At 34.7% G+C, this 122,832-nt stretch overlaps 3 protein-coding genes across 6 annotated transcripts in view; 1 reads left to right on the top strand and 2 right to left on the bottom strand.

The window, feature by feature from the left end:
* The window catches only part of LOC147069841 (phospholipase A2-like), a 10,846-nt gene extending 9,696 nt beyond the window's left edge, over positions 1-1,150 (bottom strand). The window contains exon 1 of the mRNA XM_085950354.1: positions 1,036-1,150. Within this exon, the coding sequence (XP_085806480.1) occupies positions 1,036-1,150 (115 nt within the window). The remainder of the gene's footprint in view (positions 1-1,035) is intronic.
* A 13,418-nt stretch (positions 1,151-14,568) lies between these two features.
* On the top strand, positions 14,569-50,658 carry LOC147069842 (uncharacterized). Its single transcript, XM_085950608.1, has 3 exons — positions 14,569-14,736; positions 30,574-30,778; positions 42,715-50,658. Exons 2-3 carry the CDS (start codon positions 30,636-30,638, stop codon positions 45,656-45,658), a joined length of 3,087 nt encoding a protein of 1,028 aa, XP_085806734.1. The 5' UTR covers positions 14,569-14,736; positions 30,574-30,635; the 3' UTR covers positions 45,659-50,658.
* Positions 50,659-51,094: 436 nt separating this feature from the next.
* Positions 51,095-105,842, bottom strand: LOC147069843 (acidic phospholipase A2 PA4-like). Of its 4 annotated transcripts, none has more exons than XM_085950409.1 (7): positions 105,771-105,842; positions 104,238-104,428; positions 65,960-66,137; positions 63,611-63,771; positions 61,803-61,997; positions 58,225-58,312; positions 51,095-51,831 (listed from the first exon to the last, which is right to left on the bottom strand). In XM_085950409.1, the coding sequence occupies exons 3-7, from the start codon at positions 66,121-66,123 to the stop codon at positions 51,726-51,728; spliced, it is 714 nt and encodes a 237-aa protein (XP_085806535.1). In that variant the 5' UTR covers positions 66,124-66,137; positions 104,238-104,428; positions 105,771-105,842; the 3' UTR covers positions 51,095-51,725. The 4 variants fall into 4 exon arrangements, with proteins under 4 accessions (XP_085806535.1, XP_085806537.1, XP_085806534.1 ...); XM_085950411.1 differs by having other exon boundaries at positions 104,238-104,333; positions 105,771-105,835; XM_085950408.1 differs by having other exon boundaries at positions 104,238-104,465; positions 105,771-105,835.
* Between the last annotated feature and the right edge of the window lie 16,990 nt (positions 105,843-122,832).

A 122,832-nucleotide genomic window follows, 5' to 3' on the forward strand; every position in this document is an offset into this window, starting at 1 on the left:
GTCATAACTAAAATTTCCTTAGCAGAAAACACTATGCAGAAACATTGTCTTTAGTTAAGATCATTTCTATTGAAAATAATACCATTTTTAAAAATTTTCTTTCCTAGAGTTTAGGTAAAGTATTTTATAATTGTTAAACGATGACAAAACTGCATTTTATAAATGCAATAACTTTAAATACATATACATATTTAATTATAATACTCTTATGTTTCCGTTATAAGTCATTATACGTGATTCCACAGGCACCGCAAGATATTTTTTTAACATGGTAACACTAGCGTCAAGTGTCATTCTTCACCTGGCATTTTGTATTTCTGCGGGCTGGCGTATAAAAGTAAAATAATATTCTCTAAGTACATGCCAAACGAATTAACACTATCAATATCCATATTGAGGTACATTGTTAAATGAATTTGAGTGTATGGACTGTTTTATAGACATGCGAATTTATTTTGACAACAGCTGTCAGTGGTAAATGGTAATGCAGAAGGGGGCGTGTTCATATCAAAAGTAGTCTATGGTTAAGGATTCCTTAACTGTATACTCAGGATTGTCTATAGTTAAGTCATGCTTTTCGGCGACTTATCCTTAGGATCGAAATCTTAGATTGTGCATTCCGCTCTAAGGGTCTATCTGTTTAGATATAAGAAGATTTTTCTTCATGATCAAGTAGGTGGGTACTGGTGCCGTGAGTCGAACGTATTTGTTCTAATACAATTAAAGTTAAATTGTCTTGCAGCTAATGATTATCCACTAAAACGCTGTCATTGTTAATATTAATTGTAATCAATTAAATACTTGACTAGTTAATTATAGATATACTAGACAGAGCTGTTTGAATTCCCATTTTTGATCGATTCGGTTCCTGGCTAGATCTGGATTCGTTTGTTTTAAAAACACCGATTCTATGGTTCGCTTTCGTTATTAACAAAAATAAATTTACGAGGGTTCTCCAAGAATTAAAGGCCTTCAGTCATTTTCGGCGACGCGGATGTTATTTCTCAAAAGATGGCAGCACTGGCGCAGTCTTACCTCTGCAGAAAGAGTGGTGAGCCAGCTCCATAGCTACTTCAGCGTGACCGTTGCTTCCATTTGAGATGGACGTACCATTGTTGAATCCCGCCGCCTGCGAGGTGCGTTTAATCATTCACTTACTCAATCTGGAGGGAGTCCACCCTGTTGAAATCCATCGTCGTCTCATATCCATTTATGGTAAATTGACGAAGCAGCGGAATGTCAGGAAGTGGTGTGGCGAGTTTTCGAGTGGTAGAACAAGTGTTCATGATGAGGAGGGGAGAGGAAGGAGGTCATCAATTGGAGACGTTTTGTTAAAGTAAATTAATGATAATGTTTGTGAAGATCACCGTCTGACAGTCCGTGAGCTTTCAATTTTGATCCCAGACGTCAGTAAGTCTACCATACAACCAACTTCGAACCTCCGAAGGGCTATCCAAAACAAGCGTCGAGGAAAGCTGGCCAAGGGTGTGTGTTTGCTGCACGACATCACCACCGTTCTTTAGGACTCATTCAAATGGGATGTCCTTCGTCATCCTGCGCATAACTCCGACCTGGCGCCAAGTGATTTCCATCTTTTTCTTCACCTGAAGCAACATTTGGCCGGAAAACGCTTCGAGACCGACGAGGACGTGGAGGAAGAGGTGGAATTATTTTTGAGGACTTCGGCGCCGGAGTTCTACGACAAGGGAATCAAGGAACTAGTGCCACGGATCACCAAGTGCATCGATCGTAACGGGGACTACGTTGAAAAATAGTGGGATATATACCTACCTTTTGAAGTTATAATAATTCTTTTGGCGCGTTTGGGAAATTGTATTTTTGGCGTGTGACATGTAACACATAATTTATTTTTTCACAAGAAAAAAAAACGCACTCGATTGGATTCGAACCACCGATTGTTCGGTTATCAGCCGAACGCACTACATTTATGCTACAGTATGATAATGAAATCGTGACGATTATACAGTATAATATTATAATTTAGAATTGTTCCGTTGCCTAGGCAGCGAATTTATTATTTTCGGCCATTTGCGATTCCTTACGTAAACAAACTATTAAACGTCTGTTTCAACGAATTTAACGAGTGACAGTTGGTACGTTAAAAATAAAAACAAGGAGAAACCATTATATAATTTAGTAATATAAGTTAAAGTGTATAGAAATAAGCCAACGGCGTTCCAATAAGCGGTTCATTTTCTTGAGTGTGTAATTTAACAAGATAATTAAGATCTAGTCAAAGAATCTAGTTTATCACAAGTTTTGTTTTGTTACGCCAAAGAAGTATAACTTTTAACGCGCGTACATAAGTAAACACACACCGATTTTTTTTTATAAAGATTAAATTTTCCCGATTGTTAAAATAATAAAGGTTTTTAATTCTTGGACAACCCCCGTATTTAGATAGACACCTATCTAGCTATATTGTATATTATAGATATTATCGGAAATATATGGACGTATATTAAAAACCGTCCAACCTCTTTGGGTCGTCTATTACTGACATAAAATTCATGTCTGAATAAAACATGGTTCTTATCGGCTTACACTTTACAGAAAGCCAGTAGCAAACAAATTTTGAAAATAGCCGATATAGGTACCTACTGCATTATTTGTTAGGTTAGGTTAGGTTTTCATTATTGAATTCATGAATTTTACCAAAATCAGCTATACAAATTGGATTAATGTTCATATTGATTCTAATAAAATTGAAGACCGTATAGTATACGGTCATCTCTTTCCGATAAGAAAGCTCACGGCGAACTGTGCCACGGTGAAATGTTCTACGTACAATTTACATAATATATTATAACAGATATTTTAAGGGGTTCCGGTTCCCAAATACTTAAGGGGTTCTCAGGGTTCCAAGCTTCGGTCGCGGTTCCATTTCCAGCTCTGAACTGAATGTAGTATGACGTATATGCAAACATAATAATTAGTAGTCATAATTTGAATTAATTTCGGCTAATTTAATTTAGTGAAAAAACGAATGACAAACTACTATAAGAGACTACTTACCTAGGTAATTATTATTTAGGTATTACCTGTCTGTTTCTCCAGCTTCCTTATGTTTATAATATTATCTTTTAAAGTACTAATCACAATCCAACAATGAACAATTAATACTTCTTATGTGTCAATTACATTGAGCTACTTTACGAGCTGTTTGTTGGCGAATTTAAAAGCGGGCGATTCAGTTACTGCGATTGTGATGACACACAAAACTTTGCATTCGTTGAGAAGCCAACAAGCTAGCGACTATTTTGACAGAGCGTAGTTCGTTTTTTACCGGGAGGTCGCTACTACGCTCTACTGCGCAGACGCAGTAGGCCCACACGCCGGCGTGTAGCGTGTAAAGTTGACCGGCTTTCAACTTTTCTCGATAGATTGTTTACAATCTGCTTGTTAGCTTGTTCGATGAAGACACTGGGCGACTTTACAGGCAGAACTAGCTCAATATAATTGACGCTTTAAGCTAGTAAAGTCAAGTTTATATGATTCAACAGAAAATTTAAAAAACGTAAGTATATAAAAAGTTATTAAAATACGCATATTATAAAAAATAAAAACGTATATTAGAAGACACGGAACTGTAAACTTCGCTCGTAGTGCTAGTTATTGCTCATACTTCGAATATCAGTGACGTCCCTAGACAAAATGCCGCCCTAGGCAGCGCCAAAATGTCGCCCCATTTTTTTATACAGTACTAGCTGAAGTACCCGGCTTCGCACAGGGTCGCTTCGTGGTTATATTTATCTTAGATATTTGAAAAATAATAATAGGTAATTATTTTTTTAATATTAAAATATCTTTGTAATACAATATGGCAATATGAAAATAATTCTAATAGGAGTAAAGATCAAACATAAGAACACTAAATTAAAATCGAATCCAAAATATGAAAACGTTATTAATGTTATTAATATGTAGTAAAAAAAAAATCAAAATTGGATGGAACAAACAAACAACAAACTTTGTATTTTATATAATAATAATTTAGAAACCTTCGCAGGTGTGCGCACAACAACTGACAAAAGTTTCATCGCAATCGGATGAATGGTATAGGAACGCATACGAATAGTAGAAGATGATTTTCTAAATCAGAAATCTTCGTGAGCACGCGCATGACAACTCACCAAAGTTTCATTGCTTTCGGATTAATGGTATAGGAACGCATACGAATAGAAGAAGAAGAAGATGGCTGTACTAATTCAAAAACCTTCGCGGGCGTGCGCACAACAACTGGTCAAAATTTCATCACAATCGGATGAATGGCATAAGAACGCATACAAATAGAAGAAGAAAAAGATGATTGTACTAATTCAGAAACCTTTACGGGCAAGGGCACAACACTTGATCAAAATGTCATTGCAATCGGATGAATGGTATAGGAACGCATACGAATAGAAGTAGAAGATGATTTTCTTATTCAGAAATCTTCGTGGGCATGCGCACGACAACTCACCAAAGTTTCATTGCAATCGGATGAATGGTGTAGGTAGGCATTCGAATAGAAGAAGAAGATGATGGTTGTACTAATTCAGAAACCTTTGCAGGCGTGCGCACGACAACTCACCAAAGTTTCATCGCAATCGGATGAATGGTATAGGAACGCATACGAATAGAAGAAGAAGAAGAAGAAGGCAGTTGTACTAATTCAAAAACCTTTGCGGGCTTGCGCACAACAACTGGTCAAAATTTTATCGCAATTAGATGAATGGTATAAGAACGCATACGAATAGAAGAAGATAGAATAGAAGAAAAAGAAGAAGAAAATGGTTGTATCAATTCAGAAACCTTTGCGGGCGTGAACACAACACTTAATCGAATTTTCATTGCAATCGGATGAATGGTATAGGAACGCATACGAATAGAAGAAGAAGAAGATGGGTGTACTAATTCAGAACTCTTTGCGGGCGTACTCACAACAACTGGTCAAAATTTCATCGCAATCGGATGAATGATATAAGAACGCATACAAATAGAAGAAGATATAATAGAAAAAAAAGAAAATAGTTTTAACAATTCAGAAACCTTTGCGGCGTGAGCACAACACTTGATCAAAATTTCATTGCAATCGGATGAATGGTATAGGAACGCATACGAATAGAAGATAGAATAGAAGAAGAAGATGGTTGTACTAATTCAGAAACCTTTGCGGGTGTTGACACAAATACTGACAAACATTTTATTGCAATCGGATGAATGGAATAGAAACGCATACGAATAGAAGAAGATAGTTGTACTAATTCAAAAACCATTGCGGGTGTTACCACAACAACTGACGAAGGTTTCATCGCAATCGGATGAATGGTATAGGGACCATACGAATAAAAGAAGATAGAATGAAGAAGAAGATGGTTGTACTAATTCAGAAACCTTCGCGGGTGTTGGCACAATTACTGACGAAAATTTTATTGCAATCGGATGAATGGAATAGGAACGCATACGAATAGAAGAATATAGAATAGAAGAAGAAGAAGAAGATGGTTGTACTAATTCAAAAACCATTGCGGGTGTTACCACAACAACTGACGAAGGTTTCATTGCAATCGGATGAATGGTATAGGGACCATACGAATAAAAGAAAATAGAATGAAGAAGAAGAAGAAGATGATGATTTTTCTAATTTAGAAACCTTTATGGGTGTACATACAACCACTTACCAAAATTTCATTGCAATCGGATGAATGGTATAGGAACCATACGAATAAAAGAAAATATAATGAAGAAGAAGAAGAAGATGATGATTTTTCTAATTCAGAAACCTTTATGGGTGTGCATGCAACCACTTACCAAAATTTCATTGCAATCGGATGAATGGTATAGGAACGCATACGGGACAGACACACAGACAGGCAGACATACAGACAGACAGACATTCATTTTTATATATTAGTATAGCCTATACTCTTCCCGCAAGTGCAAGCAATAAGTTTACAAAGTTTTATTGCAATCGGATGAACGGTATGGCTGCGCATTAAATACGAACAAACAAACACACAAATATTAATTTTTATATATTAGATTTTGTATCATCTGTGCATGTGTTGTTTCTCGTCACCATGGACTTTCAAGGACAACGGAAGTAAACTATACATCGCAAACTTTTTATATTAATTAATACATTTTGTTTCCAACCAGTGAGGTGAATTTTAAAATGGAAAGATATTTTCGTTATTACTAAGTTTAAGTAGCTATTTCTAAATGATTCTCCTCGATTTGCCGCCCTTCAAGTAACTTCCGCCCCCAAGCGACGCTAAATCTGCCTACCCCCACGGGACGTCACTGTCGAATATAATATGGTAAACTGTTGGAAAATGATTGTTGTATATTGGAATAAATCGAGTGCTTAAAGTAGACAACGTTATCTACAAAAAAGTGTTTTTTTTTTTTTTTTTTGAGATAACGTTATTTTACATTTACGGCTACATGATAGTCAAACAACGTTATGTCAATCTTTTCTAATTTCTTATTAAATCGTCAGTAAAGTTTAACGCTAACTACATAAGTTACCCTTGTTTTCATATTTTTTTAAAACTATCCCCATAAATTTTAACATCATCATAAGCAAGATAAATGTACAATACACAATAAATTATAAAATATTAACATTAGGTTTTAAATAAACATTTCCCTTGTTGAGTTACAAGAATCTAAAATAACGATTTTTGACTCTCCTGTAAAGTTGCAATTTTGTAGATAGTGTTGTTTGACACTAAGACCTCGAAATGGTATCTAGCAATCGGAACTAAATAAGCAATCGAAAATTTTCAATTATTGCGAACAGGCAGGGCTAATTTATCCGTAAAATAATTTGTCTGCGATAGATAGGCAATATTATAACAAAAAATCCAATACACTTAATTCTATAAAATACACATAAAATTTGATAAATATGTTAATATCTTCAGAAAATTGTCGAGCGGCCTGGTTCGTAAACTTTCCCATTTAGAGCGCTGCGAATAGGTTACCTATCGCATTGGATTTGATGACATCTTAAACAGACAATAATTACAAGATAAAAAGAACTTTTTGTATACTGACAACGTTTTTAAGTTTTCTGTTGAATCATATGAACTTGACTTGACTAGCTTAAACGATCAAAAAAAATTGTACATGATAGAAATAATACTGAAATGTCATTTTGACATGTCATATTGATTTCCATAGTAACGCACGTTTATATTAATAATTTAGTTGCTAGGACCCCCTAGCAACCAATAATGGTAACGAAATAACTTTTCATACAAAACAGAATTAACTGAAAATTAATTAAATTCTAGTTAAAGATGGCTAAAAGTATTTAAAAAATGCATTGGCATCGTGTTCTGATATATTATAAAAGTTTCAAATGTCTAGCTAGTCGGGAAGTTAATTAAAAATCAATTGTAAGATTTGTACCGGATAAATAAGAATACGAGCTAAGAAAAACGTTGTAATAAAATACACCAATAATCATTAAATTAACATACATCCCTTCTATTGAGAACTAAAACATTTTCATGATACAAACAGTGGTAGTTTTAGGTAGGTACGTGGACGTTTTTGGCTAGATTTTTGGAGTAGATCTTTGGAGTATTCTTTGGAGTAGATTTGGAGGCACTCATCTGAAAATGTTGACTGAATAAACTGAAATTAAAATATGTTGGTATTACAGAGGGTACCTATACAATAAGAGTCAAAAATTTGTATGCTTAAATTATTTTTTAATCTGATATGTCAATACTGATCGTCAACAATGATATGACAGCATCGTCTGATTCATTGAAAACCACCACTGCTCTCAAAAATGTAATACCTACTTATATTTATATTCGTTCCCTCATTTGCCGCCCTTTAAAGTGTGTCGTCCATATGCGACGCATGATCTACCCACTCCCACAGGACGTCACTGATGTTATAAGCCGACACGTTGTCGCTCGGCCATCGTACGCGTTAGGCATAAAGCCCATTGACGCAGCGAGTGCGGCGCTCGCGCAAAATTTCTACAAGTGGCGCGTAAATCATCAAAAATACAACGTAATCAAATACGCCAGCGCCCACTAGACTTGACGATGCCTTGCGCCCCGCTTGCCGCATGAGTAACCTTTTATCGCTTCTCAGCGATACGATTTAATGAAAATACAAAGAAGTCCATTCATTGAACACGGCTACCAAAATTACGCTACTCGAGGCGTCGTCGATCGACGGGCGAAAAGCAATTATTTAATAACAGAGAACCCATTGTTTTCTTTTATTCCGTGTCATTATATTTCGCTGGTTGAATAATGTCGTCGTAAATATTTATTACAAGCCCCGAAATAATATAATATTTTTATTGCTTTGTTATGAGAGACGCTGTAAAAATAATTGTTTTGTGCTGCTTGGGCCGCTTATTACATAGGTGAAGGGTAATGCGCGGCGAGAGACGTGTGATTATGGTTATGAATAAACACTTAATACGCCGACTTCGCCCGCTCGACGCGTTCTATGGGCACCATCGCTTAGTATATAGTATATTAGTCTATGGTAGGCGTATTGCAACAAGCGTGCGGATATTTTTGTAAGCAAAGTACATTTTTACGATAATACTAATATGTTATCACTTATAATACGGAACATAGAAGCCATGATAAACCCCATTAATGTGTCAATGGTAAATAATTATATGCTACGTGTTTTTGATTAAAAAAAAATTTGCATACCTTAGTAAAAAAAAACTGATAAAAGAAAGAGAAAAGGTTATTCTGTAATGACTTTGGTGGCGTAACTAACGCCAACACTTTTATGCTAACATTTTTAGTTATTTTGTCAGCCGTTTCTAATATACGCAATATCCTAAAGTACCTACTTAATCTATTTTGTGGATAACGAGAATTGTCGCACGATTTTATACGCGCGATTATATTTTGCTGTGTATGAATAACGGGTTACTGTTGGACGTTGGTAGAATAGTATCAGATTCTTGTGCCAATGCAGGCGACTCTTTTAGGCATGGTCCCATATCATGGAGCGGGCCCCCTGGCCACGATCTTTGGCAAACCTATCGCTAAGGTGAAGGGGGCTGCGTTGCTCTACAAGTCTACACTGTAGACACTGTAGCAGGGCATTTCTAGAGCTACATAATACGGCCGTAGCCATTCATTGACAAACGATAAATGAAGTAGGGTGTAAGATCATGTGTTTGAACGTCATGTACATAACCGAAAAAAAATGTTTTTTTTTAACGGTACACGGCTTAACCACTGGGAAATGCTCATAGAAATGGTGTATTTCAAAAAAAAATACTACCTTATTCTTAGGTCAATAATTATTATAAAACAATCATTATTCGTAGGATGTTTATCACATTTAAATGGTCAAAGACATAGCTTATAATCAGTATCTTTAGAATTATCTTCAAATGTGTTAATCGTGCCCATTTTTTGAATAAGTAATAAAATGCCTAATTCTTGTCAAATTTGGGATCACAGAGATTATAAAATAGGTATATTTTTTTATCGTAAATATCATCATCATCAGCCTGAATCCATCCACTGCTGGATGAAGGCCTCTTCAAGTTGCTTCCACTTCTCTCGGTCCTGTGCATTGCGTTGCCACGTACTTCCGCAGAACTTTATCATTTCATCGATCCAGCGGCCTCTAGGTCTACCTTGTGGACGTTTTGTACTTCTTGGATACCACTGGATGACTAGATTTGTCCAACGATTGTCTCTTCTTCGAGCTATGTGTCCAGCCCATCTCCATTTAAGGCTTTTAATAAACTTTATTACATCGCAAACCCTTGTCTGCTTCCTTATCCACTCATTCCTCTTTTTGTCCTTTCGCGTTATGCCCAGCATGCACCTCTCCATACCACGTTGTGCTACTCTAAGTTTCTGGATCTCTCTTTTACTTAGGGCCCATGTTTCACACGCATATGTCATCACGGGAAGCACACACTGGTTGAACACTTTGCGCTTTAGGCACAGTGGAAGGTCACTTTTGAAGACATTATTCAGGCGGCCAAAAGCACTCCAGCCTAGCTTTACTCTGCGAACAATTTCATCAAATATACATCCATCTATAGATACTTGTTGTCCCAGATAGATGTAGCTTTTCACCTGTTCGAGCTGAGTGCCATTGATGAGGATCTCTTTTTGGCCTGCAAAGCAGTTGAACATGACTTTCGTCATATGTCACGATATAATGTTGACATTAATTCGGGGGTCTAGGATCATAGGGGCGAAACTACAAAAACACTGTACTGAGATAAATGGTAAAATAGTTTTTATTGTTAAAAAAAACAATTTCACACTGTAAAAATACAAAAATAATAAATTAAAGCTGTTGTAACATATTCATAAGATTAAAGGGAAAAAATAAAATATAATTAATGGGAGACATTCGCCCTTTTGTCTCTCAAAATATTTTCAATAAAGGTTACTGGTAAATATTTATTCTTAATACAATATAGATAATACAAAACATAGGTGAAATGAGGCGTCTAATTACAAAAAGGGACAAGTCCACACAGTGACGTCCCTAGACAAAATGCCGCCCCTAGGCAGCGCCAAAATACCGCCCCATATTTTTTTTATCATACTTTCATGACTCCAATATCTAAGAAATGTGTTGTATCGATACATTACTAAGAAAATATATATCTACTACTAAAACATACAAAATTAAATTTAGATATAAAAAGCGAATAAATGTAATATCGGTAATTAAGTTAGACTCCCAAATCACCAGAGTCTAATGCCTTATTTGGTTGATATTTCTGACACATTTTGTTTGTACCATTTATCAATACATAGAGTAATTATTTTCATACCATTTTTACTATGATATTATTGTACAATGTCAACAAAATAATTTTAGCTATTTCTATATAAGTATCATATTTCTATACTTATATTCCAAATGATTCTCCTCGATTTGCCGCCCTTCGGGTAACTGCCGCCCCCAAGCAACGCTCAATCTGCCTACCCCCACGAGACGTCACTGAGTCCACAATTCGATATTTGCGGGAAACAACGTTTTTATGTTTCAAGCTTCAATTAATTGTTCTAACGTGAGATTATTTATTCCGTTTTATTCTATGTCGAAATTAGAACCAAATGCCAATTTGTTGAGGCCGAGAAACTGTTAAATGTAATAAATATAGGCAAAATAAAATATCACGTAGCGCTACTTGTACCTCACTTTTTAATTTATTCCGCATCAGGTACATATTTCCGTGGCACTGTCATGAGTTTACCAGATGCTACAGCATGGGAGACGCCCTTTTCAATATTGAACGTTCCCTTATTGGCTGACTTAAACACCCGCGAAATCCACCAAGCTTTAACGCTTTCGCTGCTGAATAGATAATGAGATTTTAATTGCCCCATTTAAAATGCACGTTAATTACATCGATCGGCCGCCTGGTCATTACGCACCGTGTGCGTCTTCCGCGTCCAAAGTATTAAATAATATGAAACACGGACTTGGCGCTTTTTGTAATAAATCGAGCCCAAAATATTTTTTTTCGTAAGGTTTTTTCGCGTTTTGGAAATTATAGAGCGATACATATTGTGTAAAATTATACAAAGAATACGTGCGTATTTTTTTCTCGATAAATGTGGACTTATCGCTTTTTGGAATTAGACGCCTCAAATATCTTTCATCAAATTCTATAAAGAATTGTAAAAATAATGATATCGTTCCTGAATAATGTCCATTGATATCTTTTTCGCAGTGAGGGAAAGTGCTGCGTTATATTTAGGCTGGAGTCGAAAAGATGAATGGTTAATTATTCTGGCTTCTATTCGTATGACTTGGAGCATTTTGAATGGCTCGTCAAATCCATATTTCTCCATCCGTATCAAACCGTATGAATTGTATAACACTTTCTCCATCCGCATCAATCTTCTTATTCTTTAATATGCATTTTTGTAATTCAGAAAAATCAAGAAAATCTTGTTGAGCCATCTCAGTTACATTGTATTTTTTTGTGTGCCATCTGAACAGCAGAGTACCATGCGGATGGATCAGCGCTCGAAATGGAAAAGTTCACGAACCGGAGCGCTCGACAATTGTCTGAAGATATTCACATAGTTATCAAATTTTATGTGTACTTCATAAAAATAAATGTGACATATTTTCTATTATATGGTCTATCTAGCTCAGACGGTCAAAATATTTTTTCCATGAGACGGAACGATAATTTTATCGATGTCACGATCCGGAACGGCGCTCCGGTCCATTTAGAGCCCTGGGATGGATAGTATTTATATCCAAATGCTATGGTTTTCGATTCTCGCATGAACGGAATCTCATTTCATTTGCGAGTGCCCGGATTCAAAGAACATTTGATTAACTATCGGATTTTTTGGGAATGACTATGTTCATTTACAATGAACATCTTGTGGCACCATCCGGTCTTTGTTTTTCTATATCGCCTAAAGACCAATATAAATTCAACATTGTCTGCCATACTGTTTCGGTAAAATTCTCCTTGCATTTTCTGGGACATTTAGAACAGTCTTTGAGCTTTAAATAACTCTCTTTAATTTGCTTACCTGTAACTGAAACATATTATGACTTTCCGTTTTGTCTATTAGTTATATGTTTACTTATTTCTTTTCCATTCCTAGGGCTTAGCAATACGTTTTCGTTTACTATCCAACTCATCAAAAACACAATCTTATTTCTGAATTGAACATTATCGGACATCGCCGACATTATTTCTAATTGTATTTTCTTTTGGGCATCCATTAAATTCTTCAAAAAAACCGGTTGAGCTATTCAAACACGAAGTAATTCCTGAGATGCTGTACATGAGTTTGTTCTACAGGAAGTCGATGAATTAACTCACTTTTATCTGTTTTCTTAATATAACATTATAAAATATATACCATGGTTAAATTCAGCATATAATGGTGGTTCATGCGTAGGTTCTAATATCTTTTCCACTGGCAATAATAATTGTTCCGAATGTCCTGGTAATGGCTCAGGTACAAAGAGATTGGAGTCTTTCAATCTTTTTGCTCAGGTACAATCTCTTCAAAAAATCCTGTTTCACTGTTCAACCACGAAGTAAATTCTGGAATGTTGTGCACGTCTAAGAAAAGAAATAGTATTTTAAATACAAAAGGCAGATATTTTGAGTCTGGTTTTCTAAAAAAAATATAAAATGTAAATTACATAGTACCTAATAGAGTTCAATTCTGTCTTTTATGATGAGTGAATATTCTGGATTATTTTCCATTAGTCATTTTGCTGGCCATCCTGGTAACGTATCAGGGAGAAACTCTCGAAAATATTATCTTGAGCTCTGCAACCACGAAATAACTCCTGAGATGATAATATGTATGTCTGAGAAAAAAATCGTATTTTTAATACAATACGCTAGTGGATAAAGCCATATCTGAACAAATGAACAATTCATTATGATATTTCATTAAGGTTAACTGTTTATCAAAGGTATTCTCATTGAAATTATAATCATTAGTCGGTGTATTATCTGGTGCATGATTTGAGTTCAAAACATTCAGTTCTTCGTCTTCCAGTTCTGTATTTCGATCTGCGAAATATGATTTATGATGATGCTGTAAGTAAGTAGGTATATAAATATTTAATCAGATTACATTCAAAAACAATTTGACCGGTTAGGAGTCGAAATAACATAACTGAAACATACATAAATAATTAAGTACTTACTTCGCATTCTTGCGTTGGTTCTGTTTAAACATCTCCACAATCATTACCTCTCCAAAACATTGCTGATATGCAAATATGAACCGATAACAAGACAGTGTTAACTTAAGTCAAATTGACAACTTACGCCAAACTAAAAATTTCGAAATGTCCATAAACTAAACTTTATGTCAGTGATATAAAGGCGAAACGCCCCATATGACATTAAAATTCCATGTGGATTTGTAAATACGCCGAGAATTATCTGGCAAACCGCTATACGTACGAGTTTCATCTTTGTACATATGATAGAATTGCGTTCTAGCAAGACAATGCAATATTTAACTCAAAACAGCCATTTTTGTAGTTTCGCCCTTATGATCCTAGAACTCCAAATTTTACTAATGGTTTTGTAAATGTGTTTAAAAATTAATAAATCTACAAATCTTAACATCACCGCACATGGATGTACTCAAATATGACTATAGTCTAAAACATTAGATCGAACTTTTATGTAATAAAATTACTTTATGCAGTCATCAAATATTTAAAATAAATATAAAGGATAATAAGGCTTCAAAATTATATAAATAGACTATCTATAACGTTTAGGAATGTTCAGGATAATGCTTTGAAAATACTCCACTTTGACCTACGTTGGGCATGTGGACCGTTAAGACCCATACCAAGAACTAGGTAATAATTATTCAGTCTTGGGTATATTATAATAATAAAATAAACTTATAACGTTATAGGTAATAATTATAACTAAACATTTTAGTTGAAACAATAATATTATTGATTATTATTTTAAAATCTATTCAAGTATGCCTTCCATGCTCAATTTAAATACATATTTTTTTAAATAGGAACCCAAAGCTGGCAGCACCACGCGCCGCGGACGACGCCATTTTCATTCGTCAATTTTCGTCGAGCGCAGGCGAGGCGGTGTCTGACGTTCGTGCTTCAAGATTTACAATTATTAGTTTCGAACTTTATGTTATTGTTTGAGGGAACATTCATAGGATAATTAACGTCTTCAGATTTCGTCAAGATAAACAATTAATGTGATAGGTGAGTTATTCCATAAAAAACCTAGATAGTTTTAAGCTGACGGGACGCGGAACACCGAAGATGGCGTTGCCCTTCCTTGCTGTCGACGTAGAGTAAAATATTCCTCAAGCCACGCGATCTCCTGTTGCCGGGTTTTTAAGTAGGTGTTATTTATAATTTAAAATTATTTATCTCTGATATTTATTCGAATGGCATTTAATCTGATCGGCCGTGTGAAGTCACGCTTTTCGCGAAACATTTTCTTTCGAAAGTTATGAAAATGGCGGAAGCCTCGATAGCATTTTTCCGTTTGGAAGTGACAATTGGATTTTTTCATACTGCGTAATTGTCGGTAAAATGGTGTTGTATTAACTCTGCAGTGTTTATTTGGCATTTTAATCAAAATGATGGATATTTGTATCTTAAACACGGCTTATTTAATGGATATACGCGATTTAAAATTACGAAATTCAATGACAGCCTTTGACGTCATAGCTCTCTCTTGTTTTACAAAAATTACACTTGTTTTGAGTAAAGATTACTAGGTATATTTAAAAATTTGAATAACTGGCTATATTCAAAGGTTTTTTGGGGATATGGAGTAATGTATCTTTTCCATTGTATGAATATTTGGATGCTTTATTAATATTGTTTGACAGTAGTAGATGATACATTTATTCACCCATTACTTATCTGATTCGGATTTTCCGTTTGAATTGACAATAAATTGAGGTGCAGAGGATTGAATTGGTATAAGTGGCCTACATGCAAACGATGAATTAGGCACCCTTATTATGCGTCAATTACATTGAGCTTCTTTACGAGCTGTTTATTGGCGAATTTACAATCTGCCTGTAAAGTCGCCCAGTGTAATCATCGAATAAGCTAATAAGCAGGTTGTAAACACTCTACCGAGAAAAGTTGAAAGCCGGTCAACTTTACATGCTACACGCCGGTGTGTGGGCCTACTGCGTCTGCGCAGTTGAGCGCAGTACCAACCTCCCGGTAAAAAAACGAACTACGTTCTATCAAGATAGTCGCTGGCTTGTGGCTTAATCAGCGAATGGAAAGTTTTGTGTGTAATCATCAAATCGCAGTAGCTGAATCGCCCGCTTTTAAATTCGCCAATAAACAGCTTGTAAAGAAGCTCAATGTAATTGAGGCTTTACAGGATTTAAATATTTTACTACTTCGTATGAAAAGTATTTTATGCCTAATGCGTCAAATTACATTGAGCTACTTTACGAGCTGTTTGTTGGCGAATTTAAAAGCGGTCGATTCAGCTACTGCGATTGTGATGATGACACACAAAACTTTCCATTCGCTAAGAAGTCAACAAGCTAGCGACTATTTTGACAGAACGTAGTTCGTTTTTTACTGGGAGGTCGCTACTACGCTCTACTGCGCAGACGCAGTAGGCGCACACGCCGGCGTGTAGCGTGTAAAGTTGACCAGCTTTCAACTTTTCTCGGTAGATTGTTTATAATCTGCTTGTTCGATGATGATGACACTGGGCGACTTTACAGGCAGATTGTAAATTCGCCAACAAGCAGCTCGTAAAGTAGCTCAATGTCATTGACGCATAACATTGAATTACACTCAATCAAAAATTTTGAAGGAAACCTTCTATCGAGACGGAGCCCAAATGTGTGGAAGTGAAGCTGATAAAAGGACCTCTATGTTTTACAAATTTTAATGCAAATTGATGTAAAAGTTCGGCACTCATGACAAACTGAAACACGCTTCAGTAATTTAGTTTGGGAAACCACAGAAAGCACTGTCTGGCAGAAGAGGGGTTTCTTCAACATCTTTGTACTTGATGGACTTCTGTCTATAAAATGTTCTTGTTTATTTAGTGGAAGCCAGCGGCAAATAAATCTTGAAAATAGCCAATATACTGGAGTATTTGTTAGGTTAGGTTAGGTTATCATTCTTGAATTCATGAATTTTGCTGAAATCAGCTATAAAAATTGCCGCTGTTCCCGCCTGGCTTCCAGTAAACAGACTTGTATGTAACATGAATGTTTAGTTCCGAAATGTCTTTCAATCATAGAATTAATAAAATATTATTTTATCTTAGAATATAATAAAAAAAATGTTGAAAACTCATGTGTAGTGATTCTCAACGTCAAGTCAAAATCTTTTAGGGGGTCACAGCAAACTTCACGGGGCCGGAACCAATGAATATGGTTAAGACATTGACTGCTCACTAGATAATAACTTTTTAATTACATTTAAATAACAGGCTAATTATATTGAATGGCCACCTTAATCGTTACGCGCTGGGCGCGTCTTTAGCGTCCAATGTATTAAGGAATTCAATAACATGTTTACATAAATATATTAAATAAAGTGTAATAGTAAGTTTGATAAGAAAATGTTTGCTGAATTTTTAAAGATTTAAATAATATCTTATTCGTCAACCCATTGTCATATTTGTTGCAAAAGAGATGACATTTGCATGACACTTTGTATAATAATAAAAAATTATAAATTTCATCAAAACAAGATCAACGATCACCGTTTCTGATAACTGAAGAAAAGAGGTAGACTTTAAAGCCTCAATTACATTGAGCTTCTTTACGAGCTGTTTATTGGCGAATTTAAAAGCGGGCGATTCAGCTACTGCGATTTGATGATTACACACAAAACTTTCCATTCGCTGAGAAGCCACAAGCCAGCGACTAGCGAGGTTGGTACTGCGCAGACGCAGTAGGCCCACACGCTGGCGTGCAGCGTGTAAAGTTGACCGGCTTTCAGCTTTTCTCGGTAGAGTGTTTACAACCTGCTTATTAGCTTATTCGATGATTACACTGGGCGACTTTACAGGCAGATTGTAAATTCGCCAATAAACAGCTCGTAAAGAAGCTCAATGTAATTGAGGCTTAAGCGCCTAATAGGTACCTATATTACTACACACAGGTTCATTGGTTATCGAATTGTGTCTCATTGCATTGTTATACTTTAGGTTAGTATTGTATCATTTGGCTGTATCAAGGAATTTGCAGAAGACATCGCTGATGCTAAATGTGATTTTATACGTCGGAAAGTCTAAAAACACCAATGTTGTCCGAGAGCTGAATATAAAATATATCTAACATACTTTCTGATTAAGTGAAATAGTGAGTACATTCTCACTCCGGCATTTATAATAATCGGATAATTTATATTTTATTGCATTTTCTACATTTTGAATCTGAATTTAGTCAGGTTCGGATCCTCAAGAACTTGTAGTCGCCTTGATGTCGTGAATAGATGTGATCTTATATAGCCGACTAATTGATAAGAAATATGTTGAAAGATTATTTTTCGCATTGACACAAAAACTTAGCATCCTCCCCGGTCACTGGGTAAAAAAATTAGACACTTGTAGAGTATACAATCCGCTTATTTACTCAACTTGCGCACTTGTATTCCATCAATCTGCACCTCCTCAATTATATACCAATGGTAAATCCAAAATAAACAAGTTATGATTGTCAAGTGATGTACATCCTTCAATTAGAAATGTAGAGCTATGAACATAAATATGGAATTATTCTTGTTAGTTTGAGAGTGTTTTTAATTTAGCACTGTTGCATTATTGAATACTTTGAGATTACTAGAGTACTTTATTAATTATCAACGTGTGTTCTTTATTCTTCTTCCTTTTCCGCTCTTATTAGAGAGGCCATTCTCGTTGGATTACTTGCAGTACCTACTGCAAACTCTACAATCGAGACTACAGGCCTTGTTTAAAAATTTCATGGCAAAATGCAATATTTGGCCTCAATTTAGACATTAACTAGTTAGTAACTTTTTTGAGAAAAGTTTGTCAGCATTTTGGGACAAGCAAAATTCATATTCATACACATTGACAATGGCCTCCGGAACGAGCCTGAAACGTCGGAAGGAGGGAAGAACACAGACTGGATTAACAAAAAGCATCAAACAAGCATTGGTCAGTTCGCTACAGTTACCGACGATTACCTGATGCGTGTTATGTAGCCCATGTTTTTTTTTTGCAAAACTTAATATACATAAACCGTTAGTTAAAATAAATACTTCAGGGGTGTCCTTATTCTATGTCTATGTAATGAAATAACAATTTTGACTGTCTTTGTTTACTACTACAGGACATTCTCAACTGACTAATCGTTATTAAATTATGTGGAATAAGTATTATAAATATATTGCGCTCTATTTTAATTCCATGAATTCACAGATACCGCCATTAAAGTAATATACTAATTAGCTTTCATTTATTCCGTGTTTTATAAAAAAATTTGCACTTTGAATGAACATCGCGGATGAATCATCAGTGACCCACGTGTAAATATCACTGAAACAATATGTCATTAAAAGTAATCATCTGGGATGAACAGTGAATCGATGTGTAGAACCTGTTTTACTTCTTGTTCACTCTAGCTAGATGATTTCTAAATTTTTAATCGTACGATTATTTCAGTTTTGTGATTTTAACATTGAATTTCCAAATAGGACTATGGCATTCTCTCATAGTTGTATATTTTATTTGGTAATCAACAGGTGTTTTTTTAACGGGCTCTTCAATTTGATGTTTTGATCTCTGACACATTCGTTTAGCTGCTGCTAACTACCCACGGTTTTTTGTTTCTTATTCCTCTTTTGAAATGAAATGAGTATTTCACTTTTGATACCACTTTTGATGCCTATTCTACCCTTCCAAGGAAGAAGGCAGTAACTCGCAAAATTTGTGAAATTGAGTTATGAATGCCATCCGTTAGGTAATTTTGAAAGCTATATTCTGTTCACTTTAAAATCAGTATTATCACTAAAATACCGTTAAAATCCTTAGTGAAATATAGACATCTTCTAAAATAATACATTTTTTAGCAAAAATGCAGTAATTGCACCCATTCATTGCAGTTACTGCTTTTTTATTATTACTTTGTATTTTAACATCCTACTAATAAAAATTACCACCGATTTTTATCAATTCACAGTTCTAAAGTTTGAGAAAAAACACATTATGTCATTTATCTCAAAAGTGTGTCAGAGTCAGTTACTGCCTTCTTAGAAGGGCAGAATTGTACTAGATATAATTTTTTGCGAAATTGAGTTATCAGTGGATTTGCAAATACATTGATCCTACACCTAATTTTATGATAATAAATAACCTTTTCAAAGATTATGTCGGATAGGAAGTCAAATGATTATTTATGTCATTGGTAAGTCTTAATTTTATAATAGGGTTCGGCTTCTTTACAGACTTTAACTTTTAGTTTTTAATTTAAAAATAAATACAGTAATATTTAAATCACTTTAAAGTCACTATTATTTTAAATAGTGTGCAAGTGATTGAGTTAGTCGGGAAGAAAATAGAAAATATGCTCATCCGTGAATGTAATGTAGTTCTAAATTTTTTACCTGTACTTAGTTGGTTTGGTAAATCATTGCTGTCCGCAATATAAGGTTTCAAAAACATTAGTATATAGCTCCATTTTTATGAAAATCAATGTCTTATTGAAAATTCAGTTTGTAAACCTTCAATATCAATGGTAGTGCCCTTTTGTGTTTGCCATCCAAGTGTAGCTACAGATTTGCAACGTATAAAATCAATTCAATTTTAATATATAGGTATAATATGAGGCACTAAGGCCAAACAGCCTTTTATCCTCGTCATCTGTGGTACTCGCGTCTGTATACCTATTAAGGAAGAGCACGTGGGTCTGGAGGGAAAAATAGAACTGGGAAAAATAGGGGTCATACAGTGGTTCTCTTTCGAATTGATGGAGTCAGCACTGCGAAATATTTTATTTTTTTATATCTATGCAGGTGGAGAGGGAACCGAATGGCCTCTTTTTTTGTCTCCTATTGTAGGGAAAAAATATAGACTAGGAAGATTTTAATAGCAGTATTGCTTGTGGTCTCGAAAATTCGGTGGTTATTGCTGGATCGAAATTGTACATATTAAATGATGTTAATTTCTGTTTATATAACTCGACATACATTAGTCTGGTCAACCAGTTATGGGCCTCACACGGGCTGTCAATTGCCAACCAATGATCTCAACATGTAGAATAGAATGCCTGACAATCTTCGTCAAATCTTTAAAAATATAAATTTAGAGTAGAGGAATATTTTTCATTACGGTTAATTGAATAATACTATTGTCACTATGCACCCATAGCATAATGTTATTTTTGATTGATTTGGAGATGGGAAACATTAAAAGTGCAAAAACTTGATTGTAAATATCCAAGTTTGGCAAAGGATAGCTTGATCTCCAATTTTATTCCTTGTGTATATAATAATATATTGTATTGCAAATATTTATAGGTAAAAAAGTGTGAAGGTGGACTGTATATTAGAGTAGCGATGCAACCAATGTTATGGATCGATCCCAACAATCGTTAAGACAATCAAATTGGTACCTGAAACATTACATGTGAAGTATAATGATTTAGATCACGACAATCAGCGTGTTGTAGAGTCTACTCGTTTAATTAGAACGTAGGGGAAGCATAAAGTTGCGCCATGACTTTCCTTCCTCTTATATGTCAACCGTCAGCACGTAGATCGCTCTTGTAACATCACAGCAGGGTGAGAGAAGGTAGACAATGATGATACACTCGTGAGGTTGTACTAGAAATGAGTCGCTGTCTTGGGACAGCACCCGTAATATTATTTTCTTGATAGTTAGGTTAAGAAATGAGTCATCTGAATTCTTACAATATCTGAAATATGATTTATGAATTTACATGGGAAACGCCTTAATCTCTTCGTAGGTATTTAATCAGATGTTTGTTGTAGATACATTTTTAAAGGTATAGTGGTCAAATAGATTAAAATGTTTCACATTTTGAACACTAACATAGAACCGTAGATTTTTACCAAGATCATGATTATTGTTTTTGTCAAACATACTGGTGCTTCAAGGATTGGCAGCACAGCCTGCTTGTTCGAGGGAGGTAAACATTGGGTGAACAAAATGAACAGTGCACACCTGAACGGTTATACTTACAAGGTAAGTATATTAAAGCTATGTTCCATTGAAACAAATCAAACTGGACCGTTGGATGTCGGACTGTCTGGCAGAAATTTCACAGGAACACAATATCTGATGACTAATTAGTGTTGCCAATACTTAAAATTAATTCAATAACTTATTTGTCTCTAAAACAGCAACACATTTATTGAAATGTCAACTTGTTATGAAGTTCTAAACTCGTATAGCTCGTCTACAATAACATAAATTTCACTGTCATATTCATTTATTTTCAATGTACAAAATATAAATAATGCTTTTAAAAATTGCTTTACATAATCGCCCACTTGTTTGAGATTGTTTTTATGTCGACATGATATTGTGACTTGGAAGACAATCGAACATAAATTGGTAAAATCGATAGGTAGTAGTACTTAAAATTCATTAGATAATATGAAACCTGATCATTCCGGATTGATTTAACACAGTTTGTAGGTTAGAATCTTCGTTACGAAATATCGATAAAATGAAAATAAATTGTTGGTCTGACATGATAATATAGGTAATGATATTAAATCAAACTGCATAGAAAATATGGCTGGAATTTTGGGATAATAAGACCAAAAGTGGTTTCTTGTTCACGTATGGTTATTTATGAATAATAGGTATTGATTATTGAGCTATAATATACCTAATTCAAGTGAACTCCTATGGTGTAAATCTCTAAAATATCAATATGAACATCTCACGATATATAAATGACGAAGAATGCTTCTCTAAATTTTTCTTAATCCTCAAAGTATTATAATATTAATAGGTAACGAAATATGTCGAAAAAATGACAGATACGTAATAATAAAAAATGACTAATTTTTAGGCTAGGTCCTGCCTGGGCCGTCATCACTTTGACAGATCGTCAGAAGTGGTTTGATGTTTCATACCAAACCATTTCTGACGGCCAGAGAATGGTTTGAATTTCACTGAAACAGTGAACCAAACGTCAAATCTCAAAATGTTTCCAGTTTACTTTCTACGCATACAATTTGTACGTATATTGTCTATGGTCACACCTTAAAAATAATGTTGTTTCCTCATGACTATGGATTGCGACCAATACAGCCACTTTTTGAGCGATCAAGACTTGTTGAATTTAATAATATAATATTGCTTGAATGAAATACACGTTACTCAACACAACATAGCTACAAAATTGATTAAATTGGGAGTATACATAAAAATTGTAAATTGACATGCATCTAAATACTATACTAACCTTCCAAGGAAGATGGCAGTAACTTGAAAAATTTGTGAAATTGAGTTATGAATGCCATTCGTTGGGTAATTTTAAAAGCTATATGTTCTATTCACTTGGAATCATTATTATCAATAAAATACCGTTAAAAGCCTTAGTGAAAAAATGGACATCTGCTAAAATAATCCACATTTCTTATTACTTTTAACGGATATTTTCCGAAACATCCAAAAGAGAATTAACTGAAAATGAATTCAATTCTGCTTAAAGATGGCCAAAAGTATTAAAAGAATGCATTTTCGTCGTGTTCTGATATATTCTAAAAGTTTCAAATGTCTAGCTAGTCGGGAAGTTAGTTAAAAATCTTGGACAAACAAGAAAAATTAACGGACAAACAAGAATACTTTCTTTTTTTCTTTTGACCATGTCCGATCCTAATAGGATCATATGGGCCTCCACAGAGTAGAGGTTTGTACTGACAGATTTTGGTTTTTACGAGAAATGGATGTCAGCCACTTGCTCAACCTATTAGGTCCATACCCTGACACACACAAATTGAAAAACAATATGTGTACTTGCCAGACCCAGGGTTCGAACCTGGGACCCACGGCGTTATAGTCCAACGCTTAAGCCGAGCGGCCACCGTGAGCGTCAAAATAAACAAGAATACAAGCTAATAAAAAGGTGGTAAAATATCTCCATTTTTTTAATAACAGTATTAAAATTGAAAAAAAACATGTCATTTATCTCGAAAGTGTGTGAGAGTCAGTTCCTGCCTTCTTCCTTGGAAGGGCAGTATATACTAGTGGCTCCTGAAAATTTGAAAGCAATTAACCTTTAATCTCATACAAACTACGTTTTTCCGTTGCTAGGGGTTGCCTAAAAATACTTACTTAAGTTATCGCTTTGGCTCATGGCCAATTGCACAACTGTCCTGGGATCTATATCTTGAGGTCTCCCTCTCCAGTCTGTCCCACTCCTGCATAGGTCCTATGCGTCACTTGACGTCCACACATCTCTGAATATCTACTTTTCAAACCTTATGGAAAGCTTCGGATCCATTGCATCTACGTGACCGGTCCATCTGAGTCTTCACATCCTCCATGACTATATTGCGCTTGAATTGCTCAGCGGTAATACAGATGCGCCACTGCCACCTTCGGTTTTCTAAAACCGGTCCAAGTATTCTTAAGAGATCCTTACTTTTGAGTATGTTAATAGTCTTCTTTTGCCATGTAGTATATTTTAGTATGTAGCCAGTGGACCAAATTGGATGTTGCCTACGGCCTGATTTTTTCAGTTGAGTCGTGCTGCTTGAACAGAATGTCTGTGTCTAGACTTTATACATTTATCGAAAATATTTACCGAATGGGATTGCGTTGGGGACGGCGTTTGCTGTTAATGTAAGAAAAAGTAGTATGTTGTCCAAAAAATGGCTAGTGGAATGAAAAACATGTATTAGTTATCCAGATGTACTTACTCGCACTGACATTTAAATAAGCCTGGCAGGAAGCACATAACGCTACAGATGACCTGATATGGTTCGATTACATGCTTACATAACCTGATGTACGTCTAACCAAATCTGAACATCTCGAGGGCCAATTAGGTACAGTGATGGGAGTATCTTTTTATTTTTACAAAGTATGTATCAATAATTTGGCTGTTACTTTTTATAATGTTGTTTCATAAATGTATGTTCTGTGATTCACTTATTCATACTGATTTTTAAATCACCTTGTTCTTGTGAAAGATAAATCATGATTATCAGGTAATATGTATATGTTATTGATATATTCTTGCGATAATCATTATTCACACCAGTTAATAATAAAAAGAACCTAGCAATTGATTGTTTAAAAATCTAATATCCATTTTAAATTCCTAAGTAAGAATACTCGAATCCTGTAGAATTTTTCAGTAGGATATATTAATTACTTTTCTCGTGAAGAATATATTATATACCCAGGTAACTTGTTGATTGTGGGGGATACGTTTTGGACATGGGCCACGATAGGTGAAGTGCCTGGCACATGTCAAAATAAGTGCGGGACATAAAAAATATTAAAACTCGATCGCGACATAATTAATTCACACTCGTCAGGGTCGCGTTGAATGAGCGTTACCTGTAATATGTATGTATTATTGATATCAATAATTATTCATTTCCCAGTCGATAGTAAAAACAATATCCTAGCATTTGAAAGTTTTTATCTAATATGCATTATAAACATGAGTCCTGTAGAAATATTCTTTTCAGTCATATATTATCTTTATTTTCTTATCAGTAGAATATATTATATTCTGTATTTATAACAAATTTTCCTTACAATGCTTTGGTTAGGGTATTCTAAGAAGTTATTCTTTTAACATTTAACACATTGGGTCCATGCTCAGGTCCAAAATACACACAAACATTTGAATTTGATCAACCGTGGGATTCGAACGCACTACCTGTGGATTAGAGACGAGCATTGCGTCTACTTCACTGTGAGAGTGCTAAGAGAGATTTTAATATAGACGACATTGTTGGTATCAGTGCATTTCTGGCATAATAGAAATACATGCTCACATTGTCGTGAAAAATGCACACACATAGAGAAAGACAAGCAGATGGGTGGAACCTTTAATACAATGAAATTAAGCTTAGTTTTTAAAATATGCACAGAATTACAAGATATTTGAAGACTTTAAGTGCGCACACATTGTTTACTAACAATAATAATTTCTTTATCCTTTTGGATGCTAAACAACGATATATATCATTTATAATACTATCGAGAAATGCTCATTCATTGTTGACATCACAAATCTTAGAATAGTAAATTATTTTGGGAGCTTCCTGCGGCTGACTTTGATTTTTATTACTTTAACGGTTAATACGGTCTTTTTTCATTTTATGGGATATTGAAGTTATTAATTTATGAAAGAGAAAAACCATGTATGTTCCTATGTTAAAACTTCTAATTGATGTTTCACAGATACAACATTAAAACATTGGGTAACAACTTGGTACGGTACGGGAGGGTTCAGGATTTTATATTTTAGTGTGAATCGTTAGGAGGTGTGCTTTATGTTGTTAATTCATAATTAAAACTTTGGAAAATTTGATAGCATAATAAAATTAGGACACTTATGAAGTATCTTATCTATCATGTAGGGATTGCAATACCGATTGAAAACACGTATTAATACTGGTATTCCTAAAATACAATTTTTGTATGTCAATAGAAACTATAGTCGAGAGCTTTTCCGCCCAAAATAATATGAATGTTTTTAGTTTTTTCTCTGCTTTCTTAATACCGAAAATACCGGTATTTTGGATTTTTAAAATCGGTATCTCGGTATCGATGAATATCAGGACCCCCCGGGTATTTGGAATACCGGTATTGCAAATGAAAACAATTTAAAACATAACATTTCATTAATAAACTAAACAAAATAAACATACATAAAATAAAACCAATATAACTTTACTTAAACTTGTTAAAAATAACATTAATCTTGTTAGTGGTCCAAAAAAGCTGCTTGGCCTGTCTACTTATTATGTAAAATTTGTAATGTAGAACTGTTAGATAATCTGACTGTGCGCGTGACTTCTCTCAATATGACGATTCTTTATACGTGGCAGATCTCAAAATAAGTAACAAATATAACAAATAACAAATCTGCACTAGCCAGGGTTGTGATGAACTAGGGTTACCTGTAATGGTATTGCTTTGAAATTTTATCTGACCTGTGATTCTACATGTTTCATTTTTAAAAATGTCTCCACACAGGTAGAAGATGGTAAATACAAATATAAATCCATGTGAATATGATTTTAATCGATCACAGTTGTCGCTTGGAAGACATTTATATAATTCACTTCTTAAAAATAGTATCTCATCACACTGTAGATAGTTACTACCACTTGAAGGTTAGGTTTAAGCTCATCAATTGTAGTCAAATGGAGAACAGTGATTATAACAGGGTGCCGTCACAGCAGAAGCCGCCAACGCAGCATGCGAATGCGAAGCTCTAGGAGCCCCACATACAGCCTTTCTTGCAACTTCTCAACTCGGCAATCGGCTGTTCGTTAATTTATGAGCCTTGGAATTTTAAAGAATTCAAAAATGTGAAACCCAGTCTTTCAGTCAAAGTCTCTCAGTCAAAGAGATTTGGCCCATGAGCTGTAGTTTGGCGATCCATGTCCTAGGTTGATCAGGTATACACACTCGGCATAGGTTATTTGTGAGAAAAAGTGGATTTCAGGGTACATCAAAACATATGTTACTGTTCCGTCTACCGCCAAGAGTGTTGATAAGATATGGTAGTATCAGAATAATAATACTAATAGACATCTATTGCACATACAAATTTCATTATTTTGTGAACAGATGAATGAGGTTGAAAAATTAACCATACCTATATTGCATTAAAAGAGTGAATAGATATTGCAAATCTACATTCATGTCTGCATTGTTGTCCTATTCTGTTTAAAGCTTAAATAGTTCTGAATTTATTGCATGTAGTTATAAAATGAATTCTATTTAGATTACAATAGGAAAATTCAACGTTCGTGTCTGACTTATTCTGCTGACGTGTTCACATTAATATTTAGATTTTGTTTGAAGAACGTAGTGTAAATTAGTCAATGAATGGGAGAAAAATGAAGAATGAATTTATTTTTGTAATGGAAATTGAATTTAAAATGAATAAAATGCAATTTCTAGTAATACCTTTTTCTATTTTTTCCCCCAAATAGAAACAGTATGGATTTGCATGGAAATGAATGGTTCGTTATGACATTTTGCTTTATGGCCAATTATTGAAAAACCTCTAATGCGACGTATTGGTGTGATGAAACAATTAAAAATTAGTTATTAACCATCCCTTTTCGATGCTAATTAATTTCGTCCGTTCCGGTTATGTCACCCTCGCCCACCGCACGAGGTTGGCAATGTTACAATAGGTAAAAAAGAAATGCTTATTTTTGCAACAGAGATACGTCTAACAAGTTTCATCATCATTATATACTATTTGTTTTATCCATAAAATGATCGAAAAGGTATCATACTGACATTTCTATTCGAGTCATCCCACAAAATAAGGAAAGAAATATTTTTATATTATCTTATAGAACATAATTAATGAATGACCTGTAAGAATACAAAAACTTCTATCAATGATTCCCAATCTTTTCACGTCGTCACGGCACAGATATTTATAAATCCATCACGGTTTTTAGACATAAGTTTTCATATTTTGCATATTTCACTTGAAAAAATAACCAAATCAAAGAATTTTGACTATAATATATATTTTAACACTACAACAGGACATTAGCCCCAAGCACAGCAGTGGAGTAACAGAAGTAAATGAATTATATAAACACTCGGGCTTTCGGAAAAACACACTTAACTGTACTATAACCCACCGAGTTCGAACCCGGAACCCCCAGATGAAAGGCCAGTGCCTTACTTATTGGTCACTATGAGGGTCGCCTATAATTTTATTGTCATGTATAAAGTAGAGGAATGAAATTTTTGTATACTATTTGCATAGTCGTATATTTGTGAATCTGTTACCTACAATTCTGCTGGTGCCTACATTCTTCTGCATATTCTGCATGAGTTTGAGTAAATCACACTTCTCATTGTGGAATATATGGCCAAAGTATGCAGTGTTTCTGCGCTCGATAGAGTAGCAGTAAGTTCTCTCGACAAACAGCTAATAATAGCTCATCTTAAAATATCCTCACTGGTAATGTGATCATATCTCGAAAGGCTCCAGTCTATGGTCTGTTCCCTTAACGTCCAGTCTTCGACTACTTGTGTGATGTTACACCAGATACTTACATTCTATAGATCCACCAGTGTAAGTTATCCGCTGAATAAGGGCGCCACATCCTAACATTTGACACATATATTGTATTACCAGTTTAGTATGTTTTGAGAAAATCGAAGTTTAAAATTTGAAATGCATGAGAAATGGACATAGTGTGTATTTGAATGATACAGTATCTTCTAAAATACCGTATTTGGACGTACAATATTTTTACAGCATAAAGATATGATGCAGACAAACATTTTGTATATGTTAACTTAATTTCGACAACAACTGGACATACAATATCTGTGCATTAAACCATCGCATTCAATATTTTTTATACTATGATGAGCTTAGTTCTAAATTCGTACACTAGACGATTTATGTGTTGTATATCTATAGTGAACAAATTTGTGAGTAAAAATATTAATTATAACCAAAATTCACATGGTTTATAAAGAGAACTCGTGGCACAACGATATGGAATCACTGCTCTATAATATATTCTAGGTTAATTTATAATTAATATCGCCTTATTCCTAACATTAAAAAAAAAGGTAAATGACTATTTTTGCTTCAAAGCACAACATTTCGACTTCCTCAGAGTAGAGGTTATTGTAATGGACTTTTAATATTATAAACCCTAATGACTACAGAAGAACTTCGTTTATCCGCACTGATTGGGAATGAAGAAGTCCAGATAACGATAATTCTGGATAATCAGAAAGCTCATACTTTAACATTTTTTTTTAAATTTTCATTTTTCATTACATATTTTTCTGAATCATACATTTCTTATAATCCTACGAATCTAATGATCACTTATAAATCTGGAAAATCATAATTTCGTAAGTATTTAAAAATATAACATGATTGTTGACGAAATTATATTTATCAATTCAACATTCTGTAAATATAGTGTCACTATTATAATAATATACATATTGCCGTTATAAAATATAGTATTTATTTCATAATCACAGTTTCACTAGTAATGGGGATTTTAAGGTGATTGAGGCACATGAAGGTCTCATTCGCTGGCTGACTGATTTCAAGGCTTGAGACGATAGACTTTTATTGCATTTACTTAGATTGCGTGTTATTATCTGTTCGTATTCAATGACAGTTTTTGAGGCTTTGTGAAATGTTTTCCACAAAATATGTTGAATTCTGAAAAATACACATGTGTAAAAGATTTAATAAAATTCTGACAGCACATGGTTCCTACGCTACGCTTGAAAACTGCCATTCGGTACCGTGGACTTCATTGTACAAAAAATACACATTGACAGTTGACACAACGAAAGAAAAATAAATATTAACTTTTACATACAGAGTTTAATTCATTCGCTTACACATGGTACGATTAAAGAAGTTATTGTGATAAGAAATTCACAAGAAATTATGAGGAATCTTGATTCTTGTTTCGCATTACTTTTCAATGGTTTTGTTCTGGTTCTGAAAGGAAGGTTTTCATTTAGGTTTCATTTCTTAATCCCTTTCTACTTAAGACCTAAAAAGTGCACTGACTTGATTCTGTAAGGAATAATATCAATTGGTAACTCGGAAAACCTAAAAGAAGATAAATTGTCATGTAAAATCCAGTAATATAAATAAAAAAATCATCGAAGAAAATCACCTCCTCCGAGACCCACTATAATTGACTAATCCCAAGAATCGAAGATAGTCAGGATAACACTAAATCCAAGTAGAATAATAATATATGTACTTAAAACAAACCATGATTTTTAAAAGAAAAAAATCGATTAACTGTAAGGACCGCATTGGCACTCCGATGTCAAATAAATTACCATCGCAATATCGAAGACCTTTTCATTTATTATAGGAAATAAGCCAATCAACCTTCGCATGAGTCATTAGCAGAGAGAGAGAGAAGAAGCAGCGAAGATGAGTGTTATAATCCGCCTGCAGAATCTGCCATGGGCGGCAAACGCCATGGACATCCGCAATTACTTCAGGGGGCTGTCTATTCCTGAGGGAGGTGTGCACATCGTCGGCGGAGAGCAGGGGGATGCCTTCATTGCTTTCAGGTACAAACGAGACAACACTTTTCAATCCGTATCTGTATAATTGTTTTTTTTTTTATTATTTGTTTATACTATGTATGTTTAGGTGAGGTGATTTGCATTAGGTTTGTACTTACTAAGTCACTACAATTTAAAGTAAGAGCCTGACCAGATGGCGCGATTTGACTCACACGCGTCCGAGGTTACCCTATTGAGCCGTCCACATGCACTCGCAGCGTGTTACCTCTTGCGCGCATGAGTCAAAGTACTGTGGAGGCAATAATTGCCGATAGTTGTAACTGCGCGTTGAAACACGTATGGTACTTGCAGGTAGACATGTGCCATCTGGACAAGCTCTAACATATAGGTGTAAAAATCAACTTAACTGTAGAACAGGTTGAGAAAATAATCATATTGAGTGGGTATATAGTATTGTTACAACCAGGGAACTCAGAAATAATGGGAACTGAAATACTTTACGAGTAAGGCGATAGCAGGTAACCGACTCGAGTAAGGAAGAATCCGGGTTAAACTTACACACATGTCAAGAATACGTTTTACGTCGAATACTGAAAACTGCTCTCAGTTTATGCATTTACGCTCATTTAATGTTGGTGTATCACACACACCATTGCACGTGCATAATACGTGCTTCATTTTCGTAGGACACTCAAACATTCAAAAGTCTGCATCAACATGCGGCGTATTGAATATAGCATATCGGTAGTCTATTTATTATCTGTTCTGTGGTTACAACACATGAAATTAAAACTTTGACGCTACATCATTAATAGTTTTTTGGTATTAGTTTTTTTTTATTTTACCATTGTCTGTTTTAATAATTCAACAGTAGTGAGCTGAGGGCATAAACGATGCGTGAAGTTCTGCTATACTTGGGAATTACCTGCTCAGCATAGTTTTTACATGGACGAACGTTTCAAATTATTAATTGTTCAGGACATGACATAGGAAAATAATTATAAGAAATACATTATATAAAAACACAGTGATTATCAATATAATTAACCAAAGGTATTCCAAAACAATTTTTTTATAAAGATGGGAGCCCGAATTATGAAATTTTAGCATAAAGGGACCTCTGGTTTACTGATTGATTTGACTTCACATTTATACTATGATATTCCGCTATATTTTCAGATTCACACAATTAGTTGAATACAAGCGTCATGATTCTAAGTGCAGTTATTGCTAAAATAAGCCTTATATGATCGGATAATATAAAGTGACATTTGAATATAAGAATTATCTAAATACCTGCGGAAAGATTTTATGTTTTTTAAATGATTAATCATGTAAAATAGCGAGAAACGTGTACTTCGGTTTTGTATACAAAGTAACAGACTTCAAACTAGAACGCGAGCCTCCATTTGGTTTTCGGGGCTGCCAATAGAATGTGAAAATAATGAACTTGTTATCAATATACAATCGTTCGGATTCGAAAATCGAACATCAATATAGTATTTTTTTTAGTTTGTGTAATTTTTTGTGATATTCCCATATGTATGGATTTCAGTGATTTTTTAATTTAATAATAGGGACTTATTGTATAAGTTGACTGCTTGGTCATGGTGGTCATGCGATGTTTAGTGAAACTGAGATAATTATTGGCTTTAAATATTTATATAATTGGCGTTTCATTGAACACTTAAGATGACATAATATTTATTAATAATTATTGATGTTTTTATTAAATTGCTATTCATTTTTGGAAATGTTGCTTGATAAACAGATAAATCCGCTGTTCAGTTATTGCGGAGCTATTCTAAACACATGGCGGTTATTGATGGTAGTTTATCATATTTATGTATGGAGGCAGTTAATTGTTACAATAAGTTAACCGTCTAAACTGTCAAAAAGTGCTATGTTTTAACAGCCTCTCTTGGGTGCTTTAGAGCGAGATAGACAATTTTGACGGTTTAGATGGCTGGTTAACTTACTGTAACAATTATAATATCTCAATACATAAATATGATAAACTACCATCAATAACCGCCATGTGTTTAGAATAGCTCCGCAATAACTGCCTTGTGTATAGAATAGACCCATTGGTTGTGTTTGTAATGGTGAAGGAATCAAAAGAATGCATATATATATGTGAAGTATATCTGGTATGTTGACATGTAATTTTTATTGTCTTTTGCATCCAATAAAGAACTAATACCGAAATGAATTATAGTTTTTATGTATAGTGGACTCAGGTGTTTTGCCTCGAAATATTATTTTAAACAATATGTCACTCCGACAACTTAACTTGAATCTTGGTATTTAGAGAAAGATAGTGACATAACAGGTAACGACGTCTATTAATATTTAGGGGCCGATGAAGACGCTATGTGAAGAATTGTCTGGCAGTGTGACTAATTCTTCAGGCTTCCTGAAAAAACAATCTGTAATCTATCAACCTAAATTGATAAATTACAATGATAGATTCCATTGTTACATCAGTTGCTGACTTACAATGGTTTCTCTCGTAGTATAAGAATTGTTTTTGAACAGCGTCTATCTCAGCTTAGCAACGTGTTTTAAGACGATAATATGGAGAAGTTCACACTGACTCAAGATCTGCAATGACATCCTGTGGGAGTTTTGAGGAGGCGGAAAATTAAGGAAGGATTCCGAATAATGTAACTTGATAATAATCTTGGATGAGTTGACAAATTTTTTGCCTGCGGTGTTGTATAATATATTTTGTTGAATTTTTTAGTCAGGATTTAAAATAGTATATTTTTTCCTTACATCCCTTTTTAAAATGTAGAATTAGGTAATGACTAATAATTTTAGGCTAAATGTACCTAATCAATGACTGGTGTTTTGAGTTACCCGAAGGGTGCCACTGCCAGTTTGTGTAGGTATGTATGTCACGGGGTAGCTAGCTGTGTCTAGTTTTATTCCAAGATATGCAAGAGAAATGTCGTGGTGAACAACAGGCTTTTATTCCCATAATTGCTACTTGGAAACGTATTTTCAAATTATCCTTTTCAGACACCAGATTTTTTAAGTACTTATACAATAATACAATATAAAAAACATGTTAACAACTACATTATTATTTATAGTATACTAGTGGGACTCTGTCCCCATTGGGAACCTCTGGTGACCAGCCCTCCCACCATTGGGGTAGAAAAAAACTTACGAGAATACATAAGTTAAACACAAAGTATTGCAAAGTTTCGTCATACTGGTTTTCACAAAATAATGTATAGTAACATGTATATACCATTAGTCCACATTTGAATCGCACTCTGCCCGTTGGTGGGTTGGTTACAACATAAATATTTGAAAGTAATTTAAGTGGTATTTTATATATTATATATTAATAGTTTATCCAATCTTCAGAGGAAGAAATTAAAGTCGTAGTCGTCTGCTTCTTATACCTTCTATATCGTAATCATATTTAAACTACTGATAAAGCTCTTTTGTTCTTGGATTTATTTCGAAATTATCGGTAATTGATGGTGGGACTTTGAATCGTGTGAGCTCTTTTTTGGCGTTTCCGGCTACAACACTCGGCGGAGCATGGACATCGGGCGTCAATCTGTAGCAAATTTTTTCACGCGTTGAATTCCATTGTTTAATTGCAATAATAAAATTACAAAAATATGACTCAAAAAACTGTATGCTGGCACTCATAAAAGAAAGCACTCTAATGAATATTATAAAATGACCTTAAATTAATTTATCTATACGTACTATGATAGGTAGTTAGTCAACTATAGCCTCATATAATATTACAGATCACAGTAAATATTTATACAGATATTAAACAATGGCGTCCCAATGGATTCAAACGGCTAATTTGACTGAAGTGCTTGGATGGATATGCTAGAAATTGACCAAATTTTATTAAGCCAAAGATCAGAAGTGCTACTGACTCTTGAAATAGGCGAAATAATGACCTTACATTTAACAAAACTGCGTAAGTACTGAATAAAAATTAGCCAAAGACAATAAACAATAGACATCATGACCCGAATTGTAAGGCTCGCAATCCTATAATGAAGTACCGAAAATTTTTAAACTAGATTATCTCAGAAATGGCATTTTGCACATTGGTGACTTTGGCATGATTGGAACAATGGAATCTCTGTAACCCCAATATTTCTATGGATTTCCGGTTTGGTGTTATCAAGAGTTTTATAAGTGAGCGGTTTCAGGCTAAGTGTGGCTTTCAGTGCTGATTTAAATCGAGAGGGCAGGTAACATATTTTTAATGGCAGATGCTATGCCATCTATGTTTAAGAGGCGTCTTTACTAAAAAATCTTCGAGACTGGTTTGAAGAATGTCAAGCATTATTTTCATGTTTATTTGAGGAAGGCGTTGGATCCAAATTTCTCTCAAAAGCCCTCCATTTCTCCTTGTAGAATGTGTAAATGTGCCATCTGAGACAGCCTGGCTCCAGGATAGTGTTAATATCATTCGATTTTTCTGATTGCTCTCAAGAATGGGTATAATAATTATCACTATCCACACTCTGGATGCAGCTCAGAACAGGTAAATTTTGACTCATCTATAATCTGATAGAAGGCATGGCGGCTATACTATAATGTAAACTGAATGACTAGATTTTAATTAAAAGGTATTTTGTGTACCTAACTTTTGAGTTGCGACCCGAATTGAAGGGGTTATCGCAAGACAATTGCCACATAATTATGAATTTGTTGATTTTGAATAAAACAAATTCCCAGGGCATACACTCATGTTTTACTTAGGACACTTTTAAAAAAAAATACACATGTCTCAATAATTATGATCAATGTGTAGTTCTTACAAATTCAAATTTTGCTATAAAAATGGTTATAACAATAATATGATATGCCATGCCAGTCAAAATTGATATCAGCAGTCATCCACGTCTTCTGCTCCAAACAGAATAATTAGATGTGAGATATATCGGACATTTTAATGAGGATAGTAATTTTTCCTGTTTCAATCGTGCACGAACAAGAACATTAAAATGCTCATATCTCCAAACTATGTTTCAGTGGCATATTGTCTTGCAATAACCCCTTCAATTAGGGTTATAGCTTTGGTTACGTAACCCAAGAAAACATTAATAAAATAACAGATAAGTACATTAATTAAATAAGACACATACGAGGCTGTTCATTTCAAAATTGTTGACCTTCATATTCTGCCATTTTGAGATTATCTCAAAAAACCGACATGCGCATTTAGGACTGCAAGTAGAATATTTAATTTTTGTAAACAATTATAAAAAGTGGAAGAAAAAGTCGTTAAAATTAATAATAAAATCATGTTTAGAAAATGGCAGTTGATGAATATAAACGACTTGCAATCAACTTATTAATTATATTTTATAAATATATATAGGGATGGGCATATGTGAGGTCAACAAGAGCCACTTCTGGATTTTCATATATATAAAGAGCCACACCATAGTCACGTTCTCACGTAGTATTAAATACACAAATTCAAATTTAATTACATTTCTATACAAATCTTACTCTGCTATATAAAGTATAAACAATACCTACATACTTTATTAGAAAATGAGAATGAAAATAAAATAATTAGTTCAAAATTTATTTAATAAAAATAAATATATAATAAATACCTACCTATATTTTTATCAAGAGATAGATATTGGGAGCCGCACTTAACCCAACGAAGAGCCGCATTTGCCCACGTCTGATATATACGTTGGAAAAGTACTATGCAGTCTTCAAGTATATATACAGAATCAGGATCATGAAAAATATTTAAAAAACTGAAGGTTATCGACAAGTAATAGGCCTCATATAATTGTCAGAACTGTGGATGAAAATCATGTCTGGTAGACAAGTTCTATTGCTGGTTTGTGGAGCCAAGAATAGCAAAATGTTTTGAGAGGTGGTGTGCTTATGATGGGTCATGTTGCTATGGTGGAGGAAACGGCCTTTCGAACATTCTTATGATAACAATCTCGGAGGAAAGTAGAAAAAATGGGATGTTCCAAGCTGCAATGGCTTGACTGCGTTAATAGAGATACCATCACACTGGCTCTTTAATACTGAACTATACTCAGGAAATGGCTCAGGATAGGCAGACGTGGAGAGACCTCCAGGAGGTGGCCAAGATTCACACACGATTGTAGAGCCAATGATAAATAGACTAATAAAAAATTCAGTACAGTACTCGTCAGTAATCCGCCACCCCAAAAACCAGACAAGTGTCCAATTAGTGAAAGCGGCGGATTATAGTGCACACATACAAAATATAGTAAAAATTAAAACAGGTAGGTATTTCATAAAAATCAAAATCAAGTATTTATTAAATTATACATATTTATAAAATAAGTTTATTAACCAAATATTAAACAGTAAATCACTTGACATAACCAGTTCAGTGAGGCAGATAATATTCTTGAATGGCTTAGGATTCCTGGCTTTCTCTATGACCAAAAGCTTCAGTTTGTGTGTCCCGGTTGCATTGGAGCATGGCATTATTCTGATTAGTGCAAGGACCGCCTTGGGCACTTTCCTCCCTGGTACATTACTTTCTTTGCGATGAACGTACGTTTTACGAAGGAGAAGTTTCCAAGTCTCATCTGCGCTGTATACTTGTACGCGGCGGACTACTGAATTTGACATACGGATACCGGAAAATTATAGAGCTTGATTTTGTGCTTTCAACTAGTAAAAATAACGGCGGATTACTGAGAGTGTTCTGTACTTTTATTTTATTGATAATAATATTAAATCTTATTATTATGAACCTTGATAGCTGGTGCACCTTCAGGCTGCAGTCTGCTTCGCAATTTCGTGCTTGGTATAGTTAATTGAAAATCCTAATTCACACGTGTGTTGTTGCAAAGGGCGATAAAAATTATTTAATTTCATCAAAAATGTACACAAACTTGTTATTACTGTAGCGAAGTTCCATGTCACGTAATTCAAAGAATTGAAGTGACATTCCAAACCGGCCTAAGTAAAAATCTGATTTTGAGATGATCATATTTTTGTGATTTGCAATTTACCTCTTAATTTTTCGGTACTATAATGTTTGGCAATTTCATAGAAAATTCAAAGACTCAAAAACATATATATAAATAACATGAAAAAGTATAGTAAAACTTCAAAAAAATTCATTCAAAAACTGACTTTTTTCAAAATGGCCCAAGTCTGTACCAAGTACAGTTTTGAACACAATAAAGTAAAGTATCTTTTTTGTGCTATGATTGTGTAATCGAATGTGGTCATGGATAAGTCTGTTGGGATGATTAATGAATAAAAATAATATTAAATTTCTTTCACTTTATTGCATTTTTTGATAAAAAGGTAAACATTGTAACTTTTACAGCATAATAATATATTATATAATAATACTACAATGTAGGTTCATCTTCAATAAAAAAAATAGTTTACTGATGTGCACATGAACTTATAAAAGACAAATTCTATAATATTTCATCTTGACATTTCTAATCTGACGTGTTACAATATTATATTGTGGCCGCTTGGAGCGTAAGAGTTCAACTGTGGATGCATCCTTAGGCGAGTTTGGAAAGAATCAACCGTTACCTTAGTGCTGTTTTGAAAAAAAGGCACATTTCGACATCAAATTGAAGAGACTAAATTTTAGTAAGACTATAGATCTCAGCACACTATCGGATTCCATCAAAACATGAAAATTTGTAATTTTGGGCTAAGGCCGGTTTGGAATGTCACTCTTCAATTGTTCTTGTGGATATTAATATTGACAAATGAGACACAGACAGCATATGGGGAGTCCCCATAATACATTTATGCGATTTTTGATCAGCGACGTACTGTTACTTTTGACATGCATTGAATTGAAAGGCTTTCCCAGGTTGTGAGATGCCATTACAAGGGATGCGATAATGAAGGAAAGTATGTACTATAATGAAGAATATGATTCTGTGTGCCTATTTATATCACCCCAGTATGTCAAAATGCTGATGTCAGATATTATTCAAGAGCTATAGGAAAACTTATTGATTTGCGGACAATTGGACAATTATTCAAGTTTTGGAAAGCTAGACTGTGGTGTTCACCACTAGATATTATCTCAAGTATATCATCATCAAATTTGTAATTGATATACAGTCGAACTTGGTTATTACGAGGAAGATGGGACCAACTGAATTTGCTCGTTATAAGCATTACTCGTAATATCAGAGAATAGGTATTTTTAAATGAGCGGTCACATAACACAAAAAGTCGCAATTCAAACAAAAATACAGATTTAGAATTTTTCCCCGAAACAAGCATGGCATTCATAAACTACAAAAGAAGTTGTTTATTGTAATGAACGCTGGTAGGTACCTACTGACTTCAGCTTGGATTTTTTACATGAAATTTCAACTATATGCATGTATACTTTTTCAATATTGTCGGCGAAAACACCAATTAGGTAGGTACTTAGACACTTCACTAGTGTCATAAATGTAATCCGATCCCGGCGGTATCGGCCTATGGTCAAATTTTATTGCTTAGGTTCGAAATGTTTTTATAGGATATACAGATTAACAGTTTTAAGAAAATTTTTGACCATATTTTAGGTTAGTATAACTGATAAGTAGCTCGTTATAAAAGTGAATAAATGTATTGGAGAAAATCATAAACTAAAATGTCAATGAATGTTTCCTCGTTACATCCGAGATCTCGTTATATCCGTGATCGTAATGAGCTCGACTGTATTAAAAAAAATATGTATATATTCTTATATAGGTATATACCTACATTTTTAATATATAACAACAGTAGTGTGTTAGTCATAGCAGTAAAATAACCACAAACACACAGCTTTGGAGAAATAGTCCTCAACGGAAATCGAACCCAGAGCTCCTGGATTAAAGGAAAGCACCTTACGCACGTATGGTGTACGCACATTTTGTATGTGGTGCAGCGTGGTTAATATTATAGTATTGTCACATACGACAAGCTTTAGACAGGTCACATGAAGTTGCAGACCAGGTGTTCATTGCAGAGACCGTTTGATGAATAATATTTTAATACACCCTACCTACCAGTAAATAAATTCAATTATTCTATATGACACAAAATTTCCAAATCGTCTAGAAAAAAGTGTAGGAGCGTTGACTCCCTGCCTATTATCTACACGAACACGAAAGACTGGCAGTGTCGTCCTATTGCAAATATAACTTGTATTATACTTCTTCCGACCATGTCTGATCCTAATAAGATCATAATATGTGGAGGTTTGTATTAAGAGATTTTGGTTTTTACGAGAAATGGATGTCAGACACTTGCTCAACCTATTAGGTCCATACTCTGACTCATACACAAATTGAAAAAAACAATATTTGTATTTGCCAGAACCTGGGATCTACGACACTATAGGCTGATGCTTAAGCCACGCGGCCGTCGTGGGATATATAAGTCACACTATTGAAACCAGTTTGATGTTTTAATTCAAGTAGTTTTGTTCAAATGCCAAATACACTATCTGTGGTGCATACATTTGTTCAAATAAACCAACCTTTAGATAAGTTACTACAGTAGAACCTCGTTAATAAGGACACGGATAATTCGAAATTCGCCGTAATTCATAATTTTCGGGGAATAAAAGTCCCTTGAACATTATTTTCATATAAAACCATACCTTTAATTCGAATTTCGTAATTCCAAATTATTTCAGAGTCCTGGCATATAAAAATATTCAATAAATTGTAATAAAGTCTATTTCATGAGCCAGTCATTGAAAATTGTGACAGACTTTCCGTAAAACATCATAAATTACTTATTTTAAGAAAGTAATAAAAATAATCCTGACATTTTATAACCAATTAACACAAACGGAACCGGAAATTTGGAAGGCACATATATGATCATACCAAATAATGCTTTGAAAGGGTTAAAAATGGAGCTTCGTATGGTATTCTTCGAAACACTGGAAGATGGAGACTTTGACCTTTCTTTTGGATCAGTAGCTTTTGATGGCTGACTTTCACACTGCGCCCATCAAAATGCAAAGGCAGAAGTAGGCCTGCAGCTCCTCAGAAGTGACGTCTCTCCATTCCTCACTGGCCGTAGACATAGATGATCTCTCCGTGGCGTACATAAAAAAGACAAAATAAGAAATATTGAGTACTGGGGTAATTTTGAAGTGTCAGATATAGGAAATATTATTTTGCATTGAAATATGATCTGACTAGGTTTAGAAAAGAAATACCTAAAATTGTATCAAAATGTTTCGTTTATTGTCAATTGTAAACTATAAATACAGTCGCACTCGGTTATTACGATCACGGATGTAACAAGGAAACATTCGTTGACATTTTCATTTATGATTTTCTCCATACATTTATTCACTTTTATAACGAGCTACTTATCAGTTATACTAAGATAAAATATGGTCAAAATTTTTCTTAAAACTGTTAATGTGTCGATCGTTTATAAACATGTCGACCCTAAGGAATAAAATCCGACCGGGCGGGATGCCGCCAGAATTGGATTACATTTATGACACTAGTGAAGTACCTACCTAATTGGTGTTTTCGCCGACAATATTGAAAAAGTATACATGCATATGGTTAAAATTGCATGTAAAAAATCCAAGGTTTGTGAAGTCAGTAGGTACCTACACTGCGTCAGCAACACTGCGTCTACAACCCGCCTAATCGACAATACCCTGCAAATAACTACGATATAATAAACTCCTGCCAATCGACAACGTTACTCCACCCCGCTTCTTGGCCTGTAAGTGATACGGCCTTCACTATTCTCATAGACACAAAGGCCGTTATCACTGTATTACCGACAGTCTTTATATATTATGGATACATTATACATTGAACGATTTTGGTATAAGAAATTTTCTATAGATGGTAGTATATGAGGTGTCTAATTACAAAAAGCGACATGTCCACAATTCGATATTGGCGGGAAACAACGTTTTTATGTTTCAAGTTTCAATTATTTGTTTTAACGTGAGATTATTTTTTCCATTGTATTCTATGCTGAAATTAGAACCGAACGGCAATTTGTTTCAGCCGATAAACTCTATATAGGCAATAATATAGTTGGACGTAGCGCTACTTAAACCCCACTTTTTAATGTATTCCTCATAAGGCACACATTTCTGTGGCACTGTCATGAGTTTACCGGATGCTACAGCATGGGAGACGCCATTTCCAATATTGAGCGTTCCCTTATTGGCTGACTTAAATAAGCGCGAAATCAACCAAGCTTTAAATAATATGAAACACGGACTTGGCGCTTTTTGTAATAAATCGAGACTTAAAATATTTTTTTTCGTAGGTTTTGTCGCGTTTTGGAATTAATAGATCAATACATATTGTGTAAAATTATACAAAGAATACGCGCGTATTTTTATCTTGATTTTGACCAAATGCGGACTTATCACTTTTTGGAATTAGACGCCTCATATGATGGTCAAATATTACCATTTACTGCGGTCTGTCACAGCGGCGCCAAATTGACGCCGGTTGTCCAGAAGTACTTTGTCAACAGCGGCATCAAACTGTCGCCTCTTGGGCCCAATGGGTTAATATTAATTATTACCATGTGCCAGTTTGGTACCAAACTTAAGTATTAAATTATTTTCTTAATTATTCAACCGGAATGCAAGTTTTAATTTTTCCACAAGACACAGCTATAATCTTGAGGATTTCATGAACACATGATGCACTTTGGCCCATTTCCGCTGTATACCAGTGGTGAGGTGAAGGGTGGAGGTAGGCCGTTGAGATCGTACATAAATTGTTTTGTCAGTCTTATTTATTTGTTGATTAATTAATACAAATTGCAGATGGTATTGGTAAGTTTTTAAAGTTCAATTAAACCATGCCTAAAGCAAACCATAATAGATAAAAATATTCTTCTATCTATAATGGTTTGGTGAGGCAGGCTTGAACAAAAGGCGAACAGCCACTCATAAAACTTTTACTATATTTCTTTCTGATGATAATGTTGTGTTTTTTTGTTATTTGCAGTACTGACGAAGACGCCAGACAGGCTATGATGAATGATGGCGGTAAAATTAAGGAGATTCAGGTGAAATTGCTGCTCAGTTCTCGTTCTGAGATGCACAAGGTCATTGAAGCGGCCCGCCAGACTTCCATTGTGCAGCTGGCCCACCCCGCCATGGTCGCGCAGCCTATGATGGCTACTCCCAACCCGCCGATTGCCATCACCAACATGCTGCAGCAGAATAATAAATCCATGAATATGCCTCCATCTCTTCCCATCGCAAATATGATGGAAATGCCCAAACCCATGGAATTTGTCATCGATGTTGACCAGGAAAAGGATAAGAGAAGTCGCGATTTCAAACCCACCGATCGTAAGAGGACACGGTCCAAGTCTAGAGATCGCGAAAAGAAGGAGAGAGGAAGGGGTAAAAAAGACACCAGAGACAGGTCGCGTTCTAGGGATCGTTCGAGAGACCGCGAAAGGAGGAGACGTGACAGGAGCCGAAGCCGTGAACGCCGAGACAGAAAAAGAGACAGAAAAGACCGCAGCCGTGACAGAGAACGCAGTAAAGAGATGTCGGATCCCAGATCCGGATCGAGAAAAGATGACAAGAAGAATGATTTCTCCGGCAACAATATGAATATGCCGATAAACGTTCCTGTGATGTCTCAGGACTCCTTCCCGAAATTGAAAGAAGGCCTCTTGGGTGATCATCCGCCGCCCGGAATGAACCAGGGAGATCCCAGAAGACAGTTCCCCCCGGCGGGACCAATGCAAGTCGCTAATCCTGGTTTTATGAACTCACCAATGATGCGACCTCAGTGGTCGCAGGATATGCAGAATATGAATCCGAGAATGCAAATGATGAATCAGCAAATCATGAACAGACCGCAGTTAAACCAGCCGATGATAAATCCACCCGTCATGGGTCAGCAGCTGATGAACCAGCAAGGGATGAATAATATGAACGTAGATCCCAGAGCCAAGAACGGCGACTCGAACATACCACAGAACCGATTTCAACCGAATCACAACAATATGGATCAAATGAATCGTCTTCAGCAGTTGGATGAGAGAAGAAATCCGGACGCTTTTCAGACCAGGGATGGTTCGATGAATTCCGGGGGACGGAACATGGGACCGAGGCCCACTTTTAATAATGACAGTAACAATATGAACTACAACAATAATCGTAGAATGCCCCCGAAAGTTTACAACGACCGCAATAATTCTTCATCCCGTTTCGATGACTCGAGAGACAGGGGTTCCTCCAATACGAGAGGGTGCAGTATCCAGATAAAGAATCTTCTCCCGCGTACCGGTTACGGTGATGTCAGACGATTCTTCGCGGGGCATTTCATCACCAGCCAAGGGCTGAAGTTTATTAATGACGATATGGGAAAGCGAACGGGTGTTGCGTACGTCAGATTCAGCCAGCCTGAGTCCAAGAGAGTGGCTCTCTTGAAACACAGACAGAGTCTGAAAGGAGAACCAGTCATGATATCGCATTTGGAGGAAGAGGAGTTCGATAGGGCCATCGATGATTACAAACCTGATTCGAGAGACGGTGGTGAATCCGGAGAAGATGTCGAATCTCAGAAGAGTTTAATAATTGTGGAGAACGATGACCCGGGAGATGCGCCTTATAAAGTGTTATTCTTGGAAGAGATGCCCTCATTTGCAAAGGAGCATGATGTCATCAAAATGTTTTCTGATTATTCTCTTCTGTCGATTGTTCTGGACAGTTCCAAAGCTGTGCGTAAGCAATACGTTGCCTATGCAGAGTTTGTGAATGCGGATGATGCGAAAGCGGCGTTTAATAATAAGTCTAAACATTTAATCGGACACAAATTGATTAAGGTCTCTCCTTGTACTGAAGCAGCGTTTGAACGAGCCAAATTGAAAGTCAACCAAAGCGATAATTTGGTAGAAGACAGAGTAGACGATGAGATTGAGAATCATGATAATACGGAGAATTCCATGCCAGTCAATGCTCCAATGGCCGAACCGAGAGATCCCAGACAGCGGAGATTTGAAAGCAGAAACGATGACGTCAATCCTTTTAACCAAAATCGTGGACCCTTTCCCAATGCTGTTGGAAACAATAATAGCCCTTTCCGATTCCAACAGTGGAGGGGAACCAACCAGAATCAGTTTCCTAATCAGATGCCAATGGGAAACAACATGGAACGCATGCCCAATCCGAACAGAATGAATAATGACTTTGAGAGAGGCAAACGGTTTCCAGACCAGCCTAAAATGGATTGCGCTTTCTTGAAAGGTTTGCCGCTCAGGACGTCGGATCGGGATATATTGGACTTCTTTTCTGATGTCGGCGTCATTCCATCGAAGATTCACCTAATGCTCACGGTAGGAGGACAGCCTTCGGGCGATTGCTTCTGTGAATTCATGGAGCCTCACGAAGCCGCCACTGCCGTCACGAAAAACGGCACTATGATAGATATGAATGTAATCACTGTGGAGTTAGTTGCGAACTCTGTCGTTCAAGAGGCTCTCGGCATCGTGTCCCCCAATAGTAACAACGGTCCGCCGATGCGCGGTAATTTCAGGGGTAGCAGAGGCGGTTTCGTGCCTCGAGGCGGGCGCGGTATGCGGGGCATGGGCCGTGGTTCGTTCAACCACAGAGGCGGCCACCGCTTCTCCGGCGGGTCGGGCGATCAGAACTATGGCGAGCAGGCGCCGCCGCCAGAGAATTTCGGGACCCCAGGATGTGTTCTGTCGATGGAGAATGTCCCATTCCGCGCCGGAGTGGATGAAATCTTACAATTCTTCTCGGGGTACAATCTGACCCAGCCCGACATCATCAGGAGGTTTAACGACAACGGGCATGCTACTGGTGACGCGAGGGTTAGCTTTCGGACACCGAGTGACGCCCAGCGTGCTCAGAAACAACTGCACTTGAACACCATCAGGGATCGACCGATATCGTTGAATGTTTTATAAACTGATGAATAGATTAGTTTATTATTGTAGTAATAATGCCCTATTGAACACATTGATTGGGAAATCTGTAATCACATATTATGCGTTTGTAATCTAGAAATATTGTCTCGGTTTTCACCATCAATTCAATGACATTTCGGAACTTCAATTTGTTCCATTTTTTTTATTAAAATATGCGATAATAATATGTAATTCAAATATATTCTAGAATGCAGTTGGTTGGATTTCTCCACTAAAATTTCTCAAAAATCGTTTTTAAATTTTCAATTTGTTAACGTCATAATGATCATGAAATCCTATGAGGAAAAGTATAATTCTGTCATTGGTAGGCTTGTGAGAAAGACCATAATATGATTTAAAGATATTACCAATATGCATTCGTTCATTCATTTGTCATAACCTTTTGATTGTATAAGGAATATGACATGAATCTATACGTAATATATAATACAGTGTAACCCCGATTTTACGGTTTTAAAAAATAAATTATAGATCATATAAATTGGTTTGGAGCATGTTGTTATAGCAATGCATTCTTTCAAATTTTCAAGAATGTTCAGTTTCTCCTCAACTGACAATTATTGAAGATATACTTAAAAAAACAAACTTAAATAATTGTGTTGTGTAACCATCGTCTTGGGCTTGGGCATTGCAGACATGATGTCTATAAATAGAACGCACACATGCATCTGGAATTCATAAATCATGTCAAACATTAAATGTGTTTAAATTAAATTAGATTTTTATACGCAGTTTTAATTGAATTTTGAATATTTCCGACGTAAATTGCATGAAATAAAAATGTAAAATCGGGTATTGAATATACTAAAATGGACAGCATAAACTTTAGACAAATAGCAGGAAAATATGAATTCCGGCTGTGTGAAATCGGGATTCCACTGTATGTTGAATATGAGTACAAAATAGTATTTAAGTATTTAAGACTAATGGATGTAGTTTAGTCCTATAAAACAAATCAAGTGGAAAGCTGATATTCAGCACTCCCGTAGAAAAATTTCACTTGTAAATAAAAATTATCGGGTGTTGCAGGGTTTTCGGTGTGGGCAGGCTGAGTCAGACATCTTTGAAATTGCTGATTTAACATTTTTCTTTCGAGCAATGCTTGAAATTATACTTTTTCTATGGTGATTTTGGCACCGATTTCGGACCTTTCTTTGCTGGCTTGTATCGTTGTCGTCGATGAGCGGTTAATATAGAAAATGCAGAATCCCCATGTGTGCCGATTAGGGCAGATAGACACTGATTGATTAACAATCTATCGACGATTGAAAATGAAAAATTCAAATTTAATCATAAGGACTGTATATATTAATTAATTAAAATCGTCTAGTGTTCATATTCTATTGATTATGAAAATATAAAAAAAAATCATTAAAACTAAATATTTTTTTTTTACAATGGGTACAGTAGGTACAGCATTTCCTTTTTGGTTTACTTACCTTTATGTATGCCTACTAGCTCTAGTGAGTATAGAGGTGTGCCTGAATTGAAATTTAATATTGATGAAACACAGGTATATAACATGCATGTCCAACATGTCAGATCGCGGGAGGGATTTTGATCGAACACACAGTAGGCGCGTAGAAATTGAGTTATTGAAAATATAAAAAGCATTGTAATATATGATTTCATTGAGATTTTGAAATGGAAGCATTAAACATTTTTATTTTCGAACTGTCTTACATGAAAGTTGTTTTAAAATTAACCATAAGGAACCACGCATGGCCTCGTCGTATCATTTGATTTATACTGGGTCAGTTACAGTCTACCGCAGGAATGAGAAAAAGAGAATATGAATTTTCAGCGTTTAAACTGAGGTGTTATTTACACTTATCGTCCCGCGGTAAGTTGTACTGTTTACGATGTGTGCCCAATAGGTGACCAAATGGGAAATTAAATATTTATTTGTGACCATGTGAGACTTACGACAATAATTAGTGTTAATTTGTATCGCCTCGGGAGTCTTCAGACAAGTACAACACATATTTTGACAATGGTAGAGTGTGACAGATTACTGACTACTTGGCGTTGGACATGCATGGTATATAATATAGCGCTCAAAATGGATGAGTGGTACAGTGTATGCTTGTGAAGCCGTGGGTCTCTGGTTCGAATCCCTAGTCTCGCAAATTTACATGCTCATCATTGTATGTTATCATGGATGTATGATAGATCGAGCGAGTGGCTAAAATCCATTTCTCTAAACAAAAAAAAATTAAGAAAAATCTGTAAAATCAGTTATTGATCTATTCCAAATTATTTGAAATAATAAGTTTATTTGACAGAATGACAAGATATCTATAACCGTATTTTTAGCTTCACTTTCATATATTTAGGCTTCGTTTACAGGGCTGGATTTACACTTGAAGGAGGGCCCTGGGCTAACGCATGTTGGGGCCCCAATATACTTAATGTTCAAGTTGTAAACATAACTGACGCGGAACATGAGACTCAATATAATTGATTCGCCCACATAGTTTACATGTTTGACTGACATGATATAGTATCAACATTGTAAATATTTTTCTGGTGACTTATTTTTGGTTGCGTCTGATTTCAATAATATTCTATTTTAAATAAACATAACTACCCACTTTTGTCGGGCATGCCGTAGAGGCAGCTACTTCCCCCGCCTCAAGGGTTTTTTTTTTTGATTCACTTTTCAGGCTCTTTAACCCATGGTAAATCCAGTCCTGTCTGTCTATATTTTTAAAAGGTTTTTTTTTCAACATCGCTAATGCATATTTTTCCCATAGAAATAAAATAATTCTATTGGGTCTATATTGTATAATAACTTATTACCAATATTATTGATACGTTTACTTGTGATGGTTTATTTTATGAAGAAACAAGTAATTTGGAAATTGAAAAAATATAAAATACGTACTTACCTGATTCAAATATCTACATCAAAATATTGATAGCAATCACAATGTTGCCACAACAAAAACAATTAAATTTTGCTATGTTTTAGTTTATTATCTGTTCTAGTGTTTTGATGGACTATCCCACTGAATTTTTTCATAATAAAAATTATTTTTAAGATTTTTGTATATAGGATTAAATAATATTAATTTACTTGATTTAAATCTATTTTTTTTATCATTTTGCTGTACGCCGACATCACCACCCAGTTGTTGCGTTATTTCCTCTGCCTCGTGCAAGTGTACCTCGCCGGTTGGCTTCTACACTTCCTATGTCGAAAGGGTCGAGAGTGTGTGGCAGGTCAAATGCAACATCTTGTGGTTTCTGTTGAGGAACAGCTTTAGGGGAACTTCATATTGACAGCTTTGTGAATTTGTAGATCGTGAGCGGTATAAAAAATGACTTCCCTTTGAATTAAAAAAAAAACTGTATGTATGCAAAGTAAAAATGTATGTTCATAATACTTCCAGAATGAAGTGTAATTTTGTTGAATGTGTACATATTTAACCTTTCTTTTATTGTTCTAATGAATTCCATGCTGTCTTATTCTGACATATTGTGTTACCATACTAGATTCACAATGACAATATCGTCGGTGTTTTGTAAAAAGGGCGAATTAACCAAAATGCTACTTTACAGGAGGAGGATTTTTAACTTTTGACATTTATTTGTTTTTTACCTGTAGATGATTATAAATATCTAACACGTTTATAATAAAGCTTAGAAAGAATACTGTCATTATAATACTGCCGTACTAAGCACAGAGGCCGTAACTGACGTATTTAGGTATTTTCATGTTTTTAGATATTTGGATTCTGCAGAGTTTTTGTATAAGATCGGTGAATAAATCCAAGCCGTAACTGCTATAGTTACGGAGAAATCAAGGGTTTTAATAGCCGTATCTACGGAGTTTGAGAAATAAACTCGATAAATACTAAGCGATTTGGTTGTAACTCTCATTTACTAAGGCATATTAGCCGTATCTGACATATATATGGCTAATATCAATACATAATAATAATGATAATAATAAAATCAATCAAATTTTCAAGGTATGTAAACAAATCTTAAACCAAAATTAACTATTATAGGCAAATAAAATAAATAAAAAGTTCCCCAGTATTAGCAGGAAAAGTAAAATAATATGAAAGCTCAGATCTCCCACTTGCCTAAAATGCAGATACGGCCTCTGTGCTTAGTACGGCAGAATAGGTATTATTATATAATATTTTAAAAGGCCTAATATGTCACATTTGCTTTTTATTTCGTAATTTTAATTAATTTAATTTTAGTCGATTATCGTTTTTAAGTACTTTCCTGTGGAGATAAAAATTTGCCGTTTTTACACAACAAAGCTAGTGGGGTACATATTGCATTTTCATTAAAATCTCGATTTCGCCAAAATGGTTGATTCGCCCTTTTTACAAAACACCGACGATATTAAAAAAATAATAGAAATGCAGGTTTTGGCAACATATTCGATGGGCTGGTGCGCAGCTATATCCAGTTTTTTACAAAACACAAGGAGCTAATGAACAAATACAATTTTGTATGTATATAAAAAAAGGTAGTGTGATTTAAAACAGATTAATGAAATGTTTATTCTGGAAGTAAAGTAGATTATTTTTAGATTAGCTGGACCATTTTCATTCAAAATTTGTCTGGATAGTATAGGTTCTGTTGTATGTCCATTTTGCTTTGATTTGATTCCGTGAAATAAGATTTTCTTCTGTGCACCAACTAACTTATCGAGATTTATATATTTAAATATTTCTTCATTGTTTTCTTATTTTTTAATCTATTCTAGAAATAGCTAAAATATTAAGTGTATAAATTGTATAAAAGTTAATATTATAATGTATTTAATTAAGAACATATTGTGTAAGTAACGTTACGTGACATTACTAAATGAATGTTAAAAAGCGTTAATTTTAAAGGTAATCAAGTTTTGTGGAAATGTCAATTATTGATCTACAAATTCATGACGCAGTTCAATAGAAAGTTAATGACTTATCGAAGATTGTATTCATGTGTAAATTTATTTTGAAATAAATTAATTGAATAAGAAAATGATTCATTTTTATTTATTGTTTTTCCCAATGAGTTAGATTGCAATCCCCATTAGTCATTAGTCATATGATCCCGTGAGGAAGGCGGAAGGTGGAGAATCAAGTAATGATGGATTGTGCTGCATGTATCACGATTCGTAACTCTCCATATTCATTAAATTCCTGATGCTGAAAACTGGACCAGTATGTCAAACGCTTGCCCCAAAGACATGTGTACTGAAAATGGTACTCACTGGGAACCAAGAAAGAAGGATACTAAAAATAGTAACTGACAACCAAAAATCGAGGACATTATCACAAATATAGTCATATTTCAAACGGGGAGGGATTAGATTGAAACAACACACTATTTTTCAATGTATTTTATTGATGTCTAAAAAATAATATATAAATTTGACACAAAATCAACAGTTGACAATTATTAATAAGATTATATTCAAAATACCTGTACAAAACGATTTTCTAATATTAATTAGAGTTATTATACTATAAAAACTAGCAAGGAGTGTAAAAAAACATTATTTTAGTATAGAAGTACATGCAGTGCGAGGCATATTCTATCGAGAGCTTAGTTTCATATTATATAAAAGCAAAATTGAATCCATTTTCAGTCGACAAGAGTCGTAGAGTTGCAATCTGACAAAAAATATCATCACAATTAATTATTGTCACCGTTTGTCGGGAGCACACATCAACATTTATGAACAACTATTTTCATGGATGAATCACACAAATAGTAAAATTAGAACAAAACTTCCGACAAGCACCAGACATTGATATTATTATTGTTTGATTAAAAATAGGTCAAATATATAATTATATTATGTTTCCATCTTTTCTTCTAATTTTATGTGACATTGAGATAATTTTATTATTCCTCTTCACTCAATGTGTCCTAGAGAAGCCAAAAGATTGCATACCTGTGATGAACAGTAAAGTTCTTATTCGATATCTATGACTGCACAGTATATGGGATATGGATAGAAGCAAGCTCTCGATATTCTAGTAAAATTATATTACATATCACATTTGCAACAATCAAAAATCGTCCACTAAGCATATTGAGACGGCAGAGGCATCAAAGGGACGTACTTGTCCGAAGGTCTGAACTTCCATTGTGAGCAGATTTCTTTGGTTTCCTCCTCATTGTAGCCGATCCTGAGAACAAGGTATTAGTAACATTAATGTTAGACCTCCACCATGAAATTAGAATGTTAACCACAGAATGATAAGCGGAGACAGGATTTAACGTTAATAGTATAATCAAATATGAACAGGGTTGATCGTAAATGAAAACAATGAAGGCGGGGTATTAGTAATTACAATATTAGGCCGAGGGTCAGGTTAAAGCTGATAGCCACCCAGATGCTAAACCATAATTACCGCACCCTTATTATAAAATACTTTTTTGTATTAGTCCAGAGGCATAGTTTAGATAAATGTGCTTTATTGTATAAAAGCATTATCTTTGTGATGCTGAATACTGAATAGACAATAATATATCCTATGAGTATCTTTAAGATATTAGAGCCATTTCAAAATTTACCCGGGATCCCCTAAATTACAAAATCACGGAGAACCTTTATACACTTAATATAACTATTGTATAAATATAAGTGGCGAAGGGTGGAGGTAGGCTGTTAAGATCCGCCATAAATAGTGCAGTCAAACAGAAAATCAGACAGTAATAATTATGAAAAATTTAAATTGTCCACCATTTTGGAATTTAGGAGTTCCTGCTTGAATTTTGAAGCAGCATAATATCTTAAAAATGTGCCTATTCATCATGCCTATTTAAATAACTGTTGTATTTTCATCAAAATACTTATATCAAAAGTAATCTCGTATTTTTTTTAGGTAGTGTTCAATATTATGATGGACAGAGGGACAGGCGACATTTTTACTAGGTATCCATAAAGTAAATTCATGATAAAAAGTCGCTTCAAATTTGATAGTTATATAATTATGTCACTATTTACTGGCAACCTTTGCTGTACAAAATTCACATTTTTGCTGCTAGGGCACTATTTTCACTCTATTGAGACTTTGAGAGAATGCTTTTCGGTATTCTAGTATTAAAATTATTGAAGATTTTAAACATCAAAATAGTAATACATACAAGTATTAAAAGTTATACAAGTCTCATTAAAATGGTTAGGAAAATGAATATAGTTTAACAATCATTTATTTATTAAAAAAAATGGCACTTCCTCCTTTAGATAGGTAGTCTGAAGTAGTTTGAATTTTAGTATCTATTTAATATTAAAGTCTATTTGAATAAATAATTATTATCTATTATAAATATTGTTTTATTATTAATTACATGGAATAATAGTCACCCCATTTCGAAATTGTCGTGTGAAGCGATATTGAGTTTTTAAATAGGTATTACCCTGATTATATTATGTGCATGTATTTAATGCTGACATACGTATTATCGCAACCATAACAAGAAAATGCACGTGTAAACACATATTATTGTGTAAGTTGCAAGATTGCATGCATGGATCAATAAAGTTCAGCGGTTTCTGAATTTTCACGCAGTAGTTAGAACTTGGATGACATATGCGGAAGCGCGGTAGAACGACAGTGGCAAACCTGCCAGAAACAATACGAACTACACCACAGAACGGATAGTGACGTTTACCAATTTTCACAACCTATCAAATAGCACCATGTCAATGACGACAACGCATCTCGCTTCTTCAAGTCAGCACTTTTACGTGTAAACAGTTATTATCGCGATAGTTTAATTTACACACTAACGGTGTCAGTAAATCCATGCACATGTACAGGCGCTATAAATCTGGGTAATGAGTGTACTAATATTACTAAATTTTTATATACATTCATATTTTTTTAATATTCAGTATTACATTTTTATTATTGTTGAATATATACACAATTTATTTTATTGAAAGTACATAACTAATTTATTGTTAGCCAGTGAAAGGACGTCATAACTAAAATTTGGATAACTCTTAACGTCATCTATAAATCATGGTAATACCATTGATTTAAATTAGAAGTTGGTTGCCTTTCCTTAACGGAATTTGAAACACCTCTGGCAGTATAGTTATCAGTAATAATTCGAATGAGTCAATAGGGTGACATTATAACTAATATAATTAAATTAAAAATAAATAACACAAAATGATTAATATAATCACTTTTAAATGACTTGACATGCAATGGCTTAAAATAAATAATGAAATGAGTATGTAATTTTAAATGTACATAACCTAAAAAAAACTATGGGCTATTAGTAGGTAGGTAGGTACCTAATGTTATCGCATGAATTTCTAGCATTAGTAAGTCTATACCTACATGACTGTGTTAATAAAGATACGTTTATAAATTGTCACCCAAGCAGTTAATTTCATGTCAGGGTATTATTACTGGAATGGTGGCGTGTTTTTTGAGTTCGATGGCGGCCACCAAAGTGGTAGGTAGGTAGTAGAGAAAAACTGAACGTAATATATTATGTCACTTAACATACACGACTGAAGTTATTGTATATCTTCCAATTACATGGCATCACATATAATAATAAAATTATAATTTGATTTTTTATAATTCTGTCAGTGTTTCAGGGCTCGAAATGGACCGGAGCGCACCAGAGTACCGTTCCGGTTCATAAAGTCACCAAAGATATCGCCCCGTCTCGTGGAAAAATGAACTTGTTCGTTTGAGCTAGATAGGCCGTATAACAAAAAATCAAACACACTTTTTTTGGAAAATACACATAAAATAAGATAACTATGTTAATTAATATTTTCGTAAAATTATCGAGCGCTCCGGTTCATAAAATTTTCCATTTCGAGCACTGCAGTGTTTGTATTTCTTCTGCTACTGACAACCTGCCGCTATACGAATGAATTATCAAATTAACATTATGGACAATGTGAGTGGGTGTAACAAAATAATTAATGCATTGTTTTTAAAAACGTTATCAGTCGTCTGATGGCTTTTGCAAAGACTAATTTTATTTCATGGTGGAATCTAGCGATCTGCTTCTCTCCCAGGAGGTAAAAGCTCCTGAAGGCTGCCGGATGCTGATAGTCTGTGTAGTCGGGCATCTTGACGAACACTGGAGTCGAGTCGCACTTCATTGTCGAGTTTTGTTGCATGCTGAAGTGGAAACACAGGTCAAAACATCTACACAGATGAAACATCCAAAGGCTTTGGGGTTGTATGAGTAAGTAAAAAAATGAGATCACTAAATTTTGCATACTACATCTAACGTCAACGTTTAGGAAGGGGAGCCACTAGAAATTTATCCCCAGACATAACATTTTTCCCAAATTGTCCGCCATAAAATTTAAATAATGTAGATGTCCATAGGGCAAGACATGCAACATGGTAACCAAAATGGCCGCTGTGTAATAATCATCATGTGATAGTGTTTTTTTTATTTTATCTCGGCTGATGTATTTTACGAAAAGCATGCAAACGTTTAAACTATATTAATTAATAAATTTGTATTTCAAGTCAAAGATAAACTTACAATAATTGTAAAAAAAATGTTATAAAATGTGAATTTGGTAAAGGATCCCATCTTATTATTAGGTACATATTATTTTATGGTCATATTTATTATTAAAATTTAGTTTATTAAGTTTTTGAGTAATTTATAGATTTAATATTTTTTATATTTATTTTAAAAAACATCGATTTTTATAAAAATACTAGCTGACCCAGCAAACATTGTTCTGCCATATAAATTATTTCTAGTGAATATTTTGGTTGTTAAATAAAAAAATAACGAATGTATCGTAAGTGTGTGGGGATGGGATCTAAGAAAGAAAGAGGAATGGAGCGCTGTAGACGATGACCGCTGATAAAAACAAAAAAACACCAACCATTCATTTTCTCAATTCAAAATTAGTAATGAATTACATGTGATAGGATCTCGTTGTTTAATGTTTATGCAATAACCGTCTTGTCCCTTCCAGAAAATTAGCGAATATTGGAGAGCGTCGTATAAACGGTGTGTCAGTAATGAACTCCAGATTATTGTTTCTTCTTCGAATCACGATTTCTCGCGTCGATGTGCGGTCGCCAACCATGATTCCAGCAATGTCGTCAACAACAGGCGCATTGAATCGACGCACGTGCTCTCCAGCTGGTGTTTTATCAGGATTGATGACAATAGCGTGATTGTCACTTTGCAATTCGTGCATGTGTGCTTTGGAGAATTTCAATAATTCATTGTGCTCATTCAATAGGGCGTCCAGTTTGCCGATGATGCGCCTGGCATTAGGCGAATTGAGGTTATTGTAGCCGCAACATGCATCCACACGATTGATGTCCTCACCGTCCATGAAGTAGATTTGTAAAAAATGATGTGGTTCGTTTGGCATTGACAGCAATGAGCCTACTTTGTGGTATACTTGGCCTTTGATTTTGAACGTAGAATGGAATTGATGACCATTTGCCGCAGTATTGTGAACTATTTCTGTTGCTCCGAACGAAGTCATTGGGAAGTATGAATTGAATGTGCGAATGGACTTCAGGAACAGGTTTGAATCTGGAACCGTGCCGATGAGCAAGCCGTTCAATGGTTCTGGTGGTATCTCAATTTCTGGTAGTTGCACTTTTCCTGATGCGCAACACATCCCGGCTGACTCATGTTTGAATTTGAGAGCATGACAATGGGGACATTCTTTGTTCATATGCGGCGCTATTTTCTTTAATAATTATTAACATAATCAGCACTCGGATGAGCGGAATATTCAATATCTGGCTCGTACTCGAATGCGAGACGAAGAAACGAAGCGGATGTAAATGCTCGATGCACTTGTTGGCGTTGTCGGTCATTTGCTGTGCGTGTGTTAACTACGAACCGGCGCGCTTGGCTCCGTTACAATTGTCGTTGTTGATTTCGTTCAGCTCGTGCCTCTTGTGATTGAGATGCACGCAATTGCGACATGCTCACACGCACGTTTTTGTTATCGTGTTGGATTTGTTCGTCTGTTCTTTCTGCTCTACTATTTTGCATGTTTGTTGCTTTATTCGTTCGACAGCCCAAATGGCCCCCCTTGCGTCTTGCTGGCATTGTGCACTGTAATACACGCACACTAAAATAGATAAATTAAAATAAATCATACAAAATTTTGCACGCACTGCGTTGTGACATGCTGAATGAAATGTCAAAATGACGTGACGCTTCTCTTGAATTCTTCTCGGACGTAGCGCCATCTGTCATTCGACAACGTAAATAATTTCATTCTGTTTGAAATACGAACGACGATTAAATTTGTTCATACAAAAATAATAAAATCGCGATTAAAAAATAGGAGGGTGGGGGTAGGAGGGTGAAAATTTGGGGTTATAGGTATTTTTTGATGCAAAATAATAAAAAAAATACAAAAAGAAATTTTCAAAAAAATAAAAGAAATTTTATTCTGGATAGAGATACCCTAATCACCTAGCGGTATGAAATATACTTGTTGACCTATTCTCATACCTAACAAATATACATAAAAAAAAATTATAAAAATCGGTCGAGCCATTTCGGAGGAGTGCGACCACAAACATCGTGACACGAGATTTTTATATATATAGAGATGAATGTGTATAAATAACTTGAAATCCTTTTTTTATTTATATCAAATTTTATTTTAGGTATGGTCCCAATATTGAAGCTTGATTTGATATAAATAAAAAGGATTTCAAGTTATACACATTTATATTTTTATAAAAATTGATGTTTTTTAAAATGAATATAAAAAATATTAAAACGATGAATTAGTCAAAAATCTACATGGTAAAAAGTGAAAACTTAATAAACGAAATTTTAATAATAAATATGACCATAAATATAATGTAATAATAACGTTATTCGTGACATAAATAATATGTATAAAATTCACATTTTTTTTTAAATTGTAAGTTTATCTTTGACAATATTTGACAAAATCTTTTTAATGTTTTCAGATACATAAAAATGTCTCAAATTGCAAGCTTCGTATTTTTCCGCCAGGTGCCTTTGCTGTTATAAGCATCGCCCTTAAATGTTGGCCAATAACGTCGTGGGTCCTAGGTTTGAATCCTCGGTCTGGCAAGTACACAAATTGTTTTTCAATTTCTCTATGAGTCAGAGTATGAACCTAATAGGTTGAACAATTGGCTAACATCCATCCAAACCTCCACCCTGTGGAGGCCCGTATGAACTTATTAGGATCGGACATGGTCAAAAATAAGATTGGATTTTGTTGTAATGTTTATACATATTATTACTTATGTATTCTTGTCAAATTACTCAGTGGCGCGTTTTTGATGCAAATAACACAACCAATTCGACAGAAAATTTCAAAGAGGGCCTCCGCAGAGTTAAAACTAGTCACAAAGTCATTCAATTATATTTAAATTTGAAAAGATATAAACTATTTCCCAAAGCATAACAGAAATCCTGCATTTATTATTTGGAATTTAAAAAGACATTGTCATTTTTTATCGTATCTATGTTTCTACCTCACTAAACGTACCACTGCGAATGCTGTATGAAAATATATATATAAAATAAGATTACAAATATAATGGGCTTGCCTTTGCCAGTGTGAGCACGGTCTTCTCTCCTTGAAACAAGTTACTTGAACGACGTTGAAGAACACTGCTCCCAAAGTATTTGCAGTCTCTGAAAATCATAAAGTTAGGTTAATTACTGTAGGGTGAATACCCTACCATCCATAATTCAATTAATCAATAATTTCCCAAATTAATAAATAATGCTATATAGGTTTACCATGATATGCACAAAAGTTGTTTGTATGAAAATCAATCTTGCGCAATTATTAAAACTGCATAATTATTGTTCAAATTAAAATCAATTGTTTATATATTACGAAACAAATCATGTATTGCACAGTAAACCTCATAAGCGTGATTATCAAAAATATTCAAGTAGTTGATAGCAGCATTTTCCATTGTATCGAATCAATATAAAACACTCAGTAGAAGAAAGCAACATCGTCATTCAGCAATCAAAGACTTAACCGTAAGGTTATCGTTACGCTTCGCCCGGTTGAACTCGTAATCCGTCAGAACGCATTCCCGTGATTTCACTCATCTAAATTATAATTTGTAAACTTACCTGTAATAATTAAATTGATATTTATTTGGAAGGAGATAATAAAACCAGGGTTCATTTCATTCACGCACCATTTCATTTGGGAGTCAAACCAACCTACCCTGTCTGTTCCTTACACCATCTCACTTCCATATTACTATTGATTTTTTCTCGGTTTTGTTGATGGGCAGTTCACATTCTGATAAGCAAGAAGATGGTATTAAGTTTCATAGGTAAGTTGATACGTCATGTTCGTGATAATTTATTTGTATATTATTATGTATTTTAATATCAAGTGACCGTGTTTCTTTAAAATAACTTAAATTATGGATATTTTTACCTAACGGTTGCATTTTGACCGCTTAAAAATACTATATAAAGTAAAAAAATAGAAAAATATATTTTAATTCTGAGCGTCTAGTGCGAGCACTTTAGGCGAGCACTAGCGAAATGGTCTATGGTCTCGAACATTTGTATACGAATTCGTTCGCTCGCCCACAAACCAAACGCACGCACGGCACGCAGCTGCATTTAGCAATGCAATGGGTGGCGTCTAGATGTATCTATAGCCTAAGGGCGTGGTTCTACCTTAAGGTTTTGTATGGACCATCCCCACATCATTATCATGTCAAAATTACACGTCCAATATTTTTATAATAGTCATAATATACCTACTTAATTCGTAATTAAACTAACTATTTATTTTTATTTTATCCGTCTAAACCCGTCGCAATTTTATAGAGATAATTATTATTATTAAACAAATAAATAAAGAAATGATTGTAAATTATGTAATAACATAATGATGATTACACGGTATTAAAATAATTAATTTAATTAAATATGCCCCATTTCACGGTGACACCTATGTACAAATGAAGAAATCTATGGTGCTATTTTACGCCGCGGTATAAAAAATCTTGTTCTGCAAAAGATGTGAATACATTAGCATTTTAGTATATACGCATACTGGGGAGCAAATCAAATAACCCTTGTGAGTAAAATCGCTCGCTGTATCTCATTGTTCAAAACTGATAATGATAAGTCTATAATAATTATTCTTTTTAAGCGACGGACATGCTCAGGATTGGTCAAAATGGAGCTTTTATTGTATTTTAAAAGCATTATCCTGGACATTCCTTAAACGTTGTAGATAATCTATTTATATAATTTTGAAGCCTTATTATCCTTTATATTTATTTTAAACATTTGATGACTGCATAAAGTATTTTTATTACATTAAATAGTATTCTTTTAAACCTCTCGCTCTAATGTTTTAGAATATAGTCATATTTCAGTACATACATGTGCAGTGGTGTTAAGATTTTTTACATTTATTAATTTTTTAACGATATTTAATATAATAAATATTTAAACGATACTTTTTTATCGTAAATATTTCACTATAATAATGTCGACATAAATTATACTAATGGTTTTATAAATGCGTTCAAAAATTAATAAATGTAAAAAATCTTAACACCACTGCACATGTATGTACTGAAACATGACTATATTGTAAAACATTAGAGCGAGAGGTTTAAAAGAATACTATTTTATGTAATAAAAATACTTTATGCAGTCATCAAATGTTTGAAATAAATATAAAGGATAATAAGGCTTCAAAATTATATAAATAGATTATCTACAACGTCTAAGGAATGTCCAGGATCATGCTTTTAAAATGCAATAAAAGCTCCATTTTGACCTACGCTGAGGATGTCCCCCCTTAAGTGACAACTCAGATAATCATATTTTTATTCCGAAAAATTACTCATTTCCTCATTAATAAAATTATATTATTATAAGTAGCTTGGTACATAATGTATAATATAAGAAAGTAGGTAGGTATGTATATTTAATAATTAATGGCTAAACCCCACCACCTAGAAAGTCGTCGAGCCGCCACTGATAATATATAAACATATTTCCTTGGTTACGCAAACTCTGTACGTGGTAGCTGTTCAAATCAATAGTGATCTAATGTGACTAGTCCAGAATAGAGAGGTCTATTGCAATTTGGTCTCAAAAATTCGATATAATGGGGTTTCATTTCGGAGTTCCCAAAATTCTAAAATAAGGGTGCTGCTGCCAGTTCCGTATTCTAAGTAATAGGGGGTTTAATGAGTTCCAGGTATCGGTTACCTGCTCTGGTTTCAACCAACTGTATGTAAAACTTTAAAGCAGTAGGTATTGTTTTCAACTAGCATGATCTTTTTTGTTTTGAGTAATACCATTGCCGACTCAAGTAGAAAGCCGATACATTCACAACGACTGGTCCTACTTTTTCCACCTCTCCGGTTGTTGTCGATGGATGACCTGTCATTGTTCTGTAGAGTGCTCATACTAACGCGTCTGTCGTGTTCACACAGGGAATGGTTTGGTTTGGATAGATGAGTTACATGATAAATAATACACTAGGATTAACACACCTTCAACAAATGTAATGCATAGATCAATGCTACATATTTTTTGGAAATCGATATTACCACCTGTTTTTGTGTAAAGGACTAGTCTGGCTTTGACAGCTGATGAATAACAGGGGCCCTATGTTAAAACTTGCGAGTCCATGCCGCTCGGTTGACATGACGTCATATGACATCATTGTGACGTACTACCGGAGTGATAATAGCATTCGAGAAAATAACGCTGGTCAAACAGTGGTGTTATTCATTGTCACCATACAAAAATAGGTGTTTCATCATAATAATATCTATGGTGAGCACTGTGTGTTGGGCGGCATGCCTCGAGCGTGTATTGGCTGACGTCACAATTACGTCATGTCGTCGGGTGACACACGAGTCGATAGTTAGGAAATCGCGGTGCAGGAATGTATATATTATTATATATTAATAACACTGATAGTCAATATATTTGATGTGAGAATTTTTTATAATTTAATTTGAAATGAGAAAGGGCGAATCAATATGTCGAGCAATCTAGGGTCTGATTTTGACAGCTGAAAAGTGGACCACTCGTTGCTTGTGCAAAAAGTTATGCTCAGGCTTTGTTAATCTAAAGATGGCGGTGGTAATAAAAAAAAGGTTTGGGTCCTTACCAGTGTTTAGGGCTTGTAAACATCTTCTGAACCTGGCGTCACAGTCACAGTGGGATCTGGTATATCGCCCCTTGTTGCAGACACTTTTGCGACATTCTCCAGGGGCCAGCGCTGACGGGCAGTGGTCGTGCTCTCGGCAACATCTGTCTTCGTCTGTGTGGATGCCAAGATCTTTGTATGTTGATGCTCTGTTGCCTGAAATATAATGCATTATTTTATAGTCAAACAGTTTGAACACTGTTCTGTCTTTGCATTTTGATCTTTTTAGCTATGGGTCTCATGCCCGCCACCCACAACGACGACTAGACGCTATCACACATCGCAGGGAGAAGATGTCTAGATGAACATATCTGTGACGGTTTGGACATAATATCTATTATTTCAAGGGCGAATGCGGAGTTGTCATTCGTCCATCAGTCCTCGGCGTGATATTAACTCAATTCTTTGTAACAAATGATCCATGTATGACGTCACGCCAATGGCAAAAGGTGGAGGTAGGCTGTTAAGATCTGCTATAATAGTGCACACTAAACTTTGTCAGTCATACATATTTAATTTCATTGAAATAAGACTACAATTTTACAGAGATGGTGTTGGTTAGTTTTAAAATTCAATGAAACCCTGCGAAACCAAGCCATACCTAATAGATAATAGTCAAAATAATATACTCGTCTATCTATAAAATATCTAAAACTATGCAATTGAATCATACATAACTTTGGATATTTTATATACATAATAATATTTTGTATCTATGTTTGGTTTAGGCAGGGCGTAATGAATTTAAAAAATGACTCAACAATAATATGTCTAATATTTAGCTATTCTTAATCCTACGAAAATAAATAAGTATGAATGAAAAAGTGTGCACAATTTTGTCGTGTCGCCCAAAGTATACCAAGACTATTACGATTTGGTTTAGACAGGGTTTAATTGATTTTTAAAAACTAACCGACACCATCTTTTGTAAATTGCAGTCTTAGTTCAATAAAAACAAATACGTATAACTAACAAAGTATAATGTGTACTATTTATGGCGGATCTTCACAGCCTACCCCCACCCTTCGCTACTGATATAATGTGATTTGTCACGATGGGGAAAGTGGGGTATAGAAAATGACAGAGCCTGACACGTTGAGTAAAGAAAGGGAACATACGCTGACAGACCAAAAATCTAATACCTAATAATTCTTTTTTTATGTGGCACCCTAAAGGGTATGTACCTACCTCCCGTAAGCAGTGCATGGCCTGCATTCCATGGGACGTCAATGTTTTTAATAATATTAAAAATACAGTCGAACTTGGTTATTACGAGGAAGATGGGACCGAGTGAATTTGCTCGTTGTAAGCATTACTTGTATCGTTATATAACATTTTCGCGCCGCGTTCTATTTAAGCATAGAACATAAAAAATCTGAAAACCATCGTAAAAATCCCCGAAACAAGCATGGCATTCACAAACTACAAAAGAAGTTGTTTATTGTGACGAAGTGCTGGGCCGCCGGCGGTAGGTACCTACTGACTTCACAAAGCTTGGATTTTTTACATGCAATTTCAACCATATGCGTGGACACTTTTACAATGTTGTCAGCGAAAACACCAATTGAGTACATAGACACTTAACTGTGTCATAAACGTAATCCGATCCCGGCGGCATCGGTCTAGTTAACTGCCCGGTCGGATTTTATTGCTTATGGTCGAAAATGTTGTTTTTAAACGATCGACACATTAACAGTTTTGCTCGGAATACCCGAGAAGTAGCTCGTTATAAAAGTGAATACATTTTTAGTATATTTTGTTGTAGTTACCTGGTCCACACCATTTGGTTCCAGGATATACAAACCCTCCCTGGTGGGCTGTGGTCAGGGTCTTATCTCTGCAGGCGACTTCCAAAGCTGTCACGGCGCCATTGGACATTTGACGTACCCTCCGAGGATCTGAACTAAGCACCATCCTCTGAATGACACCTCTGAAATCAGATTTCAAACATGGAAACAGTGTAATTTTTATTGGAAAGCTTCACACACAAAAGAAAAAAAGATTCTATAGGTATTGTGACAAGGCCCAGATTAACACTTGAAAAACAATAAGTAGGTATATTTTCGGTGAACAGTTTAGTTTGTCAAATGTTTTGTTATAGCATGGTTTAACCGGTTGCATGTAAATTGTACGTAAAACATTTTACCGTGACACAATTCGCTGTGAGCTTTCTTATTGGAAAGAAATGACCGTATAATATGGTCTCCAATTTTATTAGATTCAATATGAACATTAATTCAATTTTCATAGCTGATTTCGGCATAATTCATTAATTATTCAAGAATGAAAACCTAACCTTACCGAACAAATAATCGAGTATATCGGCTATTTTCAAAATTTGTTTGCTGCTGGCTTCCTCTACAGTGTAAACCGACAAGAACGGTGTTTTATTTTTTATTTTTTCTTCTTTCGACCATGTCCGATCCTAATAGGATCATATGGGCCTCCACAGAGTAGAGGTTTGTATTAACATATTTTGTTTTTACGAGAAATGGATGTCAGTCACTTGCTCAACCCATTAGGTCCATACTCTGACTCATACACAAATTGAAAAACAATATGTGTACTTGTCAGACCCAGGATTCGAACCTGAGACCCACGACGCAATAGGCCAACGCTTATCGTGGCCATCGTGGGTGTGGGGGGGGGGGAGGTTTATTTAGACATGAATTTTATGCCAGTTCAGTACTATACGACCCAAAGAGGTTGGACGGTATTTAATATACGGCCATATATTTCCGATAGGTACAAAATTTCACTGTGAAGTGTAATACGGCGAACTGTATGCGTACAAGTTTCCGGACACCAGGTTGCTATAATTAGTCCAAATCAGTGATGAACGATTTGATCTTTTTAAAATACTTTATTGGATTCATTTATTAGATAATTATTATAATCAGGAATATATACATAACTTAACAGCATGACGTTTGTAACAAGAGTCCTTTGTAATTATGCATTGGAGCAACTCTCAGAGTCGCAAAGTCATATTATGTCATATTACTGTGCCGAATATATTCGTTTAATAATCGAAAACTTTGTTGTAAAGTAAAAAAAAACATTGCCCAAAGCTCTATGCTTGCACTCGAAAAATAAATCATTACAATCAATAAATGGCTATAAAAATATACGTTTAGTGTACTTACATTTAACATTTATGTATACCAAAAATTTGAAACATAACGATTGCTTAAACTCAGAGACCTCAGAAATAATGGGAACTGAAATACCTAACGGGTAAGGATAAGCAGGCAACCGATCTCGAGTGCGGAAGAATACGGGATAAACTTAAACACGTGTCAAGAATGCGTCATTCGTTCGATACTGACAACTGCTCTCGGTTGTGCATTTGACGCTCGTTTAATATTGTTGTATTGAAGGTTGCAACACACACTATTGCACGCCCATAATGCGTGATTCATTTTCGTAGGACACTCTCACATCGATGTGCTAATGTTAATACCCCGTATCTGACCTATATGACGAAAATGACTTTTTGATGTACTAAAATCAACAAAAATACTGCCCATATCTGTAGTTATTTTAACAAAAATGATACAGCCATTTTAGTAATTTCCTGTATCTGAACATTGCAGGAATACAAATGTAATAGCCTCTATCTTGCCTTTAAGCTGTTAAGCATGTTGCATGGCGTGTGTTGAATTCAGTTTCAAAATGTCACTTTCGAATAATTATTTAAAAGTTAAAACAGTAAGTAATATAACAAATTTGGATGTTTATCTTTATATATATGCCGCATTTTATTCGATGTTATCATTATATTAGGCGTTATGTGCTTTGCTTTACCACTTTTCACGTTACGGGTTATTGGCATGCTATGTAGTTACAACATGTGTGCTATATTAACAGTCAGATACGAGATATTAAATATTTAGTTTTTTTTAGCTTGCTGCACAATTTGTAAAAAGTCACTTACGGGATATTAACATTAGGACATTCACACATTCAAAACCCTTCGTCAAAATGTAGTGTATTAAAATATAGCCATTCAGTGACTATTGGACAACCTGAAAACTCTAATTATCTATCCAAAAGTAACCTAGAGTTTTACGAGGGAACCGTAATGCACGTTTGGCCTTGTAGGTTAAGAAAATTACCTGTCGTTATGCAGTGTGCAGTATGGACTCCTGGCAGTGAGCTCGATCATCCTGGACATAGTGTTGTCAGCCACCAGCACCGTGCCGAGGACATGCCTCCGAGGAGTCAGTGCCAAGAGCAGCACGACCAGGGAATTGGTAATCAGCCACGTGCAGGTCACCATTAGGGAATGTAGAACTGAAAGAGAAGAGACACACCAGATAAACCAACTTAAAGCGATAGAATCATAAAAGTGATACAATATTGTTGATGTAAGTATCGACGATAGCAACCGTAACAATAATCATATTAGCCCTGCCGAATTCCTGCGTATGTTCATGTTGCGTATGACAATTTATTTGTCAAAGTAACAGAATCCAAAAGATACAAACATTTTTACTTTTCTGAAAATTATGTAATTACAATAATAAAACTAAAGAAGTAATAATAACATATGGAAAATACGTCGCACAGAATGTAGCCTACTGAACGTAAAATGAAAATAATCGGCGCGGGTAAGTGATCGGGGCTGGTAGCGGACGAGCCGCGCGTTTATAGTTATTCTCGGTGGCGGCTCGTGGATAAGATATATGGGGGTGCTGCGGTTGATTAAAAATAAAATAAATATTTATTTGGATTATATTTTACTATTAACATTAAAATTAAATATAAATTATTAATTAAAATAAATAACTTTGCATAAATTGCTTGCAGAAATAAATTTTAACAATGTTAATAAATCATTAAAGCTATATTTCTTTCCTCACTGTTGCGCGCGTGCTCACGTGCGAACACAGAAACGGCGAAATACTGTCTGACCGGCAGTACCGATCAATCTCCCAGCTGCAAGCCCCGCTCCTCGCGCCCCTTCTTCGCCCACTCGAGCATATTCCATTGAAAACGGTACTGCATAGAATCATAAAGATGGTCACTTTCTGACATTAGTACCGCGGCGTATGATAATTATTGGATGTACCGGTGCGCAGGCGAGCTTAATATACATAAATTTATGTATATTATAATATCATATTTTTCTCAATTTGTTTGGGCGTGCTGCAGTTCCGCTGTGCATATGGACGGGCCGCCACTGGTTATTCTACGTCTATTTTTCGTAACGCTTTTGCGTCAGTTTAAAGAGTACCTACCCTATCCTTATTTAGAGCGTAAAGGTCGATTCGTTTTTTTATCTGTTTTCAGTAGGCAAATTTAAAAGTCGACTGCTAAAGAAATTCTGCCACACTGAAAATACCGTTTTACACGAGACGCGTTATTGTCACTGTATGGTACTATTTGATAGGTTGTGAAAATTGGTAATCGTCAAAATGCTCTGCACGGTGTAGTTCGTATTTTTTCCGGCAGGTTCGCTACTAATTTCTATTGCGCAGGCGCAGATATCACACAAGTTCTAGCTATTGCGTGAAAATTCAGAGACCGCTAAACTTTTTTGATCCACGCATGCAATTTTGCAACTTGTACGATAATACGTATTTTACACTTGGATTTTCTTGTTATGGCCGCGATAATAAGTACTGTCAGCAGCAAATCCATCCACGTATACACGACTATTAGTAATTAAGACTTTTTATTAATTTCTATTGTATTTTAATAACTGTAATGCAATAATACTCTTGTCTAGTAAATACAACAGTAAACATGCTAACGTTCAAGTGAATGAATGAATTCAAAATAACATTGTTGTTATTGGCCAACAATCTAATAATCCAAAGTAAAATTTACTATTATGCAAAAACATCTTGAACTTTTAACGTATGACTTCTTACGATAAATAAAAAAAATATTGGTATTTTTTTTGTATTAGCATTTGAATACCTACTAACCGTGACCTAAAAGCTGTGCCTAAAATGTTTGCAGTAATGGAAGTAATCAATACTCATTGTCAAGTATCGATTAGAGATGTAGCTATAATTTGTTTGACGTAATAATGAAATCGTTTGTCACTTGCCGGCGGATTTAATGTAGTAAGCCCACTAAAGCTATACGATTTGAAATTTGTAAAAAAACCGAAGTATCTAGATGTTCAATTTATTTAAGTGTTAGGTACTTTGTATATACATGTTTGAAGTAGAATCGCAATAAATGCCTGATTATTTCGACTCTTAACCGGCTCGCAAATCAAAACTTGTCTTGTCTGAACGTGTCGAATACGTCGATGTGAATTCATCGTTATTCACAAAACGTTGCCAAATGGAGCTCCGCAGATTGGTCGATCGCGACTTTTTAGTTTGAAAAAAAACATCTAGTATTGCTATCTAAAAATCGCATGCGTTTCGGACTGTGAGTCGAAGACGTCAAAACGTACCTATACACACACCTACGAATTGGTCATTTCTATACAGGCTCGCCGGTCGCCGCATCCAAATATATATACGTTTCGAGAGGTTTCATGCAACATCGGATGGAGGTTCTTAGAAGGTTTGATTTAAGGCTGTGTGGCAGACAACGCGAGTTTAGATGTGAAAATCGGCTTATGAATAGGTATGACACAATGATTCGGTTCGTAAAATTTTCGAGCGTTGATTGTTAGAATAAATTAACCCTCTGAACTGTCAAAAAGTGCCATGTTTTAACAGCACCTCTCATAGAGCGAGATAGACAGTTTTGACAGTTTAGACCAGGGATAGTCAACGTGGTCCTTACCGCCCGCTATTGGGCGTTCCTGCGTTCATGGTGGGCAGTAGAGGTTTTAAAAACCTTTTCATTATGTTTTCATAAAATTCCCCGTGACAATTTAAATTTCAGAAAATATACTATTTAAATCGCTAATTAGATAATATTATGAAGAAAGTAAACATAAATTCGATAGTGGTGGATATGAAAACATATGGCAAAATAAAAAACATTATATCCAAATATGAAGCGCCTAGTTTCAAAAGCCCCTAAAATGGTTTTTGAATTTTTTTGAGTTATATATGCATTTAGATGGATATTTTTGTTACCTATATGATGGCCAAAGATTGAACTTTAACAAACGTCAAAAACCGTCAATACGTATGATCAAAAATTAGGGTAAATTTCAAAACCTGCTAAAATGGTTGGGTGTGCTTTTCAAATACCCCTATAATGGAAAGCCAAAATACTCCTTAGAATATAACGAATTAAAAAATAAATACATGAAGTTCACAGATTTAATAGATATGATTTTCTCACATTTTTCTCAAAACTATCTAAAATAGTTTTTCTCATTTTTTCTCAGAACTACCTAAAATCGTTTTAGGGGCTTTTGAAACTAGGCGCTTCATATGTGGAAAATGATATTCAGTTTATTGATACCTTTCCCTACCTCATATCTTGTGGAATCAGGCTTTAGTGCTGTTAATCATATTATGACCAAAGAAAGAAACCGCCTGAATATTTCCGAAAGAGGAGACCTTCGTTTGTTACTCAAAAAAATTGAGCCAGATATCCAGTATTTAGTTTCGCAGCATCAGTCTCGGGGATCTCATTAATAATTTATTTAATTCAATGTAATTTCATCAGACTTCATGCTTCTATGAATGCAAAGTATAAATAAAAAGATAGATTTAACTACAGCATAAAGATTTATTCTGCCAAACTTAGCGAAAGTCTGACATAAAGTATTTGGTCTTCTTCTTATTGTGCCATCCCCTAGCGGAGGTCGGCCACCATCAAGGCGATCTTATCTTTGTCGTCTGCTACCCGGAACAGTTCGGTGGAGCTGCACTCGTACCAATCACGGAGGTTCTTAAGCCACGAAATGCGGCGCCGTCCTCTGCTACGCTTCCCATTGATCTTTCCTTGAATGACAAGTTGGGGAATGCTGTATTTTTGTCCTCTCATAATGTGGCCGAGGTATTGTAGTTTCCTGGTTTTGATACTACGTAGAACTTCTCGGTCCTTCCCCATTCGATTGAGAACTTCAACATTTGTCACCCGGTCAGTCCAAGGAATTTTGAGGATGCGTCTATACAGCCACATCTCGAAAGCTTCAAGTCTCCGTGACATCTCTTGGTTTAGCGTCCATACTTCCATACCATAGAAAATAATTGAGAGCACATAACAACGTACCATACGCAGTCTCAGACCTAGGTTAAGATCTCGATTGCTAAGGAGGCGTCTCATTTTGAGAAAGGCGCTACTTGCGATCTCAATTCTAGTTTTTATTTCCTGAGACTGGTCCCATTTCTCATTTGCTTTATAAATTTAATAAAATAAAGTTACTTCCCTACTTTATAAATCACAATTACTGTGGAATCGGTGGGCGGTTAGAAAATTTTACTACTAACAAAGATACAAAAGTGGGTGGTAGATATAAAAAGGTTGACTACCCCTGGTTTAGACGGCTAAATTATTGTAACAATTATAATACCTCAATACATAAATATGATGAACTACTCTAAATAGCCTCATCTATAGTTGACTTTTTGAAAGAGGTAGGCTGTGGGAGTAACCATGCTTGTCAGATATATTTAAGGGAAATAAGAAGTTAACCCAATATTACTACTGATGAATAGGTGCGCTAAAACGAAGAAATTTCAAAAGCTTAATTGGTTTGTTATAATTAGATCATAAAAATAAGAAATTAGTTTGAATTACTTATGTATTTTCCTAAACATTATAAACGTAACATACGCTCAAAATATATTACCTATCATCTATGAAAATATCCGTTGTTGTATATATATTATGTTCCATAACAATTTATAATTTAACCCGTAAAACTAGACATTTTAAAATACTTCTATATTTAAAACACAGATATCTAAATTGTCTAATGTGTGAACTAATAAATAAATAAAAATCATGAGATAAATTATTTTATATATAACAATCAATACATATTTATGTGATTGAATCCCATAGAAATTATTTTTTAAATTATCTTCTTATTAATTATTTTGAATAAATGTGCTCTCGCGACGTAAGCGCTAACGAAATAGCTTGTACATTTGTATGCGGGACGCCAGACATTTTGAAATAATGAAAAAAAAACTTCATATTGAAAAACCCGTCGATTCACGCGAAAATAATCCTATACAATATGTGAAGCGAAACGCGGTGTGTTATATTTCGGGAGATGCCATAGATGGTGCTTATTGAAATATGGGAAAAGATCGTAAAATTATGACAATTATACGATAGATGTCTTTGGGCATATTGAATATATTATTATTTGTGATTATATAAATACGTCAACATGAAAATTTTTCTATTTTCTTAAGAAGGTAGACTTTAAATAATCGCCTAGTATGGAGTCTTCGCCACTGATAGATGCGCAGGACTGTTTAGTGTTAGTAGCTACTGAATTTCTTGGTCGATGTCAATTTATTGTCGCTGTCATATTGCCGGTGTGGCAAAGATGACTATTTATTTATTTTTAAGATATTTAAATTTTATTGGTACACAAGTCATTTTATAGAGATGGTTACTCATTATTCTATTGCAAAAGGTGTTGCCAGGTAAAAGAATAATCGAAAAACAACTAATTACGTGTAATAAGCACTGTTATCTGTAGTAAAGTCACGATATTTCGTGCAGCTTAACAATTATTGAAACAAACCTAATATTTACGATAAAGTTGCAAAAAAATAAATTACTATACGCTGGAATTTAGACTTCAACATTATCATCTTTAATTTTAGAAATATATTCTTAAAATACAATTCATTCCGTAGGTACAATCGAAAATGTTGCAATACGAACAGGCTCACGCAGATAAAATGGTTTTGGGGCAGGGAACTCAGAAATAAGGTTACATATTGTAAATTGTACGTAAAACATTTCACCGTGAGCTTGCTTATCGGAAAGAGGCAGCGCTCGAAATGGAACAGTTTACAAACCGGAGCGCTCGAATATTTTCTGAATATATTATTTACATAGTTATCAAATTTTATGTGTATTTTATAAAAATAAGTGTGTTGGATGTTCTATTATATTATGGTCTATCTAGCTCAGACGGTCAAAATATTTTTTTCCACGAGACGGAACGACAATTTTACCGATTTCACGAACCGGACGGCGCTCCGGTGCACTCAGGTCTATTTCGAGCCCTGGAAAGAGGTGACTGTATACTATACGGTCTCCAATTTTATTAGATTCAATATGAACATTAATTCAATTTTCATTGCTGATTTTGGCAAAATTCATTAATTCAAGAATGAAAACTTACCCTAACCTAACAAATAATCTTTTATAATATATCGGCTATTTTCATTTTTTTTTTGCTGCTGGCTTCCTGTAAAGTGTAAACCGACAAGAAATGAATTTTATGTCAGTACTATACGACCCCAATAGGTTGGACGGTCTTTAATATACGGCCATATATTTCCGATAAAAAATTTCACGGTGAAGTGTGTTACGGTGAACTGCATACGTACAAGTTTCCGGATACGCAGACGTAATGGGAACTGAAATACCTAACGGGTAAGGAGAAACAGGCAATCGATCTCGAGTAAGGAAGAATACGGGATAACTTTAAATACGTGTCAAGAATACGTCATATGTCGAATACTGACAACTGGTCTCGGTTTATGCATTGACGCTCATTTAATATTGGTGTATTATACACACTACTGCATATCTATAATGGTGGTTCATTTTCGTAGGGCACTCACACATTCAAAACCCTGCGTCAAAATTTACTGTATTGGTATATAGCCTATCGGAATTCTATTTATTATCTGTTCTGTGTTTGGGAGGGTTAATTTCGAAAAAATATCCATAACAATTGATTTTTGAATTTTTATTGCGGCAGGGGTCGCCACCTCCCTTTCAAACTTTCCGGGTACATTCCTCATACCCAGACACTGTTAAGATTCGACATAAATAGTGCATACTAAACTTTGTCAGCCATTATCCATCGAATGTCGTTAAGAAGCACAGTTAAAACGTCTTACTAGATTCCAGATATTGGTATCCAATTAGAATCCCCAATTGGATAAAAAAAATCATAATGGAGATTCTCATCGGATCATTTAAGACGTGTTAACTGTGCTAACAATTATTATGGAAAACCGCCTTGTTTATGGAATTGGTCCGAGTGATAATCGTGTTATTTTGGAGCAATAAAATTAACGGAAATATGTTACCGTGTTAAGGCTATACCTCAGTTGAGGCATGGTCTAAAAAGATCGTGACTAGGCGATGCGCGGATTGCGGGTCGCGGGTGCAAATGACGCATGCCGAACGAAATATAATTTGTCATATAAATCCAACATGTGTCCATTTAATGTTCTGTTTATTGTTCTATTAGTAACACCTCCAGCATTTGGCATTCCCGAGTAAACTCCTTAACTCTCGTGAGACGCGCACTACTAAGCGGGCAGCGACTTGCGCTGATCTCTCTTACCAAAGCCTACCGCACAACTTCTACTGACGCGCTTGCCGTACTCGCGGGGGTGCTACCCCTCGATCTGCACGTCCAAGTCAGAAGATCGATCACCCTCCTCTTGAGGGGGATCAGCACAACACTCGCCGGTGTCCATCTGACACCACCGCAGAGATCCGAGGACGTTCCTTACAGGAAGACTGTAAGTGACATTGTGTACAAGACCGCATTTGCGGCATGGCAGGCGAGGTGGACCGCCTCCCCCAAGGGGCGGCACACTTACCGTTTTTTTCCAGACGTATTCTGCAGACTAGAAGACTCCAACCTTCGCACTGGATTAGCCAGTTCCTCACCGGCCATGGCAACTTCGCCGCCAGACTCCACGAGTTTGGCTTGATAGTAGATGGGTCGGGTTGTACCTGCGGGCATGACCACCAAGATGTTGAACACATCCTCTGGGATTGCCCACTTATGGAATTCGAACGAGCGAAGTTGTTTGCAAGGGTCCGTCCTCACACGGGCCCAATTGGTCATGGAGATCTGGTAGCAACCGAGGCCAACTTTGCGGCATTTGAGAAATTTGCAGCGTCTTATGGGGAGCGGGATAGTCCCGACTCTTCTGTAGACTCATCCATTTCAATTCGTGACACTCAGTATGCGGGTACACAAAGCGCTTAACGTCAGCGGACAGCAGAGCCAGTCCAAAAAACAAACATTTTCTCTCTTAACTTTCTTCTTTAAGCACTACGGTGCATGGTTGCAGCATCAGTCCCGTGCGGCTCCGTCTCGGGACGGAATGAGCACTTAAAATCACTTCTTTCGTTTAAAGCGTCATAGAAAGCGGCCGTGCATATCCACGGTTGTGCATATATGACGGGTGGTGGTGGGCACTTTAACGTATGCTGTTCTATTAGTAACAATAATAATATATTCATTGACATGTTTTCTTTTTCATGTAAATGGGTAACGTTTTTAGTCATCTTTACACGATTTAAGAATTAATACCCCAGTCGCCATCACGAAACAAATTGACGTATTGACACCTCGACGTTCGCTCTCAGACTGCCAGCGAGTCCAAAATTTCGTCGCGCCTATAGTTGAAAATTATTTGACGTTTCACTGATGTATCGTCTTAACTATTTAGAATAGCCCTGCAGGACTACACTGGTAGATGCTGGCATATGACGTAGGCACTTATCTGCATTGCCTGACCCAACACAGGATTACCATACCTTCCCTACCGAAGTTAATGGTGACAGTTCACAAATTGACGATTTATTGTAGCGATGATCTGACAAGAGAGAACTTTATTATCTCTGATCGTCCATAGTTCACTGCTGATGGCGACGTAGCCGGAGTCAGGAGTCAGACATATATATTTACAGTTTAAAAATATTCGGTCTCGTGAGTGTGTAGGTACTAGGTATAATCCACATTTATGTTCCCACAATGATAATTTAATCAGTGGCGATGGGTGGAGATGGGCTGTTGATATTCTACATAAATAATAGTGCACATTAAACTTTGTCAGTCATACGTATTTGTGTTCATTGAAATACTACAATTCACAGACGATGTTGGTTCGTTTTTTTTTAAATTCATATAAACCCTGTGTAACCAAGCCATAATAAATAATAGTCAAAATAATTACAAGATAAAAAGAACTTTTTATATACTTACAATGTTTTTAAATTTTCTGTTGAATCAAATGTCATTGGTTGAATCATATAAACTTGACTTGACTTGACTAGCTTAAACGATCAAAAAATTTGTACTTGATAGAAATAATACTGAAATGTCAATTTGACCTGTTATATTGATTTTCATAGTAACGCTCGTATATATTAATAATTTAGTTGCTAGGACCCCAGACCCCTAGCAACCAATAATGGTGTCGAAATAAATTTTCATACAAAAAAGAATAAACTGAAAATGAATTCAATTCTACTTAAAGATGGCTAAAAGTATTAAAAGATTGCATTGGCATCGTGTTATGATATGTTCTAAAAGTTTCAAATGTCTAGCTAGTCGGGAAGCTAGTTAAAAATCGATTGCAAGATTTGTACCGGACAAAGAACCACCGGACAAATAAGAATACGAGCTAAGAAAAACGTTGTAAAATACTCGTCTATCTATAAAATATTTAAAATAATGCTAACTAAATCATTCATAACTTTGGATATTTTACAGATAAAATAATATTTTTTTATCTATTATAGTTTGGCTTAGCCAAGGCTTAGTAAATTTAAAAAAACGGACCAACAATAAATGTAATGTATTATTAATCCAACAAAAGCAAATAAGTGTGAATGAAAAAGTGTGCACAATTTTGTCGTATCTCCCAAAGTATATCAAAACTATTATAGTTTGGTTTGGGCAGGGTTTAATTGAATTTTAAAAACAAACCAACACCATCTGTAAATTGTAGTCTTAGTTCAATGATGTGTATTACTGACAAAGTTTAGTGTACCTACACTATGTATGGTGGATCTTAACAGCCTACCTCCATCCTTCGCCAATGTATTTCATGGGGTTACTGTCAAAAATTGGTAAGTCTCGTAACCATGTTATGGAGTAGGTTTATAATTACAATTTGAAAGTTTGACATGCCCTCTAAAAATCAGATATTATGCTTATTTCTCTGTGTTTTATGTGCATACATAATTATGTAAAATTTATATTTTAGACACATAATCCGTTGGTAACTCAAAATAGGTACCTAAATTATCTACATACCAACTGATAGTAAAAATCTGTGATCCATTTAACGTTTTTGAACAGATGTAAAGCTTATAAAATACGTATCTGGTGTATGGTATTAAATGTAACGTTTTTCAACATCGAAAACAGCTTAAAATTACATTACATATTTGTCCTGATTTATCTGTCTGTAACACAGTGTAAAAAAGTACACCACACACTCGTCTGCCAAATGTATGCACAACTAACGGATAAACTGTCTTTCTGTGATGCACGTAAATTTGAATGCAAAAGAGTTTGCGTCTGTGTTGCGCGATCGAATATATAGAACACACACGTTGCATCCCTTTCATGCGAGCTGTACTTAATCGCTATATGCATTTCGCTCACATGCTGCTTAATCCACCAATGTATTAAAGTTTCGTTATTTTTATAAATAAAAAAATCTATTTTAAGACAGTCAGTCTCGTCAGAAAGTCACGTAAAATACACAGGTTTTATCAAAATGGATACCTACCGATCGATATTTGTAGCTATTCAAATCGAAGCGTTCTTTAACAATTAATCATGTTACCCTATATTGGTTTGCTTATGGTATCAAACTAGTATTAGTGTTAGCTAAATAGTATATAATTATTATTAAGCGCATTGACAATAATATTGACAGGTGGAATTGCCACCTGGTATTTTTTTGTAGATTCTAATAAAAAGCTAGCCTTTTGTAGGTTATATCTTTCTATTAAATAATTAATATTTAGTCGTATTACTGATTTTATAAGTTGCGAAATAATAAATTCTATTTCAATTTTCTATATCGAAATTCCGTCATGTTCTGAGCGACAAGAACTCGTCATTAGTGTCATCACTCTTGGTCCTCTGCTTCTCTCAGTGAAAGAGTGAAGCTGCCCCAAGTAAGCTCCTTTACTTTGTCACTCCAGCGCGACGACATTCTCTCTCTGCTTCGCATTCCCTGCAGGTTACCAAAAACCAACAGTCTCTCCAGGCAGGCAGGTCATCCTATTGTAATACTAAAAGGTGGATACAATGGATTTGCCTCTCTCCTGAGTGCGCGTCTGTATAATGCTCTCGATTATAAAATGGGGCGACCGAGATTATATATAGATAGATAGACATACCTATAACACAATATCCCTGTCAGCAGTGAAACTGACTCCTCGTAACGTCAGAGCAAGAATACTTAAGAGATGTCACATTGTCCGGCAATATGAGGACGATTTCTATACGGTTAAACTACTACGAATATGACGTAGGTATTATTTTGAAGACATCTCAGAAAGCTACTTGGAAAAATCTTTAAACAATATTTGAAATCGAGTGGGAATCGAACTCAAATCTATCTCTGTTCAGGTGAGAGCTATTGATACGCATATGACTGAGGTGAATTTATCCTGATAATAATTATGCAATCGGAGATAATATTTCAAGTCCAGTTACAAATGTCTCAAGGATGGAATACATCCAAACATGGTCCCCACACCCTGAAGCAGGCCCTCAAGCCACGATGTTTGGCGCCCCTCCCCAACCTATCGCTAAGATTAAGGGTAGTGTAATGCTCTACAGTAGTACAGTAGTTTTTCCTAAATGATATTCCACGGAACTCCAGGGTTCCGTGGAAAATAAAGGGTGTATTTTTAGTGATTTTTAGTATTTTTAAATAAATCAGCCTGAGTTGTCGGCACTCATATTATGCAGCACTGAGCGCGACGCCCTTTTGGCAGAGCCAAGTAACATCAGACTCTTTGCTATGTTGGATAAATAGTCATTTTTATTATACAGGAAACACACTAAAAGTAATTATAAAATAAAACTTCACTTGTAGAATAGCGCCGCAGGCGAATTTTTTTACTATTAAAGCAAATCTGTTGTGTATGTTTATCTCACTTATCTAGTTGACCTGCCATGCCGGGACCCCTCCTAAGCCCGGGGCCCGAGGCTAGAGCCCTGTTGGCCACCCCCATGCATGCATCCAAACACCAAAGAGATTTCACTTCAATGGTAAATAAGGGCAAAAGAGGGTGTGGGGATTTGATTGTGAAAAAGGAGACAAAAATATGTTTCAAAGCCACATTGACGTAGTTCAACCGTGTAAACGCAAGCTGAGTTTCAATTAATCAATTGTACACTTGTTTTTATCATAATTTATAAAAATGATAATGTGGGGATGGTCCCTACGAGCCCTTAAAGTATAGCCGCCTCTGTCTGGTACCTAGCTCAGTATGTGCTTTTTTCGAAATATTTATCTTGTAAAATCTACAATTCATTGTTGTCTATTAACGATTTCTTCAGTCATTACAGATGACAACAATTGTCTATGTTAATGAATATAATGAATGACCCAAAACTATTCATTCTCAGCGACTCTAAAAAAGGTCAGACGCCTGTGTCGTGACATTCACGGTATGAAAGAATGCGTCTCATGAATATGACATTAAAAATATCTTAACTCATTTTAGTGTCTTTACAAATTTGTACTTATATATTATATTTCAAGGATTTACTCACATTAGGCATACTTGCACAATACTGTAAGGTATGTATTAATAATTATTAGGTAATACAGACGGGAGCTTAGAGCAATGATTATCAACATCAAATTATATGTTGTAACAAAGCGCCACAGACGTCGGACTTTGCATTGAGTATAGTAAATATTGGTTACATGTAAGTTGTACGTAAACAGTTCACCGCAGGACACTTATTCGTGCGCCGCTGTACGTGAAACATGAGTTCGTATAACATTTTATCAAAAAATGACGAGTTCTTCGTTGCACATTTCACCGTGGAATACATTTGTACGTATCTTACAAAATGCGGCGATAGTTTGCAAATAATACTGTTCCAATTAGATTAACCGTAATCTAACCTAACCTAACCCAGTAAAGACATCTCAACATGTTGTAGCATACGTACAAATATACTCCACGGTGAAATGTTCAACGAAGAATTCGTCATTTGATTAAATGTTACACGAACTCATGTTTCACGTACAGCGGCGCACGAATAATTGTCCTGCGGTGAACTGTTTACGTACAAATTTACGGATACGTGTAAATATTATGTTATTGATGTGACCAGGAATTTTTGGCCATAGACAAACGTTCAACTAGGGCGTGAAGAAATGACTCAAAAGGTTTTGTCGCACTAGTTTTCAGTTATTTGTCATATTTTCCTTACATATTCTTCGTGTCAAACAGATTCCGGCACCCAGGAAGGCTGCTAAATATCTAGGGGAGCTGTGTTATGATGGTGTGACCGGTCGTCCTCACAAGGGAGGGGTTTTGGTTCCAATTCGATCACGACTCAAGGGAACGACTCAAATGTGACTTTTCACGCTCGAGGGCAATCGTCGCAGACGGTCGGATTGAGAATTTGCCAATGTAATTCGAGCTTCACACGCTTCTATTCATCCCATTGATTCTCACAGGCATAAACCATGAAGAAATCACAAATAAGCTGCACTATGAATTAATACACGTGCATGCTACCTGTGCTCCTGTATGGCTGTGAGACATGGCATCTTACTAAGCTTCAAAGGTCTCGGCTTATAAGCTATGAGAATCGATGTCTCCGCCGAATCTTAGGGGTACATTGGTACGACCGCGTTATAAACATCCATGTTCATGAGCGGACACAACAGAGGTTCGTTCCGACATTCGAGGTAATCCACGAAGAGACGCTTTACTTGGCTAGGACATGTCTAGCTAGGTTCTAGCTAGGTTCCGGATGCCGCCAAAGAGTGCGACACTTCGTACTCTTGTGGCACAGCCTCAAGGATTCCGTCGTCGTGGCCAACCCTCCCTCACCCTGCAGCGATGCTACAAAAGCGATCTACGCGTTGGAGGTCTGGCATGGGGGGAGGCACAAGAGTTGGCGATGGATCGAGGGAAGTGGTGCGAGCTTGTGCTTGCCCTATGTCCCAATGCTGTGTCGTTGCAGGGTGAAAGAAGAAGAAGAAAGAATTAATTAATATAGTATTTTAGCTTCCCTTTTATATATAAATAATATTTATATAAAAAGCGTAGTTATTTCATTTACGATATTGGAAATTTGGCACCTGAAATAGGCTGTTTAGTTTGAAGAACGATAACGCATTTATTTATAGGTTTAGGAGTTTGAAATTTTGTGTGAGCATAGACAACATGCTTTATAACAAAATTCCATCAAAATTTAATTTTTGGTCAAAAGTGCAGTTAGCTGGTTTTCGGATTAGGCAGTCGATTTGCATATTGTGTACGTTATCACTCAAATGTACTAGATGCGGTAGATATATTTTAGAGGTAAAATTTTTATTATTCATGCAAATAACTTTTCATTTATATGTGGAAGTACTAGGGAATCCAATCCCGAGCCAAAATTATGATCCCGGGATTTCGGTATTACAATTTGACAATCCGGGGATCCCGGGACTGGTCCCGGGATTGGCATTTTTTCCATTGTTAATATAACATTTTTATATTTACAATAATTAACATTGATAAAATCGGTCAGAAATAAATCTAGTATAATTTATACTATTTAAGACGTTTATTGATAATATTGTAGGTATATCTACGTTCAATCTTCGAAATACATAAGTTTAATGGAGTGAATAATATTGTAATATAAATAATAATGTGAATTTAATATGAGATTGCTGTTTCTGATAGTAAAGACTTAATGAATGGATTAATGAGATTTAAAATAGCAAAGCAAATAATCATGGTGTAGGTACTTATGGCCTTTCCGCTTCATAAATCTAATTAGTCAGGCAAATATGAAACTGCTGTAAAACGCATGAGATCATGGTGGAATTACTTTGTTAATAGTGCGAAGCATTGTTTTTATCCAATCTTTCTCATTTTTATTAATTTATATGAAAAAATGAAATGAATCGGCAACTTACACATGGGTATAAATCAAACTTCATTCAAACTCAGTTTATTTCTAATGTAGTTATTTGTTACTAAAAGTATTTTTTCTGTTATATTATAGTTTTTATTTTATTTTCCATAAAAATTGATAAAAAAATCAATCCCGAAAGTTTCGGGATTATGTTTATCAATCCCGGGATTCATAGGTATCGAAAATAGCTCGGGATCCCGGGATTGGAATCCCTAGTAAGTACCTAGACACCCTTCGATATTTAAAATTTTAAAAATAGTAAATCTATTCTATAATATAAAAAAGATAACTTAAAACCTGTAAAGTTTTGCTGTTAAGTTTTTCTGTCACCCTAAAGTTTTCTCCATTTTCCCTTATACCCAAAGACATGAAAATTAAGTATCCAGACCCCAAGAAAACCCTTCCCCGTCTTTATGTAAACACCTGGTTGTATTCCAACATTTGGAGCTCCGAAACATTCCCAAATTTAAATAAAATAATAAAATTTAAGGTATTGTCAAAATATCACTGTAATTATGTGTACCTCATTTCAAGCATATGGGTACTCGTATAAAGAAAAAGACCAGGTTAGTAAAAAGGTGGCATTGTTGAAAGTGTTTGCAGTTTCTTGCGAAACTTAAGTTGGGAATCACCGGCTTAAACTGATATAACGTAATATTATTTTTAAGTTGAAATATTCAATGAATTATTCATTTGGATGTTATTAAATATATTACGTGGGTATATTTAAATTGGTATTTTATGTCTACTTATTAAGAAATGTCTGTAAAGACGCTGTGATCGAATAATTTATTCAGTTTTGCGTACAGCTATTTTGTCAACAATATTATAGCACCTTGAACTTGATAATGAAATCAATTCAATATAAAACACACGATAAACACCGATAAGGAGAGTTCAGACAAATACAGACGTATACTCCGTACGAAGGTAGAGACTGCTACGTGCAGGCTCTTACCATGTCACCAAGAAGATATCGGTGCTGCCTGCAGCAGAAAAATAGCAAGGTGGTGTGACTATTACTCTATACAGGTCTCAATTTATTGTGCCCAATGAAAAGTAACCACCAGGAAAGAATTTCCACTTTGGAGGATGATGAATCGGATACGAAGTGGAGTGATCAGAACAAAAAAAACATCGGGATACTTGGGATTGGGATGCGGAATACGTGATGGTCTTTTCACTTGTTGCATCCAACTGAACTGGTATGTTTAAGCCAAACTCAAGGGTTTAGGCGCATCTCTCGCACGAATACGGCAGAAGAAGAAGATTGGATGGTTAGTTTTAAAATAGGCACCAAACAATTTTTTCCAATTTTATGTGTATCTCAGCCGCAAGCCCCCCACATCTTGAAGCGGGCTCCCAGGCCATGATCTTTGGCGGTCCCCCTACCCATCGCTAGGGTTAAAGGCAGTGGGACTTTTTACAGAATCGTTTTCTAAATGTCAGGTGAAATTAAGGGTATTCGGTGTATTTTTAGCGATTTTTTTGTATTCTTGAATAAATCCACTTGAATTATGGAGTTGGCGAATATCGACACACAGTAATCAAAAATTGCATCACACAACGAGACATTTTAAAATGTTAAGACTTTACAAATAAAATAGCGCCGCAGGCTACTTTTTCCCCATTGGGGAAAAATTGTGATGTGTGTTTATCTCACTTATCAGGTCGACCCGCCATGTCGGACCCCCCCAGAGCCCGTGCCTCCATGCTAGACCCCTGTCACCCCCCCCCCCCCTTGTGGGGCCATGATCTCAGGTATATAATACTTCAGTGTCTGACCAACATTCAAATGTTAAACACCGAACACTACAGGGTGCATTCATGCAAATACTCCAAAACTATCAGAATGTGAATAATTGTGATAAATCTATATAAACCGTGTTTGTAGATGTGTGATTCTTCTGACGACACTCCACAGAAAAAAAAAACGGTGCATGGAGTTCCTACAGGGAACTCAGAAATAATGGGAACTGAAATACCAAACGGGTAAGGCGATAGCAGGTAACCGTCTCGAGTAAGGAAGAATCCGGGTTAAACTTACACACGTGTCAAGAATACGTTGTACGTCTAATACTGAAAACTGCTATCGGTTTATGCATTTACGCTCATTTAATGTTGGTGTATTATACACACTATTGCATGTGCATAAGGCCCGTTTCAGACGGGACACCGATGTCGCGCTCGAATATAATAAGGAGGTCTTTCTATTCGAATAAAAGGGTGTTTGTATTATGTTTATGAACGCCCCGACCTAATGAGTCACAGCGTGTATGGTACACTTTCCGTCGGCCGCTACATTCTCAAGCCGCCAGTACACATGTTTTTATGATCGCAGCCAGTTTTATGTTCTAATTTATATCGCGAAATTATGCGTTGACTCATTAGCTCTGGGCGTTCATAAACATAATACAAAGTCCCCTTTATTCGAATACAAAGGCCTCCTTATTATATACGAGCGCGACACCAGTATCCCTTCTGAAACCGGGGTAATGCATGCTTCATTTTCGTAGGACACTCACACATTCAAAAACCCTGTTTCAACGTGCAGCGTATTGAATATAGCCAATCGCCCAATCGGTATTCTATTTATTATCTGCTCTGTGAGTCCCTACCTATGGTGAGTGCCCGGGGTTCCCTAACCCACCATACACACCTCAAATACAGTCCATGAAATTATCACCAATATGGTTAAATCAGTATTTGTCAGTATTCATAACTTAACGTTCCCTTGTCCTCATGTATATTATGCAATTGCGGTTGAATTAACTGTTACAGTTTTACTTTGTTGATGAAATCGTTTATAATTGATAATTTTAAAATGTCAAAAGTATTGTTTGATTACCAACTAATTGTGACATATCCTGCGTAAATTAAACAATAAAATTTTGAATTTTGGTAATAAAAATACACACTTATTATTTAAACTACATACATATTCTATTAATTGTATTTTAGGTCAAAATAATTGTATTTGGCAACATATTATCGTAACCTTCATTATTTCTAAACAAAATTTTCTCACGCATTTTGATGCATGGTATGGCAACATTCTCTAAAACTAAAAATTAGCAAATAGTCTATGGCACAACTAATTTTATAAAAAAGGTCAAATATTGCAAAAAAAGAACCATATTTAAGCATAAGTTTTAATACATCAATTTTGTTAAATTCGATAGAACATGTCAAGTAGATAATATGTAGCTATTTTTTTCAATACACACACATTATTTAAATGTAGAATGTTTTAAAAATTGGTTGCATACGCGTGCAATCCTGGAATTGGTAGCAGTTTTTACGTATGCGGCCGTATCACAGTTCAACGTGAGCTGTTGTATCGGAAATATACGACTGTATAGCATTAAGATCTAAAAACATTTCTGGCGATCGAAAATTCTGCATTTTTTTCATTGCACACTGAATTCTTGAATACATAATTAGTAATATTTATTTGGTTATAAATTTTATTTAATTTAATGATTGTTTAATAAGTGGTTTATTTGAATAAATGTATGAATCATGGGTACAGTGCCTTTGGAAGTTTTCCATTTTTGAAATGCATAACAAAAATTATTTGAAATATGTATTCAAATTTGACCAATAAACTTTATTATTTTTAATTTAAACAATGGCCAAACTAACTCAATGCACTATTAATATATAATAAAACTAATAATGTAGGTAGGCGGGTCACGTGGTGCAGTGCTTAAGGCACTGGCGTTTCTTCCGGGAGCTCCTGGTTCGACTCTGTGAACAGAATATATTTATGTAATTTTTTCAAAGCTTGCATGTTTGTGATTGTTCAAAATGACTTTCACACCACTTTGTACGAAAAACCAAGCGCATGGTTAATAAAAAAATGTAGGTATCCAAAAATCTCTCAAAACTGTGTCATTATTCTTCTGAGAATATCTCAATGTGTAAGTAATGGAGAGAAGCCCTTTTGATTTTGACCAACTCAATTGCAAGTATTGAAACAGTATATTGTACAACAATTGACACACGCCTACAAAAAATTGATGATAGTGTAATAATAATATAATAAATTACATTTTTAATATGACCAGTCTTTTGTATTTGCATATCGCCTCTGTTCTGGCAGAACACACTAACTGGAGAATACTAGTTTTGAGTAATTTGACTTTGAAGTTTTTAAAATGTTTGAAATGGTCTATCATGTGAGTTTATTAAGTAGTCGTAAAAAGGATGACTTTTTAAGAAGGTTTCCAGACTGTAAAGTTTGAAATAAGGAACATTTTGGTATAACTAACTCAATATGTCATTTTTTCGAATTAGTGTCTTCTGCCAGAACAGTGACGATATATAATCAGTAATCAATACAACGTCACTTTATCGGAAACGTGTTATTGACATTCAGTGACGTCCCGTGGGGGTAGGCAGATTGAGCGTCGCTTGGGGGCGACAATTACCCAAAGAGCGGCAAATCGAGGAGAATCACTAAGTATATATATAGAAATAGCCACCTAAACTTAGTAATAACGGAAATATCTTTCCATTCAAAAATTCAGCTCACTGGTTGGAAACAAAATGTATTAATTAGGTACTTGCTATAAATGTTTTAACAGGATTTTTAGTCGGGTTCGCGATGTCTAGTTTACTTCCGTTGTCCTTGCATGTCACGTTCTTGGTAACGGCAATGACACATGCATACCTAATTAAAAATGTATCCAAATATGTTTTCCAGTCACTCGCTAGTTTTGAAAGGTTGTCAGGTGTATTTTTTAATGTATCTATCTGGAACCGTAGACTCGCAATATTGTCTATTGAAGCAGAGATGGCATTTAAATTAGATCCAGTGGTATATAATATCTTGTTAGTAATGTATCCATACAACACATTTCTTAGATATTGGAGTGATGAACGGCTGATAAAAAGTAATGTAAAAAAAATGTGGCGGCATTTTGGCACTGCCTAGGGGCGACATTTTGTCAAGGGTCGTCACTACTGACATTCAATTCACTATTTACTTAATTTCTGTTTATAATATGTACTCACGTATTTATTCGACATCAATTAATATAACTAAACATAATATTAGTCAATGATTCTGGGGATTCAAAGGATACTATTTATAATATTACTACTTTGTTAACTTATTATTAATTTGAATTTAACTTATTAAATTATTTTTATTATACTAATGATCTATTATTAGGTTTTGACGATTTATCGAGTGTATTATTAGTGATAACTGATAAGGTAGGGGGTTTTTTACAAACACGTCAACTATTCATATTGTTTGTTAAGTAGGTATATTTTTACAACGTTTTTCTTAGCTCGTATTCTTATTTGTCCGGTTGTTCTTTGTCCGGTACAAATCTTGCAATCGATTTTTAACTAACTTTCCGACTAGCTAGACATTTTAAACTCTTAGAATATATCAGAACACGATGCCAATGCATTTTTAATACTTTTAGCCATCTTTAAGTAGAATTGAATTCATTTTCAGTTAATTCTGTTTTGTATGGAAAGTTATTTCAGAAAAATCCTTAAAAAGTAAAAGACTATTATTGCTTGCTAAAGGGATGGTCCTAACAACTAAATTATTGATAAATACGAGTACGTGCGTTATTATGGAAATCAAAATGAAATGTCAAAATTACATTTCAGTATTCTATATTTGTTTTTTTGTTTGTTTTTTTATTTACTTCATATTATCAAGTATATGTACAAGTTTGAGCATATTGAGCATAATAATTCAACAGACAATTTAAAAACGTTGTATATAAAAAGTTCTTTTTATCTTGTAATTATTTTTATTGTGATCCTTGACTTAATAATATGTAGGTGATAAAGTTTTTACCCATTTTATTGTATTAATTTATTACAATATAAGGTAGAATTAACTGTATTAGTTGCCACTGTGTATTTACCTTTTGCTGAGTGCACATAGTGCCTGAAGATGCCGAAAGGCGAAACCCGGGTCACAAAAAAACGACTCAAATGGAATAGTACAAAACTTAAATCCATTAGAATTTTCATAATATTGATGTTTTAAGAAAGTTTTAAAAAATGTATTTTGACATCATGCTTTTATTTGCAACAAGCAATGACATTTAATAGCAACAAGTAACACAATCGCAGAATATAAATCTAAAATAAATTGACGTTTTGATTTCATAAAATATAATATTGTTATTATGTCCGATTTAGGACATGTGTAAATTTAAATATTTTTAAATCGTCAGTTTCATAATTATTAATATAAGGAAATATTTTTTGAACATCAGGCTTATGGTTTTTATCGTTTCTACGATATTGCAACTAATAAATGCCATAATTAAATTAATATTTAACTCTGGCAACAATTTTGTCGATACGACTTTTGAAAATATTTAGAAATTGATTACGTCATGTAAATTATACGTGAAACATTTCACCGTAGCACAATTCGCCGTTAGGTTTCTATCGGAAAGAGATGACCGTTTACTATACGGTATCAAATTTTATTAGATTCAATATGAACATTAATTCAATGTTCATAGCTGGTTTTGGCAAAATTCATGAATTCAAGAATGAAAACCTAACCTAACCTAACAAATAATCCAGTATATACGGCCATATATTTCCGATAGGTAGGTACACCATTTCACAGTGAAGTGTGATACGGCGAACTGCATACGTACAACTTTCCGGACACGTTTAGAAATTAATGTTATCATATTTTCTATCAGTTGTGGGATCGCCCATATTATATTTATTGATTTCATTTTTTTTTTATTTACATTTAACATATCTTTTAACACGTGTTTAAGTCTATCCCATATTTTTATACACTCGAGAAGTAGGTATACTTTCTTACAGCCTCCCCCAGAAGTTAACCCTCTTCCCTTGGTCAGATAGTGATCGGGTTTCCAGAACGAATGGTTACACGTAAGTTCTACGTATGCAGTTCATCGTGAGACACTTATTCGTGCGCCACAGTATGTGAAACATGAGTTCGTATAACATTTTATCAAATGACGAGTTCTTCGTTGAACATTTCACCGTGGAATACATTTGTATGTATCTTACAAAATGCGGCGATAGTTTGCAAATAGTACTGTTCCAATTAGATTAACCCTAACCTAACCTAACCTAACCTAGTAAAGAAATCTCCACATGTTGTAGCATACGTACAAATATACTCCACGGTGAATTGTTCAACGAAGAACTCGTCATTTGATTAAATGTTACACGAACTCATGATTCACGTACTGCGGCGCACGAATAAGTGTCATGCAGTGAACTGTTTACGTATAAATTTCCAGATACGCGATTGCATAGTATAGCTTGGACTGCTGACGACGGCATGGGGAGACCAGGACCCATCACAGACTGTTGCTTTACGAGTGATGTGATGTACTTGCCTTTATAAAACAGCTTTTGATCCAATCGTTATCATGTAGAAGGTTTCCGATTGCCATTAATCCGTTTAACGGATTTTAATCATTTATGGCTTCTGTTTGGGGACATGTTATGGTACATGCTTGACATGCAGTAAAAAGAAACTAGGTAAAGGAAACTTCTTCACTACGGGTAAAATCATGTAAGTCTAATCCTAATGTCACGTTCTCATGTGCTGATTTTTGTCGTTGTTGTTTGGAAGTTGTCTCCTGTGGTATCTCTATCAGTTTCCATGAAAATATCGCTTTTCTCCGACACAATATGCAGAGACCAGAATATAAATTTGCAAGTGTCTGTTCTTTTCCTGCATCTTGTTCAAATGACACATTTAAAAGTGATAGATCAAACATTTTTGGAAAATGGTCACTCCTATAATTATGGAATGCGATTATTTACATAGTGCCATAGAAAACAGGCAAAAGTTTGCGTCTATCTATTTTGCCAAAGACTGGTGAAATGTTTTTGGAATGTCTTGTTGAACTTTGAAGAAGACACCATACAAAGCAAGCGAACTAAAATATAACGACTTTTATGACCTCAAATTTTGGCCGAATCAATTATTAAAAAAATTAAAACTTAAACCAGATTAATCGTAATATGTGAAATTATGTACTATCCAATCTGCATACCCTTCAGAGAAATGGTATTATAGTTTGCACCATGGCCCCCACATAAAGAAGCGTGCCCCCAGGCTAGGATCTTTGCCAGCTCCCCTACCTATCGCTAAGGTTAAAGGCAGTATGACGCCCTACAGTAGAGTTTTCTAAATGGCGTTCACGGTAAAATTATGGCTATTTAGTATATTTTCACTAATTAAATAATTATAGACTTGTCGAGTACCGACACACATTTAAAAATTGCATCGCATCACCACATACTTTAAAATGTTAATATTAATGAAGTTAGTTAGCGTCGCAGGCGACTTTTTAACTGTTAAAATAAATTTTTGATGTGTGTTTATCTCACTTATCTGGTCAACTCGCCACGCTAGGCCCTCCATGAGACCGGGCCCCCAGGCTAGAGCCCTTTAAGCCCCCTTGTGGGGGCTATGGTTTGCACCGAATAATTTAGTTTTAAAAAATCTGTTTAAACATGCTTTTCCTTGTGTTTTTAGTATTATTTAGTATATTTTTCTGATTTAAAATACATAATGTTCAACATAAATGAAATCATTTTCATTAAAAAATATTATTTAATTTTTTTATATACCAATCTAATCACTAACATAAAAAATATTATAACAGTTGCATTTTCATTATTTATTAAATTTTATTACGTTGAAGCTTACGTTGACCGCGAAATAGTTAGGTACTGATTAAGTAGCAGTCAGTCACATTAAAATTACATTGTTTTATTTTTTAATGTACATACAACTTATCGACATCGAATCTTAATATATTTTGTATGCCAGAAAGGTTATTCTTTATAATGTAGAAATATATTTTTAAATCATAAAAAAATCGACGTGGGAGAACGCTTTGAAAAAAAGACCTTTTGACCTCAGAACTTGTTTTAATGACTTAATGCTTTCTGTCAGTATCCCTCGATTGTGATAGATAAAAGCAACATTGTATCAAGTACCGATTATCTACGCAAATATCAACCAAAAAGAAATGAACAATTTGTAATTATTTACAACAAGTATTGTAGGTGATCTGTATTTAAAAATAAAAATCGGTGTGTGTACTTATGTACGCGCGTTAGAAGTTATACTTATTTGGCGTAACAAAACAAAAATTGTGATAAACTAGATTCTTCGACTAGCCCTTAATTACCTTGTTAAATTACACACTCAAGAAAAAGGGCCGCTTATTGGAACGCCGTTGGTTTATTTCTATACACTTTAACTTATATTACTAAATTATATAATTATTCATCCAGCGCTCGGAATGGACAGGAACGCACCGGAGCGCCGTTGTGGTTCGTGGAATTCCAAAATATACCGTTCCGGCTCGTGGATTCATTTAAAATTGCGTTGCGGTTCGTTAGATTGAGATAATTATATATGAATGTATCTTTTAAAGTTTTTCTCAAAATTAAAAATTAACGAAGTTATGTTATGCCGGGCGTGCAAGGGTTAAAAATAAAAATTATGACATCCCTAAATTTCTTTCAACCTTCTTATTTTGGGTCGATATGTCCATGCCCAAATGCATTGTCTAAATAACAAGAAACAACCAGCTGCAAGCGTAAATTACTTTATTACCCAAAAAAATGTGCCTTGCTGACACTATTTGAAAACTCTTAAAAAATAAAGTATACATTGTTTAATAATTTCTAAAGGATGAAACATTTCAAATCTCAATACAATCTTGCCTTTGACTTACGCATTGTTAATTTACTTACCTACTAATTTATTATATTATTTTATTCGGAGTGACAAAAATTATTATTTCGCCATTTATTTTCGGGTGAATGAATTGTGTTTTCGATGGTTAAATTAGTACAAAAAAGTTTGATAATTTGACTCGTGCAATCCGCTATAATATTTCTATTAGTTGCCTTTTAAAATATTTTGTATTATTTAAGATATAAATACGTTTCTAAACAAAATTGTTTATATTATTAGTTTGGTGTTTTTTTGCTACATTCTAGTAAGTTTTGTGTTTTAATTTTAACTGTGTGTTTAACTTGATTTTTTAATAAAAAATTGTTCTAAAAGTTGGTCAAAAATGTCATCAGGCGAAACGTGTTAACCGAAACTATTGAAAAATATTTTGTCGCAGGTAACGTAACGCTGGCCACATACCTACACAATTTGATCATTTAAAAAATGATATTGAGTGGTTATTTATAAAAATAATGAAGGTATAATAAAGTAGTAGGTAATTCGTGTAAATCTGCTAAAACCACATTACATTACATTAGGAATTCACTCCAATAACCATTGAAGTGGCAACAGATGGTATTCATCTCAACAATTAACTTTTGTTAAAAAAAGCTTATGACGTGTCGTAAACCCCTCTTTTTACGATGTTTACATTTGTTTTGTAATTTACATTATTGTTGAATTGCGACTATAGTACAATAAATCTTGTGATATAACTACTACATTCATTCATTTATTTGCCATAGGTCATGATGAGTATACTTTTTTGTAAGTGAATTTTGTTGCTTCTGGTAAGTTTTGTGTTTTAATTTTTGTTCTCTTAAAAGTTAGTTAAAATTCTCAGCAGGCGATACGAATACCTTTATATCGTCGGTGTATTGTAAAAATGGCGAATTAACCAAAATACTATTACAGGAGGAGAATTTTTAACCTTTGACATTCATTTATTAATTACCTGTGGATGAATACTTTCCTTATAATAGGCTTTATAATACTTATAATATTTTAAAAAGTCTATTATGTTAAATTCGCTTTTTCTTCGTAACACTAAGTGGATAATCACCCTTACAATTATCGTTTTTAATAAGTACTTTCCTGTGGGATACAAATTCGCCATTTTTACATAATTATATTATTACATATATACCTATATACTATTGTCGCTGGTATCCAAACTGATTTAAGATAATTCTGGCCACACGCACAATTTGATAATTTTGTGGATATTTATAAAAATAATGAAGGCTTAATTACGTAGTAGGTACTTCGTGTAAATCTGCTAAAACATTAGGAATTCTTTCCGGTGGACAATACAGTGGCAACATCTGTTCTGTGATTCAATAATTATTATCATCTCAACAACTTGACTTGTGTTAAAAAATATTTATGATAAGTCGTAAACCCCAATTTTCACAATGAATAATGAATGACTTTTTCTACAAAAATGTGTTTGGGCCATTGATGGTTTGGGCAGAAAATATTGAATAGCCTTCTGCAGAGTTTATTTATTTGGGACGTTCCTATTGTATTACAATTATTATTACATGCATTGTAGCTTGTGACTTTAAAAATAATAGAAATAATACATAGGTAGTGTGGAGAGAACTTTTACTTAATTTTTGTTTGTAAATTTGTTTAAAAAAAATATAGGAATATCCTTTAATAAAAATGTACGACTATCATAATATCTGTATTGTATGTAGGTACCTATTATCATTTCCATGGCAATAATAATGTGAGTAGGGAAGGACAAACAACATACAGTGAATCGTTTAGAATAAGTAGGTACTAACAAATTAGGTACCTATGTGTCCAGTGCGGACATCTAATTATCTTAGGTGGTGTTAGTCATAGATTATTAAATAAATACGGTGGTAGATGTATATTACAATAATGGTAACCAAAGCATCACCATTGTAACATAACATGCATACAATACAATATTAGTCCTTATAATGTTGAATATAGTAGGTACTAATTAATGACAATTTTATATTATTCTATAAGAATCGCGCTTAGCAACCTGAGTTTCACCTTCCGTCATATTTTATCTTATATAAATGAAAATGACACACCATTGGTAATTTAATTACAAATAATGCTATGTTTACGTTGTTTGGATGACTTGAAACTTTTATTAGATGTAGGTACGGCCTTCTTATAGTGGAGAAGGTTCAAAATAAATCTTTGAGAATCCTTTAAAGCTGTGTGGATAGTGGATACTATCCATGGTTTTATCCGATTGATTTCTCAAGACGTATGCTTACATACTGTATTCTGAAAGTTAAAAAGAGAGCTAGGTATTTAGGCTACGTACTTTTTCCGACTTATATCTACCCAGTACAAATGAGAACTCTGCCATTATTGGTACTTAGTATTGATTTTATTATATATTATTTTATAACTTTCTTGATAATCTAAGTTGTTTGTTCTGCCAAGGTGCAATAATTGCTAATGATAATTGGGCAGGAAATAACTATGTTCAACCAAATCGCTTCGGATAATCGTATATTCCACCTGCGTGAGAACGAGTTTATGTGAACGCTATTTTATAAATTCTTGGTATAGGTAGGCACTTACTGTTTTTTCTAATACTATTTCTTTATTTTTTAAACACTATTTTAATACTATTTCTTGATGTTTGATATTCTGTGCTCGTATTTAAATGGAATTCGTTAAATTTTCTATAAGTACGTAAATATTTTTTAAATTTGAATCTATAAGGTACTTATGTGGATATGTTGTTTGTTATGACTAATTAATTACAAACTTATCTATCCCAAATGAGACAGTAAGTTATAATCAGTGACGAGTGGTGGTAGAGGTATCATGCACTGGTTATAGTGGTAGATAAAGTAAAAATAAAGAATAATACAATTTTTGACGGTATACTTTGTTAAAACAAGATTATTTCGCCTGCGGCGCTGACAATCCTTACCAACCTGCCCAATATAGATCCACGTAAGAAGTTTAAAGTTTATTGTTGCATTTTTATATCAAAAGTACGTACGTACGTAAAGAAAGGATTAGCATAAGTACTTAGTTTCGGAAAATTATACAGCGTTCCTGTTCGTGAAATTTTCCATTTCGAGCACTGTATTCATCGTTATTTTTATTTTTAAAGTAACAACTGTCACTGTGACGTTTAATAGTTTGTTTACGTAAGGAATTGCAAATAGCCGACAATAATAAATTCGCTGCCTAGCAACGGAACAAATCTAAACTATATATTGTATAATCTTCACGATTGCAGTATCATTCTGTGGCGTAATGGTTGTGCGTTCGGGTGATAACCGAACAATCGTTAGTTCGAATCCAATCGAGTGTGTTTTTTTTGTGTGAAAAAATAAATTATGTGTTACATGTCACACGCCAAAAATACACTCTGATCTGATTTTCTAAACGCGTCTAAAGAAGTATAACTTCAAAAATACGTATCGATTATTCAGTAATCGATGTTGTGATATTTGATGTGACGAATTTTTGTCCCACGTTAATTTCCTTCAGGCAATTTTATGCTACCGTGGCTCAAGAAAGAAAATTGCAACTGCATTAAATATTATATTAATTTTTGCAGAATTCTAAAAATAGATGCGTGTGTACTTGGGGAATTAAAGATATTTTATTTTGATAATAATATTAACACAGAAATTCATTTCGAAGAATTACTTGCACGTTATCAAAGTCGTGGAAATTAGCTGTAATTAGTGCATGAAAACCAAAATTTCAAGATTTTTAATTGCGCCTACTTAGTCATATTATATTTTCACTCAAGATTGCAGACGATAATTTTGTTATTTAATTGTGGGTTTTTGTAAATGACAATAATTAATTGCGAGATAATTACCTAATTAATTCATTGTCATGTTATTACGTACATTTTCTCTTATTATCAATAGTAAAATACACTGCACTGTGTTGTGTATGATTTGATTTATTCTAGTTCTTGGTTAAACAATCCTTGGCGGATCTTTGCCTTCTCCAGAAAACGTCACCATCCTGTGGGTATATTCTATACTTATCGACCGCTAAAGTGATAAATATTATCAAACTTAGGGTAGGTTTGTATCAAAGTATTGGTACTTATTGTAACAATTACCTACACTAAGTTGGTTGTATTGTTGCAATAAGTGTTATATTTTAACAGCACTTCTCTTGCTGCTGTTAAAATAATATATCACTTATTGCAACATATACAATCAACGTATTGTAAATGTTACAATAAGTGCTAATACAAACCTACCCTAAGTTTGATAATATTTATCACTATCACTTTAGCGGTCGATAAGTGATAAGTATAGGATAGACCCACTGCTATTCTAAATAATTAAGACGTTTCCATTCTTTTTATTGCTACTCGGAGCAATTCTATAAACAAGGCTACTATCTACAATAATTGTTAGCACAGTTAACACGTCTTACTTGATTACAAATGTATCCCATTAGAATCAACTAGACGTGTTAATCATATTTATTGCTCCAAAAATAGCGCGGATGTCACTCGGAACAATTAAGCTGTTAAGATTCGACATAAACCCCCCCGACCATGTCCGATCCTAATAAGATCGTACGGGCCTTCACAGAGTGGAGGTTTGTATTAACAGATTTTGTTTTTACGCGAAATGGATGTCAGTCACTTGCTCAACCTATTAGGTTCATACTCTGACCCATACACAAATTAAAAAACAATATGTGTACTTGCCAGACCCAGGATTCAAACCTGAGACCCATGACGCTATAGGCCGACGCTTAAACCGCTCAGCAATCGTGGGTGACATAAATGGTGTTCAATAAACTTTGTCAGTCATTCGTATTAGTTTTCATTGAACTAATACTACAATTTGCGGTCAGTGGTGGTGAGTTTATAAAATTCAATTTAACCCTTCCTAAATCAAACCATAATAGACAATAGTCAAAAAATATTTGTCTATCTATAAAATAAACAAAATTATCCCATTACGTCATACATAATTTTGGATATTTTATAGATAGAAAGTATATTTTGTATCTATTATGATTTGGCTTATGCAGAGCTTGGTGAATAGAAAAAAACTAACCAACACCATAAGTAATATGTATTCTAAATTCAACGAAAACAAATAAGTGGTATGATTGAAAAGTGTGCACTATTTCTATCGGATCGCCCATAGCATAACAACACTATTATGGTTTGGTTTAGGCAAGATTTCATTGTTTTTTTTTAAACTAACTAACACTATCTGCAAATTGTAGTCTTAGTTCAATGAAAACAAATACGTATGACTGACAAAGTTTAGTGTCCACTATTTATGTCGGATATTAATAGCCTACCTCCAGCATTCGCCACTGAATTAAACGCTATTATATTATGTGTATTTGTTTGGTGTCATTGCTTGTGTAATTTTGGTGGAGTACTTGGGCTTTATCTCAGGTCAGGGGTAGTCAACCTTTTTATACCTACCGCCCACTTTCGTATCTCTGTTAGTAGTAAAATTTTCTAACCGCCCAACGGTTCCACAGTAATCGTGATTTATAAAGTAGGGAAGTAACTTTACTTTATAAAATTTATAAAGCAGAATTACAGCAAGTTAAAGCATATAATAATAATTACTTACCAAATACTTTATGTCAGACTTTCGCTAAGTTTGCGCAGTTTAGTGTCACTGCGAACTAAACTTATTTTATAAAAATATAATGAAAATGTTTTTAAAACTCCTACCGCCCACGATGAAAGCTGGAACGCCCACTACTGGGCGGTAGGGACCAGGTTGACTACCTCTGCTCTAGGTCAATATGGCGTACTCTGTATATATTTTATATGACATTATATTGTAGGTTGTAATTACAAATTATTTAAATTTATTACATATGACTTAATACGGCGACCACGCGATGTAGTTATTTAACCGCATTGTTTGTGATTTATGAACTATACTGTTTGAAGGTTGGACACAAAGGAATCGATTAAATACACCTGTCCGTCAGTCGTTGTATAAAGCATGAATGAGCTAAGAGCGGCATGCACAATCTAAGATTTCGATCCTAAGGATAAGTCGCCGAAAAACATGACTTAACTATAGACAATCCTGAGTATAGAGTTAAGGAATCCATAACCATAGACTACTTTTGTTATGAACACGCCCCCTTCTGTATTACCACTTACCACTGACAGCTGCTGTCAAAATAAATTCGCATGTCTATAAAACAGTCCATACACTCAAATTCATTTAACAATGTATCTCAATATGGATATTGATGGTGTTAATTCGTTTGGCATGTACTTGCAGAATATTATTTTACTTTTATACGCCAACCCGCAGAAATACAAGATGCCCATTGATAAAATGACACTTGACGCTAGTGTTACCATGTTAAAAAAATATCTTGCGGTGCCTGTGGAATCACGTATAATGACTTATAAAGGAAACATAAGAGTATTATAATTAAATATTATTATGTATTTATAGTTATTGCGTTTATAAAATGCAGTTGTCATATTTTTGTCATCGTTTAACAATTATAAAATAATTTACCTAAACTACAGGAAAGAGAATATTTAAATATTTTCAATATAAATGATCTTAACCAAGGACAATGTTTCCGCATAGTGTTTTCTGCTAAGGAAATTTTAGTTATGACAAATGTTTCTGCATTCCGCTCTAAAACATTTGTTTCGTATTCATTGAAGCAGTGCTTCCCTGCTAAGTTTTAAACTACATTTTCTCTTATATGATGTAAAATTATTGGATTGTTAGACGACGATCACTTTCCGACTGCCTTTCTACAAGGCATGCTCACTTTTCACTCTCTTGAATCTCGCAGGTCATTGATATATTTTGACTGCTATCACGAGGGATGGTTTCCAATTCTGGCGTCCTAATGAATAGAAATTTATATGCTCCTGTCAATTACCAACGTGGTCGCAGCCATGGCCTATTCTGGGCCAGAACTGTTTCCTCGAGTCAAGCCTATCAGGCACAATTAGCGATGGGTGCAAGACCAGTCAACGCGCTTCATAAAGACAGATATTTCCAACGATGTGATGTGAATTTTGTTTTTGAAATTTTATTTTACTGTGTAAAATTGTTAACGCGTTTAAAAAAAAAATCTCCTTCTCTCCTGTAAGGGTAATATTCATTATAATGTAAATCTTTGTGTCCAAAAAATTGTAGTTATGCAGTTTGCTGTACTTCACCGGGAAATGTTGTATCGGAAATATATGGTCGTATTTTAAAGACCGTCCAACCTTTTTTTGGCGTATAGTACTGACATAAAATTCATGTCTAAATAAAACACGGTTCTTGTCTGTTTACACTTTACAAGATGCCAGCAGGAAACAAATTCTGCAAATAGTCAATATACTGGTTAGGGTTTCATTCTTGAATTCATAAATCTTGCCAAAATCGGTTATGAAAATTGAATTAATGTTCATATTGAATCTAATAAAATTGGAGACCGTATAGTATACAGTCATCTCTTTCCGACAGAAACCTCACGGCGAATAATTGTGCTACGGTGTAATGTTTTACGTACAATTTACATGTAACCGTAAATCTCATGTTGTGAACGTCCTGAATTTTGGTTTGTTATGTCCACAATGTTATATTATTGCACGATGGCACGATTTTATATCAGACTAGTAATATAATATGGTAGACACCAGTGGCGAAGGGTGGAGGTAGACTATTAATATTCGACGTAAATAGTGCACACAAACTTTGTCAATCAAAACCGTATTTGTTTTCATTGAACTAAGACTACAATATGTAGTGTCGATAGTGTGTGATATAAAATTTTGCCGACTCTAATTAATAGTAGATAATAGTAAAAAATATTCATTTATCTATAAAATATCTAAAATTATGCCATTAATACATAACATACAAACATAATTTTAGATATTTTATAGATAGAAGAATATTTTATATATATTATGGTTTTTAAGGGGGACATGCTCAGCGTATGTCAAAATGGAGCTTTTGTTCTATTTTCAAAGCATGATCCTGGACATACCTTAAATGTTGTAGATAATATATTTATATAATTTTGAAGCCTTATTATCCTTTATATTTATTTTAAACATTTGATGACTGCATAAAGTATTTTTATTACATAAAATAGTATTCTTTTAAACCTCTCGCTCTAATGTTTTAGAATAATAATATAGTCATATTTCAGTACATAAATGTGCAGTGGTGTTACGATTTTTTACATTTATTAATTTTTAAACGCATTTATGAAACCATCAGTATAATTTATATCGACATTATTATAGTGAAATATTTACGATAAAAAATTATATTGATAATCTCTGTGATCCCAAATTTGACAAGAATTAGGCATTTTATTATTCAAAAAATGGGCAAGAGTAACACATTTGAAGATAATTCTAAAGATACTAATTATAAGCTATGTCTTTGACCATTCAAGTGTGATAAACATCCTACGAATAATGATTGCTTTATAATAATTATTGACCTAAGAATAAGATAGTGTTTATTTGAAATACGCCATTTCTTTTGGCATTCCCCAGTGGTTAAGCTACAGCATACGGCCGTAGCCATAAATTGACAAACTATAATTGAAATAGGGAGTAAAATGACGTTAACGCGCGTGTTTGAACATGTGCCGTTTAAAAAAAATCGGTTGGGTACGCACGTTAGGTTAGCTTAGTACGTTAGGTTAGCACGTCCGCCCTTAATGCAATTTTAAAAAACTAACTAGTACCATCTGTAATATGTATTGTTAATTCAACGAAAACAAATAAGTTTGACTGAAAAAGTGTGCACTATTTTTATCTGATTCCCCATAGCATATAATATATACTATTATGGTTTTGTTTACACATGGTTTAATCGAATTTTAAAAACTAACCAGCACCATCTGTGAATTATTGTATTCTTAGGTCAATGAAAACAATTAATAAGTATAACTGATATAGTTTAGTTTGCACTATTAATGTCGAATCTTAACAGCCTACCTCCACCCCTCGCCACTGGTAGCCACGACATGCTCATGGTACGTATCCGGAAATTTGTACGTAAAAAGTTCACTTTATTTCACTTATTCGTGCGCCGCAGTACGTGAAACATTTAATTAAATGACGAGTTCTTCGTTGAACATTTCACCGTGGAGTATATTTGTACATATGCTACAATATATGGCGAATTTTATGAGATGTATTTACTAGGTTAGGTTAGGGTTAATCTAATTGGAACAGTCACCATCATCATCATCATCATCAGCCTGAATCTATCCACTGCTATATGAAGGCCTCTTCAAGCTTCTTCCACTTCTCTCGGTCCTGTGAATTGCGTTGCCACGTCCTTCCGCAGAACTTTATCATTTCATCGATCCAGAGGCCTCTAGGTCTACCTTGCAGACGTTTCGTACTTCTTGGATACCACTGGATGACTAGATTTGTCTAACGATTGTCTCTTCTTCGAGCTATGTGTCCAGCCCATCTCTATTTAAGGCTTTTAATAAACTCTATTACATCGCAAACCCTTGTCTGCTTCCTTATACACTAATTCCTCATTTTGTCCTTTCGCGTTAGGCCCAGCATGCACCTCTCCATTCCACGTTGTGCTACTCTAAGTTTCTGGATCTCTCTTTTACTTAGGATCCATGTTTCACACGCATATGTGACCACGGGAAGCACACACTGGTTGAACACTTTAGGCACAGTGGAAGGTCACTTTTGAAGACATTATTCAGGTGGCCAAAAGCACTCCAGCCTAGCTTTACTCTGCGAACAATTTCATCAAATATACATCCATATATAGACACTTGTTGTCCCAGATAGATGTAGCTTTTCACCTGTTCGAGCTGAGTGCCATTGATGAGGATCTCTTTTTGGCCTGCAAAGCAGTTGAACATGACTTTCGTCTTTATTACATTTATTTTCAAACCTACTTTGTTGCTTACTTCAGCGAGTTCCTGCATTCTGCTTTGGAGGTCTTCTGAGACTTGCGAGAAAATTACTATGTCATCGGCAAAGCGCAAATGACTCAGGTATTCTCCATTTATGGGGATCCCGTTGTCATTCCAGTCAAGTTGCCTGAATAAGTCTTTAAGGGTAGCTGTAAATAGTTTAGGTGAGATTGTATCACCTTGTCGGACTCCTTTGCTGATAGGAAATCTGCGCGATGGTTTATGGAGATTGACAAATGCTGTTGCGCTACTGTATATATTATTGAAAATATTTATATAGCGCCCAGGGATTCCTTGTTTTCTGAGTGCGTCGAGTATTGAACATTTCTTTATCGAATCAAACGCCTTCTCATAGTCTATAAAACTGCATACGTACAACTTATATGTAACCATGGACTATAAAAGTCTAACCGAGACTATACAAATACGGCCCATCACTAATTGGCCCAGTTGCATGGAGTTTTAAAATCGAAATGTCGATCGATTCGTCTTGTTTTTTATTACAGCGATCGCACCTTTTGATTAGTAGTTTCCGTCTAATCTAATGTTATCACATCTCCGTTTGTGGCTTGATGCGTTGCGCAACGGTTGTAAAAAAAATGTTTTACGAGCAACGCAATAAATAATTCGTCTCTCGGTGAAGAATGCAGACGTCAATCCAAACAAATCTACGAATGAAATAATTACAAGATGAAAAGAACTTTTATATACCACGTTTTTAAATTTTCTGTTGAATCATAATATAAACTTGGCAATTCTATGTATTAATAAATACATTTTATTGTACTTGACAGAAATACTGAATAAATATTATAGGATACAGAAATGTCATTTTGACATTTCATAGTAACGCACGTATATATTAATAATTTAGTTGATAGGACCCACTTAGCAACCAATAATAGTGAGTAGTAAATATTTATTACTTTTAACGAATTTTTTTCCGAAACATACAAAACAGAATTAACTGAAAATGAATTCAATTCTGCTTATGGTCAAAAGTATTAAAATAATGCATTGTCGTCATGTTCTAAAATATTCAATTAACGTCTAACTAGTCGGGAAGTTAGTTAAAAATCTTGGACAAACAAGAAAAAATTTGTACCGGAGAAACAAGATTACGAGCTAATAAAAACGTGGTAAAATGTTATCTGATGCCTTAGGTCAGGGTTCGCAAACCTTTTTACGTACGCGTACCAAAATTTCCCAATTATTATTTTTTGACTGTCTGACGTAGAGAGCAATTTTTCATAGGGAAAAATAGTTATAAGAATTCTATTAAAACGTTCAAAAAATATAATTGAATTCTTGTGTATTATTAGGTTTCAAGCATTGTAAAATTATTGTAAATCGATCAAATTCAGAAAACAAATTGACGTGCTCACACCTCGACTGCCAGTCTCCGATTGGCGACGAGTGCGCAATTTCGTTCCACATACTGTTGAAAATTATTTGCCGTTTCACTTAAGCGTCAATTACATTGAGCTACTTTACGAGCTGTTTGTTGGCGAATTTAAAAGCAGGCGATTCAGCTACTGCGATTGTCATAATGACACACAAAACTTTCCATTCGCTGAGAAGCCACAAGCCAGCGACTATTTTGACAGAACGTAGTTCGTTTTTTTACCGGGAGGTTGCTACTACGCTCTACTGCGCAGACGCCGGTGTGTAGCGTGTAAAGTTGACCGGCTTTCAACTTTTATCTGTAGATTGTTTACAATCTGCTTGTTAGCTTGTTCAATTATTACACTGGGCGACTTTACAGGCAGATTGTAAATTCGCCAACAAACAGCTCGTAAAGTAGCTCAATGCAATAACAAGTATCTGCCTGCTATTTTTTATACAGTGCGATCTGTCATTTATGAATGATTTTTTTCATTTCTTGTAAACAACATTATTGGTAAATATATTAATAAAAACCTAAAATACGCATGACTATATTTTTATCATTTTTTAATAGTATATAGTTACGTAAAATATATTAATTATTAGTAAAGCTTTTCCTCATATATAAAAAAATATTATATCTATTTTTTTCTCTTCAACAAAAAACATTCGCGTGCCGTGCAAAATCATCTCGCGTGCCACTAGTGGCATGCGTGCCATATGTTCGCCATCACTGCCTTAGGCAATGGATAGACCTGTGACACTATTAAGGTCCACAACAACACAGTAAATTAAGGAATTAATGATTATTGTATTTCCATAGAACAATTTTCTATCCCTCTTATTTGCATATTCTTCAAACCAACAGAATTTCGACGTGCCAGAAGACTTAAATTACAGCGCTCGAACAGACAAGTTTACGAACCGGAGCGCTCGATAATTTTCCCAAAATATTAAAATGTGCGAGTTTTTATGTTATATTACCTAGTGATGAAGCGTGGAGGTAGGCTGTTAAGATCAGACATAAACAATGCCCACTAAACTTTCTCAGTAAAACGTATAAGTATCTATGTTTTCATTGAACTAAGACGCCAATGTATAGATAGCTTTAGTTCGTTTTAAAATTCTATTAAACCCTGCCTAATTCAAGCCATAGTAGATAACAGTCTATAAATGTTCGTTTACCCATAAATTATCTAAAATTATACCATTAAACCATACATAATTTTAGATAGAAGGATGTTTTTATTGATTATGGTTTGGCTGGGGCAGGGTTTAATGAATTTTAAAAAACAAACCAACTTTATCTGTAATATATTGTATTCCTTATTCAACGAAAACAAATAAGTATGTATAGCTGAAAAAGTGTACATTATTTTTGACGGATCGCCCGTAGTATAACCTAAACTATTATGTTTTGGTTTAAGCAGGGTTTAAATGAATTTAAAAACTAACCAGCACCATCTGAAAATTGTATTCTAAATTCAATGAAAGCAAATAAGTATGTCTGATACAGCCGTTTCCTTGTGTCAGGCTCACCAAGTACCAATAGCGAGGTCTGTGCGGCTGGTCAATGCACTCCCTAGAGATGTAGACATTTTTAGCGGTGCATTATGTATTTTGTTTTTAAAATTCTATTTTAATGTTTACTTTGTATTTATTGAATTATTGTTGTTTTTTTTTAATTTAATTTCTTTTGCTATAAAATTATTTTTTGCTTTGTTTTTTTTCCTCTACTAAGTTGATTTAAGTACCTGTACTTTTTATTCTAAATGTCGTGTTGTGAACGTCTTGAATTAATATTTTTTTATGTGCTCAATGTGTCTTTTATAAATAAATAAATAAATTTCCGAAACAGACTGCCCTTTTTTAATTTTTCCACGAGACGGAGCGGTTGTCTTGAGAATTTCACGTGCGTTCCGGCTCATTTCGAGCGCTGAATTTAAATATCACCTGTTGAGTGTACACAGTAAAGCTACGAGATGTTGGCATGACTTGAGAAGACGAAAGAAGGCTGACTAGCGACATGAATTCTTGGAGATGTCGTATGGTGTCCAGAGAGAGAGAGAGAGAGAACTGAGAAGCAAATATAGTCAAGGAAGAAAAAGAAGAATTCTCTTTCGTTTTTTTATCCTCAAGATTTTTCTTCTAATTAAGATTTTCATATTGTTATACAGTACGCATGTGGTTTGAGAAATACGGAGCCAAAATGCATTCCGCCAATTTCAGCGGTTACTACGATATGTCCATGATGCATGACGCGCTCCATTTCAAGTTCAGGGTTAATTTAGTCAACAAAAAAATATGACAAACTTTAAAGTAAAACACTACACAAAAAACGATAAAGACTCACCTGTACTAAATGATATCCAAAAAGCTTTACACTTAGGAAGGTGTTTAACTCAATATTAGATTACTGACGTCAAATTTTTCACCACTTGATTTTAAGCTGTAAAGTTATAGTATTTCAACTATTCTTAGCAATTTTATAATACTTTTGAATAGTTTAAATATTATTTAGTTTAATCACTATATTTGGTTATGCTAATCAGAAGCAACTGTGTTATTTGATTATTCAAGGCTTTTTTATAAAAAAAAAAACATATCTTCAAACTTCGTGAAACTATACGAATTAGGTATTATTTTGTTTTATAGTAAAAAGTGTTTTGTTATTATACAACTGAGACGCCAAGGATTAAAGAAGTACAAATGACATATAGCAGTTTTAACTTTACTACATATGCGTGAAAAAGGGTTTAATCACTACGTCGTATACAAATTTATAAGTATTTTATTTCTAACATTGGATTTCACTACAAGAACGAATGCGTACACAGTATTATGTCAGAAATGTATTTAATTTGAATACGTTTGCTTAACTTATAAGTGAAACATTACTAAATATAAATAAATATTAACACTTAAGTATATATATATTAATAATTGATCAGAGATTTGTGAAATATATCTACTAGGTATATTAATTACTAGATTACTATAATCCTTTTAATTTTCGGCTCTTAAAAATGGTATCTAAATCTCTATCAGAATGTCAGAAGATGATATAACATTTAAAATAATCTTTGATTTTAATTTTATTTAATTATTTAACTACTTTGTAGGTATCGTTGGATTTTAAACGTAAATAAAAATATAATAATTTTGAATTCTACAAATAATGTAGTTTATAGCTACATATTTCGGCTGTAACACCATTATCAAGAATATAATATATCGACCTATTTAGTCTTCATAATAAAGTATTGTATTATATTCAAATAGCTGAGTATTACACTATTGTAAAATGGAATTCTACTAAATAAATTCTTTGTCAGTAATTTAAATAAAATGTTTTGTAATTATTAATTCGTTCAATTGAACAATGATTAACACCGGTTTCGTCCGCATATAAAAACGTTGTTGTCGTTGTCTAAATAGTTACCGATTAAATTATATAGATTAACTATTTAGGCACTTTTATTATAATATCTTTGATCTTTGGACAACTAATAATTATAAGTGAAAAATTGGTAAATACGAGATATATATACAGTTTTGTGAGTTCTTCTATTATTGGTCAATCAAAACTATTGAAATAATGATAGTTTTAACTATTGCTTTTTGTGATTAACATGGTGAAATTACGGGTTAAAACTAATCCAATGAAACATATAAATCAGTGTTGCACTTATCATTAGTTGATCAAAGTCCACAGATAGGTGTATTAAGTTTATTGTATTTAGTATAGTAATATTAAACCTTTAATATTATACAAAAATAATCTAATTGTTTATTTTATTTGAATTAAAGGAAAGCTCACACTTTGAAAAATAATAAAAAATACTATTGTAAAGGCTGTCACAATTTTGTCGAAAAATAGTTGTACCGGTTAATATTTTTGATTGCAAGTGAGGTTAATTAATTCTGGTTGCGGAAGATGTACAACCGTTCAGAGCTGGATTGATCGCGAAACTGACTCTTCACAATCAGAACTACTTTGAGCTTAACACAGGCGATTATTTCATGAATGAATATCATCATAACAGTGATTGTAAAAATGTTTTACGCGCGGTTCCAGAAAATATTTTTTCATTTTTATAATACACGAGAAGTGGACAGATACTATGATTTATGAATTACGCTATGAGGCACAATGATAGTAATGTAGAGGAGCAGTAGTGTATCTAGTAATATAAGAGAAACGATCACAAACACCTAGACTTTGAGAAAATCACATGCATGTATTGTGACCTCACTGGCATCGAACCCGGAGCCCCCGGATGAAAGGCCAGCGCCTTACTCACTGTGCTACGAGGGCCGACCCAACTGACCGACGGTACATACTGTCAAATGGGTAGTTTTATTCAATGCATAATAAACAAGCTTTAAGAATATATCATTCTTTATTGAATATACATTATTCAGTAAACATAGTTTAATTACAAACTTTAACTAAAATTTAAAGAGAAAGGTAAATATATAGGTACATATTGTTAATACCTTGAAACAAAAATTAGAAAAGATGGTTGTTGATATTAACGAAATTTGACAATACCTCGTACGTATATTTATTGGTGAATTTCGTTGTTATTAGGTATGGGGGAGGTTAGGGGTGGCGAATCTTTTTCTATAAGTCAAAATGTATCCAAATTAAAAAAAAAAATAGTCGTTTTTAGTCAAATCTTTCTGACATAAATATTTATATGTACATTCAATCGTAATAGAATATGATTTAATTGTCATTTTGAGGGGAAAGAATTTACCATTCTTATTTGTATTCCCTTAACCAATGTAAATGGAAGCAGTTTTCAAACGAACTAACTATGAGAAAGCTCGCGTGACCTCGTCGTATCGCTTGATTCGTATTCCACCACTCACGACTACTGGCAGAAGTGAAAGAAAGAGAAGATGTGAATTCTCGCGCTTTAAAGTCAGGTGTAGTTTCCTTGTAGCGTCGTGTGATAGGCTATCATCATCATCATCATCATCATCAGCCTGAATCTATCCACTGCTGGATGAAGGCCTCTTCAAGTTGCTTCCACTTCTTTCAGTCCTGTGCATTGAATTGCCACGTACTTTCGCAGAACTTTATCATTTCATCGATCCAGCGGCCTCTAGGTCTACCTTGTGGACGTTTTGTACTTCTTGGATACCACTGGATGACTAGATTTGTCCAACGATTGTCTCTTCTTCGAGCTATGTGTCCAGCCCATCTCCATTTAAGGCTTTTAATAAAGAAGAAAGAAGTCGTTTGATTCGATAAAGAAATGTTCAATACTCGACGCACTCAGAAAACAAGGAATCCCTGGGCGATATATAATTATTTTCAATAATATATACAGTAGCGCAACAGCATCTGTAAATCTCCATAAACCATCGCGCAGATTTCCTATCAGCAAAGGAGTCCGACAAGGTGATACAATCTCACCTAAACTATTTACAGCTACCCTTGAAGACTTATTCAGGCAACTTGACTGGAATGACAAAGGGATCCCCATAAATGGAGAATACCTGAGTCATCTGCGCTTTGCCGATGACATAGTAATTTTCTCGCAAGACTCAGAAGACCTCCAAAGCAGAATGCAGGAACTCGCTGAAGTAAGCAACAAAGTAGGTTTGAAAATAAATGTAACAAAGACGAAAGTCATGTTCAACTGCTTTTCAGGCCAAAAAGACATCCTCATCAATGGCACTCAGCTCGAACAGGTGAAAAGCTACATCTATCTGGGACAACAAGTGTCTATAGATGGATGTATATTTGATGAAATTGTTCGCAGAGTAAAGCTAGGCTGGAGTGCTTTTGGCCGCCTGAATAATATCTTCAAAAGTGACCTTCCACTGTGCCTAAAGCGCAAAGTTTTCAACCAGTGTGTGCTTCCCGTGATGACATATGCGTGTGAAACATGGACCCTAAGTAAAAGAGAGATCCAGAAACTCAGAGTAGCACAACGTGGTATGGATAGGTGCATGCTGGGCATACCGCGAAAGGACAAAAAGAGGAATGAGTGGATAAGGAAGCAGACAAGGGTTAGCGATGTAATAGAGATAGGCTCTCACAGTTGGTTAATACTTTGGCGATGGGTACTTACAATGAGTGCCAAAAGAAAACATTTTTTTAATTGAAAATTAATTGAGTAAAAGACCAGTGTTCTTTTGCCAAACATAATACGCTTGTTTAAGTTGAAGAATTCAAATGGTAGCTCACCGCTAGTTTTTATATTGGATAGTAGATCACAGTCTATTTGAAGTTGGACATGCCTAATCTAAATCACACCTTGCCCTACTCAATTCTCCGCCACCACGATTAGCGTTGCCAGATGTAGCATTTTTCGATAAGAATCTAGCTTGTAAAAAATGCATCTGGCTTGTGGCGTTTAAACTAGCGTTTTTTTATGCCTCCAACAGGTTTAAATATGTTGAAGAAACGCTTGATATTTAGTTTATTTATTTTCATGCGCAGCAAATCTCTGACTATCAAATACTTAATGCAGATAGGTCGGCACCTATTAGTACCTATTAGTGAGAAACAAAACACGATGAAACAATTTCATGCATTATTTAATGTTTTCGTATTTTATTCCGAATCTCCGCGTATTTAAAATAATACTTTAACATCAATTTATCTAAATTCTAAAAGGTATAATTAACTATTTATTTTATTCAACGAATAATTCACAAGATTTAAGAATATATCATTCTGATTATTGAACATATATAATTTTGAAAAACACTTTCTGAGAGAATATATTATAACCAATAGAAAAAAGTAGCTTGATTTGGAAGAGCACTGATGAGTAGGTATTAAAATTGACCAATAGTTAAAATTTGTCGCAATTAGTATGTCACCTCGTAGCATAGTGGTAATGCATGGATCAGGGCGTAAACCTGGGAGATACGGAGTTCGATTCCCCGTCTGGTTGGCTTACTTTTTTTCAAAAAAGATTTTTTCTATTGGTTATAATATATTCTCTCAGAAAGTGTTTTTCAAAATTATATATGTTCTAAAAGGTATGTTCTTTATTTCTCTTGTCTGTAATACAAGAAAGAAACTCTTGTCTTCAAACATGAAACGATACATGTACCCCATTGACGCAATATAGGTATTTGTTGTTAATTTAAAAATATATGTCTGTTAAAATTTGTGGTATTTACATGTACCTATCGAAATTTTGCGATACGCGAAAGCAACTGTATTGACTTAGTTCTTGGTAGAATACTTTACTTGAAAATTTATTTTCACAAAATCTAGCGTTTTTTTCCTACCAAATAGCTTGTTTTCATATCCTGTCTGACATGTTTTTGTCAACGACAGTTGGCAACACTGACCACGATACTTAGTTTTCCGCTCGCATCCTCCTTTTGTTCACCAGCACCAGCCTAGTGCTCCTCACCACAATCTTTACCAAGTAAAGTCTCGGTCTACCCAATACCTAAGAGTGTCCAATGCATGGACCCCACAAGGTGGGGCTGACAGGGCTCTAGCCCGGGGGCCTGGGCTCAGGAAGGGCCCGGCGTCACGAGTCGACTCAGATAACTAAGATAAACACAGATCACAAATTTGCTCTAATAGTAAAAAAAGTCGCCTGCGGCGCTATTTTACGTCACTGTTATTAATAATTTTAAATATTTGGTTGTAAGATGCAATTTTTAACTGTGTGCATATCTTCGATAACTCCATAATTCAAATAATTTACATATTAAAAATACAAAAAATCGCTAAAAATACACCTTAATTTTACCGCGTACACCATTTGGAAAACTCTACTACAGTGCGTCACACTGCCTTTACCCTTAGCGATAGGTAGGGGGGCCCGCCTCAGGATGTGAGGGCCATGGTCCAATGCATTAAATGCTACATTAAATAATCATTCAAGCATAATTATATATCAAAATCCTTATTAATTTTTGTGCTTAAATTATTTGATTAAATCTATTTTATATGACACCACTGTTTGAGGATCTTTGTGCTATAAAAGATGGGTAATCTATCAGTGATACATTTTTTTCATATTGATATTTAACGTTAATATGAATATTGTGACATTACTATGTGTAACAAATTTTTCTTGCATTTATTATAATGTCTTCGGCCTGATACAAGACTCGTATTTCGAAAAAATGCAGTTTTTATTTAACTCTTATATAGTTTTATTAGTATTCAATCCTTTATCGAATGGCACAAATGTTGTATATAAATACAATTATAGTGTCGTGGCTCCCAGGTTCGAATCCTGGGTCTGGCGAATACACATATTGTTTTTCAATTTGTATTTGAGTCTATGGACCTAATCATGGCCCCCACAAGGGGGGATGACATGGCTCTAGCCTGGGGGCCCGGCCTGGCGGATCAACCAGTCAAGTGAGATAAACACACATCACAAAATTGCAATAATAGTAAAAAATGTAGACTGCGGCGCTATTTTACTTAAAGCATGATGACAATCAAACTTATGTGGTTGTGCGATGCAATTTTCGATTATTGTTTGTCAATATCGATAACTCCATAATTCAAGTGGGTGTATTAAAAATACAAAAAAACGATAAAAAATAACCAAAATTTTACCTCGAACACTATTTGGAATACACCACTGTAGATCCGAAGATCGTCACCCTGCCTTTGACTTTAGTGATAGGTAGGGGGCGCCAAATATTCTAGCCTGGAGGCCATGGCCTAATAGGTTGAGCAAGTCGCTGATATCCAATTCTCGTAAAAAAAAATCAGGTAATAAAAACCCACACGCTGTGAAGGCCCATATTAATATGATCTTATTAGGATCGGACATGGTCGGATAAATCCAATGTATCCTGTGTGTCTATTTTATACACAAGGCGGCTATCGACGGCTTAAGTGATAAATATTATCACTTTATCATATTTATATATTGAGGCGGTTAATTGTTACAATAAGTTAATCGTCTATGTTGACAAAACTGTCTATCTCGTTCTAAAAGTTAACACAGCCAAGAGAAGGCCTGTTATTGCACTTGTTGACAGTTTAGAGGTTAACTTATTGTAACAATTAACCACCTCAATACTTCTTCTTCTTCGATGGTGCTACAGCTCAATTTGAGTCCTGGCCTCCTCCACCGCCGTCCTTCCAGCCGGAACGGTCCTCCGCACGTCTTTTCCAGTTTATGATTTTTAGCAGCTGGTTGGCATCTTTTGTAATGTTGTCACCCCATCGTGTGCATGGCTTCCCTACTGGCCTTTTCCCCCCTGGATTTCCTTCGAGGATCTTCTTCGGTATCCGTTACTCAGGCATGCGCTGGACATGGCCTGCCCAGTTCAGGCTCTGGAGTTTTATGAAGGTAGAGAGTTTTGAATCTTGGTATAAGCGGTATAGTTCCGTGTTGTACCTGATTCTCCACTCCCCATCATCATTCATGAGTCCGTATATCCGCCTCAGGATCTTTCTCTCAAAGCAATCCACCATTTCAGCTGCTTTCATATTTAGCGTCCATGACTCGCAACCGTATGCAACGACTGTTTTCTGTGGACATTTCTGGATTTGAATATGGACAGCAATGAGAAGTACGATTTATTTGCAGCGGTTATACGGGCTTTTACTTCTACCAGTTCCTCGTTCTCTTTTGTAATATTGGAACCCAGTATGTGAACCGGTTGACAACCTCAAATTGATGGTTTCCAAGCCGCCTCAATACATAAATATGATAAACTACCGTCGATAGCTGCCTTGTGTATAGAATAGTTTCGTTGGAGTTATTTACAAAAAAAATATATTATATTATAGTCTTGCGTGTAATAAAATTATGCGTATATACTGGAGAAGACTGTAGTAAAATACTTAACTTAACTTAATTTAACCCTGGCTTGACAGTAAGTTATTACTTTTAACTTGCTAAATCTTCGTTTTATGTCAGTCGTTGATTTCTATTAGCGTGCTTTCTGTGGTACTTGTCCTTGTTTTACCAAATACTGGGTATAATCATTGTTTTATGGATTGATTTAGTGAGGATAACATCCATGTATTCAATCGTGTCCGGAAACTTATACGTATGCAGTTCGCCGTATCACACTTCACACCGTGAAATGGTGTGTCGGAAATATATGGCCGTATATTAAAGACCGTTCAACCTCTTTGGGTTGTATACTGACCTTCCAAGGAAGAAGGCAGAAACTCACAAAATTTATGAATTTGAGTTATGAACGCCATCCGTTAGGTAATTTTGAAAGCTATATATTCTGTTCACTTTAAAATCAGTATTATCACTAAAATACCGTTAAATCCTTAGTTAAAAAATAGACATCTTCTAAAATAATACATTTTTTATTTTTTATTATTTTTTTTTTTTTTAGCAAAAAGGCAGTAATTGCACCTATTCATTGCAGTTACTGCTTGTTTATTATTACTTTGTTTGTATTTTAACATCATACTAATAAAAATTATCACCGTTTTTTATTAACTCACAATACCTACTAAAGTTGGAAAAAAACACATTATGTCTTTTATCTAGAAAGTGTGTGAGAGTCAGTTACTGCCTTCTTCCTTAGAAGGGCAGTATAGTACTGACATACAATTCATGTCTAAATAAAACACGGTTTTTCTCGGTTTACACTTTACAGGAATCCAGCAAACAAATTTTGAAAATAGCCAATATACTGGATTATTTGTTAGGTTAGGTTAGGTTTTCAATCTTGAATTCATGAATTTTGCCAAAATCAGCCATGAAAATTGAATTAATGTTTATATCGAACTAATAAAATTATAGACCGTATAGTAGACGATCATCTCTTTCTGATAAGAAAGCTCACGGCGAACTGTGCCACGGTGAAATGTTTTACGTACAATAAATTTACAATAGGTAACCGTAAAAGAAATGTAAAGTCAGTCAAAGCACACTCGACTAAGTGGTGACCTCATTCTGGGGAACTGCTCCTAAAGCACGTGTAAGTATTTCATGGTTGTACCTTCATATCTCCATATGTTAGGTTAGGTTAGTGTCGCACACTGAATTTTCTGCCCCTGTGGGGGGCGCTCTCATAAGGAGTAGTGCCTCCCAGCCGCTCGGTCTGACCCTGGTAGTCAATGTGCCACCGGTGGAATAATCACGACCCTCGACAAAGCTGAACAAAAATTAACATATGTAGAAGTCCCACGGTTTGCCTTGTCGAGTGTTAGCACTCCGCAAGGTGAACTGTGGAGGAGATAAGTCGGTCGCAGACCATGTACATATAGGTAATAAGGTAATAGGGTTAAAATTTTGATCAAATATATATTGGATAAAGGGGTTAATTAAGTTAGATTAGATGTAATATAAAATTTCATTTGTAATTATAATATGTATTGTAAATTGTAAATTAATATGTAATGCAAGGGTTAACAAGGTAATAAAGGGGGACTTATGGATGGGCGTTAGTAGTATATAGTAGTTAAAATAATTAAGATAATTAAGGAATTACTGTAATTTAAGTAATATTAATATTAATCATATTATGTACATCGATATCGCTATATGTTTGGTTGATAGTCTGACATCCGTCAACCTTATATAAATGTGTAGCATATGGCGGTATCGGTGATCAGTGTGGATTTGTAAGAAATACAACCACCCCTAACGGATAAAAAGGCAAGATTATTAAATCCAAAGGCAGTCTGTTTTGTCACTTGTGGGTTCCGGGAGTCGCTTCTGCGACGGCTTGTATCCCCGGGACCCTCACGATCTCGTCTGCATAACTAATTAGAAATAATTAAGTTAACGTTAAATAATTAGTTAATAATAATCAAGTTAATTTTAAAATAATTAAAAAATAATATTAGAATTAATTTTTAATTAATCAGTAATAAATGTGGTTATTTTTGTGACTTCGGATATTAGTTGACTCTTGTTTATTGAGACTTCGAACTGTGAACTTCGAATATTAATTGATTTGACTTTTCTTTTTCTTACTAATTGTGGTGTATGGATAATAACAATAAATCGAGTTTCTTTTAATTATTATAAACTTTGGGACTTTCGATACCAATGTGAATGATACTTTTGGACTATAATCCTTGATGAAGGAATGCCATAAGGCCAAACATATTCTAATAACAATAAAATACGAGTTCTGAAGATTTCATCTGGTGTTTAATTGACTTTGTGCCCCGTGACTTCTTGGTTACTCCACGTCCATGAGGTTCCTGCCTGTTCTTCCACATTAATGAACCTCCACTTCCAAGTGCCTGAGCTAGTCAGGAAGTCGGAGGCCTTCATTAGGTTAGGTTAGTTCATTCTTGAATTCATGAATTTTGCCAAAATCAGCTATGAAAATTGAATTATTGTTCATATTGCATCTAATAAAATTGAAGAACGTATAGTATACGGTCATATCTTTCTGATAAGAAAACTCAGGGTGAAATTTTTTACGTGTAACCGTATTCAATTGTCTCAAAACTATAATTTTTCACATACTGCAGTCTGCTTTACGACGATGATGTATGTTCTACCTATTTATAATATTTTGCCCACAAAAACCTGTATAAAACATGATAATTCAGGTGCTGAGGATGAAAAGACTACAAGTGACATAATATAAAATATATAACTAGAGTTAAGAGCTGGCCGTTTTTATGCCACGCAAAAATATATATTCGTGAAATATGATTAAAACATGTAATGAAAATATGTATTATGTGGACTTTAAAATATTATTATTATATTCATAGCAACGTATTCAGTATGAATGTTTTAGCCAGACTCTTCAGTAGCAGGTTTCCATGAAGGAAACGAGGCGGTCGATTCGTCATAAAGATGAATTTATTTTTCACAATCTGAGTGTAAAAAATCCTGTCATCGTAATTATTGCTTTATTTTTAATATCCATTGATTTATTGTAGAGTCAAAATTTTCATAACGGGGACGGTCTAAATCCGTCAAGTCTCCCTGTAGTCAAAAGTACCACTGCTATGTGTTTTTATTTAAGGCTATACCTCAGTTGAGGCATGGTCTAAAACGATCGTGGCTAGGCGATGCGCGGATTGTGCAAATGACGCGTGCCGAACGAAATATAATTTGTCATATAAATCTAACATGCGTCCATTTAATGTTATGTTTATTGTTCTATTAGTAACATTGAATGAATAATGACATGTTTTTTTTTCAAGTAGGGGAGCGTGGGGTAATGGGAGCGACTGCAAAACAGGTACCATCTAACACTAAAATTACTCGGAAATAACCAAAACATCTTCGTCAATCGTCGGCTAAGCCCGTCGATCGCTGTCAGTTGCTTAGTGACACGTGCACGCGCGTGGCGAGTGGAAGTGTGTTTTGGGCTAGGTGCTTATATAAATTTACAATACATAAACATCAACATAAGTACTTAAAATTGTACTTATTTTATCATATTTTGTGTCCAATGTATAGCCAGATTCATGTATTTTTGTTTAGTAGTTTCAGAATCATGGTTTAAAATGGTTTGGTTACGTTATTTATCAATCTTCGGGTAATTGGAGCCTAGGTGGCTCCCATTACCCCTATATAAAACCTCTTTTACTAGTAGACAAGATTTTAATTGTTCCAGATGCCCAGAAATAGAAAGCTGACGACTTTCAAGGCTGGATGGACGGTGACTTTGTTGGAAAATGCCCTCCGAAACCAGAAAGATTATATTTGTGTTTTTTGCTTAGTTCCATAACATGACGTGTTAATTCTTTTGATATTTTTAGTACTAGAGCATATTTTTGTTAAATTACAGTAGTTAATATTTAACATTTTATTCTACCTATGTCTTTTATAATGTGTATAAGTGTTTGCAAGCATATTAAAATATGAAGCTCCCATTACATATTTGGTCATTTTTTGGCTCTCATTACCCTACATGTGGGGTAATTGGAGCCAAATGTGTTTTTTGGGAAAACGTTTTTTTTTGTACCTTAGTTATAGAATTTTTAAGTGGAAATTGCAGTAATATTATTACTATGTAACCAAAGGACTCATTTCAAGTCTTAATAATAAACGATTAGAACATTTTGTTACTTTTTTTCAACAATTTCTTTAGTAGGCTCCAATTCCCTCTTACTCCCCTAAATGGGTAACGTTTTTAGTCATATTTACACGATTTAAGAATTAATACCCCCATCGCCATCACTAAGCGAATTGACGTGTTCACAGCTCGACTTTCGCTCTCCGATTACCAGCGAGTCCAAAATTTCGTCGCACCTATAGTTGAAAATTATTTGTCGTTTCACTGAAGTACCGTCTTTAATACTAAAACTGGAATAAATATGAAGAAATAATACTATTTTATCTTATACCTACCAATGGATTATCTACGAATAAGACTTAATTTACAAAAGGTTGAAATCGTTTACGTGAATTTACAATTTTACATTTTTCACTGATGCGCTTGTATTCCTTCAATACACATGTCCTCAATTATTACCGTGATTAAAGCTATAGGTAATACTTGTATTTATTGTATTTTATAACCATTTTGCATTGAGAGTTTAAAAATTCTAAAAGGTTAAGTTTACGGAAACGAACTAACGTGTAATTAGTAAAGTTTTACGTACTAGCTAGTTTTATGGCTCTGTATTTAATATTGGTATGTATTACATACCTATAATAAGTATATACTCGTATGTGTAATACCAATATATATAGTGGACCGCTGGATGAATGCCGTCTTAGAGTGGTGCCCAAGGGGAACTAAACGTCCAGAAAGACGCCCTAAAACCAGCTGGATGGATGAATTCATAAAGTTCGGTGGATGTACGTAACAGCGAATAACTAAGGAGAAGAAGAAGCTAGGAGAGACCTTCGTCTTTTGGTGGATTGGCGCTGATACGAATACGAATGATATATATATATATATATGTGTGTATTTGTTTTTATTGAACTAAGACTACAATTATTTACAGATGGTGTTGGTTAGTTTTTAAAAATCAATTAAACCTTGTCTAAACCCAACCATAATATAGTTTTTTTAATGTTATGGACGATTTGACAAAATAGTGCACACTTTTTCATTCATACTTATCTGTTTTACACATGTTGTTGGTTTTTTATAAACCATTAAACCCTGCCTACCCAAACCATAGTAGATAGAAAATATTATGTATGATTTAATGGTATATTTTTTAAAGATTTCATAGATAGATGAGTATTTTTTGACTATTATCTAGTATGGCTTGGTTTCGCAGGGTTTAATTAAATTTTAAAAGCTAACCAACGCCATCTGTAAATTAATGTAGTTTTAGTTCAATAAAAACAAATACGTATGACTGACAAAGTTTAATCTGTACTATTTATGGCGAATCTCAACAGCCTACCTCCACCCTTCGCTACTGATACACATATATAATGATAATATGGTGATATTAAACAGAAAAAAAATATTTAGAAAACAATTCCACAAAAACAATATCACAGAACTAGTCACATAACAAATCACTGCAGAACCGGCAAGGTATCAATCCACAGCATCCGATTTTGCCTGGTGTATTATAATATGGTTAAAACTCCTCCGGAGAAGGCATACATGCTGCATGACTACGTTTGGAAAAATAGTGACTGTGTAAAACCCCATCTTTGCATCATATAAGCATATCCGAAGTACCCACACTATATTTGTGTGGGAGTCTAAAGTCAGAAGGTCGTTCAATAGATCCACAATTAGAAAGTAGTTTCTCACATCACAGTTTGAAGAAGCGCCTCCACTGCCACCTACATCATATGGACGACCCCTAAAACCAGCGATGAGCCAGCCACGGAACATGTATGAATGGTCAAGGACGATGGCCCCGAAATCCTGAAGCGGGCCCCCTGGCCACGATATTTGACGGGCCCCCAAACTATCGCTAAGGTTAAGGGAAGGCTAATGTTCTATAGTAGTGTTTCCCAAATGATATTCCGCGGAATTCCGTGTATTTTTTAATGTGAAAATGAAAATAAAGGGTATTCCGTGTATTTTTAGCGATTTTTGGTATTTCAAATAAATCAGCTTAAATAATTATCGGCACTTATTATGAAACATTGATCGCGACTCTTTTTTGTGATAGCCAAGTTACATATTGTGACCCTTCGCCATGTTGGACGAATAATCATTCATATTACCTCCTAAGCCCGGGCCCCCAGGCTAGAGCCCTGTCAGCCCCCCCTTTGTGGGGGCCATATCAAGGACCGTCGAAACTCTTTACGTTTGCTGATCCAGAAGTAAAACTAAGTACGGCAGACCACGAATTCGGTTGCTTGATGACATTACAAAAATACTTGAAAGATTGAAAAACTTGAAGTAGAAGAATGGCAGAAGACGAGCACCATATTTTATCATATTATACAGAGACCATTTGATCAGTTTCTTATATTATTTTGAAATTGTTAATCTATTAGAAAGATGTCGGATTTTTGCGAAAAAGAGTTGCTTTGTCAACCTTGATGTTTTTTTTTTGTAACACGTCTAGCGATTCTCTTTTACAATGAAATCGAAGCTAAAACAAGTTTTTTTTCAAAATATAACATTGCAAAAATAGAAAAAGTGGAGTGAATTAAAAATTCAAATTTTACCGTTCGAATGTTGACTCCACATATTGCATAATATAATTCGAATTTAAAATTCGAAATTCGTTTGTTTACAAGAAGCAAACATTACGAATTAAAAATTTAAACCATTCACAATATTACAGGAAAAATTGAATTAAACAATATTTATAGGTATATATTTTTACTTTTAAAGTAGGTAAAAGCACACTGGCGGGAACGCAGCAGTTACAGGTAAAAGCCCCGTCAGGTGTCGTATTTTTTTTCTAAAGTGGATTTTTTCTAGTAAGTATATATATATGTAAGTATATATAATCTAATATAAAGCAACAAAGTAGGTTTTAAAATAAATGTAACAAAGACGAAAGTCATGTTCAACTGCTTTGCGGGTCAAAAAGAGATCCTCATCAATGGCACTCAGCTCGAACAGGTGAAAAGCTACATCTATCTGAGACAACAAGACGTGTCTATAGATGGATGTATATTCGATGAAATTGTCCGCAGAGTAAAGCTAGGCTGGAGTGCTTTTGGCCGCCTGAATAATATCTCCAAAAGTGACCTTCCATTGTGCCTAAAGCGTAAAGTGTTCAATCAGTGTGTGCTTCCCGTGATCACATATGCGTGTGAAAAATGGACCCTAAGTAAAATAGAGATCCATAAACTTAGAGCAGCATAACGTGGTATGGAGAGGTGGATGCTGGGCATAACGCGAAAGGACAAAAAGAGGAATGAGTGGATAAAGAAGCAGACAAGGGTTTGCGATGTAATAGAGTTTATTAAAAGCCTTAAATGGAGATGGGCTGGACACATAGCTCGACGAAGAGACAATCGTTGGACAAATCTAGTCATCCAGTGGTATCCAAGAAGTACAAAACGTCCGCAAGGTAGACCTAGAGGCCGCTGGATCAATGAACTGATAAAGTTCTGCGGAAGTACGTGGCAACGCAATGCACAGGACCGAGAGAAGTGGAAGCAGCTTGAAGAGGCCTTCACCCAGCAGTGGATAGATTCAGGCTGATGATGATGATATATAATATGTATGAGATGTTTGCAAATCATGAATGTTCAATATAATAAATAGAATGTTACATTCTCAAATCTTGTGAATCATTCATTGAATAAAAGAGGTGGTTTATTAAATTACTACTGCATTTCCGTAGGCTTAACCTTATGGCATTTTTAAACTGTCAATGCAACAAATTATAATTAAAATATATTATTATGTAAATGATGAGGCACATAATTGTGTTTTAAGCATGTTTACTAGATATGGATCAAGGATTAAGTTAATTTAATGTCTACGACATAGATTAAAGTGTCTACGATATTTCTTGATTACTAACTGGTATCTTATTCATTTTATTACTAATGACTTGAGTGTCTTGGTTAGTTATATTACAGTGGCGAAGGATGGAGGTAGGCTGTTAAGATCCACCATAAATAGTGCACACTAAACTTTATCAGTCATGCGTATTTTTTCATTGAAATAAGACAACTATTTACATATGGTTTGGTTTTTTTTAATTCAATTAAACCTTGCAAAAATCAAGCCATAATAGATAATACTCAAAAAATACTCGTATATAGGTATATAAAATATCGAAAAATACGCAATTAAATCATACATAACTTTGGATATTTTAGAGATAGAATAATATTTTGTATCTATTATAGTTTATTTAGGCAGGGCTTAATGATTTTTTTAAAAAAGAACTAACAACATGAGTAATATGTATTCTTAATCCAACGAAAAGTATTAATGAAAAAGTGTGCACAATTTTTCCGTATCGCCCAAAATATAGAGGTACCTACTAACGGCAACATTATTATGGTTTGGTTAGGCATGGTTTAATCGATTTTTAAAAACTAACCAACACCATCTGTAAACTGTAGTCTTAGTTCAATAAAAAAAAATACGTATAACTAACAAAGTTTAATGCGCACTATTTATGGTGAATCTTAACAGCCTATCTCCACCGTTCGCTACTGTTATACCATGACTATAAAATAGAGGATGCGGGGGTGTTAGGGATGAAAAACACTTGAGTGGCAGAATTCAGAGGGCGGCAAAAGTCATTCAACCAAGCATTTTGCTAGATCTAGTACTGATGTCAAGAATATGCTGATTGAAAGTGAACTTTGCATCATACAATACACCCAAATCTTTTATATCCGTTACCCTACTCAATATTATACCAGACAATGTGTATGGGAACAATAAGGTGTGCCTTGAACGACTGAATGAAATAATATTACATTTGGAGGTAGCGAATTCAAGTTTATTCAATATAGACCACTGCGAGATAGCATCTAGGTCAGACTGCATCATCGTACAGCATAATGGAGTTACAATAGTTCGAAAAAGTTTAAGATCATCTGCGAATAGCAAACAAGAAGAATTGGTTATAACTTTGACAATATCATCAAAAAATATTAAAAACAAAATTGGGCCAAGATTTGAACCTTGAGGAACACCAGAGTTTGTTCTAAAAATCCGCGATTCATTCCCATGGTAATCAACAAATTGACGGCGATTTTTCAAATAAGAAGCAAAAAAAACATATTATACTATATGACGCGTCAAATGTACAAAGCTTTTGTAATAAAATATCGTGATCAACACGATCAAATAAATGCCTTGGAAATATCTGTGTACACAGAATCAACTTGAATTGACTTATCCATAGAATTTGAAATAAAATTATTATACACTATAAGATTTGTTACTGTGGACCGCTTAAGTCGAAAACCATGCTGCGAATCGGAGAGGCGAGAGTCTATTTGACGGTTGATGTGTATATATATATATGATCTGATTGTATATCTAATTTACTTATCTACATATATTATTCTGTCTTTCCCTAGTTTTCCGGTGGTTTTTAATGTACCTATATTTAATTGTTTTATGTATACATGAATATGTTGCCAATGCTATACGGCCATCGTTTCCGATAGAACAGCTCACGATAAACGAGATACAAATTTCCAGACACGCTGTACCACAGTATTTCTCTACAACTTTGCAATAATTTCGTAAAAATAAGAAATTCGAAAATAATCAGTCGGCATCATTTTCGTTAAGACGATTCTCTCTTTATGTGACATAGAATACACCTTCTTCCTGCTTCTTGACATTAAGTTAACATTTTTATTTGCAAAAGGCAGTCAAGGCGAGCAGCTTCGTTGTGTATCAACATGACGTTAACAGGGGTGGATTTAAATAATCGGGTCCCCAATAACAGCCACAATTGGACCCCCTCGTACAAAAAATCGTGTCCGGAAACTTTTTTTTTTTAAATTATTTTTTTTCAATTTCAATTTTTTAACATATTGTAGACATTACAAATTATAAGTTTAAGACGTTCACAACATGACATTTAGAAACAAAGATATATAAATATAACAGCATTACATAAAAAAAGAGATAGATGAGTAGATAAATTAGATAGGTACAAGGAAGTACACCGGATGAGTTAAGCAGACCCTATTTTAAGAATTTATAAAACAACGTCTACCTAAACTCATTCTCACGTAGGTGGAATATATCAACACCCGAAGCAATTTCGTTGAACATAGTTATCGCCCTCCCAATTGGCATTACCAGTGGCAGGTTGGTTCTGCACCTTGGGAGAATAAACAACTGATGGTCTCTATTTCTAAGATAGTTATCAGGTACGTATGCATTTTGCCGTATCACACTTCACCGTGAAATGTTGTATCAGAAATATATGGCCGTATATTTCAGACCATCGAACCTCTTTGGGTCGTATAGTACTGACAAAAAATGCATGTCTAAATAAAACACGGTTCTTGTCGGTTTACACTTTATAAGAAGCCAGTAGCAAACAAATTTTGAAAATAGCCGATATACTGGATTATTTGTGGGTTAGGTTAGGTTACGTTTTCATTATTGATTTCATGAATTTTGCCAAAATCAGCCATCAAAATTTAATTAATGTTCATATTGAATCTAATAGAATTGGAGACCGTATAGTATACGGTCATCTCTTTCCGATAAGAATCCTCACGGTGAAATGTTTTACGTACAATTTATATGTAATCACAAAAAATATATATTATCAACCAATTTTAACTTTCTTACTTACTTCACCCTACCAAGCCCCAGTCTTGCGCCTCTGGGAATGTGAAACCTGCAGCGCGTAGATCGTTTTTGTAGTACCGTTACAGGGTGAAGGAAGGTCTCTTCCTTTCTCGTAAAAACAAAATCTGATTATACAAATCTTCATTCGGTAGATGCCTATATTATGATCATCTTAGGATTGGATATGATAAAAAAAATCTCCTTTTGATATCAGCTAGACCAGGGGTAGTCAACCTGGTCCCTACCGCCAACTAGTGGGCGTTCCAGCTTTCATGGTGGCCGATAGGGGTTTTAAAAACATTTTCATTATGTTTTCTTAAATTCAATTTAGGTATCTCATTAATAATTTAATTAATTAAATGTAATTT

The sequence above is a fragment of the Rhyacophila brunnea genome, unplaced genomic scaffold (assembly GCF_057557595.1).
Source record: "Rhyacophila brunnea isolate RB1 unplaced genomic scaffold, BYU_Rbru_1.0 scaffold_23, whole genome shotgun sequence".
Lineage (NCBI taxonomy): Eukaryota > Metazoa > Arthropoda > Insecta > Trichoptera > Rhyacophilidae > Rhyacophila > Rhyacophila brunnea.

Coding starts and splice junctions, on each gene's coding strand:
- LOC147069842 (XM_085950608.1), top strand. CDS start 30,636: ATGAGTGTTATAATCCGCCTGCAGAATCTGCCATGGGCGGCAAACGCC. Junction 30,779..42,714: donor GATGCCTTCATTGCTTTCAG/GTACAAACGAGA, acceptor TGTTATTTGCAG/TACTGACGAAGACGCCAGAC.
- LOC147069843 (XM_085950409.1), bottom strand. CDS start 66,123: ATGGTGACCTGCACGTGGCTGATTACCAATTCCCTGGTCGTGCTGCTC. Junction 61,998..63,610: donor AACCAAATGGTGTGGACCAG/GTAACTACAACA, acceptor ATTATATTTCAG/GCAACAGAGCATCAACATAC. Junction 58,313..61,802: donor TTTACAAGCCCTAAACACTG/GTAAGGACCCAA, acceptor TATGATTTTCAG/AGACTGCAAATACTTTGGGA.